General features: G+C 40.1%; 2 protein-coding genes across 5 annotated transcripts; both read right to left on the bottom strand.

Moving 5' to 3' along the window:
- Positions 1–24,631: 24,631 nt before the first annotated feature.
- On the bottom strand, positions 24,632–79,843 carry LOC140726759 (four and a half LIM domains protein 2-like). Of its 4 annotated transcripts, none has more exons than XM_073043541.1 (6): positions 79,689–79,843; positions 50,200–50,381; positions 40,877–41,051; positions 35,409–35,578; positions 31,850–32,036; positions 24,632–25,411 (listed from the first exon to the last, which is right to left on the bottom strand). In XM_073043541.1, the coding sequence occupies exons 2-6, from the start codon at positions 50,353–50,355 to the stop codon at positions 25,260–25,262; spliced, it is 840 nt and encodes a 279-aa protein (XP_072899642.1). In that variant the 5' UTR covers positions 50,356–50,381; positions 79,689–79,843; the 3' UTR covers positions 24,632–25,259. The 4 variants fall into 4 exon arrangements, with proteins under 4 accessions (XP_072899642.1, XP_072899643.1, XP_072899645.1 ...); XM_073043542.1 differs by lacking the exon at positions 79,689–79,843 and adding an exon at positions 70,650–70,777; XM_073043544.1 differs by lacking the exon at positions 79,689–79,843 and adding an exon at positions 52,096–52,115.
- A 47,910-nt stretch (positions 79,844–127,753) lies between these two features.
- Positions 127,754–132,507, bottom strand: dph3 (diphthamide biosynthesis 3). Its single transcript, XM_073043545.1, has 3 exons — positions 132,213–132,507; positions 130,098–130,172; positions 127,754–128,634 (listed from the first exon to the last, which is right to left on the bottom strand). Exons 1-3 carry the CDS (start codon positions 132,318–132,320, stop codon positions 128,566–128,568), a joined length of 252 nt encoding a protein of 83 aa, XP_072899646.1. The 5' UTR covers positions 132,321–132,507; the 3' UTR covers positions 127,754–128,565.
- Between the last annotated feature and the right edge of the window lie 8,876 nt (positions 132,508–141,383).

Raw genomic sequence — 141,383 nt, forward strand, 5'->3', positions numbered from 1 at the left:
TTGTACTCATGTGTTCCTTTATCTTCCTGATGGATCCTCTTTTGCTCTTTGAACTGAGGGACGGTTACATCATTGACAATTTTCTAATTTTCTTAGGATCCTCATTAACACAAGAAAGGGAAGCTGAGCAGTAAAGATGTTGAACACCACATCCTGTTATCCCATTCCCAAGATGTGTTAGGGTTATAAAATTCTATTTAAACTTTTGCATTCATGGGCAGGACTAGCAATAGTAATTCCATTTTAGAAGATGATGTACAGCTTGAGAGCTTGTAAAATTTGAACTTGATGTATCTATGTATGTTTATAAAATGTCATTTCTATCATTCTATATATATGGCTTAATCTTTTACTTTAGTTCCACTTTCTTCACCAACTCGTATGCCTTGATTCACCATCAGTCTTTGTTTTAGGTAACTGAAGCTCCATTGGCATCTGCCATTTCAGACATTCTAAAGATGCATTATCCTTTGGGTGAAGAAGTTACTTCTCACCTCTGTCCTGAATGGCTTAACATGGCTTGAGGCAGTGACCCTTAGTTTTAGATGACCCAGCCAGGTGAAACAACATTTTTATACACTTCAGTGAGACATACCCCATACTTCAAAACGTAAGAGATTTGTGTTAGAGCTTGACTGAGGAAATAAGCAAAATTTCAACATGCAGCCAACTCTGCAAGTACCTTAAGGGAACCACTGGACTGGATTGTGATCATATGTACAAAACAGATGACTCAAACTCAATATTGTCAACATTGAAGCAGATTGTGGCAAGGTGTTCCTCCACACGTTGGATTTTACAGTCTTTATTTAAATTTCATTTGTGTAAAAACATTTACTAAATGCAAAAAAAAAAGTTTATTGCCCTTGGTAGCTGATCTCTAACATTGCAGATTGTTCCATGGAGGAAATCAGTGATTTTTAAATATCTTCCATGGCTCAGTACTCGAGCTTCTAAGCTTCAGAATACAAGATAAACTATTGTAACCTCCCCTTGTAATTTTAACTCTTTAAAACTATGAAGAGAATCTCAAAGGGTCTGCACTGTACCTCATCCTAAACTTGTCTCATATTTCTGAGGTGTAAAGCATAAAATTGACACTGTCTTCCAGACAGGGGTCTTGAACATCCCAAGTATGTACTTTTTTAATGCCCTCTTAATTATCATTCCATTGCTGTTTTGTTTCTTCTCTATCTATATTCAAACATGTAAATGGGCACAAAGATTCATTTGTCAAGTTAGTTTTATTGTAACTCCAGGCAAAGAGAATATTCCTGTTTTAATTTAATTCGGAATTACGTAATTGTTTAGCTCATGTTTCCCCATATTCAACTCCATTTGCCCACTTAATTTAGGTTTGTTTGCAACCAATTACTTGTTCTCAACTAGCTTAGTGTCATGTTTCAACTTGGGGATAATTTTCTTCCTTCATGGTAACTCCAATCATCTCATCAACTGTTTTACTCATTCCACTAAAGATTAGAGTATTTTGTGCAAAGTGCAGCTTCCTTCTTCTACCCACCCCTTACTACTTTTCTTAAACAAAAGCTTGAATGTGGAGCTCTTATCTGTTCTAAATGTTCCTGTAAAATGGAAAGAAATCTATTGTGTTAAAAGTGCTAATGTAAAAGCTGATTATCAAATATTGTACAGTATAAAGCTGAGGTCTAGTACAGACTCCTGGGGAACCTTGCCCATCATAGAATCTTAATGTATGGGAAAAGGCCTTCATACACATGCCATTCTGGTTCTTTGCAGCAGTTAATTAGTCAGCTGCCTGACATTCTCCTTCAGCACTTTGTGTATGACTCCAGGTTCCAGCATGCACAATCTCCTATGTCCTCTCTGTCGGGTTAGTCCTTCTGTGATCACATAGCCTTAGTTATTTTTTTCCTTTTCATCTATATCTGCAGTTCACTAACAATTAGATTCTGAATCTTTTCCATTGTCTTTTAAACAGCTCATGACTTAGTGCATGAATGAATGTTTCTTCATTAGTTATTTGGCTACCAGTCCTACTAATGGCATGGGGTTCTTCTTCTACCTATTAAATCCTTAACATACTTTAAAGACAATTCTAACTTCTCTAGTCCTTCTGCTTAACTTAGTTTCCTCATTCATGGCATCATTCTATTGCATACTCTTAAAGACTTCAACATTATATTACAGGTGTGGCCCCCCCCCCCCCTTTACAAAGGTAGAGCGTTCCTATGAAACATTTCTTGAGCCAAAATGGTATAAAGCGAAGGACCATTAATTTATATGAGAAAAATTTTCGAAAAAGCGAAAATCCTCTTTGTAATGCGAAAAAACGGTTCCTAATGTAGCTCTTTTGTAAAGGCGAAGTGGCATAAAGCGGGGGACACCTGTACTTCTGATGTCTACCTAATGTTTTATATTTTTAAAATTGCATCTTCCTTACTAATGCAATCTGATCTCTGGAGTTGATTTTCATTGGCTAGGAAACAGTATGCTCCCTTGGTGAGAGCCAGCAATTAACATAAATGATCACAATTTTAAACATCAATTAGATTCATTACTAATCACATTTATTCGGCACTATTCACTAATTTACAAACTATATTGTGTTGGAAGAGAGCCCAAGGCCATATTCCCTGCTGAATTTATTGGTGGATTCTGCTAATGGTGTGTGTTTGCAGACCTTTGAAAAATTAGCTGGCTATTTTGAGTGCATAAATATTTAAAAAAGCATTTTAAAAGCTATCAAGTATAAATTCATATACTTAATAAGAAAATGGCAATCTCTGATAACTGGCAAATGATTCTGTATTTTCTGTGAGTCATTTTCACTCATTTAAAATTGTATTACCTAAGAAAACCAAAAGTTGAAGTTATAAACTCATTTCATCCACTGTGCACTTCTCAATGTATTTCTACTTGTGTAAGCTTTTTATCTTTATTCTCTTCAATACCCTAATGACATAATACTGCAAGCTTCAAAGGAACATGACCTTAAAAGGAAAGTGGAGGTCCTTTGGTCTGAAATATCTATTGCCCTCAAAGAGTTTAGGTATGAATTTCTTCCTCCACAGGATTCTTAAAGCACTCCTCTATTATGTTACTTCCATTCTTGCTACTGCCCAAATTCAGATAAAGTAGTTTCAGCTTTATGGTGGAATTCTTAAAAACTCCAAAAAACTTCAAGTCAGTAGCCTTAATTACATTATATAGAAGCAATGAGTGTTTTATTCTAACTTCAAAACTTTGTTCCACTGAATAACAATTGTAACTGAATTTTGGAGGAAAAGTGTAACATTATCGCTATTATATAAAGTGTTTAATACATCCAGTGGTTTGAATTTCTGGGCAGTCAACTTATTGTAATGAAAGGATATGGTTAGTCTGCTTCTGTGCTTCCCTAGTCTTAAAGTAGCTATTACATTGGTGTTCACATGCATACCAATCCATCCTTTACACTTTCTCCAAGACTGGCTTTTCGGGATTCTGTTACTGAATAAAGTTTCAGTGGTCCAGAAATGTAAAACTTTACAGTACTTCAACATTGTAATGTAAATGAGAATATTAATAAGACCTTTCAGCTTACATTAGTTACATAATGGCGATAATGGGATGTTATTTCTAACTGGACATTGTGGATCTAATAAAGATGAACAGTGATCATCTGAAACCTGCAGCAGCGTTCCAAATTTCTACCATTTCTGGCACAACACACAAGATGCCGGAGGAATTCCTTGGTTCACACAGCTCAGATCTGATCACTCCATATGAAGGAACCATTGTTTTTCTCCGTAGATGCTGCCTGACCTCCAGCATCGTGTGTGTTACTCTAGATTTCAACATCTGCACTCTTGTCTTCCCAGCAATTCTGCATGGAGAAGGAATCAGTTGTTCCAAAAAAAAATTGCCTGAGTCTGTGATTACCGGTACTTTTATTGCTCTTCCTAGCACAGTTTCCAAAATAATTTGCATATAGGGAAGTGAGGGGAACTTCCGGTTCTAGCTGGAAACCAAAAGTTAGAAACTATTACAAACTTGTTATGCTAGCAATCTCCTTCCAAGCTGTAATCACTGTGTTTTGTCATGGGAACTCGCCCTTTTTTAACTTAAGTTTTGGCAAGGAGAGTGCAGGTGGTGGACAGCACAAGGGTGAGGCACATGAGATGTATGGCCTAAGAGGATTTCCCTCTTATTTGTACCTCAACCAAATCTCAGCAAGTCAGCCAGCACTTGTGGAAGGAAGTAAAGAGTGGCACTTCCAGGCTGAGATCCTGTATCAAGAAGGGGCAGGAGCAAGAATAAGTTGAGGGGAGGTGAAGGAGTACGAGGTAATAGGTGAGACCAGGTGAGGGGGAAGGTCAGTGGGTAAAGGACGGGTGATGGAGTAAGAAGCTGGGAAGTGATAGGAGGAAGAGGTAAAGGGCTGAAAAAGGAGGAGTCCAGTAGGAGAAGACAGTGGACCGTGAAGGAACGGGGAGTGGGGGGGGGGGGGCAACTAGAGAGTGCTGATAGGCAATTGAGGATTGAGGAAAAGGGAGGGCAACCACAATAGGGAACAGAAAAAAAGAAGAGAAGTGGGAGTAATTACCAGAAAAGAGAAATCAACATTCATGCCATCAGACGGCTGAATTTGGCCTCATCATGGCAGCATCAGGCCATATCACCTGCCAGATTGTACTTCTCCTCCCCCCACTTTCTTATTCTGGCCTCTGCTTACAGTTCTGATGAAAGCTCGCAGCCCAAAACATCAACTGTTGATTCCCCTCCATAGATGCTGCCTGACGCTGAGTCCCTCCAGCATTCTGTGTGTGTTGCTCAGTACTTCCTGTATCTGCAGAACCTAGTGTTTAAAATGGGCAGTCAATATTTGTATTCTAATCATTTAACTGCAGACGTATGTTCTCACAGGCACAAAACAGAAAAATGTCCTTTGGCCCATTGAATCTGTGCTGATCATCAGGCACTCATTCACATTATCCCATTTTATTCTCCCCTCATTTCACTTGTGGATGTATCCTCAGACCATGTAAGTGGCCAAGTATCCTGCACATCTATGATGTGGGAGGATATTGGAGCTCCCAGGGGAAATGCATGGGCTTATGTGGAGAACTGGAGAAGTTCACACTTAGACTGGTACGTAGCTATGTACTAATGAAATATTCTTAGCAAGAGCAGTACAGTGTTATAAAGTTCAATTCTGACTTCCAGTCCAATCTGTACAGAGTTTACACATTCTCATTATGAGTTTCCTCAGGTACTCTACTTTCCTCCCACTTGCTAAAGGAATGTTGGTTGATTGGTAATCGGATACTAAAAATATGCAATTATAGGCACAAGAATAAATAGCATGTAGGGAGAGTTAATGGGCATGTGATCAAGATAATATCATAGGGAATTAAATGGGAAAGTGAATGGATTGATAGGACTAATCTGACATGGGCTCAATGGACCAAATGATGACCTCCTCTGTTGTAAACAAATATGAAAAAAAAAATTGAAAACACATAGATAAGTTTAAATGTGCAATATGATTGGATATTTTAGTTTCTGGTTAAAGATAATTTAACTACATTATCACTGTTATGCACTGAATGCATAAGTACTGCAAATAATGTTTTGTTTTTGCCCACAGGGGGAATTAAGATCCACAGAGCCAAAGAGCAAGATTCAACATATTACTTGGCCTTAAAATCCGTCAGTCCTAATATTCCAGGGAAGGTGTTTTATTTAAATTTATGATCTAGGCACGGCCAACAAGCACCTTGGAAATGGTGGTCTTGTAAATGAATGGGAAATGATGCACTCATACTATTTTTAAAAAGATCATAGGAGCAACTTTGGTTCAGTAAAGTAGCCCAACTAATAGATTTCATCCTCCTCTAAGCAATTTTGTGCTGAAGTCCAATTTGTATAATTCTGTATATTAATGGAATTTGTGATTGAGCTTTCTTGTTGGTGAAAGGTTCCAATAATTTTTGAATAGAATGCAGATATATCATGTTGCAAATCAGTTGTGGTACATCACCTTATGCACAAATACTGCCTACATTATTAGGTATATATTTAACTGCATAAGCAGTAGGTGTAAATCATTAAATAATTTTAAGGTATTGAATTCAGGGTTTTGTTAATTTTATAGTTTTCCATATGAACACAGATTAGTTTACAGAATAAACTCCATAAACATGTTACATTACAAACCAAAGCCTAAGTAAAACATAAAAGTTATTGGTTCTGTTGAGCAGAAATGGAAATAACCAGCATACATAAGAATAAATCCATTGAGAACAGGCAGTTTTTCATGAACTTCCCTATTCTGCTGGAAACGAACTTGTTGCTATCTATTGATTTATGAAAAGGCACTATTGTCAACATAAATTGTAAATAAAACTTAAGGCTAATTCATTTCTGAAGCTGTACATTGTATTCACATGCACATGAATATTAGAAAATTCTTAATATATTGAAGCCTTTTTTTGGTCAAATTATTATGTGTTTTTCTGTCTGCATTTTCTGGGTTCTTATCAAGCATTTAAACTAACAGCCCTGGATACTAACAGCCTTAACTCTGAATAAATATTTTTTCTTGTTCAAGTTTGCCACTGAAAAAATGGAGATAAAGAATTTTTAGTCATGTGGTATATGATTATATTGTATCCTAATGTAGAACCAAACATGTTAAGATACTTTGCCATCATGTTAGTGAGGCACTAATGAACAAGACATATTGATTATACAGTAATGGCTATCCAATAAGAAACTTTAAAGTGCAAATGAAATACTCCATTATGATTAGATGCCTTTTTAGGTAAGTAGTACTGTACTTGTGGTATTTTTTGTTATATTTTATTGAATTGTTGTGTTCTTCAGCATGCTTGATAGTAATAGTTCAGAATGTGAAACAGCTCATCTTGCCAGTGTCCCAGAATTGGCATCAAGCACTGCCACATCAAATATACTACAGCAACTGCCTCAGCAACGTGCCTTATGCCTCTGAAACAAATACCGATGACAACTATGTGCCACTTCCATGTCTGGGAATGATTGTTCTAATGCTCTGAGAAAATTTGTAAATATGTCAAATCAGATATGATGCAATAACACAATAAGACGAATTAAGCTGATATTGCTAGAAGTTGATTTTTTTTGTACCAAATCAAAGAAAAAGGAGATGTTTATCCATACAAGCTGGACCAGAATCAGACAGGGTTCATCAAGGCAGAAAAACAACATTTAAGATCCTTGCAGTCTGCTTCTCCTACTACTTTATTCAGCTAGTTCTATCAGAAAATATGATTAACCTTGAAGTAATCCTCCTCGGTATTCCACTGTTATAATATACATGGTTAGACATGCAATTTAATCAGCAGTGGAATGGACCTCTCCATTACTATCTCAAAATGGGATTAGATATATACTATATATATCTAACACTTATGAGCATACATTATCACTCCATTGTGCTAAGAACATATACATAGGATATAAAAACCACCATATTTGAAGTTTTTCACACAACCTTTTATTTGATGCAGTGCTGAGGCCATCTGCATGATTTAAGAAACCACCCGAGTGGAACCAATCCCAAAATCAGGTTCTGCATAGCACTGGACTCCAACTATCTGTCACACTAGTAGTCAATTATCCAAAAACCTTTGACTGTATTCTCTGAAGAAAGATCCTGGATTCATATTCTTTCTTCCATGAACTCAGCATACCACCAAGCACTTTACAGACTGCAAAGTGCATTTGAGGTAAACTTGGTGTAAATTATTACTATACCCATTTGCATTTATAGCATCATGAAATTCTCACCATGCATTTTATTCAGGGAAGGATTAAATTTGTGAACAAATTAATTTTTAAGCATCAAGTTAATAAATATGCAACTTCTATAATTGACTTTCTGCATTAAGTGCATCATAATTGTGCATAGAGGAATGTTCTGCAGATCTGCAGGCCAAGTTATTGGGCAAAGTTGAGGACATTGTTCTGAAGATTCATGAAGATATATGGGGAGAAGGCGGGAGATTGGGGCTGAGGGGGTTGGAGATGGATCAGCCATGATGAAATAGAGAAACAGGCTCGATGGGCCAAATACTCTAATTCTGCTCCTCTACCTTGTAGTCTTCTAGTCTTATCTTAAACTGAAGTTAGAGTCATTGTGACATTACTAACCAGTTAGATAATTCCCTCTCAATCAAGCTTGGTGCTATGATTAACTAAGATTGATATTTCACGCATACTTTCTATGTGATTAAGTTCCCCAATCTACATTGTTGAATTTGCCCTGCTTTTATTGGCAGATGTTGTTGCAGTTTCTGTTTCCATTTTTTTTTTAAAAAAATCAGTGTTTCCTGAAAAAAAAATTGACTTTATTTACTGCTGAATATCTTATATGCTGGGAGTCATCCTCTGCATCCCACCTCTAGTTCTTTGACTCACACACTGCTGTCAATATACATTCAAAATAAACCTAAAATCTTTGTCAAAATGAGGCCGGATTTCCAAACCTGGAACTCTATTACATCTGTAAATTCAATTATTTTGTTAAGCAGTAATACAGTGAAGTTAACCGTATGTTGGGTTTTAGATGTTTTTTTTGGCTGTTGTAAAATAAATTATCTTAATCTTTAAGATTTGCTCAGTTTGTTTCCTTACACAGATAAGTATAATTGACAGCATCCACCAGTTCATACATGATTGGTTTAGACATCACTGCTGCCGCAAAGAAACATTTCAAGACATTCAAGTCTGACAATAAACCTGATTCTGCAGCTGTATTTTGATTTTGCTCTGAGTGCTAAAAGACTTTTACAAGCATTCAATATGATCAACGGCTGGAATTAGGATGCTGCCAAATGATAGAGCAATCCTATCCCTTATGTTCAGAATGGACCTCTGGGCCACCCAGTGAAACACTGTGCTCTAAGAAGGTACATGTTCCAATGACACATAGCCAGGGGACTTGGCTTATTCACTAGTCAGGTACAGGTCAGTTGCATTACATGCTAAGAATACACTTCTGTTTTCAAAATCAAAATCATGCAAGAACCAGTCTTCCTTTTGTGCGTGGAAATAATACTTAAAGGACTACAATATGCTTGACTAACTTGCAATACAATATATTCATCCAACCTTTGATTAATCATTGTATTACACAATGGAATATTCACCCAAAAGATTTGTACCTAAATTAGCAAGGTTTTCCACGTTTTTGTATATTCTCACATGAGGAAATTAATGGAAGTAATTTTCAGCTACACATACAAATCTTGTAGCAGCTGATCATTTCACGGGTTCAGGCAAGCCAAGAAATAAAATGCCTTTCAAAATTTCAATTCAAATATTTTACAGGACCTGCATTAATTAATATACTAATTTAGCCAATAAACTAGGTGAACTGCTCTTGAAGCTCACAGACACATTTTTAATTTCTAAAGACAAGTTTTAATTTTGGAATATGCAGAAGTGTGAGAATTGCATTGGAAAATTAGAGTTTGCACTGCTCAGAGTGCTGACAATGTGCTGTGATCACCTTTGGGACTTGAAGGGTTTAAACACTCCAATAATCCGTCCTCTAACAGTATTTCTGTGACCCTGCCCAAGAGGAATGTCAATATCCATGTGTAACATGTATCTGCTCTGTTACAGGTTGACAGCAATTGATTCTACTGAAGACATGCTGTCAGTGTTTGTCAATTAGCCAATATAAATTGCTAGAGCTCATATGAAATGGTGCACTTCAAACAGTAGCCTTATAGGACCCATCTTCAAAATCCTACATTGAAGTCAAGTCTTCCAGCAGCCGTTGCAATCACTGAGGTAGCAATGTTGAAGTACAAAAACTGGAAATGTGACATTACACCAAGGGAACACTTACAGATGATTAGTTGAATACCATCTGGAAGAATAGACATTGGATAACTGGGCATAAAGAGGCTGTTTGAATCGCTTACTCAGTTCTTAATCTTCCCCTTTTTCCCTCAACCTACTCTGTAACTACATACTGTATAGCTGGTGGCAAGGACTGGTGATGGCATGCTGTGTTACGCTGAAAATCTCCATAAACGTTCAGATCAGATCAAGTAGTACAGGCATCTTCAACAGTCCAGCTAGAGCAGTCCAGCTATTTTTCTCAGCATGCCCATGGTTTGCTCTGTCACAGTTGCGGCAGTATGCATCCATTGTAACGCTCAATTCAGGCAAAGGAGCCACATGATCAGCTTATTTTTTCTTCTAGTTGATACCTTTTGATTGATAATGGTGATTCAAATCCAGATGGCTGAATAGGCTGTTACAGCATGATGGCATCATTATAGCTGGCAGGTCGCTGTGCACATTCATGAACCAGTTAGAAATAAAATCTCTTGACTGTCGCACATCTCACAAACATGCAGTGTGTATAAGTGATGTGCATCCCCATCAGGACACTTGAAATCCTCATGATTCTGCATGCTCCTTCTACTTGTTGCTCTCTGCTAAAGGAAAATTAAATGCAGTCATCTCACTTTAAATAAGTTGCATGAGTGACTTTGCTAATGTATCAGTGAACGGCAAACTATTAAAGGATGCTTACACATAAATGTTCACTTGCAAAGCAGACTTTGTCCTATTTTAAAGGCTGGGGCTAATGGAATTTGTTTTTTTTTTAAAGAAAGACATCCCTGCAGAGAATCCCGACAACCTGGGCTGCACAGTGACGGTGTTCAATCCATATTTGGGGTACTGTTTGGGTGCAGTTTGCATGGTCCCCCTGTGCACTCCTAATTTTCCTCTTGATTTCTTTCCACATCCTAGAGATGGGTACTTCTGAAGGCTTATTGGCCTCCATAAATTGCCTCTATTCTGAAAACGAATGGTAGAGTTTGGGAGGGGAAAGGGTGATGAAAATGTGGGGAGAATAAAAAAAAATTAGTATAGAATTAGAATAATTGGTGTTGATAGTTGACATGAATATAATGGGCTGAAGAATGGATGACTATCACTATATAACAAAAAAAAATCCCATGTGGAAATGGTTTATGTTGTTTTGCACAGGAAGAGAGCCTCCTGACCACTCTGCCTTGATATGGCCTCCTCCTCTTCAACATTCTTGTGTCATCTCATCATTCTTCAAAGGAGAATATCTACTAACAGTGACATCTACAAGTAACTTGTCAATACAAAAACCGAAAGTCAGAGTAAAGTTCTTCAGTGCCTGACACATACCTACCATACATTTCAGCAGCATTCAAGCAGAGTTTTGTGATTTAGGACATGGTCTGTGGACAACTGATAATTTTCATTTGTAACATTATAATGAAACACGTAATAAAAAAGTTAATGAGTGTACTGGGCTAGACAGTCATTAATCCAGAAAAGTGCTGTAATGTTCAAGTTTCACCACTAGATGCCATATGCATTGCATAGAATAGTGGTTCTCAACCTTTTCCTGCTGGTGGCCCACTTGTGATTTTAATGCACCTCTGGGTGGCCCAACCCTTCACAAGTTGCTAAAGTTTTGTTTTTGTCAACTACACTAAATATTCTAATATACAGTCAATATTTATGTTTTGACAGTTATAGGCATACATGTTACAGGTTTAAAAAAACTAGCTTAAAGCTCTGAAAAGGGCAACTTCATTTTATATTTCATAAATATAATAGTCTTCCTACCAGCAATGAGAAAGCAATTAATATTGTTACTTTGTACATCTGGTGAGATCCTTGCGACTGATGTTAACTTGCGAATTTTTGAATATTGTTAAAGATAATCGAAGATCACCTACACAACATCAAGGCAGTTATGAGCTTTTGATAGCAGGTGAAGAGCTTGACTTAAACCACATTTGACTAGATAAGAGGTGGGACATCCAATAAAAACAATTTTGCTTTCTCCCAGAGCTGTGGAAACTTATTTTGAATATCACTATTTATCCAGAAATTTTGCTTGTTGTATTTGAATATGGCTTGAGCTGTTATACCACTCTGCAGTAATGTCTTACTGAGCTGCATTGTGGAGTTAACACCACCCACTCTAGAATGTGCATCTCCATCAGGGCTCTGAACCAGAATTCAGAATCAGTATGCAGTCTTTTCAAATGATCTAACATGTACAATCAGATCATCATCTTACAATTCTGTTTTTAAATGGCCTGTGAAACAAAGTGCATAAACCCGTGACATCCAATATGGCTGATGAAAAGTTTGAATTTTCCAAGGAAAGCGGTAATAGCCTCTTCGCATGATAAGAGAATGCAGTTTTTTCCCCTGCTCTGTTTGTTCAATAAATTCAGGTTTTCAGATCTATCTGACAGGTAAAACAGGTCAGCTTAGCAGCAACAATTTGTTCACCAAGCTGCTTATCACTTAGAAATGCTACAATACCATCCCAAAGTGCAACAAATTGACATAGACAATTACCTTTTTATTTATCGGTAGCCATTCAAAATCTTCTTTGTTTTCCTCACAAAGTTGTTGAAAAAGACTATCTTGGAGTGCATTTGAGTCGATTAAGTTGACAGCCATTATTACAGCAGCAGGGTTGGGGGGGGGGGGTGGGGGTGGTCATGCTAGCGTCCTCCTAATATTTTTTTGCAACCAAATGCTGACGATGGCTGACGCACAATATGCAAAATAAAAGTTAGGCACAGCATTTTTTAAATAAGCAATTAATTCTCTATCTTTCTACCATCGAAGCAGCACGATCAGTTACATGAGCCATTACATTTTCAAGCAGAGTATCGTTTTCCAAGAAATACAGTAGCTATTGACTTCTTCGAAAATATTCACCTTTGGTATGGCTTAAGCTTTCTGGCAAAAAGCATTTCCTCATTGGCCTGATCATCATTCAACAACCTAACACATGCCATCAGAAGGGGTTCATTATCACGTAATGTGCTTTCATTGATTTGCAGGGCAAACTTCTTAACTTGCAGTTGTGCAACTAGTTGTTTTTCCACATCATCTGGCATTTCATCAATACACCTAGATACTGATGAGTTGCTCAAGGGGATGGATGGCTTGAATAGTTTCATGACAGTAGAAATTACAACAGAAAGTGCAGGCAGAATCACCGGTTCACTTATATTATGAGGCTTACCTGCTTTTGCAATGAAGTTTGAAATCCCGTGGGATGCACGTAAACCTTTGTATCTCTTAAAATTATCACTTCTTTTGAAGTAATCCAGTGTCTTCAAGTTCTTCCTCAGTTTACATAGCTGTATGTTTTCATTTGAAGGTGTAGTCATACAAATTAGATGCATTTGGCTTCCTTTTGTCCAGTGGGGATGGAATAAAACCATGGGCAAGATACTCAATGGAATATTGCTGACATTTTTTTTCTTTGCCACAGTAGCCATCTACTATGAAAAAAGAAAAATAATTAAATATGTGAGCATGTCCCTACACACATAAATATATATACACAAACATAGTAACAGAAGTACAATTGTGTAATAAGCCCTATAGAAAAATAGTAAACATTGAGGAATTACGTAAAAAAGGAACAGTACTGAATATACCGCAAAATAAAACTAGCTTTTTAAGCAGTATTCTTAAAAACTATTTATTTTTTAGGCAAATATTTCTTAAGTTGTTATTATCTATAGTATGCAAATTCTATGTGGCAATAAAGTGTGTGTACTCACCAAGAAAAATAGATTGAACTTCCTTTCCAAATATGCTAAGTACTGAATCGGGGAAGTTGTAGTGGTAGATGGTGATGAAGTAGTAGACTTCATGCGTTCTCGCCCCTCTGCTGTTTAGATGGTTCTGGTAGATAACCCCACTGCGGTTACCGCAGCCTTCATGTCACTTTTTATAAGTACTTCACCACGCATGGGTCAGTGGAAGGCAAACAGAACCAGTTTCCTGCTACAGACATCCCCGCCCAACCTTCGGTTTGTTAGTGATACTCCTAACCATTTTAATGAGATGACTACAACACGGGCCATGCCAGGCCCTCCATATCAATCCCTTTCTGACAAGGTTTTGATATGGAAATCCTGGTAACTTCTGACAGTCTTTCAGTTGAAATTAGATGTGGATGGTTCCCATTAACATGTAATTATTTATAATCATAATCACCAGCTGGTGGAGCACGTTGCAAGGTATCCTGCTGGGTCACGCCCACTTGCTATGATTTGGGGGTGGGTGTGGGGCTCAGCGGGCCACTCTGCAGGGTGTGAAAGGTGGTTTGTGGTGGTCAAGCAGGAGCAGAGATAACTCCCCTACCCACGGGCTAAGTTGTTTTGCTACCTCATTTGCATCATCTGGCATATTTTCCCATTCATTTCATTCTGGGTATCAATTGAATTACTTATATTCATTTCTTTTTTTTATTTATACAGTATATTTTAGTAATATTTCATTCAAACAATAAAGTTATCACGGCCCCTTCCGAAACTCCAGTGTTCCCCCTCTAGCCACCCCTCTCTCCCCCCCTTGTTTCTTGTTCTATAAATCTGGCCCTTGTGAAATCCAGCATGGACCCCTGGGGAGCCATATGGGCTATGTTCAGCACCACTGGCATAGAAAGTCAGATTCTTTTCTGCTTTCCAATAACAAGTGATATAATATTGTCAAAGCTGTGTGATAGTCTGGACATGTGACAATTTGAGAATTAAGTTAACTGGAACATCTAATGGGGAATTAAAGACTAATTGTCCTTCATGAATAAACAGTTTTACATAGTAGAAAGTGTAATTTGCTGACCTGGATTATATTGTCACCTAGCTGACTTCATTGTGGATGACGGATTCTCTTCAAATCTGCAGCAGATGTTCAGAGATTTGAGACACTGATGTACCATGGTCGTTACCTCCAGCAAACAGTCATTGCCACATCTAGATTATGCAGCCATAAGAAAGTGTAACACAGAACCAGGCCCTTTTGCCCACAACGTCTGCACCAACCAATGACAGCTCATTTACACTAACCCGACATTAATCTTTAACTTTCAACATGACAGTTCCTGTCTAAAGCTTGCTGTTTTTTTTCAATGGCTTTCTTTAAGTTCTAGGCAGATGTCCCAAGCAAGAGAAAGGATTCAATGCAGGATGACTTCTGTTTTTCCTTCTTCGAAGTGTCAGGTTTTTTTGGACAGGTACACCATGTCCCTCTGTAGTTCATCTTTCTTGAAAGGCTGATCACTGCTACCCTGACACGTCCACAAGAGTGGCAACTTCAGTTTGCAGTCCTCATCCTTTGCAGCCGCTGTTATATTATTTCCACCCTTCAAAGCTCAAAGTGCATACACTACCCTGAGATTCTTTTTCTTCTAAATTCTAAATTCTAAATAACAAAAGACACAATAGGATCAATGGAAAAATGCACACAAAGTCAGACGACCAACCAATGAAAAAAAATACAGCATATTATATAAATACATAAAGGAAAAAACAAATAAATTAACAGGAGGATTGAGGAAATTAGTTGTAGAGTCCTTGAAAATGAGTCTATAGGCTGTGGGATTAGTTCAGTGATGGAGTGAGCAAGGTCATCACCCTGGTTTAGGAGCCTGATCGTTGAGGGGTAACAAGTGTTCCTGAACCCTGTGGTGTGGGTCCTGAGACTCCTGTGCCTTTTTCCTTATGGCAGCAGTAAGAAAAGAGCATGGCCTGGAAGTCGGGGCTCCTTCAGGGTGGATGCTGCTTTCCTGTGTCAGTTCTCCATGTAGATGTGCTCATTAGTGGGGAGGGTTCAACCTGTGATGAACTGGGCTGTATCCACTACTATTCGATTCAAAGGCATTTGTGCTTCCATACCGGGCCATGATTCTACCTGTCAGTATACTCTCCGCCACTTAGTTCTGGGAAAGTAGGGGTGTTGTTATGCCTTCTTTGTAATGACACCTACGTGGCAATGTAACCAAAACATTTCCAGAAAAAGTGGAGACATGAATTAATCAGAACCTTCTGCTGAAATCTGTCCAGAGCTACAACAGAATCCAGCAGAATCCTAAGGAAATTTGGAGCTGATCATTGTGTATGTTTACTGTATATTTCACAAGGCACACAATGTATGTTCTATATTTCAGTCTGCAATGGAATTAGTGAAACACCTCCTTATTCTTCCCTACTCAGCCTTCAACCTTGTACTAAATTGGATTTTGGATTTTGTTCTAATTGTGGGTTTTTTTTTGTAAAAATGATGTTCAATGATGACTAATTTGTGTTTTTATTGTGAATGCTGCTTATGTGATGCTACGTGTTTGTGATGTTGCTGCAAATAAGTTTTCATTGCACCTGTGCATATAATAAACTTGACTTTGACTTCTCCCTCCAGCGTTCTCCTTCCCGTGCTGTAGAATTTTCATTCACATTTAGTTGGAGTGCCAGAATTAGCTTTATTGTCACTGAGTTGAGATTTGAAATTTTTTCAAATAGTGACATGAAATTTGTTGCTTTGCAAAAATGTAAAATTATTATAATTTACAAAAATAAGTAAGTAGTGCAAAGAAAAGAATGATGAGGTAGTGTTCATGCATTCATAGATTGTTCAGAAATCTGATGGTGGAGAGGAAGAAGCTATTTCTTCAGTCGCCGGTACCTCCTCCCCAATGGTAGTAATGAAAAGAGGACATGCCCCAGATAGTGAGGGTCCACAATGATGGGTGCTCTGTCTCTTAAAGATGTCCTTAATGGGGGAAGGGTTGTGCTTGCAAATGAGTTAGCTGAATCTATAAGTTTCTGCAGCCTCCTGTGCATTGGAACTTCATTACTAAGCTGTGAGGCACCATACATCTATAGAAATTTGTGAGTCTTTGGTGGCATACCAAATCTCCTCAAACTCCTAATGAAGTCAAGCACCTGGCATATCATCATGTTCATATCAATGTTCTGGGCCCAGGATAGGTCTTCTGAGAGTTTAATGCCCAGGAGCTTGAAGTTGCTCACCTTTCTCACCAAGTACTCCTCAATAAAGAGTAGTGTCTGATATTTCACCATCCTTTCCTGAAGTCCACAAACAATTCCTTGATCTTGCTGACATTGAGTGCAGGGTTGTTGTTGTCACACAACTCAACCACCAATCTATCTCACTCCTGTACTCCTCCTCATTGCCAACTGAGATTTTACCAAAAGCAGTGGTGTAATTTGCACATTTATAGATGGCGTTTGAGCTGTTGTTAGCCACACAGTCTTGACTGTAGAGGGAGCAGAGCAGTGAACTAAGTACTTTGTGGCATGTCGAAGCACCTTGACAAGGTGTAAGGCAAGGTCTAACATAAAAACATAGAAAACCTACTGCACAATACAGGCCCTTCAGCCCACAAAGCTGTGCCGAACATATCCCTACCTTAGAACTACCTAAGCTTTACCCATAGCCCTCTATTTTTCTAAGCTCCATGTACCTATCCAGGAGTCTCTAAAAAGACCCTATCGTATCTGCCTCCACCACCGCCGCCAGCAGCCCATTCCACACACTCACCACACTCTGTGTAAAAAATTTACCCCTGACATCTCCTCCGTACCTACTTCCAAGCACATTAAAACTATGCCCTCTCGCGGTAGCCATTTCATCCCTGGGGAAAAGTCTCTGACTATCCACACGATCAATGCCTCTCATAATCTTGTACACCTCTATCAAGTCACCTCCCATCCTCCATCACTCATAGCAGAAAAGGCCAAGTTCACTCAACCTATTCTCATAAGGCATGCTCCCCAATCCTTGTAAATCTCCTCTGCACCCTTTCTATGGTTTCTGCGTCCTTCCTGTGGTGAGGTGGTTAGAATTGAGCACAGTACTCCAAGTGGGGTATATAGCTCCAGTGTCCTATATAGATGCAACATTACCTCTTGGCTCTTAAACTCAATCCTACGATTGATGAAGGCCAATGCACCATATGCCTTCTTAACCACAGAGTCAACCTGCACAGCAGCTTTGAGTGTCCTATGGACTCAGATCCCAAGATCCCTCTGATCCTCCACACTGCCAAGAGTCTTACCATTAATGCTATATTCTGCCATATTTGACCAACCAAAATGAACCACCTTGCACTTATCTGGGTTAAACTCCATCTGCCACTCCTCAGCTCAGTTTTGCATCCTATCAATATCCCATTGTAACCTCTGACAGCCCTCCACACTATCCACAACACCCCCAACCTTTGTGTATCAGCAAATTTACTAACCCATCCCTCCACTTCCTCATCCAGGTCATTTATAAAAATCACACAGAGTAGGGATCCAAGTACAGATCCCTGAGGCACACCACTGGTCACCGACCTCTGTGCAGAATATGACCCATCTACAACCACTCTTTGCCTTCTGTCGGCAAGCCAGTTCTGGATCCACAAAGTAATATCCCCTTGGGTCCCATGCCTCCTCACTTTCTCAATAAGCCTTGCTAAAATCCATATACACTACATCTACGACTCTACCTTCATCAATGTTTTTAGTCACATCCTCAAAAAATTCAATCAGGCTCGTAAGGCACGACCTGCCTTTGACAAAGCCATGTTGACTAATACTAATCAGAATCAGAATCAGGTTTATTATCACCGGCATGTGACGTTAAATTTGTTAATTTAGCAGTTCAAAACCATACATAATCTAGCAGAGAGAGAGAGAGAGAAAAAAAGGTGGTAAATAAACAAGCTAATCAATTACATATATTGAATAGATTACTTTTAAGAAGTGCAGAAACAGAAATACTGCTTATTAAAAAAAGTGAGGTAGTGTCCAAAACTTCAAAGTCCATTTAGGAATCGGATGGCAGAGACCCAAAAGCTGTTCCTGTATCACTGAGTGTGTGCCTTCCGGCTTCTGTATCTCCTACCTGATAGTAACAGTGAGAAAAGGGCATGTCCTGGGTGCTGGAGGTCCTTGATAATGGATGCTGCCTTTCTGAGACACCACTCCCTAAAGATGTCCTGGGTACTTTGTAGGCTAGTACCCAAGATGGAGCTGACTAGATTTACAATCTTCTGCAGCTTCTTTTGGTCCTGTGCAGTAGCCCCTCCATACCAGACAGTGATGCAATCTGTCAGAATGCTCTCCACGGTACAACTATAGAAATTTTTGACTGTATTTGTTGACATGCCAAATCGCTTCCATCTCCTAATAAAGTATAACCACTGTCTTGCCTTCTTTATGACTACATCAATATGCTGGGACCAGGTTAGATCCTCGGAGATCCTGACACCCAGAACTTGAAGCTGCTCACTCTCTCTACTTCTGATCCCTCTATGAAGATTGGTATGTGTTCCTTTGTCTTACCCTTCCTGAAGTCCACAATCAGCTCTTTCATCTTACTGACATTGAGTGCCAGGTTGTTGCTGTGGCACCACTCCACTAGTTGGCATATCTCACTCCTAATCTTATTATGCCTCTCCAAGTGTTCATAAATCCTGCCTATCAGGATCTTCTCCATCAACTTACCAACCACTGAAGTAAGACTCACTGGCCTATAATTTCCTGGGCTATCCCTACTTCCTTTCTTGAATAAGAGAACAACATCTGCAACCCTCCAATCCTCCGGAACCTCTCCCGTCCACATTGATAATGTAAAGATCTTTGCCAGAGGCTCAGCAATCTCCTCCCTCACCTCCCACATTAGTCTGGGGTACATCTCATCCGATCTCGGTGACTTACCCAACTTGATGCTTTCCAGGTCTGAACTAACTTGCTTCATACTTTCAGGCAATTTGAAGTACGTGTGTCGGTTATCAGTGATAATAAATCTGATTCTAAATGCTAATGCTGTGGACTAAATATTTCTCTGTTTGGTGCTCACATAACATGCAGAACAAAGAAGAGTTTGGATTACATAAAGAACAAAATTCCCTCACAGTGATGTGCCTGGATGACACTTTTGAATTCCCATGCTTCCAGCAGACATGTCAATGGTGTGTGCCAAGTGATAATCATTTAGTAGCAGAATTGACTCTACTCCTCAATCACTCATACAGTGATGTACTCTAAATCTGCATGATCATTTTCTAAAATAATTGCAATATAAAAACAATAGTGTATCGTACAAAAGAAGCAAACAAAAATCCAGTTCTATTGAAAGGCAAATTCTGCGGTGTTAATTTTCAAAAAATCTGGCATTTACCAGATAATTTTTTTTCAATATGCTAGATAAAGATTGCATATTTGAAACATGTAAATTAAAGCTTCTAAAAAATTTTAAGTCAATAAGAAAAAAAATAGCAAAGAGATGAAAGGTCTCTGCCTGAAACAGTGACTGCTTATTCTCCTCCATAGATGCTGGCTGACCTAACGAGTTCCTCCAGCATTTTGTGTGTGTTGCTCTGGATATCCAGCATCTGCAGAGTCTCTTCAGTTTAAAAAATAACTTTCAATTTATGTTATGCTGTGTTCTTTATTTGTACAGTTAGATTAACATCATGGGAGACTTGGTCTGGTGTGATTTCCCCTTTAAGCTCTTCTGTACCAGCTCCCCAGTGTGGTGAATGGTCAGATTAGTGTGGATGGTGCAGACTACCAAACCTCCATAAAAATCCCAGAAGGTGCACTTTGTATAAATTGACAGATTGGTTTATTATTGTCACAGGTACCGACTGCAATGAAAAACGTGCTTACTGTTCATACAGATCAACCATTACAAGAACGCATTGAGATAACAAAGGTAAAACAATAAATGAGTGTAGAATAAAGTATAACAGCTACAGAGGAAGTGCAGCGCAGGTAGACAATGTCATAACAAGGTATTGTAGAATCCATCTTAATGTACCAGGGAACCATACGAACAGGATAGAAGATGGCCTTGAGACTTGTGGGACTTACTTTCAGGCTTTTCTATATCCTACCTGTTGGAAGAGGGGAGAACAGAGAACCTCCGGAGTGGATGGCATCTTTGAAATTGCCGTCAACTTTAACACTTCTAACATCAAATTCTCCACCTTCCAGTAATTTCCCCGCTGCAACTTCCCTCTTCTTCCATGCTGCACTCTGGCTGCACTCTTACCGCTCCTCTTCTCCTCACCTCCACCGCTGCCCCTCCCCCTTCCCTTTCTCCTGCTGTCCACTCTCCTTTCCTATCAGTTTCCTTCTTTTCCAGCATTTTATCTGTTCTACCTATTAACTCCCTGCTCCTTACTTCATCCCACCTCCCCAACCCATCTGGCTTCACCTATCACTTTCTTGCTTGTACTCCTTTCTCTTCCCCACCTTCTAATTCTGGCTTCTTCCCCTTCCTTCCCAGTCCTGATGAAGGGTCTTCGCCCAAAATGTCAACGGTTCACTCATTTTCATAGATGCTGTCTGACCTGCTGAGTTCCTCTAGTATTTCGTATGTGTTGCTTTGAATTTCCAGCATCGGCAGAATCTCTTGTGTTTCCATGGAGAGGAGGCTGGTTTCTGTGATATGCTGAGCAGTGTCCATAATTCTCTGCTGTCTCTCGGAGTCATAGGCAGAAAAGTTGCCGTACAAGCCATGATGCATCTAGATAGGATGCCTTCTATAGGGCATCGATAAAAATCAATGAGGACATGCCAAGTTTCTTTAGCCTTCTGAGGAAACAGAGATGCCGTGAACTTTCTGGACCATGACAGCAACACAGTTGGACCAGGCGATATTCACTCTTGAAACTCTCGACCTCAGCACCGTTAATGTAAACAGGAGCATGTGCACCGCAAACCACCCCCACCCCAACTTTATGAAATTAATTACCACCTCTTGTGTTTTGCTGACATTGAGGGGAAAATTGTTGTCATGTCACCAGGCTCTTTATCTCCTTCATGTACTCCGACTCATTGTTGGTACCATTCCATGCTGGTACTTTATGAAAACTTGTAGATAAAATTAAAGCCACACAGTCGTGCGTTATAGGAAACAGAGTTGAGGGCTGGGGATGCAACATTGTGGGACACCAGTGTCGGTGGAGGAGCAGGTAGTGTTGAGGAAACAGGGAGGCTGCAGAAGGACTTAGACAGATTAGAAGAATGCGCAAGCTAGTGGCAAGTGAAATACAATGTTGGAGAATGCATGGTCATGCGCTTTAGTAGTAGAAATAAATGTGCAGACTATTTTATAAATGGGGAGAAAATCCAAAAATCTAAGATGCAAAGGGACTTGGGAGCCCTTGTGCAGAACGCCCTAAAGGTTAGCTTGCAGGTTGAGTTAGTGGTGAGGAAGGCAAATACAATTTTAGCATTCATTTCAAGAAGTCTAGAATCCAAGAGCAGAGATGTGATGCTGAGGCTTTATAAGGCACTGGTGAGGCCTCACTTTGAGTATTGGGAACAGTTTTGAGCTCCTCAAGAAAAGATGTACTGGCATTGGAGAGGGTTCAGAGGAGGTTCACAAGGATGATTCTGGGAAAGAAAGTGTTATACGAGGAACATCTGATGGCTCTGGGTCTGTACTCACTGGAATTTAGAAGGATGGGGGGGGGGATCTCATCAAAACCTTTTGAATGTTGAAAGGACTAGACAGAGTTAATGAGGAAAGGATGTTTCCCATGGTGGGGGAGGTCTAGCTCAAGAAGGCACAGCTTCAGAATAGAGGGGTGTCCATTTAAAACCGAGATGCAGAAAAATTTCTTTAGCCAGAGGGTGGTAAATTTGTGAAATTTGTTACCACAGGCAGCAGTAGAGCCCAGGTCATTGGGTGTAAGGCAGAGTTGCTTGGTTCTTGATTGCAAATGGCATGAAGGGTTACAGGGAGAAGGTCAAGGAGTGGGGCTGAGGAGGTGAAAAAAGGATCAACCATGATGAAATGGCAGAGCAGACTTGAAGGGCCAAATGGCCTAATTCTGCTCTGATGTCTTACGATCTTATAGAAACTCCATTCCAGAGTTACGCAGCCCGATGGCTTAGCTACCTTTTCTGGCGGCTGCATAAAGGGGTTCCATTAAGAACATCTAGATCACATATTTTCCTAAATACAGCCAGTGTGGAACCTGCTATATTCAAGGCAAGCCAATCTTGTAAACAAACATTTAGTACCTATATATTCAAATGGGAAGGCCCAATGTCAGTATTTTTCATCCTTTGCCAATATGCTGGGAAAAACACCTCCAATATTGTTTGCACCTGTCCACTCACTACTTACTATATTGGAAGATATTCCATTTGTTTTACCCATCCACCATTTTCTAGGCCTTGACAGCTTTTTGTTTAATATGCACATGTGCTGTTGGGGAATTCTGTTTCCCTCTGTCCGCACTATCGGTCACTTGTCATCAAAGGCTTTCATCATAATCTTAACCAGAAAAGAAAAGCTTCTCCAGGAATCTGATTGGAAGTCTGATCAGAAGAAAGGTAAATATGGATAAAGGTAATAAATCATCTAAAATAGCTATAACACTGAGACTAATAAGTTCTAACTGGATCTTTCTAAGAATATGCACTGTCTGTTATACAGCACTACTCCACAAGAGGATATCATTCTACAAGGAGCAAATTCAACAGTCCATAGGAGGTTTCTTGAAAATAATGAAAGACATTATTTTCAAGTATGCCATTGATGAAACTAAAGAAATTTCCAAGCAAAGGCATACTCTTGTACCCAATTACCAGAAAACCATCAGGAAGGGCAGGGGTTCACGTCGAATTCCCAGCAGAGAATGGAGAGGGCAGGAGATCATGTCGAATTCCCAGCAGAGAATGGAGAGGGCAGTGGTTTATGTTGAATTCCCAGCAGAGAATGGAGAGGGCAGGGGTTCACGTCGAATTCCCAGCAGAGAATGGAAAGGGCAGGAGTTCACGTCGAATTCCCAACAGAGAATGGAGAGGGCAGGAGATCATGTTGAATTCCCAGCAGAGAATGGAGAGGGCAGGGGTTTATGTTGAATTCCCAGCAGAGAATGGAGAGGGCAGGGGTTTATGTCAAATTCCCAGCAGAAAATGGAGAGGGCAGGGGTTTATGTTGAATTCCCAGCAGAGGGCAGGAGATCAAGTCAAATTCCCAGCAGAGAATGGAGAGGGCAGGGGTTCACGTCGAATTCCCAGCAGAGAATGGAGAGGGCAGGAAATCATGTCGAATTCCCAGCAGAGAATGGAGAGGGCAGGAGATCATGTCGAATTCCCAGCAGAGAATGGAGAGGGCAGGGGTTTATGTTGAATTCCCAGCAGAGAATGGAGAGGGCAGGGGTTCACGTCGAATTCCCAGCAGAGAATGGAGAGGGCAGGAAATCATGTCGAATTCCCAGCAGAGAATGGAGAGGGCAGGGGTTCATGTCAAATTCCCAGCAGAGAATGGAGAGGGCAGGAGTTCACGTCAAATTCCCAGCAGAGAATGGAGAGGGCAGGGGTTTATGTTGAATTCCCAGCAGAAAATGGAGAGGGCAGGTGTTCACGTCGAATTCCCAGCAGAGAATGGAGAGGGCAGGAAATCATGTTGAATTCCCAGCAGAGAATGGAGAGGGCAGGGGTTCATGTCAAATTCCCAGCAGAGAATGGAGAGGGCAGGGGTTTATGTTGAATTCCCAGCAGAGAATGGAGAGGGCAGGAGATCATGCCTAGTTCCTAGCACAGCAGCATAGTCAGTAGTACATCTGTCTATATTCTGTATATTACTATATTGATCAGTTTTAGAGCTGATTCCTTTAGCTCTCTCGTCTCTGCTTGCTGTGTGAAGTACTAACCTTCTATCTATTGTGTACAAGAGTGATGTTATTCACTAGTTGGAGAACAGCTGGATCCGTTGCATGGAAAATCTGGGTGTGTGGTTCAAATTTTACAGCTATTCACAAATGGAATACAGGAACATTTTTTTCAATTTATTAATGCACTTAATACTACAAATATTTAATGCCTGAAAAAGATAATGAAATACAGATGAACCTACGATCATTATTTACTATGTAATCATGCAGTAAAATATAAGTTTTACTTTCAAACATGTTTTGCCATAATTGATGCAGACAGCAGGGCAAATTATCTAGTTTTAAGATCCTGCAATGACTACTTTCCAGCTCTGTTCAGTTCACAACCTGTTGCATGTTTAAACCTGTGCCACTTCTATGATAAAAAGAAAAATCTTTCAGTGTTCTTTCACCAGAATTTTTGTCCTTTGCTGAGGCAACATGCACCATTACATTTTGGTCATTAAAGTACGGAGATATTTCATATTGTTTATTTCATCAGTGCCTTCCAATAGAATTAAAATAATAATTTTTCACTTGTCCTGGTGTACTCATACAAACTTTCTTTGAATTCACAAACATTTCATAAACTGATTTTAACAATTTGTCTCAATTATCAAGCTCAATCGCATTTCATACCATTGTGGGCAATTAGCACCATAGCAAGTGAGAGCCTGGTTATTTTGTTTTAATGCAGCTGCAGTCAAGGTTGCTATGAGATTGTTTCCTGACCTATTTCCTCTTACAGATCTTTCCCACATTCAGGGCAAAGGATGTCATCTCGTTCTGTGAGGAAGCCACGGCCCACCAGGGATATGGAGCATTTCTTACAGTTGAAACAATCATTATGCCACTGACGTTCCTCAAATGAGATGTACTTGCTTCCCCCAAGACCTAAAAGAAAATTGTAAAGAGAAGGTAAACAGGTGTTAATGAACACATCATAAACATCAGAAAGTTTGCAGATGCTGAAAATCCAAAGCAACACACACACAATGCTGGAGGAACTCAGCTGGTCAGGCAGCATCTATGGAAATGAATAGATAGTCAAAGTTTTAGGCCAAAACCCTTCTTCAGGATTGACTCAGTTCAGAAGAACGGTCTCAGTTTGAAACATCAACTATTCCATAGATGCTGAGTTTTTCCGGCATTTAGTATGTGTGTTGCTTTTGACATACATATAGAGTGTCTTAGCAAGCAATGGGGAGAATTATTGCTGGGAAACTCCAATAAATAGCTTAAACACATGAGAATTAGGGCTATTCTGCCTAGTTATTTATCAGAAACCTAATACCTTTAGTCCTGTTTCCGAAATGGTCCTTTCTTACTTGTTCAGGTTAAACTAAACATTGCAACCTCCAAATGCTGGTCTACTCTGAACTTCAAACCAAAACTCAGTTTGTTACAAATATCATCTATTTTCCTTCCGCTGTATTTCCTGACACATCTCCATCATTACTGAAATTCCTGTTCACATATTTCTCAACGCTGGGCTCAATGGCTCCATCATCTCTCAGGTCAATGAATTAGGTTGTGGACATCCCACTCTATTCTAAACCCTACCTGTGCATTCCCCTGATATAATTTTCATTTGTCACTGTCCGTGACAAGTTGATCACCATATGGAGACTATAATTTGCCTCTTGTCCAATTTGATCTCTTTACTTCCGTTATTTTGTTTCACTTTTTTATTTATAGGTCAGATAATGAGATGCAATGTCTGCAATTAGTGTGACTTTTCAATAAAGATCAATGACTTTATAACAGATTTATTGCAAAACTTGAGCTCAATTATTTTGTCTTAGTGTTACGAATGTGCCACAACTCTGAGGGGCCGAAGGGTACAAAGTAGCCCCCTCCTTCTTGAGAATCGCAAGATCGCTATTAATTTGGGTCTGGGACCCAGGAAATGAGAGAGAATCCTCAAGGTTTTGGAATGTGTCCTGGCCTCAGCAAGACAAAGCCACGGATAATGGCCATTGTCTCTTGGAGACGGAATTGTGTATTGAGTACTGTACTATTCATTGAAGCCCTCAGGGGATGACCAGAGTGGGCTGGTTGAGGGGTGGCATCATCCCAACCTGATTGACATCTGAGACCCCGTGAGTAAGGATAAAAGAGGGTCTGGGGAACAACCCCTTTAGACGCACCAGGAGAAACGCTGGAAATCCCATGACAGCGTTTAATAGCGACAGCCAGTGGGGGGCTCACGTGAGTCCTTTTCCCTTTTGCCTGGGATTGGCGGCCTCACCACAGAAGAACGGCTTAGCTAAAGAAGAGGCCACCAGTGAATGGCCACACCAACGAAATTCTGACGGATCGAAATCATAAAAAGGAAAGCCGGCAAGTTTCTAAAAATCTCTCTCTCTCTCCAACAAAAGGCTGCAGCCTGCATGAACTGAGTGACTTTTATATTTCCATCGGACAATACGTTATCCCCTAGACAACAATAGAGCTTATTTCTTATTGATTATTATTATACCCGCACTTTTAGATTTAGTATTGATGATGTATATTATCTGTATGTTTGCATTGATATTATTTTTGTGTATTTTTATTAATAAATGCTGTTAAAAATAGTACCATCAAACTTCAACGGACCTCTCTATCTTTTCTGGTAAGTGACCCAGTTACGGGGTTCGTAACAACTTGGGGATCTCGTCTCAAGATTTGATATCAAATTGGAGGGCCAGTGAATCGGGCTTGTAAGTCCAAACTTGGATCTGGTACACAGGTAGCCAGACGGGAAACCAGCAAAGATGGACGTGGATGAATTTATAGAAAACCCGACTCTGGAGGCGCTAGAGGCGGCCACAAAGTCGGACTTGATAAATATTGTGAAAGGACTAAACCTCGCAGAGGTGAGGTTGTCAATGAAAAAGCGGGAGGTGCGGAGGGCCATAACTCAGTATTATATTGTGAAGAATGTGTTTTCAGCTGAGGTATTGGAAAATATCCCTGAAAAGGTACCAGCTAGTGGGACGGCTCAGTTAGAGTTGGAGAAATTAAGGTTGGAACATGAAATTAAGTTAAAGCAGCTGGAAGCAGCTGAAAAAGAAAAGGGCCGAGAAAGAGAAAGAAAGAGCTGAAAAGGAAAAAGAGCAGGAAAGAGCTGAGAAACAAAGGGAGCATGAAATTCAGTTAAAACAGCTGGAAGCAGCTGAAAAACAGAAACAGAGGCAACATGACTTGGATATGGAGAAGTTAAGGCAAGAGTGAAGAGCTCAAGGGTCAGACCGAGAGGAATGGTTTAATGTTAGTCGGGAGTTTAGGTTAGTACCTCCGTTCGAGGAGACGGATGTTGATAGTTATTTCTTGCATTTTGAAAAGGTGGCAGTGAATCAGAAGTGGCCCAAAGAGCAGTGGGTGGCGTTGTTACAAAGTGTGTTAAAAGGGAAGGCACAATGGGCATATGTGGCGTTGTCCATGGAGGGGGAGGAGTCTGAGAATTATGAGAAAGTAAAGGAAGCCATTCTTCGGACCTACGAATTGGTACCTGAAGCCTATAGATAAAAGTTCAGAAATTTAAAGAAAGGGTGGAATCAGACGTATGCAGAGTTTGCCTATGAGAAGGGTGTGCTCTTGGATCGCTGGTGTGCAGCAGAAATAGTGGAAGAAGATTTTTGGCGTCTCAGGGAGTTAATTCTGATTGAGGAATTTAAAGGTTGTGTTTCGGATGATATCCAGATGTATTTGAATGAGAAGCCGAATAAGTCCATCTCCGAATTTGCTAGGTTCGCAGATGAATATGCCCTAACCCACAAGACAAAGTTTTCCTCGAATAAAAGTTACCAGAGAGACCATGGGAATGGTAGAGAAAGCCCGCCGGCTGAGGCAGAGATCCCGCCGGGAGCTAGTGGTAAAATTGAGGAGGAGAGGCAAGACGGCAGGAGAGGTCCTGGCTTGACCTGTTTTAATTGTGGAAAGGTGGGTCATATTGCATCTAAGTGCCTTGCTCCGAGGAAGGAGACAGGAAAATGGAAAGCAGCAGTCCCTATAGGATGTGCTGTGGTGATCAGTAAATCGACGAGAGAGCTCAAGGTAGACAGAGTACGAGAAGGGTCTGAGAAATGTATTTCAGAGGGAACCGTATCTGTGAGAGAGAGACACACACCAGTTCCAGTGCGGATCTGGAGAGACACAGGAGCTGAACTGTCATTGATTAGCAGTAAGGTACTGGATTTTGGTCGCAAGACTGGAGAGGTAGCTTTGAGAGGCATAGGAAAAGGGACAGAAGCAGTGCCCTTGCATAGGATCATTATAAATTGTGAGCTGGTATCTGGACCAGTTGAAATAGGGGTGCGATCAGAATTCCCGAGAACTGATGTGGACGTCCTCCTTGGTAACGATTTAGCCGGTGGTAAGGTTTGGTCAGCAATGAAGCTGACGAGCCAGCCTGTGAGTGTTGAGGTCCCGCCCCTAGGTTCCAAGATCTATCCCGCATGCGTGATCACTCACAGCATGTCGAGAAGGGCAGCTGAGAACGAGACCAGTTTAAATCCGGCCAGTATCGATTTGGCCGAGACGTTTTTACCGACCCTGTACCAAGAGGAGTTAGAGGGTGGATAAATGGAGAATAGGAAGGTGAAAGAGAGTAAGGGAGAGGAGGTAGTCCTGCCCTTAGCCAGGAGGAAATTTATAGAGGCACGGAGTAAAGATGAGAAACGGATAAGGCTGTTAAAAGGTCCAGGGTTGGACATGGATGATCTGTCTGGTTTGGCAGAACTGTTTGAAGAAGTTGAAAATTCTAAAGGTGTTCCCGATAATGAAATGAGGGCAGTCCTAGATGAAAAGGATGCCATTACCTTGAAGAAGTCTGCTGGGTTGGCAGATGAGGTTGTTTCAGCCCGCGGGGTTGAGTTTACTCCGGAAGGGAGTTGCCCAGAGAGTAGCTGGGAGGATCAGGGGAACTTAGAATTTGAAAAGGGTACGGGTATTGAAAGCCTGGAATAGGCAAATGTCTCGTTAGAGTGTGTTCAAGATGTGGATGCACGTGGTACTGAACCTAGTAATGGAGCTCAGAAAAAGTCTGAGGTATTTGATTCAGTTGAAAAGGAATGCAGTCCTTGTGGGTCAGATGGACTTGGTTCAGTGAAGAAAGGGTTAACCTTGGTAATAGTGGGAAGTGGGAAGTGAGAATTCCCAGTTGTTGGTGTTTGAAGGTGTGTTAAAAGTTAGTGAGGAGATAAAAGGTGGTGATGTGAATCTTATTATTGAAGGAAAAGGGAAAAGTGTAGTTCCCAAATTGAATGAAGAAAATTTAAAGTCTGGATTGATGTCAAAAGCAGCAACCAGGCTACAGAGACAATGGCTTGGTAACACGTTGCCTGCGAATCAATTACAGGTTGAGTTGGAATGTAAAGGTGCCCCACACGCTATTGTTATTCACGAGTGTGCTGTGAAAAGGCAGAATTTGAAATGCTGTTTGAACAAAGAGTTTAAACTGAAAACTAATAGCCTGAAGGGTCCTGAAGAGAAAACTAGCAACTTGCTTAAAATTAAAGCAAGTGGAAATTCGGAAAGTGGTCTAAGTTTGGAATACATTGTTGATAAAATAACTCCTATGAAAGGAGCAGGTGAAAGCCTATTCCACACTGGTGCACAAGCTCACCACGTGGGAGTTAACTGGAAAAGGGGCGAGGGTTGACGGGACGCCATTTTAAATAACAGAATCCGGTTTTAAGGGATTTCGACAAAGCATGTGAATAATAAAGTCAACCCCCATGGAAGATTGACTGTTAAGTTTGAAAGTAACATAAAGATTAGTATTTGCATGAACTTTTGTAATATACACATAAGATAAGATCACAACTCTTTAGTTTTTGTTTGCTGAAGAAAAGGAATAAAAATAGGTGGTTATTAAATTGAAGTCTGATGCTACAAGAATTTATTAAGGTACAAGATGTTACGATATTAAAGGAAGTGACAATGTAATAGTTAACTGTTTAGATGCTGAATTGAATGTATAACTGTATTACTCTGTAGTGAAAAAAAACCTCTTTTGTATTGTGTTAGATTCTAAAATCCTGTAAGACTCTGTATTAATTCATTTTTACCGATGGTAAAAAGGCTTTGAAGGAAGGGGGTGTTACAAATGTGCCACAACTCTGAGGGGCCGAAGGGTACAAAGTAGCCCCCTCCTTCTTGAGAATCGCAAGATCGCTATTAATTCGGGTCTGGGACCCAGGAAATGAGAGAGAATCCTCAAGGTTTTGGAATGTGTCCTGGCCTCAGCGAAAACAAAACCCCTGATAACGGCTATTGTCTCTTGGAGACGGAATTGCGTATTGAGTACTGTACTATTCATTGAAGCCCTCAGGGGATGACCAGAGTGGGCTGGTTGAGGGATTGCATCATCCCAACCTAATTGACATCTGAGACCCCGTGAGTAAGGATAAAAGAGGGTCTGGTGAACAACCCCTTTAGACGCACCAGGAGAAACGCTAGAAATCCCGTGACAGTGTTTAATAGCGACAGCCGGTGGGGGGCTCGCGTGCGTCCTTTCCCTTTGCCTGGGAATTGGCAGCCTTACCACGGAAGAATGGCTTAGCTAAAGAAGAGGCCACCAGTGAACGGCCACACTAATGAAATTCTGACGGATCGAAATCATAAAAAGGAAAGCCGGCAAGTTTCTAAAAATCTCTCTCTCTCTCCAACAAAAGGCTGCAGCCTGCATGAACTGAGTGACTTTTATATTTCCATCGGACAATACATTATCCCCTAGACAACGATAGAGCTTATTTCTTATTGATTATTATTATACCCGCACTTTTAGATTTAGTATTGACGACGTATATTATCTGTATGTTTGCACTGATATTATTTTTGTGTATTTTTACTAATAAATACTGTTAAAAATAGTACCATCAGACTTCAACGGACCTCTCTATCTTTGCTGGTAAGTGACCCAGTTACGGGGTTCGTAACATTAGGAACTGCAGAAATAATTCAGAAATAAAGAGTGACATCAAACTGAGAGAAAGGTAATATGAAGCTTATGGAAGTGGCAGATACAATTCAAATTGTAGACTGGGGACATTAACACTTTTAACAACTGGGCGCTAATCTTGAATGCAGATAACCAACAAACCCTTTCCAATGAAACTCGAATGACTTCATCAATAGATGGAACAATACATTCTGTCAAATTACTACCCAAACAAGAAGGTAAAGTTTTCAACCCAAATTCTGCAATATTCTAATCTGGTCTAAGCATTTCCCAGCACCTGTTGTCAAGCGAACATGTCTTGCCGGGTTGCCAATACAAAGGATCCATTGACCAACTGGCGATAATTTGCTCGTTTTGCAACCTGCTCTTATTGAAGAACTTACCCACAATTGGATTGGTACAGCCAGCACACTTTTTGGCATAGAGATGACTGAAGCAATCCAGGCAGTAGGCACATTCATCTCGCGAGGTAAATTGCTGTCCACTCAATGGTTTCTTACACTCTGTACACAGAAAACACTCTTTGTGCCAAGGCTGATCACGGTAAGTGACCCCTCCTGTGGTAATCGCCTGGTTACCAAGATAAAATATAGAATACTAGTTATTTCATTTTGATTGCTTATACAATAACAGATCTTTAATTATAATGTTGAATCTATGGTAAAGAGAGGTAAAATCAACCAATTTCCTACTTTCATGAGTAAGAATTTATTTATGTACTGGAAGATATAGTCAGTTTAATAAACAGTTATTTCATTAATATAAATAGAGCTTTGGCATACTTTAATGATGTCATAGCTTTGCTGATAAAATATGTAAGATGCTATTTAAGTGACATTTATTTGTGAAAATTACTTTGAAAATGAGTAAATATTCTCACAACATTAACAACTTCATGGTCGTGTTTCCATAGAAGCAAAGGAATCAGCCAATCATTTGATGAACTACATGGCTTGTTTACCAAGCAGAGAAGTAGCTTTAAATCCTTACAGCCAGTAAACCCCTGACAGTCCTCCATGTCTGATCTTCCTCTGGCTTTGCAGGCAGTTCAGCTCAAGTCACACATAAGTCTATGATAAAGTCAACTGTGTGTACTGACTTAGTGAGGTCAACTTTGTTTTCCAAAAATATAATTCATTTATAAAAGTTGTAAACATAAAATATAGTACATTTGTTTATTACTATTCACAGAACTAGATAATAAAGGTAGATAACATCTTAATGTTAATATAAAGAAATACTTGGGTTCCTTAAGGTTGTTCTAGCCTGGTGTGGTAATGGGGTCAAGTTCCCATTACCTACTAAATGCTCTCAATGGTGTGTGCCTCAAATAGCCTCTGACAACCTAGTCCAGCTCCTGGCCTTCATATGTGGCTTAGCTACTAAGCCCAGCAGAACTGTTTCTACTGAAGGGAGAAGGGGCAAAGGCAGGTTACCGACACATTAAAACCAGATGTTTTGGCCAGATGGGGCTCATCAGCCGCGGTTGGCAGCTCACCTAGGTGAAGGAAAACTCTGATCTCAAACCTCCACTGCCTTGCAGCTATACCCACTCATGAGGAAGGCTTCTGGAGTAAACCCCGGGGGGAACATCCAGAGCTGGAGTCTGTAAGTTCAATGCTGGCTGCCAGCTCCTGCGACACTTGTGGTACCAAACTGTACCTGTCTCTGCTGTTCCTTTGGGCTCATCAGATTCTTTGCTACATGGGCAACAGCTTGTTCTTCACATCGTACTGCCCAGGCCTGCATACCCGGTCAGCTAGGATGCGATATCCATGGTCAACTCTGACCAACAGAGAACTCACCCAGTCACACTTAAATTAACAGAATAGTAACAATGTCATCTATGCGGTCAAAGGATGTCACTTTGTTCAGGACTGGGACATCAAACCACAAGAAAGTGATGCTCAGGTGGCTATGTGTTCTGCTGATTTGATACCAGTAGTTCTACATTTCAATAAATTCTCCACACCAACTTATTTTTATCAAAGAGAACAGAGATGCAAGAGACTGCAGATTCTGGAATCTGAAGCAGCAACAAGATGCTGGAGGAGGAATTCAACAGATCAGGTGGTATCTCTGGACCGAAATAAACTGCCAACGTTCCAGGTTGAGACCATCCATTTGGACTGAGCCAAAATGTCAACTCTCCATTTCCATCCATAGATGCTGCCTTATCCACTGAGTTCTTATAGCATCTCGTTTCTTGGTCTCTTTGATCATACTTAGAGCCAACTATTATTGCCTCATGACTTTTTGATCAATGTTCTCCTAAGTATAGTTCTGTTAGCTTCATTTTACTGGCATTCCATCACCTTACCCCCACCTCACTCCTTCAGCTTCCTTCCCTCTGCCGAATTGAAAGCAGAGAGAGTTCCTGTTCATGATTATTGTGTAGGACCTCACTGGAAAGTTCAAATATGTCTAATGAAAGGGATCAGTCTTAGAATATTCATACTGTGGAATACATGCAGTGATGTTGCCTGGATTACAACATATCAGTTATGAAAGAAATCAGGTATGGCAGGTTTGTTTTCCTTACAGTAGGGGAGACAGAGGGGTTACCTGATTGTACTAAGTTATGAGGGCGTTAGATAGTGAAGATAGTAAGAGTATCATAGCACCTTAAGTAAAATGAGGGCAGAGATGTAAGGTGAGAGCTTTAGTTGAGATCTGAGGGGGATTTTTTCCACTCAGAATGGTTCAAATCTGGAACACACTGCTGAGGGGGTTGTACTCACACAACATCTATGAAACATCTAGACAGACGCTTGAATCACCAGCCATAAGAGATATGGACCACATGTTGATTAAAAAAATGGTCAGGATGGACATGGTGGGCTGAAGGGCTAGTTGCTGTGCTGTACTCTATAAAAGGACAATATTCTGACTCCACACACCTATACAAAATCAACAGAATGCAAACTCTGGATGTCTGAACTGGAAGCAGGCTAGTTAGCAGTTGTGCAGAGAGCAACAGAATTAATCATTCAGATTGATGATGTTTTGTCAGAAAAATAATATGGTTGAAGACAGAGAAATAAAATATATCAGGATTGATTAATTACCAGACATTTGAAAGAAAGGAATAGGAATTTGAGCAATTAATCTCCAGATTGGTAGCAAATACATTCAATAGATATGAAGGTGGTGAGTACTGAAGAAGAAGACCTATAAAGATGGTTAGAACCGAGCATGTTCGTTGTTTCATCATATTTTACCTTGTCAGATATGTGGTTAATCTACAAAACCCAAGATACTACCTTGGGTTTTCCAGCATGCACACTCCACTTTGCTTTTTCAAAAAGATGCAGAAAGATTCCAAGCAAGGTTTTCTAGCTATCGGTAACCAAAACAAAACACACACACACACACACACACACAAAAAAAAAAAGTGGTTGCTGTAAATCTGAAATAAATGGTGGAGATACTTGTTAGGTCAGGCAACATCAGCAGAGAGAGAAATGCAATTAGAGATTCAGGTTGAAAGCAATAAATAATTCAGGTCATCAAACTGAACCATTAACTATTCCTCCCCGTGGATGCAGCTGACTTACTTGATATCGCCAGCATTTTGAGAATGCTGAAGATACTCAGGGTTTCCACCTCCCTATATATTGAACGGCTTCAGGGTCGGACAGTGGTACAATATGTTTTTAATACTGTGATTGGGTGCTCTCTGCACGGAGTTTTTCATTCTCCCGATGACTGTGTAGTTTGTTCAGGGTGATCCATTTCCCTCATGCATCCCAAAGAAGTGTAGGTTGGTGGGTTAATTGAAACTGTTAATTACCTCTGAGTGGGCATGAGTTATAGAGTCTTTGAGGAGTTAAAGAGATGTTTGGAGTGTAAAATAGGATTTGGGTGAGTGGGTGGTCAGTGGTAGGGGTCTGTTCTGTGCTGTATGACTCTACGACTCTTTGACTCTATGACCTTGCTCACCTTCTTGCACTGCACACAGTGCATGGCAAACTGTTTTTCATAACACGACACACAATAGTTCTTATCATCCTTGTGAATGAAGCTTTTTGTGCCCATTGGCTGTTGACAATGATGACAGATGAAACAAGTCTCATGCCAGCTGTTTCCTTTATGTTCCATCTTGCGAGTGCCTAGATTTTTTTGAGAGATGATGCAAAACGAATATTCAGTTGGCACACCTTGCTCTCCCACCAGCTAATTCTAAAACAGTAAATAATTTGCTGCTGTTCCTCATATACTAGCCCAACGGAGCATGCTATAGAAGCAATTAGTATTAGCTATGAACTGAAGCTAAGGCAAGCTAATGACCTGTAATATCAAGCAATTAAAGCATGCCTACTAACTTGAATCTTCTCAGAATACATTGGCTTATGACATTAAACTATGAAATCACAATTATTCTTCACAAACTGTTTGGTGATACCAAGATTTACCCAACGAAGATTAACTTTAATACTATGTTAAGTGAAGGAGATAATTCAACTAATGCATAACTTTTTTTTATCTAACTTTAGCTTAAACTTAGAATTTTATCACATTTTATGCTTTAAAAACAAAACTTTTTCTTTCCTAATGACTTTGGTGCAGGCAATAGTGAAAACTGCCTTCTCCTGACCATCAAGCAGCCAAACATGTGTGCGCTGTTTTTAGCTCAACTATTTAGAGAAATAACAGTCATCAGCCTTCTTAATCTGTTTTCTGGCCTTAGAGGTTTTTAATCAATAAATGGAGAGTCACGAAGAAACCACTGTAGGCCAAGTTGTCAGTCTGACATCAATTTTAAGGCAATCAGGAGATAAGAGGCATGCAGAGAAACTTCACTGAGATGAAGGATCAGCACGATCTATTTGGATAGAGAAGTATCAGACCAAGGAAGCAGCAGAGGCTACTTCATTAAATATATTCAAGATACTGTTAGACAGATAATTAATAGTTAAAATAATTAATCATCATAGTTAATAATAATTAATAATTAATTATAATAATTTATATAATTATAATTAATTATCATAGTTGGAGAATTAAGAGTTATTGGGAAAAAGCAGATACAGTGCCTTGTAAAAGTATTCAGCCCCCAACACTTTGTTCACATAAATGAGTATCACAACCAGGGATTTTGATTAACTTAACTGAGAATTTTTATTTGTGAATTACATGCTCTTTTTTTCAGAGTAGAGCATAAAAAACAGGGAAAATTGTAAAGCATGAGAAACTAAAAATTTAAAAAACTGCAATGTTAGCATTCAAAAGTATTCATCCTCCTTTCCTCAGTACTTAGTTGAACCACCTCTCACAGTCAAAATAGCCAATAGTCTTTTTTGATAAGTCCCTTGACTTTGTACAATGTCATAGAACAGGATTTGCCCATTCTTCCTTGCCAAATTGCTCAAGGGTGCTGGGTTAGTTGGGGAGCAGCAGTGGACAGCAAACAAAGTCCTGCCAGAGATGTTTGATCGGATAAGGTTTGGAATCTGACTGCACCACTCAAGGTCATCAGTTTTCATCATTTGAAGCCTGCTGTTGCAGACACCCTGTACAAACTGTGCAAAACTACCATCACTTCTTATCCAGACAGTATGAATGTGCACCCATTACTCTATAATATTACAGTAATTCTTGCACTACCATCTTATCACTGTGAACTTGGAAATCATGCAATCGTTGATTTGTTAATCTTGTACATGTTATCTTTAAGGTAACTTTTTAAAATTCTTTCTTACTTCTCTTCTAATATTTGTATATCTGTGCACTTGTCATGCAACTGTAACAATGTACAGTAATTTCCTTTGGGATCAATAAAGTATCTATCTACAGTGCCTATAAAAAATATTCACCCCCCCCCCCCCGGAAGTTTTCATGTTTTATTGTTCTACAGCACTGAATCACAATGGATTTAATTTGGCTTTTTAGACGCTGATCAACAGAAAAAGACTCTCACATGTCAAGGTGAAAAGAGATCACTTCAAAGTGATCTAAATTAATTACAAATATAAAACACAAAATAATTGGTTGCATAAGTCTTCACCCCCAAGTCAGTATTTAGTAAATGCACTTTTGGCAACAACTACAGCCTTGAGTCTGTGTGATAGGTCTCTGTTTGCTTTGTACATGTGGACACTGCAATTTTCCTCATTTTTCTTTATAAAACTGCACAAACTCTGTCAGATTGCATGAGGATCATGAGTGAATGGCCCTTTTCAAGTCCAGCCACAAATTCTCAATTGGATTGAGGTCTGGACTCTGACTTGGCCAGTCCAGGGTATTAACTTTGTTGCTTTTAAGCCGTTCCTGTGTAGCTTTGGCTTTATGCTTGGGGTCATTGTCTTGCTGGAAAACATATCTTCTCCCCAAGTTGCAGTTCTCTGCAGACTGCATCAGGTTTTCCTCCAGGATTTCCCTGTGTTTTGCTGCATTCATTTTAAACTCTACCTTTACAGGCCTTCCAGGGCCTGCTGCAGTGAAGCATCCCCACAGCATGATGCAGCCACCACCATGCTTCATCATAGGGATGGTGTGTTTTTGATGATGTATGGTGCTTGGCTTATGCCAAACATAGCATTTAGTTTGATGGTCAAAAAGCTCAATTTTGGTTTTATCAGCCCATAGAATTGTCTTCCAGCAGTATTCAGAATCTTCCACATGTGTTCTGGCAAACTCTAGCCAAGATTTCATGTGAGTTTTTTTCAACAGTGGCTTTCTCTTTGCCACTCTCCCATAAAGCTGTGACCGGTGAAGCACCTAGGCAACAGTTGTTGTATGTGCAAACACGAGGAAATCTGCAGATGCTGGAAATTCAAACAACAACACACACAAAATGCTGGTGGAACACAGCAGGCCAGGCAGCATCTATAGGGAGAAGCGCTGTCGATGTTTCAGGCCGAGACCCTTCATCAGGACTAACGAAGTCCTGTCCTGTTAGTCCTGACGAAGGGTCTCAGCCCGAAACATCGACAGTGCTTCACCTTATGGTTGTTGTATGTGCAGTCTCTCCCATCTTAGCCACTCAAGCTTCTAACTCCTCCAGAGTTATCATAGGTCTTTTGGTGGCCTCCCTCACTGGTTCCCTTCTTGTACGGTCACTCAGTTTTTGAGAACGACCTGCTCCAGACAAATTTACAGCTGTGCCATATTCTTTCCATTTCTTGATGATTGACTTAACTGTACTGCAAGGAATACTTAGTGACTTGGAAATTTTCTTATATCGATCTCCTGACTTATGCTTTTTGATAACCATTTCGCAGAGTTGCTTGGTGTGTTCTTTTGTGCTCATGGTGTAGTTTTTGCCAGGATACTAACTCACCAGCAATTAGACCTTCCGGATACAGGTGCATTTTTACTACAATCAATTGAAACGCCTTGACTGCACACAGGTGATCTCCAAAAACAGATTTCCATTTAACTAATTATGTGAATTCCAAAACCAATTGGCTGTACCAGTGATGGTTTGGTGTGTCATATTAAAGGGGGTGAATATTTATGATCTCAATTATTTTGCGGTTTATACTTGTAATTAATTTAGATCACTTTGTGGAGATCAATTTTCCATTTGAAGTGAAAGAATCATTTTCTGTTGATCAGAGTCAAAAAGCCAAATTAAATCCACTGAGATTCAATATTGTAAAACAATAAAGCATGAAAACTTCCAAGGGAGGGTGAATTTTTCTAGGCACTGTATCTATCTACAGTATCTATCTCCATGGTTGCTCTGGCAGTGTGCTTTGGGTCATTGTCCTGCTGAAAGACAAACTTGCTCCCCAGTAAAAGCTTATTGGCAGAGGCTAGCAGGATCTCTGTGTATTTATCTGCATTCATCTTCCCATCAATCTTGACCAGATTTTCCGTCCCTCCTGCTGAAAAGGATCACCATAGCACGATGCCACCTCCACCATACTTTACGTATGGATGGTGTTACTTGGCGGGTGATGGCACATTATTAGATTAATGCCCCATGTACACTGAGTACTGAGAACGAAAAGTTTCACTTCAGTCTTATCCGACCACAAGACCATCTTCCACATCTTTACAGTATCTTCTAAGTGACACTTTGCAAAGTCTTAATGGGCAAGGGTATGTTTTTTTTAAGCCAGGGTTTTTTCCTTGCCAGTCTTCCATAAGCACCCTTTTTGTGCGAGGTGTTAGAGATTGTGGAGCTCTAAACTTCATTTCAATTTGCAGCCTTCATCTGACTCAGAGTAATTGTTGGTGTCACAGTAGCCTCCCTTACAAGAGCCATTATTCTCTGGTGACGAAGTTCAGAGGGGTGGCCTCACCTAGGTAGTGTGACTGTGGTTTCATATATTTCCACTTTTTCATGATGGGGACTGCACTGAGCTCCAAGGTATGTGCAATGCCTTTGTACACTTCCCCAGATCTGTGCTTCTTTATTATCATTTCCCTCACTTGCCTTGAAAGCTCTTTTGCCTTCATTTTGATTTGGTCTGTTGAAAATCTACCATACTGTTGGACCTTACAGAGAGAGTGGGGGTATTTATTCGTGGTCCTCCAATTTTCTGCATCACCGAATTGGGTGAGTTGGTAAGATAATATGCAGCATTCTACTTGAGGAAAGTTAGCATAGTCATTACAAAGGGGATGAATATTTTTTCACCCTCATCATTTTGTTTTCTAATTTTTAGTACATTGCTGATAGGTTTGGGAATTTTTCTTTTTATTTGACATGCGCTCAATGTTTTGTAGGTTAGCTAAAAAAATCCTATCTCAATATATTTTAAATTTAGAAAATAGGACAGTAAAATGTGGAAATAGTCATGCGGACTGAATACTTTTTCAAGGCACTGTAAGTGGAGTTGAGTCTACTACCGGATCAGCCATGATCTTATTGAATGGCGGGGCAGGCTCGATGGGCCAGATGGCCGACTCCTGCTCCTATTGCTTATGTTCTTATGATCTCCAGAAACAGGGATGATGAGCCAAATACAGCAGCTGACCTGCTTCAATTTCTTTATTTCTTACCTTATTACCTTACCAATGTGCATTATCTATAAAATGCACTAGAAATTCACTGGTCTTGGCAACTACTCTTAAACTTGCAGCCTCTACTACCTAAAAGTGTGTGACCTGAAACTGAACACTACAGAGGCACATACTGTATAGAGCAAGGGCTCCCAAACTTTTTTTTTTAATGCCATGGACCAATACCATCAAGCATGGAGACTGTGGAGCCCAGGTTAGGGACACCTGATACAGAGATACAGCATGGCACAAGGTTCATTTTCAAGTTACATGCTGTCTTAACTTGGAAGTTTATCTCCATCATCCTGATCTCAACAGCACTATGGGAGTACCTCCACCACAGGAACTGCAGCAGTTCGAGAAAGTATCCTCCCAAAGGCAAATGATAATGGATAAATATTCTTGGCATATATCCTACAAATAAGCAAAAAAAAAGTTCAAAATTTTGCTCTGACCTGGAATTATTGCTTTCTTGCATTCCTGACACTTGGAGGAATACTCATTTGTGTAACACTCTGTACAGAACAACTGCTCATCCTTGGCAGCAAATGGCTTATCCACTAGTGACTGCTTGCACTGGAAGCAATTGAAACAGGCTTCATGCCAGTGACGGTCTTTGTAGGACAAGTCCTGCGGGAATCAAAATATATAATAAAAACAAATAGCTAAAGCATCTCAAATTGCATACGAAGTACCTTTCAGGTTTTTTTAAAATTAAAGTTAATGTTCTTTACTCTGTCCATGGAAGGCCTAAGGAAGTCTTGATGTGTTTGGTAGATAACACAGATGTTTCTAGTTTACATTTTTGTTTGACAATTAAAAGCATGAGCGGGTCAAAAATGATCTTGAACATATGCACAGGAAGTGCTGCACTAATAACTTAAGAAGTATGAGCACAATAACTCCCACGGAGATTTATTACTGTGGAAAAGGGGAGTAGAAACTGTCAACTTCTTTAGAAAGTATAATCAACCTTCTGAGGTTTGCCTGCAATGTAATTCATCTTTCAGCTTTTCCTTTTTGTTGCATTTTTTAAATATAATTTACGTAGGTGAATGTTCATAATGCAGAAATGAAGTGATAATTAATGACCAAGAAGGATAGTGAAGGAAAGCAGTGGACATTACCTACATGGACTTTAGCAAGGCCTTTGACAAAGTCCTTTATGGGAGGCTTATCCAGAAGGTTAAGTCACTTAGCATTCAGGAAGAAGTAGCTAATTGGAGGCAACATTAGTTTAGTGGGAGAAGCCAGGGAGTGGTGGATGATTGTTGTCTCTTTGACTGGAGGCCTGTGACCAGTGGTGTGCTGCAGGGATTGGTGCTGGCTCCATTGTTGTTTATTATCTATATTAATGATTTATATAATAATGTGATAAACTGGATCAGCAATTGAGTAGATGACACCAAGATTAGGATTATAGTAGACAATAGGAAAGGCTATCAAAACTTGCAGCATGATCTTGACCATCTGGGAAAATGGGTTAAAATAATGGCAGATAGAATACAATGCCGACAAATGTGAAGTGTTGAATTTTGCGAGGACTAACTAGGGTAAAACTTACAGATCGAATGGCCAGGCTCTGAGGCATGAAATAGGAAAAAGGGACCTGGAGATGCAGATCTATAATACCTTGAAAGTGGTCTCATAAGTAGATAGGGTTACAAAGAGAGCTTTCAATATATTGGCCTTCATAAATCAGAGCATGCAATACCGGAATTGGGATGTTATGTTGAACATTGGAGAGGCCGAATTTAGAGTATCTTGTGCGGTCTTGGTCATTTGCCTCACAGGAGAGATATTAGTAAGTTTAAAAGAGTGCAGAGAAGATTTACAAGTATGTTGCTAGGGTTTGAGGGCCTGAGTTATAGGGAAAGATTGAAAAGGATAGGACTTTATTTCCCTCTGCACAGGAAAATGAGGGGTCATTTAGAGTTATACAGAATTATGAGCTTAGATAAGATGAGTGCATGCAGTCTTTTCCCCCTCAGATTGAGTAAGTCTAGAACAAGAGGTCATGCTCTTAGGGTGAAAGGTGAAATGTTTAAGGAGAATCTGAAGGGAAACTTCCTCACTCAGAGGGTGGTGTGAGTGTGGAACAAATGACCAGCAGAATAATAGATGTGGGTTCAACTGTAATATTTAAAAGAAGTTTGGACGCGGTTTGGAGGGATATGGTCCAGGTGCAGGTAGATAGGATTAGGTAGAAGATCAGGTTGGCAAGGACTAGATGGGCTGAAAGGCCTGTTGTCCCAAGACTACATGTTGCTACTTCAGTGTAATATACGGCCAAGCTACAGCAGTAGTGACACAAAACAAAAGTAACACAAAATGACCAATTGGTCCATCAAGCTTATACTATCATTATTGTGCTATCTGTACAAATTTTTAAATGCTTTACACTCAAGCACTCTCCCTTTCCCCAGCATCTTCTACAATTCCTACTACAGCCAAATAATCTTCTGAGAGAGATCAATAAGCAAGGAAGAATATCTTTGGTAAAAAGTCACTAAAATTCTGTCTAATTGCCTTATGTTATCATTCTTGTTCAGTAATACCCTGGTTATGAATACTGCTCTTACCCACCTCTTAAAACCACATCAACAGCATAGTGGTGCTACTGGTTGAGCTGTTGTTTCAAAGTTCCAACAGCCCTGATTTGACAGTGACTTCCAGTGGTGTCTGCATGCTCCCTCCATGACTGGGTGAGTTTACCTCCAGTGCTCCAATTGCTTCCCACAATCAAAAGACACTGATTGGTGGGTTGACTGACTATTGTAAATTGCCTTTAGTATACATATTGTAGGAGAATCAATGGGTGTATTTCAGAGTGGTTTTGAGGAAAGGAACAAGGAATGGGGATGACAAAATTGTTCTGTAAGGCATCTTCACCTCAATGAGCTGAATAGTCTCCTTCTCTACTGCATGGAAATATTGAACATTGCACTCACATGAACTTGTAAAGCTCCAATTTGAATTATTGCAGCATTTCAGACTCACTGCTAGCACTAGTAACTTAATCCAGTGACCTGCAGCACAAAGAGCTTCCTGCCTTCTCAGCTATGATTTACAAATATATTGCACAAATGGGGCCCAGCTGATGGTTTTGTGCTGAATTATTGACATAAATATAACATTTTCAATATTACCCCAATGGCCTAAATTAGTGCTGTGGAAAACAAAAATTAAACACAATCAAAAGAAATCAACACATTCTGCTTTTCCCACATGTACACCATTCTTTTTTTGACAGAAAAAGTACTTTTCATGCTTTGGTGTGTTTCCAATAAATAAATAAACCAATCTTTCTGAAAAAAACTTTAAAAGATGTCTTACTATTTTTCACTTCCATTGTATTTAAAATAAGTTCCAAACACATTTTTCGGAGAATTGAATGGTACCTTATTGCAGTTTTAACTGGAAATAGGCATGACAATTATTCAGCAATAATTCTCAAATTCTAATGGAGCCAGTTGTATTATATTCAGGGAAACAAAGAAACTGCTATAAATGTCATTCTTGCAGGAAGTTGGATAAAGATTTAAACAATCTTTAAATTCCGTCATATGTCATCTGTGGCAGCCAAGCAATGTTGTTTATATGTCAGAAGTATATTTGCTGAAAATGTTATAAAGGATGGGTTGATGCCAAAATAATGTTAACCACACAAGTTGAAATGACCTTAGATTTCATAATCTCAACCCTTAGACCATATTTTGCATTCAGTCTAAAAGTGTGGAATTAGTATACCTCAGTTTTTAACTCTTGAAGTAGCACCAATCATTGATTTAGAGCAGAATGAGTCATAAATAGGAATAATCTGCAACTTTATTTACCTCTTTTACTTTCTCATGTATAGTATTCAGCACTTACAATAGAAAAAAATAAATACTAGACAATAAAATTAATAGATTATGAAAAGTTTTCAGATGTTCAGCCATCATCAAACTAAAGTGCTGCCATTGTTGAGCCACGAATATGTACAGTATTTTTTAAGTTCCAAAACAATCAGAAAGTATTTTAAAACCTATCTTTCATTGGAAGAAACAAAAACTTGAGATGAAAATGTATTTTATGAGAATTCTTCTGTTTTTATCTTAAACCACCGGGTTCAAGAACAATTACTACCCCTCAACCATCAGGCTCTTGAATAAAAAGGGATAACCACACTCACTTGCCCCATCGTTGAAATGTTCCCACAACCAGTGATCTCACTTTAAGGACTCATATCACACGTTCTCATTATTTTTTGCTATTTATTTATATTTGCTGTTGCACAGTTTGTTGTCTTCTGCACTTTGGTTGATCTTTCACTGATCCTGTTATAGTTACTATTCTATAGATTTGCTGAGTACGTCGCAGGAAAATGAATCCCAGGATAGTATATGGTGACATATATGTACTTTGATTACAAAATTTAGTTTGAACTTTCAGTTTTTTGAACTCCTAAGTACTTGAATCAATTTGCATAGTTGTGGTAAAAACAAAATGATCCCCATGCTAATTGGCAATCCACATATCCAAGCTTTGGATGTTTTGGAAAGCAATTATTATAACAGCAATTAAAATATATTATTTCAACTATGGAGAAAAGAATACCCTCCTTTCCACAAAGCAGCTTGCCTGACATTTGCAGCCAAATTCCCTGAAGCATGTGAATCTTGGAAAGTCAGGTCCCAAGATGCCATGTGTTCTATCATCCTGCCTGTTGCACACATGCACGAGTATACAATGTCTACACATGATCTCAGAACTTGCATATGTTCTCGGGCAGCATACATATGTCATCAATTATTATTAAGTCTCTTCTCAACCCCTACGGATGTATTCATTACGTTCTTTAGTAATTCCAATCATACCAAGGACTAAATCTTCTCCAGCATTTCCTGCTGGAGAACTCTTATCATTTACACCTTTGCACAAGTCATCTTCCTTCTCACGCAGCAAGCACAGATCCTTAAGCAGTATGTACAGGTCATCGTGCTAACAAAAACATGGAGCAAATGATTCTGCTACCTGAAGATGAAAAGTGGGTAAAAGGTTGATTATTTTCATCCATTTAATAATCTAAGAAAATCCAAGTATTTATCAGTTGGAATTATAAGGTATCTGCAGGTTATTCTACAATGGAAGGCTCCAAAGTAAACTAAATTTCGTATCAGGGATGTTCCTGCCTGGATCACAAAACAGTCTGATCCACTGCTGGCCTGCAAAAAGCTTCCTCCCATGTGAGCTCTGGCCCCATCTTCCCTCTGATTCCCCTCACTTCTTCTCAATGCATCTAGTTCTTGCTGAGAATTCCAAAGCTTTTGAAAGTGTTATACTAAGTGAGGAAATTAAAATATCCGTATTGTCATGAAGAAATAAATAAGGCAAGGTGGGGCTAGACAGTGGAAGTGGCATAAAGCAAAAGATTTTGATAATGATAAAAGCTGGATTTCAAAATCAGCAGCTTTTTATATGAACTGGATGTGCAAACCAGAAGGAACAGCAACAACCTCAAATCATATAGCTCCTACAATCGAGCAAAAATGTACCCTGGCATTATAACACTTTAAAAAAAAGATGCAGTCACATTACCAGACACTAAAAGGATGGCAAAAAGCATGGTTAAGGAGGTAGGTTTAAATCTGTTTCTTGAAAGAGAAAAGGAAGATTTTGAGCTGGGCTGAGGTAAGGGTAGAGTTAGATAATACTGTACAATGGAAATGAGCAGTCTCTGTAATGGCCCAGACAGGGTCAGGTATGAAAATAAGGTTGCAAGCAACTTGGTTCACTTACAGACAGTGACAGGAATGAAGTTGTTGGTTAGTAAATAGGCAGAACCAGTACCTTTGGTCTTCCCAATGGTCTTTTTGAAACAAAGTTCTTCTCATGTAGTAATGGAACTTAGACAAGCACTGATGATTTAGTGGCAATAGTCGGAGAGACTTAGCACAGGAGAGCATTTAGGTGATTGCATTCTGATTCAGCTCAAGCTTACACAGGTCGGGAGCTGGGAGACTGGTAAAGTTAGCATTACAGACACTTAACGGGAAAGAACAACAGAGGCAAAATAAACATTAGAGGTTTTATCCATTAACAAATCAGGTGCAGATTAATGACTAGTCAGGTTAAACATATGGGTTTCCACTTAAATTGAGCTTCCCAGCCTTATCAGGACAATTATGGTAAGATGTCAAACATGGTAAGATGGTTCTTCAAAGGAAGGAAATATCAGTGAATAATACCATCAGTGCTATGTTTGTGGATTGTCCTGAGGGTCATTTACAACTTTGCCGGAGCAGTAACAGGATGCAACATACTTCTGGCCTTTGCAGAACTTGTTTTAACTTTGCTAAAGCAAAACCAGGAGCACCATGATGGTCCGTACAACTAGGCTACCATTACGGCAGTGATGTTAAATGCAGACCTTGTCACCGTCAACACCACCCCAACCCAGCCCCTATACACTATATTTGGTTTGTAAAACATGTTGCTCTGGGTCAGGGATTGACTAGTGTTACATCCCATCAGTCTGCTATCAGCCCATGTAACGTAGCAACGTTAATGAGTTGTGAATGTAATGCGTTGGAAAGACCCAGTTGAGGAAAGAAGAACAAAATAACCAGAACAGATCTAATGCAGTCAGGTATTGAGAGGCTGCGGAAAACAGACTAATCCTGATGAAGGGTCTCAGCCCAAAACGTCGACTGTTTTCTCTTTTCCATAGATGCTGCCTGGCCTGCTGAGTCCCTCCAGAATTTTAGTAAGCATTGCAGATTTTCTCGTGTTTCAGGTGAGTAATTAGTTAACTCATCTCAGCTGGGAACATTGTTGAGGGATCAGAATTACCCAGGGCTGCTTGGCTGAGAATGAGAAACCCTGCAGTGTGAATACTACTGATCGATGTTCAGGGCTGGAATTGCATATGAGCGCTCAGTGGCGATAAATGTGACATTAGCAAGTACGTAATTGAACAGGAGTGACAGCACTCGTGGATAAACAAAAGAAATTCTTGCAGATGCTGGAAATCCAGAGTAAACACACGCAATGCTGGAGGAACTCAGCAGGTCAGGTAGCACCTATGGATAGGAATAAATAGTCAATATTTTGGGCTGAGTACCAAACAATACAAGTTCTCAAATTACAGCATATAATTGGAATTGTGCCAAACAGAACTGAATGGACTGTAAAATGATCTCCGTAGCTTTGAACATAAGAACATTAACATGTTAAAAGCTAGGTGGATTGACAGTTCCATCCCCACTTCAAACGAGCTGCGCTCATGTGGGGAGCGTTGGTGACAACACTGTCAGAAGGAAGTGAAATGCTGAAGGCTAATGAATGTGATCCATATACTCCTGCTTGCTTCTGAGGCAAGATAACCCATAATAAACACATTCCGCTGCTGGAAAAATATCACCAATGGTGTCTCTGAAAAATCTGCCAAATTCACTGGAAGAATATGGGAACCACTCTCAGTGTCCTCACCCAGGCAAATATCCCCAGTATTGAGGTCCTATTTACCTCAGTTAGGCCATGTCATCGTGCCCAATACTTGATGCACCATCAATAACTCTCAGAGATGGGAGGCGAACGATAGGCTTTTATTAGCTGCAAGAGACCACCACACAACATCCTGGAGACTGAGGGAGGAGCAGTGCCTCCAATCGCCTTTATACAGGGGTCTGTGGGAGGAGCCACAGGAGCAATCAGCAGAGGGGCATGTCCAGACAGGTATATGTAGTTCACCACAATACCAGACTCCTGAAATAAAATCTGTTACAGGATAAAATCGTCTGGCTGACTGAAAACAGTATTTTAGGATGTTCTCAAAGACTCCTTGATAAAATGCAATATCCTTACAGCCTCTTGGGGATCCTTGATCCCCCACCATTCAAAATGCAAAAGGACTATTTGGAATGACATTGAGTATCTTGAGTCTGTGCATCAGGAGCATACCGACACCCCAAGGAAACAGGTAAGGAAGTGCATATCTCACAAACTACCCAAACTACTCTGTCTGTTGGGTTCTGTAGGAATTCAGAGAATGATCCTAAGAATGAAGGGGTTAACATGAGAGGAGTGTCCAATGGCTCTGGTCCTGTACTCTCTAGAATTTAGAAGAATGAAGGGGGATTCTCATTGAAAACTACCGAATATTGATAGAGTGGACGTGATGTTTCCGATAGATGGAGAGACTAGAGCCAGAGGGCACAGATTCAAAATTAGAACAGACATGGGGAGGAATTTCTTTAGCAGAGGGAGGTGAATCTGTGGAATTCATTGCCACAGACAACTGTAGAGTTCAAGTCATTGGGTATATTTAAAGTGGAGTTTGATATGTTCTTGATTGGTAAGAATGCTAATGGTTATGAGGAGAAGGTAGTGAATCAAGTTGAAAGCAAAAATAAATCAGCCATGTTCAAATGGCAGAGCTGTCTCAATGGGCAGATAGCCTAATTCTGCTCCTTATTTGATGGTTGTATGGTCAGGTATCCTCAGTGGAAAAGTCTGTACTTCCCCATCAGAAACCACAACGCCAGAGTCATTCTTGACCCTGAGGAACTGTGAAGAAGGATAAGAAGACTATGCCTCTGGCAGCAAAGATTGCATGGTCTTTAATGATATTCAGGTAATCTAGTAGGAAAATTCATGAAAAATTAAAATACACCCTAGTTGTCCCAGTTGTAAGACTGCTGGCAGTCCTTGGCAATCCTGGGACTGACATAATTACTTTAAAGCAGGTGATCCCAATCTTCTTTGTGCCATGGAGTGACCATGGACCCCAGGTTGGGAACCCTTGCTATAAATGGATAGGTGGTAACGTCATCAGGTTTACGGGGTGGAAGAAGGGAATGTGATTTATCCACTGTGAAGAAGTAAGATTTTCATTCAGAGGTAGACAACCAGTGCATCTCCCAGAACATTGACATTTCCATACAATCAAAGGCCAAAGTCCATCTGATTTGCCTTCTGCTATAATTCTGCTGGTTGCTTAATTAAACAAGTCTCAGAGTTGTTAGCCAATCAATCTCTGTCAACTAACTCGCAGCAGAGCCAGACATTTCATGAGAACCACTCTAGTGGAGAATTTGGAAGCTTGAAATCCAAAGTCTGCTGTTTTTCCCAAATATGTTACATTTACCACATGCCTTGTCTCAAATTACACAGAAACTGACAGCTACAATTAAGTATTCAGTAGCAGTGGTGCTTGCAGCAGCGTTACAAAAGCCAAGTTGATCTAAAGACAGGTAATTTATGAAGTAAGATAACATAACCAAAGAAAATTTAAAAAAAACAGAATGCTCAACCAGCAAGCCCAGTCCTGATATTGGAAGTAGTTGTTTGTGTTAAAATTAGAATAATCCAATAATCTTAATTAAAGAATTAAAACTGACAAAGCATATTGAGAGCTTATAATGCAAAGCATTTGAATGAAGCAATGTTAAATTTAACATCCACACCAGCACTTCATAGATTGGGAATATGACTTCCAGAGATGAGAAATTTTTATCTTGCCTGAAATATGTCCAGTCAATTTTGACCCTCTAATAGAGAAAACTTAAAGAAAATTGATAGTGATTTCCAAGTACTTTAATTATATTTAGAGAGGCTGCCCTGAACCACATCCAGCTCCCACTGGATTAATAATGTTAGTATTTTCTTTATAACATTATCTTTGTACACAACCCTATGCTTCGAAATGCAGAAAATATTCCTCAAGTGCAGATCCCAGTTTTTGCATTGCACCACCATTGCAACCCAATGAACAAAGATGAAAAATGGTATAGACCTTATTGTCGCAACCAATTGGTTTCTTGCATTCCTCGCAGGTATTGCAATAAAGACTTTCATAGCACCTAACACAAAAGGGATTCTCCTCTTGAAGGATGTACTGCTTCCCAAAGAGGGATTCCTTGCAGTAGTGGCAGTCGAAGTGCTCTGTCATTTTGCTGTTTGGAAGGCTTTAAGCACCTATAATTCAAAACAAGAGCAGAAATTTGAAACCGTTCTGATTATTTCAATGCTTTTCAGCACAGCTATATCTGATTCAGTTCATTCATGAAAGAAATAGAATTATTTAAAGATTAACGTATGTAAAAATCTCAGTGTGACATCAGACATGCAAATTGTGACAAACAGCCACAGTCACTCACTGTTCCGATGGTCAGACATGAGCTAAAATATTAAACCATCGACGCCCTAGGATTCATATAGTTTGAACTGCTGTACGTCTTGTAACTGGTGTGTGTTATGTAACTGGTGAAGCAATGAGTGGCTGGCTGCCTAATAAAATCCTTGTGTCACTTTACCATATAAGGCATTAAAAGCTCAGAAATCATGCTGTCTCAGAGCCTAATTACAGCTGGCAATGGAACATCCTTTTCCATTGCTTTCTCTCTAATATTTCCTAATGATCAAACCTGCAAATTTCTTTCAACCAGCACAAAAACATACAAGTGGCTTGCAAACCCTGGACGATTTATTAATACAGACAGCATTAAAATGGTATTATAATTTGTTAAACCATTATGAATTAAAGAAATTTCATTTCAATTGTATAAAAATGATTTTCAGCATCTAGAAGCACAAATTTATAGAAAGGTATAATATTGTTGAACTGGAATTAAATTAAAATGTAGGATTTTGAGTGATACTTTTTTTAGATTTTTTGTATTAATAGATTATATAGTTGATAAATTATATAATTGATAAATATACATTAAACTAAAATTATTATTACCTTTCTCAAGAGTTAAATATAATGCCTGCTTAATATAGCACTCAAAACATTCTCAATATTTTCTGAAATGCAAGACAAATATATTGCTTGGCTGTTATAATGGGATCAATCTTTATTTAGAAGGGTGAATACAAGAGTTAGTGTGTCCAACTGAAAAAGGCTTTCATACAATGTGCACATGCACGTTTATTTAGTTCACCACAATATCCTACCTCAAACTGGTTTTAATTATCATGACTGAAGGATTTGATTTCTACGACTGTGTCCCAGATGCAGTAAAAATTCCTCCTCCTGCATTTTTTCTTTTATATGAATTAACCTATTCTGTAGCAATTTTAACTTTGTATGATTGACCTTATTTATAGAGGGGCCACCTAATGATTTGAACAGCAATCTGAGATTTCCCTTGCAACTAGAGAAAACAATCATATTAGCATTTTATGAACCCTGAGTATCTGCCCATTATTGTTTCTTCAGCTGCTCTACTAAACTTGCTTAACAAGAATAATGATTCATAATACAAGGTCTTCAGCATTTAAGTACCCTCACTATCAAAGTTGGTTAATATTCCTTTCAAATTAACTATTGGATAGAGCTATCCTGCCAGTTCAAGTACTGGTGTCCTCAAACTATTTGAATGAGCAAAAATTCATAATGTAATTTCTCTCACTGAGGGCTTGTCTCCATTTGCTATGCCAATGACCAGGACATATCAACGATGATTATTAATATTTGCTCCCAGCATTGAAGTCCACCTAGTATTGGTAAAATCAGCTTCAGACTTTAGATTGCAGACATCATCTCCTGAATTGGCATGACCAAGTTATTAATAATGATGGACCCAGCTGTTTTCTCTGCATAATAACCTAAGGAACAGAACCAGCAAGCTAAAACTGATGCATTTGAAAGCAGTCACATCTTACATTATGCACTGCCAGTACTCACCAGGTTTTGTTTTTTAATGATGATCTGCTGAACCTTTGAGTTCCTTTATTCTGGCTCTATCTTGTAATACATTGGCTTTTATTGCAGAGACTGTTTTTTTTAATTTAGCTTTAGACAGGTCTGGTTTCCTCTGATAATTGTGCCCTTCCTCAACTACGATCCAAGATATTGCACATAGCCTCTGTCACACAAGTTTTTCTGTTGCATAACATTAACAAGTGGTGAATAGCAAATGATGAAAGTGGATTTCAAAATTACAAGTGGTTTTCCTTATATTAGTCTTCAATCTTTAGGCCATAACACTCTGGACACACCACTGGACTTGCAATCATAGTGAGGCTGCAGACTGCGAGAAACTGGCAACTGACTGATTTCCAGGACCAGTATTTGAAGAGGCGTCAAAAGAGTAACTTCACATGTGTAAGTGAGAAATAGTATTCCAATCAACACACACAAAATGCTGGAGGAACTCAGCAGGTAGAATAGTATTCCAATGACGAACGAATTCCATGGCACAGTTAGTAGTGCTGTTGCTTCACAGGATATGAGATTCAAGATCGTTCCTGACTTTAGGTGTTTTCAATTCTCCCTCTGGCTCTATGGATGACTTCCTGATGCTCTGATTTCTTCCTACATCCCAAAAACATGCACCTTCATTGGGTAATCTAAATTACTTTGTGTATAGGTAAGTAGTCATTGATGAGAATGTGGGTAGAAAAAACAAGAATGTAGGAGTAGGGTAAATGGTACTGGATTAGACTAAATAACTGTTATTTTCCTTATATTTTAACTTGTATAAAGGATATTTGCTTCCTTGGCCAGTTGGCCCCGTGGTTTTAAGTTGTAAGTAAACTTCCAAGTACCGGTTTTTTAACTTGCGGTTGTAACACATCTACTTTATCTTCTTGATAGGCTTCACTGAGACCCCCTCTCATTCATCTAATGACCAGTGGGTACAGGCCCAAAGCCATCAAACACGCCTCATGAATTAACCCTTTCATTGCCAGAATCATTCTCGTGTACCTCCTCTGGACCCACACCAATGCCAGCACAAGTTTTCTTAGGGACTCAAAACTGCTCACAGAACTCCAATGACTTCCAAAGCCTAGGCATTATGTCCTTGCTCTTATATTCTAGCCCTCTCAAAATTAATTTTGACATTGCATTTGCCTTCCTTAACTACTGACTCAACCTGCAAGTTGAACTTTAGGGAATCCCACACAAGGACTCCCAAGACCCTTTTCACCTCTGACTTTTGAATTTTCTTCCCGTTTAGAAAATAGTCTATGCCTTTATTCCTTCTACCAAAGTGCATGACATTGTATTGCATTTTCTACTTCTTTGCTATTCTTCCAATCCGATCAGTCCTTCTGCAGACTCCCTGCTTCCTTAACACTACATGCAGCCAACCAGATAAGGCCCTCTTTATTCCCACTCTTTGCCTCCTGCCAGTCAGCCATTCTTCTATCCATGCTAGTACCTTTCCTGTAATACAATCGGCTCTTATCTTGTTGAGCAGTCTCATCTGTGGCACCTTGTCAAGGCTCCAGGTAAACAATATCCACTGACTCTCCTTTATCTCTTCTGCCTGTTATTTTCTAAAGAATTCCAACAGATTGTCAGGCAAGATTTCCCCTTAAGGAAGATTCCCATGCTGACTTTGGCCTATTTTATCATTTGTCTCTGAATACCCCAAAACCCCATCCTTAATAATAGACTCCAACATCTTCCCAACCATTGAAGTCAGTCTACTAATGCCTCCACAATCTCTTCAGATACCACTGGTCCAGATGACTTATTTACCTTCAGTCCATTCAGCTTCCAAAGCACATTCTCCTTATTAATAGCAGCAACACCTACGTCTGCCTCCTAACACACTCAAATATCTGGCATACTGCTAGAGTCTTCCACAGTGAAGACTGATGCAACATACTTATTCAGTTAATTCTCACTTCTTTGTCCTCCGTTACTATCTCTGGAATGTCATTTTCCAGCAGCCCGATATCTATTCTCACCTCTCCTTTACTCTTTATATACCTGAGAAAATTTTTGGTATCCTCTTTTATATTATTGGTGAGCTTACCTTCATATTTCATCTTTTCTCTCCTTTTTAGTTGCTTTCTGTTGGTTTTTAAAACATTCCCAATCATCTAATTCCCCACTATTTTTTGCTATATTATATGCTATCTCCTTTGCTTTTATGCTGTCTTTGATTTCCCTCATCAGCCACATTTGTCTCATTCTCCCTTTAGAATACTTCTTCATCTTTGGAATGTATTTATCTTCTGCCCCCCAAATAGCCCCCAGAAACACCAGCCATCGCTGTTCTGCCATCATCCTGTTCAATTCCCCTTCAAATCAACTTTAGCTAGCTCCTCTCTCATGCCCCTGTAATTCCCTTTATTCCACTGTAATACTGATACATCTGACTTTATCTATTCCTTCTCAAAATGCAGAGTGAATTCTATTATATTATGATCACTGCCTCCTAGGGGTTTGCTTATCTTAAGCTCCCTAATCAAAATTGGTTCATTACACAACACTGAAAGCAGAATTGCCCTTTGCGGGCTCAACCACAATCTGCTCTAAAAAGCCATCATAGGCATTCTACAAGTTCCCTCTCTTTCAAATGCAATCCTGAAATGATATCCAGGTTGCATTCCAAAAGGCGATATTTCAATTATAATGCCGATTATTCCAATAGCAACCCTATCTACAGTGGATTCCAGATAGATGGGCTATCGACTAAATGAGGCAGCCGCTTATTTGGGACAACTCGTAAAGAACAAAACCTAATCGAGTTTCCTTTGTTTATTTGTTTATTATCCATGCCACTGAATTGGGACAGGAGATTGCTGCTGGAGAGTTTCTTAGAGCACAGTTTTTAAATCCCCTCAAAACCACCTCTTTGGTCAAGAAAGCATAGCAGCATCTCCACTTCCTGAGCAGATTAAAGTGAGTGAGGCTCCCATTGCGATCCCCACCCCCCCATTTTAACCAATTTTTACATGAGCACCATCGAGAGGGTCCTGACCAGTTGCATCACCACCTGGTATGGGAAATGCAAGGCATCTGTGATGCACCATCAATGACTCTGAGACGTGAGTTAAGGTAGGCTTTTATTGGCTGGAAAAAAGCACAAGCAGCAAGTGACCACCACACAACATCCTGGAGACTGAGGAAGGGTCTGTGGCTCCAATTGCCTTTATACTGGGGTCTGTGGGAGAAGCCACAGGAGCAGTCAGCAGGGGGGGCGTGTCCAGACAGGTATATGTAGTTCACCACAATCTGACCACAATTCCCTACAGTGAAGACTACTGAGAGGATCATTGGGGTCTCTCTTCCAACCACTGGAGATATTTATCAGGGGTACTTCTTATGCAGGGCCCTTAACGTTGTCAGTGATCCCTCCCATCTGTCCAACAATCAGGCAGGAGGTACCATAGCATTAGGAGAACTGTTAGGATGGGGGGACAGCTTCTTCCCCCAAACCGTAAGACTACTGAACTCTCTGCCACCACCCAGGTCTCATCACATACGAAGCACCAGTGGTGTTATACTGTTTGCTTTTTAACATATCATATATGCACCTTATTACTTGTTAATTTATTTGTGGTAATATTAACTGCATCTGTTCTGTGTGTGTGTGGAGTTACATACGATGTGTTGTGCACCTTGGTCTGGATGAACTTGGTCTCATTTGCTGCTATACATCTGTACAGCTGAATGACAATAAACTTGAACTTGAACTTTTTGTCACTGATAGTTGGTGAGAAATAAGCAGTAAGAAAATTCAGAACAGTTTACTCACTGCGGTTTCAAGCATTCAGGCTTGGAGATGCGAGAAACGGCCAGGAGTGAAAAAGAAACGATTTCACTATTTCAACAAGTTAGGAACAATGAAGAATTTGAAAGTAATGACAATTATCTTGAACGTTACAATGAAAATGAAGATTTTGAGGATGCAAAAGTTTCTAACTAGCATCAGTTGCTGTGCTAAGTTAGTTCATTTACAGTCCATTAAAAGCACTTGTCCGTGTACAATGGATGAATTCCTTCATTGCTACCTATTAGGAACTAAATCACAGTTTTATAGTACTATAGTAATATTGGTCATGTTCGAATGCTCTGATGTTTCTGCATTTTATTTTAATGCATAATTTGTTACTCAGTTAGATGGTAGTCGGTCTTTTATAAACTATTTCCATGAAACTTCTGCTAATTGGGGCCATTGCTTAATTGGGCCAAAATGTACTGGTTCAATTAACTGGAATCCATTGCATTTTGATTACTATCCAATAATATTTCGAAGCAATCCAATGGCATTTTGATTGCAACCCAAGTAATAAAGAGCATGTACAAAGTAAGTGTTACCCAAGATTGAATTGAGACAAGGGTCAAAGTCATGAAACCTACCACAGAAAAAGGGGAGCTAAATCTCCGGTTACATATGGACGGATGACTGAGGGTTTGAGTTGTTACCTGAATAAAATATTTCAATTTGATAAGATTAATGAAAAAAAATCCAGATGAAATATGCCATTAATGTTGAGACTATTAAGGAGATACGTGATAAGACCCAGAGAATGCCTGAGGGAAAGGACAAACTTAGATGGATTTTATCTGTTTTATTGCACTTAAAGATATGAACATGTGGTCAGTTTGTACAAGTAAAAGAAGTTCACTGATCAGTTGGGAAAGGAAAGAGAAACATCTGATGAACGGCAATAAACAGTATGATAGAGACAGTAAAAAGTCTAAAGAGTACATTTTTGCATTAACTGTACAAGTGAAAAGAACATGATAAGCGCCTTGTATAGTATCAGAAAGCCCACCAGAGATTCAAGTGGGTGGTCCTGCCAGTGATGCTTCTCCTTGGGAAACACCCCCTACATTGGACAGTCATCTGAAACAGTGCCACCCTCCAAACCTGAGGAATTACTGTTCTGGTCGCCAACCCATCAATCGTGATTGACTGGTCGATCTTTGAGACTTTCCCAGTAGATCCCAAAAAAAAAGAAAAATAAATACACAAATACTGTTGAGAGATTGTTTCCGGGTTGCAGGGTTTTAGTTCCGTTCTTTCTGCCCAGTGTGCATGCGTGTAGCTCCCCCCCGCCCCCCCGCATGACACAGTGTACTTCAGTGGTCCCCAATCAGCAGGCCATGAGGAAACGATATGAGTCAGCTGCACCTTTCCTCATTCCCTGCCACGCCCACTGTTGAACTTGAACCCACGTAAGGTCATCAGTCGCCTAAACGCAGTGATACCCTCGCGCCAGCGATCACTGGTTGGCCTCAGGCGGCCAGCGGGAAGCGGCGTTGCTACTGGCCTGGAACGCGGACAGATGGGCACCGCCCCTGAACCTGTTTAGCACACTGAATGTTCGTGGGGAACCCTGTGCTAAAATATTCGCAGATGACCTAATTCGGGCTCAGGGTTTCATAAGTAACAGAGCAGCTACCTCGCTGCGATCTACTGAAAAAAACTTCTGTCGGCCGATAGATCCTATAAGGGGGGCAGGCGCACCCTGTCGCACTCCTCACTCTGTTGGTCACTCTCTCCGGACTGGACCGTTGTGGCCCCAGTATGGGGACCTCCGGCCCTGACCTTGTCCTCTCATGCCACCCGCGACCAGCCGCACCTGGCCAAGGCGTCTGGCGGCGGGCGGGCGGGAGGCTGCAGTTTGGGCCCAGAGGCTGTCTAATGAGGCAATGAAGCCCTCAAAACTGCTTCGGTATCCTGAATACAAGCACCCCACACTTAAAAACAAACCCACTGAGCTTTTTCAGCAGAAAAATGTGAGCAGCGCGGGACAGAAGCTAAGTCCAGAGAGCCACGAAAACTAAATTGCAAAATAGACTGGACATAAGGAACCTGCTTCGAGTATCACTGTATTCCTGTCGTGTTTAACACCACCCCCCCCCCCCCCCATCTGGTCCGCAAGAATATTGTCAATATTAAACCGGTCCGCGGTGTAAAAAAGGGTGGGTACCCCTGGTGTTTATACATTATTTCTATTTCTGGGTTGCAGAGTTTTACTTCCGGTATTTTCTGCCCCGGTGTGCATGCGTGTAACTAATCGATTTAGGGTCGATCTCGCCTTTCACTAAGGCTGAGGTAGGGGATCTTGGGCTTAAGAAGGTTGGTGACCACTAAGTTACAGGATGGGCATGACATGGACTCTACAGCAACCTCTAACAACTCAAATGAGGATGACATTGATGAAACAATAAGATGGACAACTTTGCCACAACTTGCTACAATAAAGACCAAGGAAGTGAAGACACGGCAGATCGAAATGGAACCTATGAAAGGTGACAGTTTTTGCATCAACTATCTGAATCAGAAAAGATTGATGCATTGTCCAAAGAAATTCCACATCGGAAAATGGAAGTTTAAAAGTCTGGGCTGAGCTTCAATGTATTAAGAACATACACAAACTGCACCCATATGATGGCATCCAAATTTTCACTGCTATATTGTCTCCTCACCTATTCAGACAATTGATTCAAGGAGCTGAAACAACATGCGGGAGATAATAAACAAATATACAAGATAGTTGGAATGCTATTAAGAAGTTGGAAGAACTGGCCCCAAGACAAACTGATTGGAGGAAAGTGGTTGATTGCAAGCAAAATATTTCTGATAATGTTTCTGAGTACAAGGGACACTGCAGGACGGAGTGGTTAAGTTATTCAGAAGTATGAAGTCTCCACCAAAGAACTCCACATGTTCAGAACTAAACGACTACCTCCACTCATATATTGAAGTGCGTTGAATGGCTGGTAATAATACACATCAAAAACTCCATTCCTGCCACATTGGCCACTCGTCAATTTGCTTACTGACAGAACTGCTCTACGATAGATGTCATAGCATCAGTCATGCACTTGACCCTGACGCCCCTGGAAAATCAGGACATTTATGTCAGAATGCAGTTTCTGGATTTCAGTTTGGCATTCAACACTACTGTTCCACAGACCGTGGTGAACAAACTCCTATTCTTCGGTCTAAATACACTACTGTACAACTGGGTGTTAAACTTCCTAAACAACAGAGCTCAGATAGTCAGGATGCACAACTGCCCCTCCCTCCCCATCACCCTCCACACGGTGTCCCCCGGGCTGTGTGCTGAGAGCACTGCTGTACACTCTGCTCACACGTGACAGAACGGCCAAACACACCAGTAATCACATTGTCCAGTTCGCTGATGACCTGACAGTGGCGGTGCTTATCACCAAAATCAATGAGATGGCCCACAGAGAGGAAATGGAAGAGCTCAAGGCCTGGTGCCAGGAAAATAATCTCTTCCTCTTTGTCAACAAGACAAACATGATGGTTCTCGACTTCAGGAGAAAGGTGCCGAGAAAGGGCCAGCAATACCATAAAAGATCCCACCCGCTCTGCTCATGGACTGCTTGTCCCACTCCCATTAGGGAGGAGGAAATGTAACCAGACTCAAAAACAGTTACTTTCCCCAAGCAGTACGACTGATCAACACCTCCACCCACTCACTCACCCCACCACCACTACTTTACCATTTCCTGTCAGAGTCACCTTATGTACAGACACACCAGTGCCTAGCGTCACCTTATTGACATACAATCAATCTATGTATATGAGCTATCTTATCGATATTTTTATTATTATTGTGTTCTTTATCTTATTATGCTTTTTTTGTACTGCATTGAAGCCAAAGTAACAATTATTTCATTTTCCTTTACACTTGTGTACTGGAAATGACATTAAACAGTCCAATCTTGAATCTTGACTTCCAGGAATAAATGAAGATAACATAGAGGACTCTACATATGATCCCTTGAAATCAACTTTTATTGGTGGCTTAAAAGCAAATATTGCAAACATGGTGAAGCTTACAAAACTGAATTGGAGTGAAGTTGGTGTTCCAAATGCTGAGCTAGTGCAAGCCACTAGATAAGTGGAATGGGATATCAAAATCCAAGTAGGATTAGTTCAGGTGACTCAGTTACCTGTTGATCAACAGCCAGTCTTGCTAGTCAACAGCCAATACCCATTAACCAACAGAAAAAGCAGGACTGGGATTCATCGTGTGTACTGCAGCAATCTCAGTCTGAGCCACACCTCCAAGGCCAATCCCAAAAAACAAAATGGCACCTGTGTAGTAAGAGAGGACATTGGGCCAGAAGTTGTCAGCGTAGGAAACAACAGGAACATGCTCAACAGCAAGTTCAATCCCCTGCCTTGCAAAAGTCTGGAGATCCCGATCTGATAATATGGTTTCAACAAGCAATGTTGGATATAATGGGTGTATTGTCACATTCAAAAAACTGACTAAGCCCTTGCCTGCAGCCCCTGCTTGCCCTGATAAGCAAAAACTGGATGTCTTACATGTTAACTACCAATTAGAAATGAATATGCTGAATTCTTATTAGACTTCAAAGACCAATGACCATGACTCTGCAAAATTGATAATATGCCATGAAAAAGCAAATAATTATAAGGAAACACTTTATTGAACCCAAATCTGATTCTGCACACCAGTGGCTCCTCAATGGGCCGGCTGGGCCGGGCTTTCTGAAACTGAAGTGAAGCATCAGGAAGCATGGCTCCTGGTACCTCTGTGCAGAACTGAACGCTCTGATTGAAGCCAATCAGAAGGAAGATCAGCAAATACTTACACTGATTCTTGATAAGCTTTTGGAGTTGTTCATGCCTTTGGAAACATATGGAGGCAAAGGGGATTTCTTATGTTTCTAAGAACCACAATCAAGAATGGCCAACTAGTACGAGAACTCACGAATGCCGTACAGTTGCCGCCAGAAATTACTGTGTAAAAGCCACACCAAAAGGACTACAACGGAAGGCCATGAAAATGCATTCTCAGATGAAATTGCAAAATATTGCAGGAAGGGATAAAAGAAATAAAACAAGTAAAAAAGATCAAAGAATTAAAAGAGGTACCGGGAACATAAACAGTGAATCCAAAGACCAAAATTATGTAAATGTAGTTGAACTCTGTATCACAGATGAACATACAAAATATTCAAGAGATACAAGCGTTATGTTCTAACTAGGTAAAGCGCTTCTGGATGGAGAATGGCAGGAGGTTAAGCAGTGATGGAGCATGGAGATATGGCACTCGTCATAGACTAATAATTCCAACTACATTGCTTCCTTATCTGGCACAGCAGATACACTCTCTAGGACATACTGGAGTGCAAAAGATGAGCTGCAGATTCTCCCAGTAGTAGTGGAATCCAAAATTCAAGGCACAAGCTCAAAAATCAATTTGAAAGATGCATGACATTTCAGAAAACAAATCCTGGAGCAATGGAAGAGCTTCCACAATTAAGTGCTCCTGCCCCACCTTGTCCATTTTTACACTTACAAATGGACTACATTTCTTTGTCAAGGATATGCAGGTAATACTTACTGGTAATAGTGGACAGGTTTTCGAGACAGGTGGAAGCTGTTCCAGCAAGGAAAGCAAGTGCAGTCAGAAGACTTTGAACTGGACTTTACGGAACTTATTCTAATATTATTTGCTGTTGCTATATTTCTGTCAATTTTCCCTACTCACAATGTGCCAATTGCGATGAATTATAATGTACAGTATACTTGCAGGTGTCACATGAATTTGCTGATGCTGTTAATGCTTCTAGCTGTTGGGTATGTCACACACTTCAAAATAGTCACCATGCATAAGATGGTTCTTCAAAGTCTAATGGCATTAGATCTTCTCTTAGCAATTACGGAGAAGAACTACGGCAGTTATAGGCAAATAGTGTTGTCTAAATACAAGTCTGAAGACATAACTGATTTGGCTGATCATATTCATGAAGAAACAACTAAAGTCCATCAGTCTGATTAATGGGATTTCTTTGACTGAATTCATTAAGTCTATGGAGCTGAGGTTACTCAATATTATCTGTTATAATAATATATTGTGTCAAAATAATATGTCCTGATGTGCCCTATCATTGATTTATGTGTTTTACTCTTTTAAGGGCAATCAATAATAGAGCAGTTCAAACTCACGTGGGTGTGCCCACTTACAAAAACAAACTACCTAACAATCACATAATCATGAATATTTCCATAATGTCGATGAATTTTTTGATTATTATAATCTTAACTTAGGTACCATACGATTTTGCCAGTGGATTTTCAGGTGTAATGTTTCCAAATGTGTAATTTAGAATCAAAGGACTGAATGTTGGGTTAGACTACATCATTGTTAATTTCCTTATAATTTTACTTTCTTATGCAGTTTTGTAATTTTATATGTTTATCTATGTATATGCAATGGTTCCATGTGTTTACAAGTGGTTCCAGTTGCTTTTTAACACCTTGGCTGCAGCTGCAGGCATCATGTTATTTGAATGGGGACTATCTTATTGGTTGCTTCAAGCAACAGAATTTGAATGGGATTTATTGCTGTTAACAAATTGCTATAAGAAAACCAGACAACGTTGCATCGGTCTCTGTTCACCTTTTGCTTTCCCTCGCTACTAGGCTCAGCTTCTGCTACATTCCTTTTCTAATCCCTTTGTTCTTTCAGTGCTTAATAAATAATTGTAAGCAACAGGTTTTTATGCCTCATTCTCAGCTTCTGAAGAACCTCAGATCAAATATATCTGTATCCAATAACTTTTACATTTTTTGTTGGTCAGTGCAGACATAGTGACAAACCTAGTAGCTTATCAAAGTGGCAGACAGCATGAAATATCAGTCCCATCCCAAATGCAGGAATCCTTCAATTCATACATTGAAAGAATGGAGCTGTAAGAAGTGGAGGCAAATGTGGAAATATTTAGATAAAGCCATACAGAGTGCAAGGAAGTATTCCTCTTGGTAGAAATTTGGCAATATATTTACATATCATATCAGGGCATTTGTCAATTCATGGTCCATTTAATGAAGAAGAACAAAATTACAAAACTATTTCTGTTTGAGTCTTGTCAGAGTTTAAAGTTCAAAATCCATAACTGGCAATCAAGAAAAACCACTAGCTATAAAAATGACAAGGAAATGATTGCAACAGAAATCCACACAAACAGGAAGTTGCACAACACTGAAGCAGATAAGTAAAGGAAGAGTTTTTTTTTATCCAGCATCTACATGACTAGGAGTGAGAGTAAGAAGAGGCAGAAACTTCAAAATTAAAGCTTAGTAGGCTAACATGAATATTGAATCTGACATTATAACCGCTGAACTCAGTGTGTGATCCAACAGTGTGCTCAATTTCTACCCAATCCTTCTTCAGTGTTGTCTCTACTTTTTCCAAATTAAAGAAAATCAAGACATGGTGATGGGGAAAAATTCTGTTAAGAAGATGCTCCACCCTGAGTCCATCTCAAGGCATTATAAGACCAACACTGCACTCAAACTTGTTCGTGAAAATTTCTAACAACAAATTAGGGACATTGATTATCTACGTCATGGTCAGTAGCCATGGGAACCCCCTTTGCTTTTAGATCATGCACAGAGACCAAAAGTGAAAAAGATGACAGATAGAGAAGAGAATGCTAGTGATTATTTCAGTGTTTAAAGAATTTTGATGAAACAAAATCAAAATCTTTATTTAACCATGAACATGGACTAATTGATGCCAGACAAATAATAAGCAAGGAAATAGCAAAGACTGAGACCAAAGAAAACACAACGCTCCAAATAAGGCTTTATCATGGCACAGTAGAACAGAAACAAAATCCCTCCATTTTTTTTCCATTCACCCCTTATGATAAAGTTCAATGTTGTATTATCTTTTTGGATTTTTTTTAATACTATGCATTAGCCTTTCTAGTGATTTAAATATCTGGAAATCCAATTTTCTTTACATGATCACTAATTATTTACCAATAAAAAAGTGTTCCATTTATTCTTTCTCTGATTCAGAGTACGTGACAGCAAACTCCCCCATATTAAAATACATCTACTCACTCACAAAATTTGCATATATACTTTATAACTTCCTGCTCCAATGTATCATATTAATTTTCCAGCTGAACAGCACCAGTACAGTAAAATTCTTTTACCCAAGTTGGTGATATACAGTGCCTATAATGGCTTTCTCTTTGCCACTCTCCCATAAAGCTGATGAAGCCCCTGGGCAACAGTTGTTGTATGTGCAGTCTCTCCCATCTCAGCCAAAGAAGTTTGTAACTCCTCTAGAATTGTCATAGGTCTCTTGGTGGCCTCCCTCACTAATCCCCTTCTTGCACAACCACTCAGTTTTTGAGGATAGGCTGTCTGGGCAGATTTACAGCTGTGCCATATTCTTTTGATTTCTTGATGATTGCCTTAACTGTACTCCAAGGAATATTCAGTGACTTGGAAATTTTCTTGCATCCATCTCCTGACTCGTGCTTTTCAATAACCTTTTCCACAGAGATGCTTGGAATGTTCTGTTGTCTTCATGGTGTAGTTTTTGCCAGGACACTGACTCACCAGCAGTTAGACTTTCTGGATACAGGTGTATTTTTACTACAATCAATTGAAACACCCTGACTGTACACAGATCTCCATTTAACTAATTGTGTGAATTCCAAAACCAATTGTCTGCACTGGTGATGATTTGGTGTGTCATAATAAAGGAGGGTGAATACTTATGCAATCAATTACTTTGTGTTTTATATTTGTAATTAATTTAGATCACTTTGTAGAGATCTGTTCTCACTTAGACATGAAAGAGTCTTTTCACTGTTGATCAGTGTCAAAGAAAAACAAATTAAATCCACTGTGATTCAATGTTGTAAAACAATAAAACATGAAAACTTCTAAGGGAGTGTGAGTACCTTTTTGTAGGCACTGTATGCCTAATTTCCAAAGCCCAATATAGATCCATCAAAAACTACATGCCGCATCTCACCATCAAAATATACTCCCTTTATTTTCCTCCCTGACACTAGCTCCCTCCTAACTACAGGGCAGAAAGGTATCTTTAATTTTATGCACTTCCATGTTTGGTTCTACATTTGTGTAGAAACCTGTTAAATTTCTTCTCAAAGTCTCTAAGGGAAGCACTACTCTATCCCTCATAAATCTATGCTAATTATTTTATATAGTTATTACACAGATCCACACTCATCATTGATTCAGGTCGTGATGAAGGGTCTTGGCTCAAAACTACGACTGTTTATTCTTTTCCACAGATGCTGCCTGGCTAGTTGAGTTGTGCCAGCATTTTGTGTGTGTTGCTTGGATTTCCAGCGTCTGCAGATTTTCTTGTCATCGTAGATTTTACTTGCTTCAATTATTGCCTTACCACATTGGTCAAAGACTACTGCCCTGACTAACCTGGCCTCATCCTATTGCACTAACATAGCTCAGAGTTCTTTATCTTCAAGCATCACGCCTGTGAATACTATGGAGTCAGAGGTCCCCACAACAAGCCTGAATTCACATCATAAGTAACTTGCATATAGCTGAAGTTGCTGGTACTGTATTAATAAATCCGAGCCATTCCTAAATCAAGATGCAGGGAAATAGTGAGCCAAAGTCGAAAAGATACATGTTAATTTTGGCCTATGCCGAACATTAGTTGGAGTTGATTTAACTCAAGTGGGTAAATTGGATGGATAACTGGAGAAATGCTTTAGGAGAAATAGAACTGAAAATTAATCATCTCCATCATAATAATATATAGATAGTGGTGAGGTACTGACTCTATGTTGATAATAGAGCATCACAGCCAACAGTTGGGAAAAACCATCATTCTTTCCCAGCAAAGTGACGGGTAGAAGTTCACCACATGCAATCTCTTTTCTCAGTCATACATTATCCCATCCTGGAAATATATCTCAACGAAGCATCAGCGGTTACCTTTATTTTATAAACTGTTCCAAAAGTGGTTAAAGACAATACAGTAATGGACTAGAAAGGTAGGCCCACATTCCGTGTGTGAATAAAGATATTTTGTGGTGGATCTCTGCACGTTAATATCATGTTGCCTCATTATCTAGGTGTGTATTGATATTGTGATCCTGATTTAATCATGTGACATGCCAACATCTCCAGAATATAACAACATCACAGACATTCAATCCAGCAGCCTAAAGTCTCAAATTGTAAATAGCTTGTGGTTTCTGTCTTGCAAAATATCTCTTGTTTTCATTGGAGGACATGACATTTTACCTCTGGCCCCTGAACTATTGACTAAGTACCTAACTCTGTGGTGGGAAAATTGATGGTCTCTTTACTTTAAGCACTACATCAAAAAATAGAATTAGTGCGGCACCAACATCATCAAAAATGTCTCTTTATAGATGAGTTTCCTTAAGTTAATTTGCAACAATAACAAAAGAGAAGCTGCTGTGCTTGTGAGGGTAGCACACCAGGGATGGGGCAAATTAATTTGTGGATGAGGAGCTGGTACAGGAAGGAAAGTTCAGGTTCTGGGACCATTGTGAGCTCTTCTTTCTGGGGCAGAGGCAACAAGAACAAAAGGGGTAACTGCACCTGAGCTGGAGGGAGAGCTATATTATTGTGGGGAGATTTGCACAGGAGAATTTAGATTAGTCTGGCAGGGGGAGAAACCCAAAGTCATGGTATAGCAGATGGGCAATTTAAAAGAAATATAAATGCAAGAGAGAACAAGTTTAGTCAACAGAATAGACAGATGCAAGAAGCAATAAGGGCAGGGCTAGATATATGGGACTGAGATATTACAGCCATTACAGAAAGCAAAACTGACAGTTCAATGCTCTGCAGTATAGATGTCATAGGTACGACTGATGTGAGTGTAGGACAGGAGGAGGACTTTTGATTAAGGAGAACATGACCACAGCACCCAGAGAGGGTATTCTTGGGAAATCATCCAGTGAGGCTATATGGGTGGGCGGAGCACTTTGATGGGATTGTATTACAGGCTTTCCAATATCAACAGGAAATAGAGGAGGTTGCAGACAGCAATAGGAAAAATGGGATTTTAAAAGTGAGTGATTTTAACTTCTCTAATATTGAATGGGAATGACATGGGGCAAATGGCTTGAATGCTGCAGAATTTGTTAAAGTCTCCAGCAAAGTTTTCTCAAATTGTATGCAGATTGCCCAACCAGAGAGAGGGCATTTCTCAAACTCCTGTTAGGACATGTGGCTGGGCAACTGACTGAAGTATCAGTGGAGGGAGCACTTTGGGAAAAGTGACCAAAACTCTACTGGTTTTTAAATAGTTGCAAAACTTAAAATAATGAGAAAAAAGATAGTCCTCTTCCATAATTTAAAATCCTAAATTTGGGCAAGGAAAATTTTGATGGCATTGGGCAGGAATTTGCAAAGGTTGATTAGGATAGGCTACTTGCAGGTAATGGGAGATTTGGCAATTGGGAAGTTTTAAAAAAGAGATAGAGTTCAAGGTCAACATATTCCTATTAGAGTGAAGGTGATGGCTGGTAGTTTTACAGAACCCTAGATGATGACTGACATTGAGGTAATAGTCAGGTATAGACAGCTGGAATCGAGGTAATTAGTGAAGTCAGAGGGAAAATCATGAGGGAAATGACACAAGATAACTTTTGTGGATCAGGTAAAGGTGAATCCTGAAGGATTCTGCAAGTCTATTATGAGAACAAGGGTAACTAGAGAATGAAGAGGTCCCTTTAAGGATTAATGGTCATCATGGTAGCATGGCGGTCAGCTTGACACTATTACAGCTCGGGGCATTGGATTTTGGAGTTCAATCCCAGCATCCTCTGTAAGGAGTGTCTGTACATCATCCCATGGAATGCATGGGTTTACTCTGGGTCCTCTGCTTTCCTCCCACAGTCCAAGGACATACCGTAGGTTAATTGGTCATTGTAAATTGTCCCCTGGTTAGGTAGGGTTAAATCAGGGTTGGCAAGAAGGGCCAGAAGGGCCAATCCCACTGTGTATCTCCAAATAAAAATAAATGTAGTCGTATATGTGTGGAGCCACAGGAGGTGAGCAAGATGTTTGTTGAATATTTCTCATCTGTGTTTACCATGGAGAAGGTCATGAAAACTAAGTCATTAAGGAAATGAACATATCCACATTACATAGAGGGTGTGTGGGCAGTCTTAAGGTATACTAACATAGATAAACTTCAGAGCCTGATCAAGTGTATCCTGGAATATTGTGGGAGGCTAGGGAAAAAGCTGCAGGGGCCTGGCAGAGATATTTGCTTTATCTTGCGCCATGACTGAAGCGCTTGAAGACTAGAGGGTGGCTAATGTCATTTAAATGGGGCTAAGAGGAATAGCAAGGGAACTACAAGCTGGTAGGCCTAACGCCAATGGTGAAAGTTACTGAAGGAGATTCTGAGGGACAAGACCTACTAGCATTTGAAGGGGCAAGGATTGGTAAAATCTATATGGACTTTAGAAAGGTTTTGACAAAGTCCCGAAAGTAGGCAGGTCTGGAAAGCTAGATCACATAGAAGTCAAGGTGATCTAGCCAATTGGAGACAAAGCTGGCTTAGTGAATGGAGAGAGAGAGAGCGAGAGAGAGAGAGAGGTCAATAGTGTAGGGTCGTTATTCAGATTGGAGACCTGTGACCAGTGGTGTGCCATAAGGATCAGTGATGGGTTCATTGTTATTTGCCATCTATATTAACATTATGAATGACAATATCATTAACATGGTTAGTAAGTTGGTGTTGTTGATAGTGAAGTAGATTATCCAAGATAACAATGGAATCTAGATGAACTGGGGAATTGGGCCAAGGAATGGCAGATGGAATTTAACACATCCAAGTGTGAGGTTTTGCATTATGGAATATTAAACCAGGGTAGGACTTATACAGTGAATGATGGCACTCTGGAGAGAGTTGAAGGTTATAGGTGTCTAGTTCCATGGATTGACTCCATTTCTTGCCGATCTCGCCAATTAAAGCATTGACGAGGAAAATTAAAATCAATGAGGATGAAAGCAGAAGGTGAGCAGGTGTCTGACCGGCTCTCTCTCACTCTCGCTCACTGCTCCTGGAGTAAGGTTTCACTCTCTCTCTCTCTCGCTCTCTCTCTCTCTCTCGCTCGATACTGCTGGAGTCTTGGGTCATGGGCAAGGTTGAATTGACGTGGTTTGTGGATTGGACTCTGTAGATCACATTATCGTGTGTCTCTGGCTTCTAGTTGCTCCTTTTTTGTTACTATTTTGTGCGATTATGATCGGGATGAACTGGCTCTGCGGCCAGCAGTCAGCAAACAACATGGTGCTAAGCTGAACTGAACTAAACTAAACTGAATATTCTGTTCCAATTACTTTGTGGCTTGATGTTTTAAATTCCATGTTTTTCGCTCATTTTTTACTGCTTGCGCGATTTGTTCATTTTCGTGTGTTGGGGGTTTGATCTTTCTCTTTGAAGAGGTTCCATGGTTTTTCTTTGTTTCGTGGCTGTCTGTGAGAAGCCGAATCTCAGGGTTGCAGACTGCACACGTATTCCTTGATAATAAATGTACCTTGAAGTTTGAACTTTGAAAATGGCAGCATAGATAGACAGGGTAGAATTTGGCATGCTTGCTTCATCAGTCAAGGAATTTAGTGCAGGAGCTGGGACATTGTGGTACAACAGTACGTCAGCGGTGAGACTACACAGAGTATTGAGTACGGTTCTGGTCATTCAGCTCTATGATGGATGTCATAAAGCTGGAAAGGATGTAGAAACGATCCACAAAGATGTTACCAGAACTGGAGAGCTTGTCTTACAAGGAGAGGCCGGATAGACTGGGATTATTTTCCCTGGAGTATAAGGGGCTGGGGGCTGAGGGTTGAGGGATGACCTTACATACACAATCACAAGGAGCATAGACAAGGTGGATGCTTGGTTTTCTTCCCAGGGTAGGAGAGTCCAAAACTAGAGGATACGGTAAGAGCAGGAAGATTTAAAAGGGATCTGAGGGGAAACTTTTTCACACAGAGGGTGGTGAGTGTATGGAATGAGTTGCCAGAGTAGGTGGTAGAGGTGGTGGATACAATTGCAATATTTAAGAGACATTTAGATAGGTACATGGGTAGAAACGATTTCCTGGGATATGGGTCAAATACCAGCAAATGAGGCTAAGTTGGACATATGTTGTGGTCACCATGGACAAGCTGGGTTAAAGGGCCTGTTTCTGTGCTGTATGACTTTAAAGCAGCAGCTTAACACATTGTTAAGTTGAAACAACCTACGAAATTCATTACTATCAAGCAGTCCAAGACAGATAGTTAGGTATTGTGCAGGGAAACATTACATCATTAACCACTGAGGTTAAAACCAACACTGACAGAACTTACAGACCCTCAGAAATGGGTGATACCCAACAACATGAAACATAGGTAAAAATGTCCTCGCTCTATCCCTGACTATAGCATTCCCACTGCTGGGTGCAATACCTCTGCACATGATTCTCTAACTCTGGCTCAAAATTGCATTAGCAATTTATAATTTGAAACAGAGTAGCTTTTAGGTTGAGCCAGAGTTCACCTTTTTCTTTCATACGCTGAATGATATCTTTTAACTAATTTCTGTTTGCTATGCAGAGAAAAACTCTGCAGCAGCTGAAAGTCATTTTATAATGATGTCATTAAATCAATCATCACAACAAATAAAAAGCAAATTGCAACTCACGCATCCCTAGGAGATCCAACATTTCAGGCTGATATTAGCCAACAAAGTAGATGCTGTGAAGTGTGCTGGTATGTACTGAGAGTGCAGAATCTAATTCTGGTTTGAACTTTCCATTTCCCCATAGGACTTCTTGTTCCATATTTACAAGGACAGCTTGCCAATAATTGCACAACAGGTGATGATACACTGTATTAAGTGTAGCCACTACCTCCTAGTGGTCTGGAGAGGTATGTAACATTATCATCACTGGTAAAATCATGGAAGTAATCCAAGTGGGCCAAGTATGGTTAATCTCATTAATTTACACCTTCTTGAAAACATCTCTAACTATCCTTAGATATCTTTATTTCAGCCATTTCCTTCTTGTGCTTCCTCATTTTATCTCCTATTTCCTTCTGAGAAGCAGTGAAGGTTGCTTGTTCCAGGAATGGTGGATGAGATGTCCTTGAGTGCACTGTGATCACTGAACTACTTAACACCCATAGGCACATTTGTGAATTCATGATTCTTTGGACTCCAGAAACTGTGGGTCCACAAAGGTTGGCACAGCTAGAACAACACCAGCAACCTGAGCCCATTCCTGACCTTTGTGCTGTCAAATGGAATGTGCACGTTCTTCATGTGACTGCATGGGTGATCCAGTTCCCTCCCACATCCCAAAGCTGCCCTAGTGTGTAGACGAGTTGAAGAATGGGGAGGGGGGGGGGGATGCGCTGTGGAATAGATGGGAATGTGGGGAGGGTAAAATGTAATGAAATGTAGGATTAGAGTAAATGGTATTAGTTGAGTGGCATGGACTCAGCGGAGTGACTTTTGCTAAAGTATCCAGACTGGCACTTTAGTACAAAGGAAGTTTCTGCACTGTTAGAGGTGTCAATAAGTGCAATAGAAATATATGAATTAGAAACAACACGCCCCCTCAAGCCTGCTCCATCATTCAACAAGAGTATGTTGATCTGAATGAAACCTTTACTCTCCATTTCCTCTCCCACTGTGTTTAACCTCCTCACTTATCGAGAAGCAATCTAACTCTGCCTTAAAAAAAATATTCACGGATTCTGTTTTCACCGATCTTTGACAAAAACAGTTCCAAAGTCTTATTACCAATTGAAAGAGAAAAAAAATCAATTCATTCTTGTCTTAAATGGACAAGCCTTATTTTTCACCAGTGATCTTCGAGATTCTCCCAGAGGAAGATACATCCACCAGATGTCCACCCTATCAGGATTAGGAAAATGCAAGGGAAAGCTGAGGGAGAACAAAGGGGTTATCCCTGATGTCCTGACCAGTGCTTCTCCTTCTTTCAACATTCCTAGAAAATGTTTAACTAATAATTAATGACTGTACCTAATAAATTGGCCAATGTGAGTATGTTTGTGGTCAAAGTTCAAAGCACGGTTATTAAAGTATGTATACAGTATACAGCCTTAAGCTTTGTCTTCTTGCAAGAGCACAATAGAACCCATTCTACTGCTGCTGTAGCTTATCCACTTCAAGTTTCGATGAGTTGTGCATTCAGGGTGCTCTTCTGCACGTCACTGTTATAGCACATGGCTGTTTGAGTTACTGTTGCCTTTCTGTCAGCTCGATGATCTTTGACTCATACCGGAGAATAAGGAGGTGATAATCAGGAGCCACAGGGAGGTAGTCACCCCTAGGTTTCAGGGGGTAGGTAACTGGGTGACTGTCAGGAGAAGGAAGGGAAATGCACACCTGTGGCCGTTCCCCTCAATGGTAAGTATGGCACTTTAGATACTGTTAATGGGGATGACCTACCGGGGGATGTTGCAGTGACCAGGTCTCTGGCACTGAGTCTGGTGCTGTGGCTCAGAAGAGAAGAGAGGTGAAGGGGGCTGCATTGGTGATAAGAGATTCCATAGTTAGAGCAACAGAGATGAGATTCTGTGGGCTCGATAGAGACACCCAGTTGGTATGTTGCCTGCCAGGTGCCAGGGTCAGGAATGTCTCAGATCAGGTCCACACATTATAAAAGGGGAGGGTGAGCAGCCAGAAAGAGTTGGTACATATTGGCACCAATGATACAGGTAGAAAAGGTGAGGAGGTCCTGAAAAGAGATTTTAGGGACCTAGGTAGAAACATGAAAAGTAGAACCTCCAGGGTAGCAATCTCTGGATTGCTGCCCTTGCCAAACACCGCTGAGAGTCAGAATAGAATGATTTTGCAGGTAAATGTGTGTGCTGAGGAGCTGGTCTGGGGGCAGTGGTTCAGAGTTAATTTGACAGGGGGATGGGAACCAGAGTGATAGTGCTGAAGGTGAGGTAGTTGATCTATGGGTAGTGAGACTGCTAGCAAGGGCAGGCTGATGATGGGGCAAATTGCAGTCAACAGGATGAGTTGCAATGTAAGAGACAGGCAAAATCGAAAGGGATGAACACAGAACTGAAGGTGTTATACTTGAATGTGTGCAGTTATACAGAATAAGGTAGATGAACTTGCAGCATAGTTAGAAATAGACAAGAATGATTTTGTGGGCTTCATTGAATCATGGCTGAAAGAAGATTATAGATGTGAGCCTAACATCCAAGGATAGACACTTAGACAGAGGGGGTAGCATGGCTTTGTTGGTAAAAAATAAAATCATTAGAAAGAGGTGACAAATGGTTGGAAGGTGTTGAATCATTGTGAGTAGAGCTAAGGAATTGCAAGGGTAAAAAGACACTGGTGGGAGTTATATACAGATCCCTAAACACTAGTAAAGATGTGGTCGACAAATTACATTGGGAAATAGAAATTGCATGCCAAAAGGACAATGTTACAATCATCACGGGGGATTTCAATGTGCATGTAGATTGGGAAAATCAGGTTGGTACTGGATCCCAAGAGGGGGAGTTTCTAGAATGCCTACGAGATGGCTTTCTAGAACAGCTCAGTAGGGATCAGCTATCCTGGATAGCTGATTGTGTGTGTTGTGCAATGAACCAGAATTGGTTAGAGCTCAAGATAAAAGAGCCTTTAGAGGAAAGTGATCATAATATGATAAAATTCACCCTGCAATTTGAGAAGGAGAAGCTAAAGTCAGATGTATCAGTGGAGTAAAGGGAATTACAGAGGCATGAGAGAGGAGCTAGTCAAAATTGATTGGAAAAGAACACCAGCAGGGATGACAGCAGAGAAGCAATAGCTAGAATTTCTGGAACCAATTCAGAAGATGCAGTATTTGTACATCCCAAAGAGTAAGTGTTCTTAAGACAAGATGACACCACTGTGGCTAACAAGAGAAGTCAAAACCAACATAAAAGCCAAAGAGAGGGCATATAATAGGGCAAAAATTAGTGGGAAGTTCAAGGATTGGGAAGCTTTTGAAAACCAACAGAAGGCAACTAAAAAAGTCATTAAGGAGGAAAAGATGGAATATGAAGGTAAGCTAGCCAATAATATAAAAGAGGATACCAAAAGTTTCTTCAGATACATCAAGTGTAAAAGAGAGGCGAGAATGGATATCGGACCACTGGAAAACAACGCTGGAGAGGTAGTAAAGGGGGACATAGAAATGGCATATGAGCTGAATAAGTATTTTGCATCAGTCTACACTGTCAAAGACACCAGCAGTATGCCAGAAGTTCGAGACTGTCAGGGGGTAGAAGTGTATGAAGTTGCCATTACTAGGGAGAAGCCCTAGGGAAACTGAAAGTTCTGAAAGTAAGTCATCTGGACCAGATGGTGTACACCCTGGGGTTCTGAAAGAGGTGGCTGAAAAGATTGTGGAGGCATTAGTCACAATCGTTCAAGAATCAATTGATTCTGGCATGGTTCCGGAGGACTGGAAAATTGCAAATGTCACTCCACTCTTCAAGAAGGGAGAGAGGCAGAGAAGGGAAATTATAGGCCAGTTGGTCTGACCTCAGTGACTGGGATGATGAAGTTGATTGTTAAGACTATGGTTTTAGAGTACTTGATGACACATGATAAAATAGGTTGAATTCAGCATGGTTTCCTCAAGGGGAAATCTTGCCTGACAAATCTGTTGGAATTCGTTGAGGAAATAACAAGCCAGATAGACAAAGGAGAAACTGTGGATGTTGTGTACCTGAATTTTGAGAAAGCCTTTGACAAGATTCCACTCACAAGGTTGCTTAAAAGTTCAGAGCCCATGTTATTACAGGAAAGATACTAGCATGGATAAAGCAGTGGCTGATTAGCAGGAGGCAAAGAGTGGGAATAAAGGGTTGGCTGACAGTGACTAGTGGTGTTCCACAGGGATTTGTGTTGGGACTGATTCTTTTTACATTTCTGTCAATGACTCAGATGACAGATTGATGGCTTTGTGGCAGAGTTTGTGGACGATACAAATATGAGTGGAGTGCAGGCAGTTTTGAGGAAATAGAGAAAGACAGACAGATTAGGAGAATGGGTAAAGAAGTGGCACATGGAATACAGTGTCAGGAAGTATATGGTCATGCACTTTAGTGGAAGAAATAAAAGTGTAGACTACTTTCTAATTGGAGAGAAATTTCAAAACTCTAAGGTGCAAAGGGACTTGGGAGTCACTGTACAGGATCCCCTGAAGGTTAATTTGCAGGTTCAGATGGTAGTGAGGAAGACAAATGCGAAGCTAGCATTCATTTCAAGAGGATGAGATATAAAAAACAAGGACGTAATGTTGAGGCTTTATAAAGCACTGTGAGGCCTCACTTGGAGTATTGTGAGCAGTTTTGGGCCCCTTATCCAAGAAAGCTGACATTGGAGAGGGTTCAAAGGAGGTTCACATAAATGATTCCAGGATTGCAAGGCTTGTCGTATGAAGAGCATTAGATGGCTCTGTGCCCTTACTCACTGGAATTCAGAAGAATAAGCGGTGACCTCATTGAACCCTATCAAATGTTGAATGGCCTCTATAAAGTAGATATGGAGAGGTTGTTTCCTATGGTGGGGGATTCTGTGACCAGAGGACATAGCCTCAGAATAGAGAAGCGTCCTTTCAGAATGGAGATGAGGAGGAATTTCTTTAGCCAGAGAGTGGCGAATCTGTGAAATTCGTTGCCCCAGGCAGCTGTGGAGGCCACATCACTGGGTATATTTAAGGCAGAAGCTAATAGATTCTTGATTAGTCAGAGCTCAAAGGGATACGGGGAGAATGCAGGAGATTGGGGCTGAGAGGGAAAATGGATCAGCCATGATGAAATGATGGAACAGACTCAATGGGCCAAATGGCCCTAATTCTGCTTCTATATCTTATGGTCTTATGAACCAGTCTTGCCGTTCTCCTCTGACCTCTTTGATTAACAAGCCATTTTTACCATAGAACTGCGCTCACTGTGTGTTTCATTTTCTCACCATTCTCTGTAATCTTGAGAGACTGTGTGTGTGAAAATTCCAGGAGATCAGCAGATTCTGAGATACTCAACCACACTGGCTGGCACAAACAATCATTCCACAGTCAAAGTCACTTTGATCACATTTCTTCCCCTTTCTGACGTTTGGCCTGAACAATAAATGAACCTCTACAGAGTTACTGTCACATGATTGGATGATTAGATACTTGCAGTAATGAGCAGGTGTGCACAGTAAAGTGGCCACAGAGTGCAAAAAAGATGTGAGAATTATGTCAGACTGTTTAAAATTAAAATCTTTAAACAATTTTCCTTTCAATTAAAACATTTTGATTTACATTTTGGCTGGAGCATGCAAAGCTGATTTTAAAACTGTTGGTCTCACCATAAAAACTCCGTGTTTGAGGTGGCTCTCCAATGGTAGTCACATTAAGAGATGGGATCTTGTTTTGGGTTGGAGATAAATGATCAATGAATATGATAGGATATTGAGGGCTAGTGTCTGTAGTTAAAGTAATAATTAGATTTGGGTATGTGGGTTAGTAGTGAGGGCATATGACTGTACAGATTGGGGCTAAGTAGTTAGTAGGATTTGATTGGGTGTCAGTTCATTCAGTGGAAGTTCATAAGACCATAAAACCTAGGATCTGAACCAGGCCACATGGCCCATCAAGTCTATTCCATCATTCAAACATAGCTGATTTATTACTCCATTTTCTTACCTTCTCCCCATAACTATTGAAACCCTTACTAATCAAGAACCTATCAAACTCCACTTAAAATTTCCCCAATGACTTGACCTCCATCACTGTCTGTGGAAATAAATTCCACAGATTCACCAACCTCTGGCTAAAGAAATTCCTCCTCATCTCTGTTCTAAAGGAATGTCCTTCTGTTCTGAGGCTGTACCCTCTGGTCTTAGAATCCCCCACTATAGGAAACATCCTCTCCACATCTACTCTATCCAGGACTTTCAATGTTTGATAGATTTCAATGAGATCCCCCCCCCCCCCCTATTCTTCCAGACTCCAGTGAGTATGAGTACAAGTGCAAAGCAATCAAATGCTTTTCGTACATTAACCCTTTCATTCCTGGGATCATTCTTGTGACCTTCGGACTCTCTTCAATACCAGCACTTTCCTTCTTAACTAGGGGACCCAAAATTACTCACAATACTCCAAATGCAGTCTGACCAATGCCTTATAAAGCCTCAGCATTACATCCTTGTTTTTCTATTCTAGTCCTCTTGAACTTAATGCTAACATTGCATTTGCCTTACTTACCACCAACTCCCAAGTCTATTTGCATGTCTTATTCCTGAATTTTCTCTCTGGAATATAGTCTATACCTTTATTCCTTTGACCATAGTGCATGATCATGCATTTCACTACACTACATTTCATCTGCCACTTCTTTGTCATTCTCCTAATTCCTTCTGCAAATTCCCTGCTTTGTCAAACACTACCTTCCCCTCCACCTAACTTTGAGCCATCTGCAAACTTGGCCACAAAGCTATCAATTCCGTCATCCAAATCATTGAACGTGAAAAGAAGTGGTCCCAACACCGACCCCTACTAGTCACCGCAGCCAATCAGAAAAGGCTTTATTTCCACTCTGCCTACTGCCGGTTACCCAACCCTGTATTCATACTAGCATCTCTCCATGGGCTCTTACCTTTGTTGAGTCAATAAGCACGAGCTGGGAATTAATGAGCAGCAGGCTGCAGGCAGGTACTGAAAAGTGCGGATAAGTATTTGGACAACATGACTGTAAGAGGGATTGTGTTTTCAAAGTTCAAAGTAAATTTATTATCAAAGCACATATATGTCACCATATACAACCCTGAGATTCATTTTCTTGAGGGCATATGCAACAAGTCCAATAACCATAATAGAATCAATGAAAGACCAAACCAACTGGGTGTACGACCAGTGTGTAACAGACAATAAACTGTGCAAAAACGAAAAGAAAGACAGAAAGAAAGAAGCAATAAATATCAAGAACAAGAGATGAAGAGTCCTTGAAAGTGAGTCCAGAATTTGTGGGAACATTTCAGTGATGGGGCATGTAAAATTGAGCGAAGTGAAGTTGACTGAAGTCAGACAAAAGTGGTGCTATGGTGGTTCTGGATGTTGAGGGAATTCTGATGGAAGCATAGACAAGGAAGTAATTAAACAGACCTATCTGACCCACTTTTTCCAGCATTATGGCAACTGTCACAGGTTACCCCCTAATTTTTTGGAAGTCAGTTCTCAAATGCAGTTTACATGCCTCGCATGTTGTTGCTCATCTCCATGCATGTCTATGTACCTCTGTGCATCTTATTTCTCACGACCCTTAGTAACAAGTATGGCAGAAGGCTGTGTTGGAATCTTAAGTCTGACATTGCATGGGATTCATTGAGAAGCCTTCATATACTAGAAAACCAAGAGTTCCAGTCACACAAGGTGTGTAAATAAGTACTCACTCCAGTGCTCTACAGCGAGTACACCACTTTTTTTCTTCTTCCTCAGAAAAACAGGGGAGGCCCAACTACTTTGGGTAATGGGTTTATATTTGGTTTTGGATGGAACTGTTCACTTCTGATTTAACAGAGAAAGAAACAGCTTATGGACTGTTCTCAAGAACCTTTATATAACCAGGTTACTGACTACATTTTGCAATATTGACTGAGATGGTTTTGGTATTACTCTGTGCTCAGCTGAAACAATTATTAATATCGCACAAACGTCAGAGAAATCAATTCTTCAGATGATTTGTTACAAAGCGTAATAACAAACAAAGGTAGTAATTCATTACAAAGTTGATATAGTACTGTGCCAGGCATAAAATCCTAGCTCAAAATCAAAAAGAAGCACTGCGAATACAGAAAATCTGAAATAAAAGCAGAAGATACCGGGGTTCATCAGCAGGTTGGGCAGTGTTAGCAGTGAGACAGTTAACATTTCAGGTTAATAACCATTGATCAGCTCCTGCTGCCGCACGTTCTGAGTACCTACCGCATCTTGTGCTTTTATTGGAAACTTTCAGTCACAATCTAACATCAGTGTTGTGTCAATCGTTCAGGAAAGCAGGGATGATAGCTAAGTTCCTCTTACTGCCTGGGTTTAGTTGAGCAGTTTGCTGATACAGCTAGCGCAAGCATGGGAGAGCTGCTGGCACTGTAGAACTGAGCCCCAACAAGACAGAGATCTCCCCGAGTGACGGGGAGAAAATTGAAAAAAAAAACAGAATAGAGTCTAAAATAACTAAAGAGGGGATGTTTAAAAATAACAATGGAATCATGATTTTGTGATGAATTGATATTAGTACATAAACACCGCAAAATATTTCAATAATTTCCCCAAATTTATTTGTATTTCATTATCCAATATAGCTTAATGTGAGAAACATAATAATCACCAAGTATTATAACTGTCTGATGGCTACATACTGTATTCTAGCAGTCAGTTAATCTGTTTGAAAAGTCTTATACAGATGGAACACTGAATTCACTTCGGGGATAAAAATAGGAGATGACAAAAGAAATAATTAAGAGGACAGTAAACTGCTGATCTATTTTCAGTACCTGGTCTTGACACTGTGCTATAATGAATCTATTGATTAACATGTTAATCTATCTATTCATTAACATTTCAATTGAATGATTCCAGAGAGAGAAAGCTCTCAATTTCAGAAATGGTGGGAATGAACGTGTAAGATAATTATGGCAGAAAACGTATAGATGGAGAGAAACGCCAATCCTTACCTCAAAATTGACGGCAACTGTCTTCAATTCCAAGGCAAATGAATGACCGAGCAAGACAAGGGGAGAAACCTACTGCTTTATTTGACTGTCAAAGCTTCGTATTTAGTAGATGACACCAGCAATTAAGCAGATTGACATTCTTTTGCCAAAGAGTCTATAAATACAATATCTCTAAAGCAACTGCTGCTCACTAGAGATAAGAACCACTATTGCTGTTGCTGTGCACAACTTCCTACCTTTTAAGGTATCAGACATTTAACAACACATGTCCTGCAATGGAAAGTCTGCACTAGTAAAAATGTAACCACATATCCTGTTACCTCAAGGACGTACAAAGCTGGGATTAGTCTATGGTCAATTGTAACTTATCCCATTTCTAAAATTTTCTCACATGCACAAAATAAGTTACTGAACAAGTAGCATAAAAATAAATATATTACCTTGGAATTAGATTCAAAAATGCAGAGTAGTTTCAGATAATGTACTTCACTTAACAACCTCTGCTGGTTACCTTTAGGCTGAGTGCCCTAATGTATATTCAGTCATGGCTTAAGGCAGGTTAAGCAATTATTCTTACAGCAAAGCCACAGTAACAAAACATAGATAACCTTCAGCAAAGGAGTGATCAAAAAACAATCACAGACAGTGCAATGGAAGAAAATATAGCCTAGTAATACAGGTCTGAAAGTTCACAGAGTTAAACTTATTCAAACCATTTACAGGTAGATGTTATCTACACACGCTACCTTAAAACTTCCATTGATTAAAAAGTCATTATATGTGGTGTGATAAAGAACAAAGGAGGAAATAGGGTGCCCTTGAACAGCGACTTTCTTCAGAGCAAGAAGATACCCATCTTGGAATATACTATTTATCCGTGTTGATTCTGTGAAGTAAAAATCTAATAGACATTTATCATTTTTGAGCGTGCACACAATGCACAGTTGGACACCTGAACAAATAGAAGAGCATAGAAACTCATCTCCGCAACACTGGAAAAACATGCATTTCTCAGAGAAAAATTGCGTTGCCATAAACTAATTCTGTGCATAGTTCTGGGTGAGTTAATGCCAGGGATTAGTTTCACATGGACTTTTTGAACCAAGATTTTATTGGTTACAGCTGTTTTCTTGTAACAACTCACACATATGATATCAACACAAAAAGGGATCTCCAGCGAGATTGTCTCTTCAATATCAGAAGTTTTTTTTTACACAACAAGTGGTGGATGCATGGAACACCCTGAAAGGGATGGTGGTAGAGACAGATACATTAGGGACATCTACGAAACGCTTAGGCACACAAATGATAGATAAATTGAGGGCTCTGTAGGATGAATTTGATCTTAGAGTAGGTTATAAGATTGGCACACACTGTGGGCCAAAGGGCCTGTATGGTGCTAGAGTGCCCTATGTCTTTAAGAACTAGCTTTTACTCATGCTGAAACCCGGACACAACTCTCCTGCATTCACTGATGGAACACAGACAGCAAATCTCAAATAAGCTGACACCACAAACCCCATTAAAAGCTGCAGCACAAGATACTTGAAGAAAGGCTACAAAGAACAGAAATTCCATGTTCATCAACATAGAAATTAATAAGAAACAAAAGAAAAGCATCTGGCAAGAGAAGTGCTGACAACTTCTCCACCAGGGTTCACACCACCCTATCAACACATGTGGCAGGACCAATATCAGAATCCGAGCCTGGAGACCCTCCCAGGTTGTCTGTACTGGTGTATGACCCTTGGCTGCTCTCTATCACATTGCAAGACGTTGCCAAAATTGTAGTTCAACAATTAGGGGCTAGTTGCAGGTGGGACATTCTGTGTACAGGATTTGTGAGTGGGTAGTTATAAGTCCCAACCTGTAATAGTCACAGTGGAAAACATGTAACTGTGAGCATTAAATGATTAAATGATACTGTCAATATCAAATAAGTAATGAAGGGAAAAGAAATGTAATACGTGAACTGCCAGTAAATATGGTCATCAAACTCTGATGACTCTCCAGCCAATTAGAAAAAAAGAAATAAGGGTAATTATTTTTCTCAAAAAAGATGTTTCATATTTCATTTTCAGAAAGCAAATAACTCCTAACTGACTAAGTCAGGACAGAACTCATTTTCATCCAATCTTCCCTAAAAATCACTGTCGTGCGGATCATCAGCATTTTCTGGGAATCCCTCAGATTCACAAACGTGCCTGCCCATGGGTGCAAGCCTGGAGCAGGAATGCCTATAACAGCTTTTTGAAAGTTGATGCTGGAAAAAACAACTGCCTTGTAGATGACTAGATTGCCCAGTCCCAAGATGATCCCTGAGCCAGTTTGAGTGGGTCCAAGATGGCCAGGATGAACACTGGGTGGGCCCCTGGGGTTGGCATCAGATAGGCCCTGAGGAACTTGTAGACAATGAAGTGCTCCTCCAAACATCCATGTAAATGCTACTGGTTCCTTTTTATAAGGAGTTTTGGCTGTCTGAAGGAATCCTGCCTTTTCCCATCTCAGGCTGTAACTGCCCTGTCAGTCACTGGAAATTGCAAACGACACAGGACTGTCACAGCTCTGCACAGAACGGTCCTGGTGGGGAACTTTCCATTTTTATTCAGTCAAACTTTAACATTTGAAACACTGTCTAAAGACGTGTCCGAGGTGCACGCTTTTAGACAGGGCACTCACATCCTTATGGGCACTTCCTGGGCAAATTTCTGCCACAACGTGACCACAGAAGGCTGTTCTCTGTGGGCACTGTGAAGAAGCCAGTGCATGTTCCGCTGTCCTTTGGAAAAATTACCACTCCCCCGCTCACTAGTGAAGTATGCACTCATTCTGTCAGGCAATGGTAAAGGGCCCCAGTTAGACCATAAATGGAGTTTTTCAGACAGTTTTGGTCTCCTTTCCTCAGAGAGGATGAACCTATCATTGAGCCGGTGCAGCTGTGATTCATATGTGGCTGGTTTGCTGTTAGGGAGAGATTAAGTGGAGCGTAACTGTGTGTTTAGTGTTTAGAAAACCTCCTAAGGGCTTTAAAGGATATTTCTCCTGCCTGAGGAGTCTATAACCAGGGCACAAGGTTTAAGAATAAGGGGTCGAGAGGGGAGAAGAGTCTGAGAGTGTGGTGAACTTTCAGAGCTCTCTACCCTAGGAAGCTGAAGAAGCTCAGTTTTAATTTCAAACCAGAAATCAGGAGTTCTGTGGGCATGAAGGGGATGTAAATTTTGGGGGAAAAGCTAGAAAATGATGGCAAGGATGACAATCTTGGTGACTGGTGGAGCAGGCTATCAGATTCGGGGCTATATTATCTAAACATACTCATATTGTTCATATAACCAGACTGGGATTGAAAATGTGACCGTTTGAAGCCTGCGTCTTGATGTCAGTGTCCTTAGGATACATGTCAGTTGCATGAGGTGTTTGACCAGAGCTGTCTGCTGCTCCTGATGGTAGCTTGATAGCATTGGTTTCAAACAGGCACTATTGAATTTCTCTGCCTTTTTAAAAGCTCTGTAAAACAAGATTGCTAACGTGATATTAACGCTGGACCCTTAATATCACCTCCCTGAACAAGAAGGCACAGCAGTGCCTCCACTTCCTCAGATGACTGAGGCAGGCGAGGCTCCATCACCACCCCCCACCATCATAACTGAATTTTATAGGAGCACCATTGACAGCATCCTGGCAAGTTGCAACTTCATCTGCGATGGAGCAGCCAAGCATCAGACTGGAAGTCCCTACAAAGAACTGTGAGAAGGGCTGAGAGATTCATTGGAGTCACCCTACCATCCTTCGGGAACACTGAAGAAGCACTGTGTACACAAGGCCTTTAGTTCTATTAAGGATCCCACCCATCCATCCAGCAACCCCTTTGACTTCCTACCATCAAGCAGGAGATTACGATGCATAAAAGCAAGAATGGTCAGGGTGAGAAAGTTCCTTCCCTCAGACCATTAGGCTTCTGAACTGCCTGCCATATCGCATTTGAAATGTCACTGGTTAATCTATTCTGTACCTTGCAATACTTAATTTATGCACTTTATGTTGTTTATTTACAGTATGTGTAATTCATTTGTAGATTTTATCCTAACTTTCACAAGTCATTGAGTGTTATATGTGTGTTACATGGACTACTGTGCTTTACACCCTGGTTTGGAGAAATATTGTCTCATTGGATGGTATACGTGTATAGTTAAATGACAATAAACTTGACTTAACTTGGCTTGAAAACCAGTGAAGGTGAATTTCTGGAGCAACACATTTTAAAATGCAGCACAATCTCTGGTTTTCTATGAAATATTCAAGTGCAATTGTACATCATTTATTTACCTTCACATAAGTTTATCTTCCATTTTAGATTATCATCTTTTCTCTATGTATTTGACAGAGACAACCAGTTTTGCAATGTCAATATTGCACTCAAGCACCACATAGCTACATTTGAAGTTAACACTTTATCTTTTCTTTTTATATCTTTTTATTAATTTTAAACAAACATAAGAGAAACATAGATACAGAGAGTTTGAGAATACATAATTAATAGGTTAAGGTATAAATACAAATAGATGATAATCCATATATAATAACCTCCCAAACTCATAGTGATTACAAAAAAAGGAGTAAATAAGAAAAAAAAACCTAACCAACATGGGCCATTGCATTATGTCAAATATACACAGCAGCATCAATAACTCCATATCTCCATCGAAATAATTAAGGATAATAAAAGTAAGGTTTAGGAAACACTTTATATTCTGACTTCTGCTTTCAGCTTTCACCTTCTACAGCTGGGACATGTACTGTATATACATAAATCAACATAGGACAGGACAGTATAGTTAACGGCCCTACAATCTGTGATGTCGTGCTGATTATATATACCTACTACATTATCAATTTAACCCCTGCCTCCTACATAATACAAAGCCTTCAATTCTTCTTTCATCCATATACTAATCTAGAAGTACCTTAAATGTCCCTAATGTATCAGCATCAGCTACAAGCCCTAGCAGTGTATTCCAGGCTCTCAGTCTCTGACACCTCCCCTGAACTCTCCTCTACTCACCTTAAAAAGATGTCCTTAGTATTAGCTATTGCTACCCTGGGGGAAAAAGATACTGGCTGTCTTCTCTATGCCTCTTATCATCTTATACACCTCTATCAAGTCACTTTTCATCTTCCTTTGCTCCAAAAAAAAAACCAAGCTCATTCAATGTTTCTCTAATCCAAGCAGCATCCTGTTAAATCTCCTCTGCACCCTCTCTAAACCTACCACATCTAGTGAGGCAACCAGAACTGAACACAATACAAGTGTGAACTAACCAGAGATTTATAGAGCAGCAACATTATCCCGCTCTTGTACTCAATCCTGTAATTAATGAAGGCCAACACATCATACATCTTTTTAACCATCTTAATCCCAGAACATCAACTGACTGCATTTATGCGTTATCTGTCAGTCTTTCCTTGTAGTCTCTCTACACATTGCACCTACCTTCACATCAACCACCCCCCCCCCATCCGACCTAATATGCTGGTTACTATCCCCCTGCCAACTTGGTTTAAGCCCTCCCCAATAACCCTAGCGAACTTCCCCACAAGGTCCTTCTCAATTCAGGTATAACCTACCACTTTTGTATAGGTCATAATTGCCCCAGAAAACATCCCAATGATCCACAAATCTGAAACACAATCCCTTGCAGCTATGCATTCATTTGCCATATCATCCTATTTTTACCCTCATTGGCACCTGGCATTGGCAGCAATCCAGAGATTTCTACCCTTGAGGTCCAACATTTTAACTTCCTTCCTAACTCCCTGATTCATTCTTCAGGATCTCATTCCTTTCCTTAGCTATGACGTTGGTACTCATCTGTAACTTTGACTTCTGGCTGCTCACCATCCCTTCAAGAATGCTGTTGACTAGATCTGAGGTGTCCCTGACCCTGGCACCTGGCAGGCAACATACCATATGAGGATCTCATTCACGTCCACGGAATTTCTGGTCTGTTCTTCTAGCCAATTAATTTCCTATCACTCTCCTCTGTTCCTCTCTTCTCTTCTGAGCCACGGAGGCAGACTCTCTGGCATTGACCTAGCTGCTGCAGCGTTCCCTCCGTAGGTCATTTCCCTTCTTCACCCAACAGCATCTAAAGTCACATACTTGTTATTGAGGTGAATGGTCACAGGGGTACTCTGCACCCTCCTGACCATCACCCAGCTACCTGCCTCCCTATAACTCCAGTCTATCAGCTCCTCAGCCCCCGAATGGTCTGAAAGTCATCCAGTTCCAGCTTCAATTCCCTAATGATGCTTTATTTCTCTCATGGTTGAAACAAAGGCTGCGTCCCTGTAGCTGAATTATGTGATTACTCTGTGGAAACTTAGCTCTCAATGCTGCACTCAGCGGTGAACTGTGATTCAAGACAGATATTTGCGAGTTAGCAATTCAATCATGGAGAATATTATGGATGAATCCAGTCCTCTATCTCACTGGACATCCACGGAATATTTTTGTATTGGTTAGTGAATAGTGATCAGGAATTTAATCTCAATTTATTTTCTTTCATTTTTAGTGCTAAGGAAAATTGTGGTATTTCTGTTGCCTCTTTCAAACTCAGTTAACAGCAGTCCTCATTGTTACTTTAATTACTTTTATAGTAGCAGCTGACTCACATTCTTTGGAAGACAGGACTCCAGGGAAGGACATCTGAGGATATCAGCACCAACAAGGGTTCAAACGATGTCAGACATTACATGTTGTCAATTAATTTTAAAATCTATATTAATAGAGAATGCATGATATATGTTTGTAAAAAGACGATTACATCATATTGTCTTCTATTCTAATTTTAAAGACAAGAAAATCTGCAGATGATGGAAATCCAAGCAACAATTTTAAATCCCAGTATCCTAACTTCAGTCTGAAGATGCCTTCGCTAAAAACGTGACACAAAAGAAGTGATATAAAAAAGTAGATGATGAGAATTAAACATAAAAATACAGAATCTTGTTTTAATCGTGGTCAGATTTGATTTTAGTTTGTGATTTGTTCTAAACTTTGGAAGTTCATTTTGGCCAATTGGATTATTGTAGGTCAGTAATCGATCACTGAACAAGTGAATGTTAAATCCAATGATGAACCTTCAGATAAAACAGCAAGGATTTAAATCAAAAGGGAAAGCCTTAATGCACACACGTAGACAGCATCTTAATATGTTTCTCTGCAGGTTAAGCTTGGAAGCTTTATTTCACATCATCTGAATGTTCATTTCATCTTCCTGAGTTGTGGAAAAACTCAACACTATATTTCATTCTAATATTACATTTTAAATATTTAAGAGATGTAGATCAACTGCTGTAGGACCCAACATCACATTGAGTTGCAAATATTTCTTAAATGTTTTTGGGTGAAAGTCATTAACCCATAATAATCCAAAGGAAAAGGTGTCAAAGTTAACTGTTAACCAGAAAAAAAAGTCTTATTTGTCACAAATTTAACAGTTCAGACCACTTTCAAAACTGAGAGTTCTATGTTTTAGTTTCTGCCATTAATGCACTCTTTTTGTGAGTATCACATCTTCCATATAATGCCCAGATCCCACAACACACTTCGGAATACATTTAGCATTGCTGCAAAACAAATTTAGAAGGACATATTCTAGAATGCAAGGTGGGAAATATTTACAGTGCTAGCCCCTAATAAACATCATCTTTCTGTGAAGTCACTGTTGATATCATTTATCAGATGAACAGTAACCCAATCTGCAGTAGTTTACAATTTCATCTGATAGCTGGATGCTGCAATGTAAATGCTAGTCATCTGAATGGTGCCTAAGGTTTCAGACCCCAAAGTATCCCAGCAACGATGATAAATAATGAAAATAAAATCACGAGTAATTTCTCATCTTGTATCAGGCATAAAAGGATGAGTGCATTTATATTTATCTTATGTTTGCAGAGATAACAATATTTTATGACATTTTCCTTCAAATATAAATTTGTTTGACTCATTTCTGCTCCTTAAAGCACAAAAAACTTCTGATTTTAACTTATCAGAAGGATAACATATAGTGACAGTAATGAGACACCCAGAGTATTATTTCAGTTTAGCACACTGGATTGATGAATTTTTTAAAAACTGAAGTGACAGTGTGGGGAAAGGGGTGAGTTAAAGTTAAATCAACTGTAATAAGAATCAGAATCATATTTAATATCACTGGTCTATGTTGTGGAATTTATTAACTTTAAGGCAGCAGTACAATGAAATCACATAAACAAATATACAGAACTGAATTACAGTAAGTATAACAGTATATGTCCATTAACTGGTTAAGTTAAATTAAGTAGTGCAAAAAAAACAGAAATAGAAGAGTAGTGAGGTAGTTTTAGGGGTTCAATGTCCATTTAGAAATCAGATAACAGAGGGGAAGAAGCCCTTCCTGAATCGCTGAATGTGTGCCTTCAGGCTTCTGTACCTCCTACCCGATGGTAACAATGAAAAGAGGGCACGTCCTGGGTGATGGGAGCCCTTGATGATGTACGCCACCTTCCTAAGGTACTGCACTTTGAAGATACCTCGGATACTGCGGAGTCTGGTACCCATGATGGAGCTGACTAGTTTTACAGGTTTCTGCAGCTTACTTCGATCTTGTGCAGTTGCATGCGCCCCCCCTCCCCCTACACCAGACAGTGATGCAGCCTGTCAGAGTGCTCTCCACAGCACATTTCTAGAAGTTTTTGAGTGTTTTAGTTGACAAACTAAATGATAAATATAGAAAATATTGAATGAAAATAATGGGAAAAATTAATTAGATTGTCTGGAAATGAGAAGAGTGAACTATTAGTGAAATACATTTTCATGACATACAAATCGCTTAGTATTTTGATCATTACGTGCACTAGAATTTGTTCAAGAAAGGCAAACATAAAGTAACGCATACATCTTTTCTCTATTTAAATCTGAAGTTTTTGTAAGGAAATGATACCTTCCCCAAACAGAAGAACACTTGTAGGATTTTCATTATAAAATCCCCCTTTAACCTTGTAACACCTGGAACGAGTTTGTTCATTCACCATAATTGGACATCAAAACTTCAAAGAGTCCCCTCATTTGGAGAGCCTCTTCTGCATGCAATGTGATTTTAAACATTAAAGGTTCGTTTGGACAACATTTTGATCTAAATGCTTAAGCCCTGTGCAGGTTTGACTTCAGGCAGGACAGTGGAAAAATTGTTCAAGCTCAGTGTTCAAGCAATGCAAATAGACTAGTATAGCTTTTCCCGTTGCCAAAAGCATCGTATTCAACTACTTTATCAAATAATGCCGCAGTATGAAAAAAAAGAGCACAAGCATGTTCCCTTTCTATGAAAACATTTCTTGAACGTTATTCCTATTTCCCAAGCATATTGAGCCAGACAGGACTTTACAAATCATATGACTCCCTCTGACTGATATGTAGAAATAAATTAAGTGAAAGATTTTACTTGACCTGACCTGTGGAGGGTTTCCAGTATTCTTTTGCTTGTCAAATTTCCAGCTACAGCTATGCTCTGCATCTTACAACATCGATTGTTTTTCATTCTTTTTGTTTTTATCCTCATTCATGTCTCTCTATAAACAGCAGACTAGCCATGATAAATAGCTATTCACCACCTCTTCTTAGATTGCACCACACCAGTCAGATATCATCCCTATTCTCTTATAATCTCTCCCTCAGAGACATTCCCTTCTCATTTTTTCCTGTTCTGATTAAAGGTGAGCAGCCTGAAATATCAATTCCATTTCTTCATCCACAGATGCTGATTGACCTGCTGAATATCTCCATTGTTTTCTGTTTTTTTTTTATTTTGTGAACTAGAGTCAAACAGCATAAAAACAAGACCCAACAAGACCATGCTGACCACACACACTAATCCTTTATTAAATCTATTTCATTCTCCGAATTTGCCCACCTACCCCATCTAGATTCCATTACTCACCCACATATTAGGGGCAATATACACCAGCCAATTAATGTACTGGCCCACACATCTTGGGGATGTGGAAGGAAACCAGGGCACACAATCACAGGGAGAACATGCAAACAGGGACAACACCTGCGGTCAGTATTGAACCTAGATCACAGGAGCTGACTGGCTGCTTCTCCACTACCTCTTCCACTCTGCCATCATATTAGTCCGTCCAACCAGCCACAAACAAATCTATATTGTTATTTTACCAAATTATCTTTTTAAATCGTGAAATACCAGGAGACAAACAACTGGGACTCTGGAAGAATGCTGGTTTGAAATTAGCCTTCAGCCGCCATTAATGTGGTTTTGAATGTTATGCCCAAAACTGCTTGAGTCAGCACATTGGGTTTTGCAACAAGCTTAACACAGATGCGGGCATTATTGTCTGTAATACCCAGATAGGTATTCCTGAATGTTTCTGTATACTTCCCCAGTGATAGATATTAACATAATTTTAAAGCTTGAATAACTGCATCTTTTCAGTCTTGCATCAATTTTATGAGGCAATTATTACTTCAATGTTGATCAACTTATATAATGAGTTAAATCCATCAACGCTTCTAATTGTTGTTTATTGCGCCTAACTAAAATTTCATCTGGTCTAAAGTCTTTATTACATCATTTCTAAGATCACTGTACTATTTATTACTGAAACTTGGCTGAACTGACTTAATTATGATTCCTTGCCCATTATTGAGCAAGCTTTTCCTTTAGCAAAGTTCATGAAAGTATGTTAACCATTTACTCACACTTTTGAAGATGTTAAGACTTCTGTTATTGTTCTTGGGTCTTCAGTTGCCTTGCGTTCAGTTCTCTGTGGGTCTCGCTGGCTTCAAACTGTTTACATATCCTTGCTGTAATTTCTTACCCATAAAAAAATTCCTTCTATGAAGATATCGTACTACTGGATTTCCTTTCATTCACTATTTTGACTAACTTACGGGTTTTACATGTATTTCCTTTTTATTAATATTTTAAAAATTTACAATAATTTAAATTCCATCTACAATAGACTCACCCATGTGCTTCAGTTTTGGCTTTGAACCTCGAGCCTTTGTTATCACTTTGTCACTTTACACTGCCCGTCATGTATGTACCTTGTACTGGATAACTTCTTTATTCCTCTTTAACGCCACCTCTCATCAGGCTTAGGTGTCATTATACTCCACGATACTGTCAGTGTCTCAGACCGCCACTCTGATCACCAACACTGTCCAGCTCACAAACAATTTCTTGTTTGACAGAAATTTAATTTTTCATGCTTCACATGAGCTCTATTCGTGTCATTGTTGCCAATTTTTAATGTCTGTGCAAATACATATATTACTAATTCTAAGGGTGGGTAGTACAGCAGAAATCATGAAGGGACACAAGCAGCTGCTAGAAAATAGTGGCCTTTCATGTTTGACTTTCTAACTAAATTCTCCATAAGCACATACATCATATGCACACCATCCATCACAATATCTGCAAAAGAATATCTAGAGGATTACGTCCCAGGTTTGAGAGTTATATTAATGCAAAATGTTAACCACAACTTCAGTCATAGGCTGGGAATTTCCTTCTCATGAACACCTTAAATTCGCTGGAAATACAGCGGGGTGGGTTATAGAAATAGTGCTTCTTCTCTGTTCTAGTGAGGTTAAGGCAGCAGCACAGGATAAGATTCCTGGTCTAATAATTAATGTTTTGACACTGTCTGGACTGAACTGAATTATTTTGTTATCAGTGAACAGTACACTTAAAGTTAACAAACTACAAAAGCAACTTGCAAGTGTTATCCCTCACAGTAATGGAACAGGAATTGAAAAATCAACAAAGATATTATCAGAAAGGAAGACCAAAGCCTCGCTTTAACCTCGGCTGTAAATTAAAAGGGTGGTCTTAAATGAGGAAGAAGAGTTGGAGGGCTTTAGGGAGGAAATTTCAGTGCTGAGGCCCTTGACAGATAAAAGCAAAAAAGATCAGTTTGTATTTCTGTTTCCATTGAGAACCACTGGAGACCACAGTTGCTGGTCTTAATAACATTCGGTCTGAGGACAGTACAAACAATGTGCTGATATTTATTTAGAAAAACTGACTGTGATAAATATTGGTCCAAACATTTGGGAAGTCTCTTTTGCTCATTCTCCTACACCCAACAATGAGATCAAAGAAGGCCCTGCTTTAACATCTAACCTAAAGAATGGCACCAGTGACAATGCAGCATGGGCTCAGTACTGCAAAGAAGTTTGTGCCCAGGTCTTTTATACAGAAATCTTCTGGTTTAATGGTGAGAATGTAACCAATCAAGCAACAACTGTCTCAGCAGATCGACTACCAATGCAAAAGGAATATCAGGAAGTTGTTGGAGACCAGAGCTGGAGGTCAAATCAATATTTTCATAAGTTGTGCAGAAATTAAATAAGAGACATTGTTTATTCATCAGTAAGTGAGTTAGGGTACAGGAAGCAAAGTTTCATATGAGTTCAGATTAGTAAGTAGTGGATTGAAGGGCAGCTAGGAGAATATTAGCAAATGCAAATTTAGGCAGCAAATTCTATATATATATATATAAAAGAAATTAGCTGATAACTGGAGACAGTAGTGTCAATATTGACATTAAAAACCCTTAAGATATCATAGTGTTAATTCCAGAGATGAGGAGGAGGTGGGAAGGGGGCGGGGTGCAGTTTGTCTGACAAGGAAAGATTGAAAAGAGTAAATATCTGGCCATTTAAGACTGTGAGGGAGAATTTCTGCTTTGGAACACTCTTCCACAATATAATCAAAGCTGAAAGAGATAGAGATTATGGGAAAATTATGTGTGATATGGATCAGGCTGGAAAGTATTATGGTCAAAGCTCAGATATAATCAAAGCTGAGATAGACAGAGATTATGTGAAAATCAAGAGTGATATGGATCAGGCTGGAAAGTATTATGGTCAAAGCTCAGATTCTACCAACAGCTGGAGTTGTGCTCATGAAAGATCTAATATATTCTTCAGCTATACTCTCCCTGAAAATTGGCATTAGCTCCTTGTTGGAAAGAGGTCTCAAAAGATATTGAAAATAAAAATTAATTTGGGTTCATAAGCTTGAAGGATGTGAATGACATTATCATATTTTTAAATTGATTTCAGGGTTTCAAATACTGTTTTGGTACATTCCTAGAGATTTTATTACATAGCCTTCCAGATTCAGCTGGTCTGCCAGTCGTTTGTTTTTCCATCACTCATTATGCTTTCCAATAAGAGAGATATTGAAAGAAAGTGACAAAGTTTTAATAAAGTATTAACTTTCCTGTTAATACAGGGAAGTACTTAAGATTATTTTTGCACTCCTGGAGACTAGGATAACCTCAGAGAGTCAAAAACTTCACACGTTTAGACAATTGATCTAGTTATGGGGATGTACTGTACTTAAAAATGCTGAACCTATGCTATTGCCCTTGGCTTCAGGATAGACGAGACAGGAATAAATAAAAAGTAGGTAAAATACCAGAGGAATGACCTAGTTCAAACCCATAATTAACTATATTCGTTAATCAAGTCGCATCAGGATAAAGTTCAGAACAGCTGCGCTCATGGTTTCTCAAGTTCAAGCTAAAAGTGAATTTAAGGTTTTGGAATGAGTGAGCTGCCACCACTTCATATTACAACCTACATTCAATCCAAAACTCATTAGGTTAAAAGAGAATGCCACTGCTGTATTTAGATCTGGTGTTATAATGAGATTTTGTCTGCAATGTTAAACCAGACACATTTATGGCTTGGTGCTGAAGTGTAGCTTCAGAGCTTCACCTTACATGGGCCTCTCTCTGTCTGACCTTCTGGTATATGATGAGAACTTCCCTCCCACACCCCCCCCCCCACCCCCACAACCCCATGTAGGAAGCCAGAAACTACAGGGAGACTTAGCAATGCAATATTTACTTTGAAACTCGAGAGCCTCAATACAATTTAGGACAGTAGCAAGTTTACTCTGAAGAGTGGTATTTTCATCCTAAGACTTATGCTACCTCATCTTATACAACTTTGGCTAAATGTAGTTCTCAATTGTCATTGCTGGTGCACAGTTTGCATATCAATAAAACATTCACCAGCATTTGTTTTAGAAATAAACTAAGATTCATTGTCCTTTAAGGAACAGAGGATTTTCCAGTCATGGGCATAGTGAATGTGATTATTTGGTAATGAAAAAGTAGGATGTTTGAGTATTTTCAACATGTATTAATACATTAGCTTTATAATTTTAAAATAAGTGACTTTAAAAATTTGCATTCAAGGTTTACTGGTATAAATATACTGTATTCTGTCTTAACAACACTGAAGATTACATTCTTGTTGAAATTATCCAAATTTTTAATGATTAAATAAGCTCTTTCATTCTTTCAGCCCTAACAACAGTGTTACTGCCAAGTTAACTGTGGTCTGTGTACTTGATTTGCTCACAAGTGGATCCACATCATTGAACTCTCAGACCAAAACAAGAGATAATAATTGCTGCTACAGCAACTGAATCCATTCTCCAGTGCATGACCACCATTTTAAAAAATCTGTCAAAATCAAGGAAAATAGTAAAGGAATTTCTAGTGAACGGGTTAAACACGTGCTCAGTGGGTCCACTGCTATTAAGGCTCCTCTGTTTGAAAATCTGGTGTTTTGGGGCTAGTTGCTTGTACCATAATTGGAATATACCTGCAAGTACTAAATAAACATCTACAGCTAGAAATCATTTCCATCAGTAGTTCCAAGTATATATATATATATAAACATAAGAAAGCCTGCAGATGCTGGAAATCCAAAGCAACACACACAAAATGCTGGAAGAACTCAGCAGATCTGGCTGCATCTATGGAAATGAATAAATAGTCAATATATCGGGCTGAGACCCCTCTTCAGGACTGAAAATGTAGAGTCCTTGAAAGTGAGTCTGTAGATTGAGGAATGTGAGTTGTGACAAGTGAACTTAACCATGACAGTTCAGGAACCTCATGGTTGAGGGAAATAACTGTTCTTGACCCCGGTGGTGTGGGACCTAAGAGTTCTGTATATCCTACCTGAAGATAGTAGCAAGAAGAGAGCATGGCCTGGATGGTGAGATTCTTTGTTGATGGATGCTGCTTTCTTGTGGCAGCGCTTCCTGTAAATGTGCCCAATGCTGTTTATGGACTGGGGAGTGTCCACCACTTTCTGTAGACTATTCTGTTCCTAGGCATTAGTGTTTCTATGCTAGGCCATGCTGCAGCCAGATAGGGTACTCTCCAGTCTGCATCTACCGAAGTTTGTCCAAGTTTCAGGTGACATGATGAAGCTACACAAACTTTGAAGTACTGTTATGCTTTCTTTATGATAGCACTGATGTGCTGGTCCATAGACAGATCCTCTGCCAATGGTAAGGAATTTAAAGTTACTGACCCTCTCTGCCTCAGGTCTGCTAATGAGGACTGGCTCATGGACCTTCAGCTTCTTGTTCCAATAATCAACCCTTTGGTTTTATTGATGTTGAGTGAGAGGTAATTGTTGTGGCACCATTCAACTAGATTTTCAATTTCCCTCCAATTTGCTGATTAGTTCCCCAACTTTGACTCAGCCAACAACATGGTATCCTCAGCAAATGGCATTGGCACTGTACTTGGCCACAGAATCTTAGGTATAAAATGAGTAGAGCAGGAGCTAAACACACATACTTGTGGTTCACCTGTGCTGGTGGTGATTGTCAAGGAGATGTTTTTGCAAATCCATACTCAATTGGGTCTCCATGTGAGGAGATTGAAGATCCAGTTGCACTGGGAGGTATCGAAGTCTAGGTCTTGCCACTTAGTGGTTAGTTTCGAGGGTATGATAGTGTTGAACGCTAAGCTGTACTCAATGAAGGGTTCCGGATATAATCACCTTCAATGTCCAGGTGTTCCATAGCTGAGTGAAAGGCCAATAAAATGGCATCTGCTGTTGATCTGTTGTGACAGTGGGCAAAGTGGAGCAGATGCAGATCACTCTTCAAGAGGGAGTTGATATGCTTCATCACCAACCCCTGAAAACACCTCATCACATTGGATGATAGTCATTGAGACAGGTTACCACATTCTTCCTGGGTGTTGGTATAATTGAAACCTACTTGGAGCAGGTGGGTACCTTATATTGCTGACCTGACAGGTTGTAGAAGTCCATAAACAGTCGAACCAGTTGGTTAGCACAGGTTTTCAGCACTCGTCCAGGTATACCGTCTGGGGCAGTATTTCCACGGGTTCATCCTCTTGAAAGATGCTTTGATGTTGAGCTCAGAGACTGAACTCACAGGGTCGTGAGGGCTGGGGGTTCATGAAAGTGCCTAAAGTGAGCATTGAGTTCATCTGAGAGCTAAACCTTGTTGTCGTTAATGTTCCAAATGTCTCCAATAAAACCACATTTTTTATTAGCTCCGTCCCTCCTCTCCACAGATGCTCCAAGACCTACTGAGTACTTATAGCAAAACAATGAAGTGATTCTGCCATAACACACAGTGTGGGTGCTGCCAGCCCGGGTGCACTTCTAGCCACCACGTTTACTAGTTCAGTAATGATAAGAAGCACACTTTGTGGAACAGAAATATGAACTCCATAAATCCTCTTCCACTGAAGGTATGCTTCAGCAATGTCCATAACCAAAGAAAAAAAGGTTCACATTTTTTCAGAGGCAACACTCTAGGTTCTGCTGATCATGATTATTTGGGAAGCTATGATATGAAGATCCTATCCGAACCCCTTTGACTTTATGGTTTTCTCTTCTACTGCAGTAGGCACTACTCTCCCTCCCCTGTATAGTCCTACATTCCTTCTCCAATGTCTCATAGCAGAGTTCCATTAGCTAAATATGTCCTTTATATTACCTGTCTAATAAGGTGTGGTCGATAACGCACTTTAATTTTAGATGTTCCTCTTAGAAAATTTATTGGAAAAATGTCTGTTGGTAATTTTGACAAAGTGTCTCAGAAAGTGTCTTTATGTCTATTACATTTCCTTTAGTCCTGGGCCATCAAACAGTTAAGGCTCAGCATGACTTTAAGCAATGTTTATGGTCCTCAGCAACAAGTTAATTTCTTCTTTATATGGGGTGCTGATAGCAGAGTTGAAACACTGGCCAACAAAGCGTGAAGCAGTCTCTATAACAAGTGTTAGCAGGCAACTTAATTATCAGATTTTAACTCCTTTACCAACTTGTGTCTGGGGGAAATCAACAATTTAGTACAAGGTCTGAACTTGGCCAACTTTGATATTTTTTAAAGCCAAAAATATCTGGGAAATTACCTTCTTCATCTTAAAACTTGACTTCACAAATTAAATATGGATTTCCATCTCCAACTTGGATTTATCTTTTGTTGACGCAGAGATACATTTAATATTTAAGGTGTTACTGGGCATTTGGACCAGGGGGCCAGAACATCTTATTGCCATGTTGGAGAAGTAACTCCATCAGTCTAGTGAATTCCAAGTTTAATTTAAACTGTAAGACATAGGAGTAGAATTAGGCCATTTGGCCCATCGTGTCTGGTCCGTCATTTCATCATGACTGATTTATTATCCCTCTCAACCCCATTCTCCTGCAGTCTCCTCTTAACCTTGCTAATCATGAACCTATCGACCTCTGCCTTAAACACGGATACCCAATGATTTGGCCTCCACAGCAGCCTGTGGCAGTGAATTCCACAGATTTGCCATCCTCTGGATAAAGAACTTCCTCCTCATCTCTGTTTTAGAAGGACATCCTTCCATCTGAGGCTGTGCTCTCTGGTCCTAGACTTCACCACTATATGAAATATCTTCACATCTAATATATCTAGGCCTATTCACATTCAATAGGTTTCAGTGAGATCCCCTCATTCCACTAAACTCCAGAGAGTACAGATGCTCTTCATACATTATCCCTTTCATTTCTGGGATCATTCTTGTGAACTTTATCTGCACCCTCTCCAATGCCAGCTAAGCCTTTCATAGATAAGGGGTCCAAAACCACCCAGAACCTCAATTCAAAACACATAAGAAAAAGCACTTTCCCATAGAGAAAGGACAAATCAGAGGACATGTATAAAAATCATGGCTACAGATTGCTTTTATTAAGTTTCCTAGTTTTGCTATGAAGTTACTTCTCAAATTTGTAAATGCTACACAGTCACTCCAGATGAATATGGATACTATCATTTTGCATCTTTCACTTTAAACCACCATATATTTATCTTGCTTTTTAACATCTTAGATTCAAAGTAGAAGTTCTCCACATGCAACACGAACCTTACATCATCCCTGGAAAATCACATTTCTTCATTTTTTTTTATCACAGCCTAGGAAAAAGTTTATCAGGCGTGTTTCTTGTTCTTTACTCACCAGCTATAATGACAACTTCATTAAAGCTACAAAAAACTTTTACCCTTATAATTTTAACTCCTTTATTTACTTTTATATTGTTGCTTTGGATATATTGTTGCTTTGCTCCATTGTTACTTACATTGTTCACATCCACATCAGGGAACCATTACTACATAAATTCCTTCCGGGAATTAAATGACCTCAACTGCTTCTTTAGACTTTCCACTCATTTTTTTTCTGCTTCTACTTTTTCACAGGTGCCGTTTTATCTTCGTTTTCTAGCAATGTGCATTTGGAATATTTAAGATCCATAAATTTACATAAATCCAATTCCCATTTGATTACAAAAGTTTAGATGTATATTGCTCTGTTCCATTTAACTAAGAATCTTGCTATTCTCATTATAACCATTATAGCAACCAGATTGCACTTATTATTTCAGTTTTCCAACAAAGAAGTGGAAGAGGAATTGGAAAATACTTGAAAGCTTTTAACCTAGCACAGAGCAGACATAATATTTGTGCTCTTGCTTCAGCATCTGTAATAACAAATCGTACTGTTTACTGACAAAGCATAGGTTCACCCAAGCCAATATCCTGAGTAGCTAGCACAAGCTATAACTATTTTGTTCCGACTGAAGCACCTCAAATTGAGAGTAGAGAGTAATAAGCATCTCGAAAGCGTGGGTCAGTGAGGTACCTCCATTTTCTGAAGTGACTTTGGATACTTAGGTCAAAAAGCTGGAAATCAGAGAAAAATCCAGGAAATCCTCCAAGCTGATAATCAAAGAGGATAAGGGGAGTGCACTAATTAGGTGAAGCGTTATAATTTGGACACAGTGTCTTAAAAATGTTATTGGCCTCACAACCATATCAAGGAAGACATCATGACATCATCAATTCTGCAAACAGCTTTGCTTATGCTAAAGAAAACACATACACAGCTACCAACAATCTGCCTTCAGTTAGGATTCCTATCTACCATTCATACAGCCCACCAATCCCTCACATACTTATACTTCATGCCTCACACACAGTTTCCACACTCATTCCAAAATGCCCAAACATCTCCCAGACACACGGTATGACACTCCCTTTATGTTGCAGAAAAAACATTAAGGATCCTCCAAAAAGGTGCAAACAGGCAATACATGCAGGATCAAGGGCTTAGCCCACACAACATTGCAAGTGAGAGCACGTTGGGAGTTATTGGAATACCAGCCACTGAGTCCAAGGCCAGTAGTGATGATGGATGATGGCCTTCCCTCACCCTACTTTCCCTGCTTACCACATTCTCTTCTGCTTTGAAAGGCGCAGGTAGCACCTGTCCATATCACTCCCTCCGACATCTAAGTTCCCTTTACTTTCATGAAGACAGGAACGAGTACCTGGTCAAGTACAATTCGGGGCAAGTGAGTGAAGAATGCGAATAGAAAACAGCCACCAGTTTGGACACTGGCTCCTTCTTCAGAGTGATTGAAAAGCAGGATCACCATGAATGGCTGGTGATCAAGTAGTCTCAGTGTGAGAATTCACCAGATGGCTCAGACAAGAACTTTTACAAGGCACCTTGCAGATGAAGAGTGCTGGGCAAGTACAATGAGAAGCTGTAAACACAAGTGATTCTGCAGGTTCTGGAAATCCAGAGCAACACAAAGAATGCTGCAGGAACACAACAGGCCAGGCAGCATCTGATAAACAGTCGGCACTTCGGGACATCAGGACAATAAAAAGTTGGATGCATTGTCAGATCCTTCATAAAGCATCTGTGCAATGTAAGGAACATGGACAGATCCCAATCCAGGCTTTTCCAGAACTTGGACCCCACTACTTCCTGCATGGAAAAGGCAACCAATTCTATTTCAGCCCTTGCAGATTCAACAATTGCACAACATCAGATGGGCAATGTCTCATCCTCCACTGCAGCACAGTCAGAAGTCAACCGAAACCTGACTGCTAGTGAGAGAGTTCAGACATCTGACATTAAGGATCGGGTTACCAATGTTTAAAGGGATATTAAGGCTACCATGACACACCAAGCAGAAAGCTCCCTAACAGACTACTCGCAATGTTGAGTTGCTGTTCTTAGAGAATGAGGCTGCTTAGAATAGAAATGTATTTATTTTTATTCCGGCCCTTCGATCTGCACCACCAGCAATCCCCCGATTTAATCCTAGCCTAATCACAGGACAATTTACAGTGCCCAATTAACCTACCAACCAGTATGTCTTTGGACTGTGGGAGGAAACCGGAGCACCCAGATGAAACCCATGTGGTCACAGGGAGAACCTACAAACTTCTCACGGGTAGTGGCAGGAATTGAACCCAGGTCGCTGGTACTGTAAAGCGTTGTGCTAACCACTACACTACCATGCTGTCCTTTCTCAGGATGATATTTTTTATATATCAAAATTAATTTTATTCATGAGAAAGGAAGTATTTACCGAGCAATGCCTTTTCATTCTTACGTTCATAGTCAAGTGGTGTGTTAAGTTGTGTTCCTTTACACTCCTTAAAACTAATAGAAGAACTGCTACTCATGTGACCCCCTTGGGTCTCAGCGTGACAGTATGTGTAATCTCACCACTGCCACTCCGCTTGTATGTTTGATGCTGCCTGGGATTTAAGATGAAATGGAATATTCCAAAACCTGACTTGCTGGGACTACAGATAACCTACGGCCTCCGCCAATGTTGGTGGCTACAGCTTTCAACACCAAAGACAAATCGAGCAGAACTATGCACAGAAAAAGCATTATGGGTATGTTGGCCATTACAACGGTGATTATAGAGTCATAGAGTTATAGAAAAGTACGGCCAGAAACAGGTCCTTTGGCCCATTTAGTCTGTGACAAACCATTTAAGCTGCCTTCAGCCATCGACCTGCACCCAGACCATAGCCTTCTATGCCCCTACCATCCACATATCTGTCCAAACTTCTCTTAAACATTTAAATCAAGCTTTCATGCACCACTTGAGCTGATCCTCTCAATGAAGAAGTTTCCCCTTAAGTTGCTCTTAAACTTTTCACCTTTCACCCTTAACCCATGGCCTCTGGTTGTAATCCCACCAACCTCAGTGGGAAAAGCCTGCTTGCATTTTACCTATTTATACCCCTCATTATTTTGTATATCTCTATCAAATCTCCCCTCAATCTTCTATGTTCCAAGAATAAAGTCCTAACCTATTCAATCTTTCCATATAACTCAGGTCCTCCAGTCCCAGCAACATCCTTGTAAGTTTTCTCTGCACTCTTTCAAACTTAATTACTTGACCAAAACTGTACACAGTACTCCAAATTAGGCCTCACCAATCTCTTATACAGTATGACCACATCATAACATTCCATCTCCTGTACTCAATACATTGATTTATGAAGGCCAATGAGCCAAAAACTTTCTTTACAACCCCACCTATCAGTGCCGCCACTTTCAATGAATTAAGGGCCTGTATTCCCAGATCCCTTTGTTCTACTATACTCCTCAGTGCCCTACCATTCACTGTGTAAGACCCAGGTTAGTCCAGCTGAATTGTAACACAACCCAATTTACTGTATTGAATTCCATCTGCATCTTTCAGCCCATTTTTCTAGCTGGTCCAGATCATGTAGCAAGCTCTGATGGTCTTCCACACTGTCCAATACACCCCCAATCTTGGTGTAGTCTGCCAATTTGCTATTCCAGTAAACCACATTATCATCCAGATCAGTGATATAACAACAAACAACAATGGACCCAGCACCAATCCCTGCAGGACTCCATTAGTACAGGCTTCCAGTCAGAAAGACAACCATCTACTACTGCTCATTGCCTTCTCTCACAAAGTCAATGTCTAATCCAATTTACTACCTCATCTTGAATGCTGAGCGACTTGAGTGCTAAGGTCCCATGCCTTGCTAAATTCCATGTGGACAACATCCACTGCCTTGCCTTCATCAACTTTCCTAGTAACTTCCTCGAAAAACTCTACAAGATTGGTTAGACATGGCCTACCGCGCGCATTGCTATGCTGACTATCCTTAATAAGTTCATGTCTATCCAAGTACTCATATATCCAATCCCTTCCAAATACCTTTCAATAACCTTCCCACAACTGACGTCAGGTCTATAATTCCTTGGTTTATTTTTAGAGCCCTTCTTAAACAGCAGAACAACATTAGCTATCCTCTAATCTGTTCTCACCTGTTGCTAAGGATGATTTAAATCTCTCTGATTTAAATAGTCTCCTACAATTTCTGCACTTGCCTGCCACAGGATCTGAGGGAACACTGTGTCAGACCCTGGGGATTTATCCACCCCAACTTGCCTCAAGACAGCAAACATCTCCTCCTCTGTAATCTGTATCGGGTCTATGAAGTTGATGCTGCTTTGCCTCATGTCTACAGATTCTGTGTCTCTCTCCTGAGTAAATACAGATGCAAAAGTTCCATTTAAGATCTCTCCCATCTCTTTCAGCTCCATGCATAGATTACCATTCTGATCTTCCTGATTTTGTCCCTTGTAATCATTTTGTTCTGAACATATCAGTAGAAGCTCTTAGGACTCAAAATCTTCCATGGAGAGCATTCTGACTGGCTGCATCAGCGTCTGGTACGGGGAGGGGGCTACTGCACACATTGAGATAAGTTGCAGAAACCTATAAAATCAGTCAGCTCTGGGGTACCAGCCTCCACAGTATCCAAGCTATCTTCAAGGAGCAATGCCTTAGGAAGGTAGCATCCATCTTTAACGGCCCCGACCACCCAGGAAATGCCCTCTTCACACTGCTGCCATCGGGAAGGAGCGTCAGAAGCCTGAAAGCACACACTCAGCGATTCAGGAACAGCTTCTTCTCCTCTGCCACCTGATTTCTGAATGGACATTGAACCCGTGAACACTAACTCACTATTTTTTTATTTGTTATTTTGCACTACTTATTTTAATTTAACTATTTAATAAACATATATATACTTAATGTAATTCAGTTTTTTTCTCAATATTTATTTATCATGCATTTCCTTGTACTGCTGCCATAAGGTTAACAAATTTCACGAGATAATTTGGTGATATTAAACCTGATTCTGCTAGAGCAACCTCATGCCTTCTTTCAGTCCTCCTGATTTACTTAAGAGCTCTCCTGCATTTCTTGTACTCCATAAGTACCTCATTTGCTCCTACCTGCCTTTTCCTGCTATGCACCTCCTTTTTTTCTTAACCAGGGCCTCAGTACCTCTTGAAAACCAAGGTTATCTTTACTTTTTATTCTGACAGGCACATACAAGCTTTGTAGTCTCAAATTTTCACTTTTGAATACCTCCCACTTACCAAGTTTACCTTTGCCAGAAAACAGCCTGTCCCAATCCACACTTGCCAGATCATTTCTGATACCATCAAAATTGGCCTTTCTCCAATGTAAAATCTCTCAACATGGTTTTTCAATGAGGTTTTCTTTAATCTGATCAGATATAATAATATTGATTCAGTCTGTACTTGTTTTCAACAATAGTGACTAACTTAACACTAACGGAATCAACAACAAAGGAAGGATAAGATGGTGGAATGGGTTTACATCCAAGTTTGATTCATTCCAGAAATTTAGACATGATTGACAAGGCCACCACAATTATACCTTGAGATGGTGATAGGAGATGTCTTTTTGAACTACTACAGTACTTCTGATGAAGGTACTTCCACATTGCTCTTAGGTAGGGAGCTTTATTAATATGGCCTTGTGATGGAGGGAGGAGTTCAGATGGATTTCAAGAGGCTGTGTGAACTGGAGATAAATGGTGTTGTACTGATGTATGTTCTGGGCATAAAAGGTTGCACAAGATTGAAATAAGTTGCAGAAACTTGTAAAATCAGTCAGCTCTGGGGTACCAGCCTCCACAGTACCCAAGCTATCTTCAAGGAGCAATGCCTTAGGAAGGCGGCATCCATCTTTAACGGCCCCCACCACCCAGGAAATGCCCTCTTCACACTGCTGCCATCGGGAAGGAGCGTCAGAAGCCTGAAAGCACACACTCGGTGATTCAGGAACAGCTTCTTCTCCTCTGCAATTGGGGAGCTGCAATTAAGTATTTTCCTAGATTTTTATAAAGTGTATCAAGGTTTCATTATGGTGAAAGTAGTCAGGAGGTCAGGTAGCAGATACTTCATGACCTGCTGGGTTTTTCCCAGGTTTTCTGCCTTTATTAAAGTTCAAGCAGTTACAGAAGCATTTTATTAGCCAATAGTTAAAAAGTCACTTCCATTTTTGGAAACACACCACATCCTCCTTGGAGTATCACAAACGAATGGGCATGATACTGAATTGAAGAGGCTGAACTACAGTTGCAGCTTGAGAAGTTTAACAAGTTCTGACCAGTATAAATGGCTATAAATATGTTGACTTACATTCTGAGAGCATGACTGTTTGGTATTCTGCATGCAACTATCACACGCAATACTTCATAAAGGCTGTACAATAGGACATAGCCATATTAGCTTCAGCAATGGAATTCTTGATTCAATTTGCTTATAATATGCTCTATTCATATTCTCATAGCCTTCCACTGTAATCTGTCAGCTAGTGTTTACTAGCTTTAAGTGACATTGTGTATTAGACAATAACTGTACTTCTCTCATCTTGATGCTCTGTTAAATAACAGTGGCAAAGCCAGTTGTGGTAGGACAAATATTGTACATAATTGCAGTTCCTAGTTATTCTGTCTGCAAAGTATGGCACCAGTGGTCTCATACAACATACAGTATATCTTGAATGGAACCAGTTTGTAAATGCCTAAACATTTTTGACAAAGTCCAGTCTGGCCAAATGGGCTATCAGTAAATTTCTACATTCTGATTTCCAGTGTCCTTTCCCAATTATATTTATCATTCCCAGTATAGCCACAGCAAACCCTAACTCTTTATTCCAGTAAGGTCACCTCACTCTCACTTACCCAAGGGATCCTGAGATGGCAACTGTGAACCAATCTTCAATCACATTTTGCCAGGTTGCTGCTGGTTACGTACTTCACCTTAATGGAAATGGATCTAAAAGCTTAACATTGGGGACAATGAAAGTATTTCGATTCCCACCTACACCAAAATAAGTATGTGAAATATTGCCAAAGCAGAATACCAAGGTACATTATTTTGATCATGCCAATCTTAGTACATTTTCCATTTTCTTAAGAGTGTGTTAGCCGTTAACTTGTTTGAAGTTTGTGGGTAATGAGCCTCGTATTACTGGTATTGTTGCAGGTAATTAACGTCATATATAATATGTCTGTTGAAAAGGACCTGAAAGTGGACATCAATGAAAATGTATGTTATTCTGAATTTCACTCGTGCTTAGGTATTTAAAAATATTCTAATTTTCAAGATCCAATTTATTTGAACAAGATGCTCCATTCAAGCACATATCAGCTCAGGATATCATTTTATATCTGTCTTTAATCAGGAACAAGACTTAGGGTACATGCTTTCTGTTGGTCATCCAGACTGTAGGACAACAATTCAGTAATAACCTATTATATGTATTTTTCAAACGTAGGGTTACATAATTATGTATTATAGAAAAAGGTCTTTTGGCTCACTGCTGCCATGCAATTGTTTTGCCTACTTACAATAATATAATTTGCCTGCATTAGGACCTTATCCTTCTATACCTTTTTCTAAATGCCTCTTTAACATGATGATTGTATTTAAATCCACTGTCTCCTTGGGGTTCCAAATATCAATTACTCTATTTTTAAAAATGACCTACACGTTAAAACTCCTTCCTCTCACTTTAAACTTATACCTTCTTGTTTTTCATTCCCCTACCATCGGAAAAAATTCTGAGTATCCACTCTATGTCTTCATAATCTTATACTCCTTTGTCAGGATATCATATACTCATCCTTCAGCCTCCTTTGCTACAGGAAAAACAAGCCCAATTTATCTAATCTCTCTCCCTAACTACAGTTGTCCATTCCAGGCACTCTCTACAGTGCAACACATTCTTCACAAGGGTGACCAGAAATGCGCACAACATTTCTAGTGGCCTAAGCAGTGTTTGTAAAATTGTGACATACTGTAAGTCCCAATTAAGGCAAGCGTGACAAAACAACTTCTTTACCACCCTTTTGACTTGTGTTTCCACTTACAAGGAACTATGGACTTGGACTCCTCTGTCTCCCTTTTCATTAACCATTCCTTAGTCCTTACTGTTCACTCTATTTTACTTCACAAAATATTTTACCTTGCACATTCAGATCCATCTGTTAATATACTGTACATCACAAACAGCAGAAGTCCCAGCACTGATCCCTGTTGTACACCACTAGTCATCGTCAATCAGAAAAACATCCATCCACTACTACACTCTTCCTCATACCACCAAACCATTTTTGGATTCAATTAGTCAGATCACCTTGGAGCCCATGTGCTCTTGCCTTCTGGAACAGCCTATTGTATGAGACTTTGTCAAATGCCTGACCGAAGGCACTTAGACAACATCGATCACCGTCACTTCATCAATTTATTTCGTTACCTCCTCAAAAACTGTATCAAATGAGTGCGACATGAAGCCTGCTGACTAGCCCTGCCTTTCTAAATGTGCCTAAATCCAGTCCCTTAAAATTTCCCACCCTGTAGTTACCTTATTTGTACCTGGGAGATCCAGTGGATGTAGTGTACCTCAATTTTCAGAAGGCATTTGATAAGGTCCCACATAGGAGATTGGTGGGTAAAATCAAAGCTCATGGCATTGGGGGGAAGACATTGACATGGATAGAAAACTGGTTGGCAGATAGAAAGCAAAGGGTAGCAGTGAATGGGTGTTTCTCGGAATGGCAGGTGGTAACTAGTGGGGTGCCACAGGGCTCGGTATTGGGACCACAGCTGTTTACGATTTACGTCAATGATTTAGATGAAGGCATTGAGATTAACATCAGCAACTTTGCTGATGATACTAAGCTGGGTGGCAGTGTGACATGTGATGAGGATGTTAGGAGAATTCAGGGTGACTTGGATAGGCTGGGTGAGTGGGCAGATACTTGGCAGATGACGTTTAATGTGAATAAGTGTGAAGTTATCCACTTTGGGAGTAAGAACAGGAAGGCAGATTATTATCTGAACGGTGTAAAGTTAGATAAGGGAGAAATACAAAGAGATCTAGAAGTCCTTGTTCATCAGTCACTGAAGGTGAATGAGCAAGTGCAGCAGGCAGTGAAGAAGGCTAATGGAATGTTGGCCTTTATTACAAAGGGAATTGAGTACAAGAGCAAGGAAATCCTCTTGCATTTGTACAGGGCCCTGGTGAGACCACACCTGGAGTATTGTGTACAGTTTTGGTCTCCAGGGTTAAGGAAGGACATCCTGGCTGCAGAGGAAGTGTAGCATAGATTCACAAGGTTAATTCCTGGGATGTCAGGACTGTCTTACGCAGAGAGGTTAGAGAGACTGGGCTTGTACACGCTGGAATTAAGGAGATTGAGAGGGGATCTGATTGCAACATATAAGATTATTAAGGGATTGGACAAGATAGAGGCAGGAAATATGTTCCAGATGCTGGGAGAGTCCAGTACCAGAGGGCATGGTTTGAGAATAAGGGGTAGGTCATTTAGGACAGAGTTAAGGAAAAACTTCTTCTCCCAGAGAGTTGTGGGGGCCTGGAATGCACTGCCTCGGAAGGCAATGGAGGCCTATTCTCTGGATGCTTTCAAGAAGGAGCTAGATAGGTATCTTATGGATAGGGGAATCAAGGGATATGGGGACAAGGCAGGAACCGGGTATTGATAGTAGATGATCAGCCATGATCTCAGAATGGCAGTGCAGGCTCGAAGGGCCGAATGGTCTACTTCTGCACCTATTGTCTATTGTCTATAATAAAATCAAAATTAGTGATGGAAAACAAAAATGCACAGAATTTAAGTTAGCTAAGACAAAATTTACAACCTACTCTGCACAACTGAGTGTTGTATTAAATAACCAGGATAAAAGCTGCACTTGATGCCCTCAGGGGAGGCTGGTATTGCAATGTGATTAGAATAGAGCAGGACAGCCAAGCTGTTACCATAGCGACAAGGTTAACAAGACCTGAGTGGAAAGCATCTGCACAGCAGTGATCTAGCAAAATTTTAATGTTGTGATCTTCATCTGGAACCTTCTGCATAAACAAAACATTTGAAGAATTTTATAAGAAAACATTGTTGCAAGAATTTAAATTGCTACCTTGTGAGTGGTTTACAATTCTGCTTTCAATTAATTAATAAAATAGAAATTTCTGACTGCAAGCCAAGATTTTGACACTATCATTTTATAAATACTTAAGACTCAAAGTCTCTATTAGTAATTGATCACAGCACACTTAAAGCTGTCAAGTTCCTCTCTCTCCCCCCCCCCACTTTAATTGAAGAGTTATCCTCCTAAACAGCCCCATAGTCACTGCCAGCTGGAAATACTCACCGGGTCAGGTACCATCTGTGGAGGGAGCAGCTCAGTTAATGTTTCAGCATTTTCATCAGAGAAAAAAATAAGAACTAAGCATGCTTTAAGACGAAGAAAATGGGGAGAAATTAGAAAAGATAAAAAGGCAAGAAAGATTAATTGGCAGAATCAAGGTGGTGGCGCAAGCTGAGAGAAAGTGATAATGAACAAGAAATAAGAGTCAATCTGGAGGAAGTACAAATGAGAGAAAACAATCAGTATCTGAAATTACTAGACTGTCAATCAACAGCATATTACAGAAAGATAATCTTGAAGTTTCTGAACAAATAAAATATTACATGACAATCATTTCACATTCAGTCTCACTAATTGCCTTTGACATCATTTCTCCGTCCTGGGTCAGGCACAAGATCTAGCACATACCACTACATTCAAGGACAGTTTCACTCCCACTGTTGAAATCTATTGAATTCTCCCCAGTACGAAAAATGGACTCTTGACCTCATAATTTACCTCATCATGTCCTCTCTCCAGCCCTTTATCTCTTTCACCAATCAATTTCCCAGCTCTTTACTTCACGACTCCCCCTCTTCCGGTTTCACCTATTACCTACTACCTTGCTTTTCTTCCTCCCTCCCCACCTTCTTACTATGACTTCTCATCTTTTTTCTCCAGTCCTGATGGAGGGTCTCAGGCTGAAACATTGACTGTTTACTCTTTTCTATAGCTGCTGCCTGACCTGCTGAGTTCCTCCAGCATTTTGTGTGTGTTGTTTGGACTTCCAGCATCTGTAGATTTTCCCGTTGTCATTATGGCCTTGTACCTTATTGTCTGCCTGCACTGCACTTTCTTTGTACCACTTTATTTTCAATTCTGCTGTTTTCCCTTATACTACCTCAATACATTGATGTGATGAAATGATCTGCATGGATCACATGCAAAACAAAGTTTTTAACTGTATTTTGGTACATGTTACAATAATAAACCAACTTACTCCAACCAGCTACTGCCTCTGATGAGCAAAACACCCACCCAGTACAGCCTTCAGCATTAGAGTCCTGCCCACACCTAAGAATGACCGTCTGTTCAAAATTATGAATAACAAGAGCAGAATACAAGTTCTAGATCTAGAAAGCACTAATTATTTTTGCAAAATATCTATTTCTCAAACTCCGTACGGGTGTTTAACACGGGCAGTGTTTGTGTTTGTGGCGACTCTGCCCTAGCTTGCACTACTCGCCGGCCCAATCTTCGCATCTGTTACTTAAGGATATAAGGTTCCAAATAAACACCTAGTATGCTAGGGATATTCTGCATGATGTTGCTTGAGCTCCTGTCTCCAGTTTTTATTTTACACTTCCAGCAGCAGTAATTTCTTACTTTTTGATAAAATCACAAATCAAGACCCAGTAGTTTAGCCCGGGTCTTGGATCTGAATGCGTTACATTAGTGCTTGGATTTTGAGGAGAAATCTTGATGAAACTGCTAGTGTTAGATGATATTACTCATTGCAACTGAATGTGTGGAAATTATCTTTAATGCTACCGTACATAATAGTGGTAGGTACTCTATAATGATTCAGGGTGACATAATTATTCATCGACTTCCACACGCCACACTCCTGATGTTCTGGTTGAAAACAGGAATTTTATAGAAGAGGATATATCTGGATCCACAGGTTTAGCTCTAAATCATTCATCATTGTACCTTTGCATTTCTGTGACACCGGGATGTGTAACTGTGGTATTTTATCCTTATTCTGTTCTCTGTAAAATGTTTGAGAAGTTTAATAAAATTGTAATGCTTCCTGATTTGCTGTCTGTGAGAAGTTCACAGTCTGATTGGGCAGTAAGCTCATGGTTGCTGGCTGTCACTGATTTTTGAAGCCATGTACCTAACTGTAGATCATACCAGAAAAATGGAAATCCACACAGAGCCCATTTAATCTTCTAAGGCTTCTTTGAACTCAGCAGTGAGCAGTGTTACTTCATTGTCAACCAAAACTAATATCCAAAATAAATCTTTACTGTACCAAGCAGAAAACATTTTTAACATTAATTAAGAACTGACTGGTGGTTATGCACCTTCTGAATGCACACGGTACTGATGAATCAATAAACTGCCTAAAATTAACTTAGAAATTCTTTGCAAGCACACCAACGGCTTAGCAACTTTTTCCAGTTGGTAAATGAGCCACTGCGAAGAGACATTTTACATGTTGGACAAGTGGTATGTGTTGAGTTAGAAGACATGAATTAAGGAGCCTGTGGGATTGACCTGCGCCCTGTGCCAGGAAGGGCAGACTTAGTACGATTTTTTTAAAAACTTACAACACAGCTGTGAATAACACTTTTGTCAGCATCGAGAAGTATGCACTGTAGTTACTAAAGACTTGAACTGTGAACAAATGGGATGTCGGTATGGTTGCTGGTCAGGGTCGTCTGTCTACTTCAGTATGTCAAAAATAATTCTCATTTTGTCATTTACTATATTAATAAACTTAAGCTATAGAATTTGATTGCTTTACACAGAAAAACTGAAGTAGAATATCTGATTATATTCTTAAAGATGTTAAGCTGCATAAAATATATTCCAGAAGAAGGGTGTTCACATATAAAGAAGAAATGGGATATCTAAATTCAGGAAATTTCACAGGAATGTGGAATGTTTTAGAACAGTGATATTATGTTAAGAATAGACAGGCTAAAAATCAAAGTTTATTTCCTACTAATTCGTTGTCATGGAGCTCCATGTATATGGTAATTTAAAACTCCATGTGAGCCATTCTTGAGATAATTACCTAAGTGATAAAGGGCTCATATTGCTCTTGCTAAAGATATATTTTCCACTATCCTGATCTGCTGCCGAGAGAACAGACGCTTCATTCCATGGTGTACCTCTTCATCTGGACATTCTAATGAGGACTGATGGATTCTCGTGTCTACCAGTAAGGTGTTTGGGAACAGTCTATAATCATTGCTGTTGAACATTAAATTTGTAACAGATGATCAGCGCCCAGCAAGCAGCTTGCTGGATTTCACTATCAAAACAAAGTAGATGAGAATTCCAGTTAGCCTTTTCGGCCAACGAAAACTGCGCAGTAAAAGAAACAAGTGGCAGAACAACTTCAGTCAGGCATTTCCAAAATCCAAGTTATCAAAGGGCAGTACATTTCTATAGAGAATCGAGAAGGCGCATAACTTTGAAGAAAAGGTTCAATAAATTCATAATAAATTAAGAATATTCAATCGGATTAGAGTTAGAGTTGACAACCTTAAATGGAGAGGGAAACATAGTTAACATTTCAGGTTGATTGAGATCCCTCAGAACTGGGGAAGTTATAAATAAAACAAAAGAATAGAAAGAAAATAAGAATAGAAAATCTGAAAACACTCAGCAAGTCAAGTGGTTTCTTTGGAAAGGTAAAGTCAGTCAATGTGAAAAATGAATGTTGGCTCTCTTTCCACAGATGCTGCCTAACTTGTTAAATATTTCCAACACTTTCAGCTTTTATCTCAAATTTCCAGCAGTTGCAGTACTTTATTTTTGGGTTATTTTATCACTGCTAATATGATAAATTAAACCAGCAAATAATAACCTATTGTTGTGCTGAGGTGATCCCAGTATTTACAGAGCTGAGTGGTTAACGGATTAAGGAGTATGGTCAGTGAGAACATGCAGGTCAGAGCTGTTGCAGAAACAGAAAGGAGAATGCTAAAGTGGCAAGCAGATCAGGTAGTGTTTGTGGTAGAAGAAGCTAATTAATATTACAGATGTAAAACTTTACAGGCACACGAGACAATTTGATACAATCAATAAAAGTGAATTCACAGGAAGTGTGGAAGTGGCAAAGGATGGAGCATAAACAGAAAGATGATGAGGTGCTAGTCCTTAAGATTATGTTGGGTCTCAATGGCACAGCACAGAATGCTACAGACAGAAGGGCCACAGAAGAGAGGGTTGGAGAATTAAAGTGAAAGGCAAGCAGCAGGTAGGGGTCATCCTTGCAAACTGAATGGATGTTTTCAGCTAGGGGATCACCCGGTTTCTTTAGAGGAGAGCATATTGTGTGTACCAAATGCAGCACACTAGATTGGAAAAAGTTCAGTTGAATTGTTGCTTCCATAGCTCTTAATGCATTGCCTCACACTTCTCTGCATTAAACTATCTGCCAAACATCTGCCTAATTAACAAGCATGTTTATGTGCTGCAATCCGTTATTACTTTCATCACATTTCACAAAACTACCAAGCTTTGTGTTAATCACAAATGCAGAAATTGTGGTCCGAGCACCAAGTTCCAATCATGAAAACAGATGAACTTTGCTGATAAGTATGTCACGTGCCACCTTATGAAAAACCTTCTGTGTGTCCATGCACACTTATCCTCATCGACGCTATACATCATTAAAAGGTTTCATCTAATTGGATTTACTCTTAATAAATATATATTGGTTTTCCCTAATTCATTCATTTTTATCCAGGTGATTATTAATCCTGTCCTGGAGGATTATTTCCAAAAATGTTTCCTCTACTGAGGCTAAATTAATTGACCTGTAATTGAATAGGCAGGTCCTTATTCATTTGATGAACAAAGGTCTAACACTTTCTGCTCTACAGTCCTTTGGCACCGTGCCCATCTCCAGATTACAGTCAGTGCCCCCACTGTTTTCTCCTGTACTACCCACAATATCAAAGGATATATCCTATCTAGTCCTGATGATTTTCTCACTATAATTCAACCAACTTTTCTAATATCTCCATGTTATTAGTTGTTAAAATATCTACAGTCTCAGTTTTCTCCTCCTTGCACTATTACTTTGCAAGTGCTCCCTCTTCCGGTGAAGACAAGAGAAAAATATTCATTTAGTGGTTTAACAGTGTCCTTAGCATCCATGTGCAAGATCTTATTTTTGTCATTAATAGACCTCACAATTCCATGTATTACTATACTATTACTGTTACTATTTATATACCAATAGAATCCTTAGAAAGATGGTTGCTAATCTTTTCTCATGTGCTCTCTCTGGAACTCATTTTAATTTTCACTTTTTCACTTCCTTTCTGACTCTTTTGTTATCAGCCTGGTTCTCACTGTTACTAGAAATCTGACAATTGTCATACCGAGCCTATTCCCCTCATTTTTTCCCCCATAACTTTCATCATCCAGGGAGTTCTGGGATAGTGCCTCAACTACACCTGAACCATCTCTTCCTGACAACATTTTGCCTATCAACATTTGTTTCCAATTACATGGGATAATTTCACTATTGTCCCTTTGAAATTAGCCTTCCTGTAATTAATTATTATAGACTTCTCCTTCTTTTCCATACTTAACTTAAATCTTCTAATGCTATGATCATTGTCCCTGAAGTGTTTCTCTATCAGAACTTAATGTATTTGATTTCTCATTTTCTCAAACCTGATTTAGCAATTCCTCCACTTTTTTTGGACCATTTTGGTATGAAACATAACATTCATATCATTTTGGACTCATATTAGAAACTCTTTACCTTCTTTTCCCTTTAATCCTATTACTATGACTATTTACCAATAGGCATAGTCATGCCAATACTATACCAATATTGATGCATTGGGTGTTACATCGCATTGATTGTTTGATTTTTTTTTCTTCAACAGGTTCCATGGCTGCCTGCAGGAGAACGAATCTCAGAATTGTATTCTGTATACACATTTTAATAATAAATGTACTTTGAATTCTTGAAATAAGCACCCCTATTAGAACAACTCTCTAAAATTCTTCAGTCAAATTTATAGAGCACCTGACTCAAAGAAGAAAGTGTGACCATTCATTCAAGACTGACAAAAACACTAGAATAAAATTGACAAGAACACCAGAAAACATACAATTCAAAAAATTGTACTATCAAGAAACATGCAAGGACTTTAAAGGTACTAGGACTCGGTGACACAAATAACAATTTATTAAAATACCTCTTCTGCCACCTTGTGTTTTTTTAGTAAACTACATCAGAAAATAAATAAGAAGGTAAGTTGCTGGGTAATTCCATCAGTTTCAAGTAATAGGTGATATGTTTTCCTAATATGAAATTCATCGTAGAAGGTAATTAAAGACATAAAATTGGTTCTTTTCATTTTTCATCAAACTTATCTTTACCATTCCTTTAATCCAATATATGATTACAGGATCGCCTTCAATTAAAGTGTGTTAAAGAAACATAGGAATTAATTTGAACTCAAATTCTTAAAAACAGCAAATGGAAAATATTTAGTTAATCTGTTATGGGAATGTTGTCTGGGTGATAAATATTAGCCAGGACCTAGGGAACACCTATTGGGTAGGCTCTATAATATACACTGCTTTTTTAAAGTAGGCCAATTGAACCCTCAGATCCAGTCCTCAGTTCAAATGGATCATTGGTTTAACTGTGGATCAGTTGTATTTACCTACCTTTATTTCATGCTCCTTGATGTCACGTAACTCTATCCTAGGTTCAAAGGTTTTAATTTTCCTGACACTTCCAACCTTTAGAAAGAGTTCCAGAATTTCGCTACCTTTTGAGTGAAATAAATGCTTCCTGATTGTACTGCTGGTTGAAGGAAAGCTACACTAGCAACTTGAAACAGTGCTCATACTGCACTAGTGAGATGATGAAGAATAGAATCTGGTGCCTTTGGTTGTGCTGCGACTCTACGGTTTCTAACTTCCAGAAAAGTTATTCAGATTCTGAATCTCAATGTACATTGGCTAAATGTACAGATGATTCCTTTCAAAATTACAATTCTTTCCAGCAGTAAGTACATTTCAACTCTCCAAGTTGGCCCTTGTGATGTGCAGACAGTCATCACAAACAGATCAAAAGCTTTCTGCACCTCAGTATGATTGCAAGTCTGATAGAGTCTGTACACTTTGCCATGTGTTACGTATTCAGGCAACAATAAATATATGTGAGTTAGGCAAGGGTTTTTATAACAAATAACACGTTTATTAAACACTGAAAACAAACCCCCCAAAAGTAAACAACCACTAACGTAACCAGAAAATAGCTGCTGTGCGGCAGCTTAACAGTTCTTAAAGCGATGCAGCTCTAACAGTTCTTTAAAAGTGGTATGCCAAAAGTTCAAAATGCTCACAGTCCATTTAAAAGGAGAGACTTTCTAAGGTGATTTAAATTCTCTTCCACGTCGTTTTGCTTCGATCCCCGGCGTCGAACTTTTCCCACAAAGAATTTTATGAAACGTAACGGCTTAAAGGCACTGACCTTTCCTTTATCACACTGTCCTCAATCTTCTGCTATCCCACAGAGATTAACATGAGAACAGTCAACGAATTCCTTTCGAATAAGGATTAAATAAGGTCGAACCCGTTTCACCGTCGAAATTCGATTCTCCTCGATCTTTAACTCCCGAACTCCGATCTTCACTCTCCACTAACAGTATTGTAAAGAAACTGCTGGCAATGACCTTTTAAACTTTAGGCATTAGATAAAACTTCATCTTTCAACTAAACTGCGTCATAACATTAAATCACGCAGTGGCATGAAGTCAACATGGCAAATCCAGCCACGAACTGCCCCACCTCACAGGGTGGGGTCTTCCTTTTATACCCTGTAAAAAAAACCTGTCACATGATCTCTACTGGCGGGAAAATGACATCACTCCACCATCACAAGACCATTACCTCAAGTCCAGTATAGCTTCAACCCCAGTCACGTGACAAGGGTACCACTGTCACGTGTCACGAGTACGTAACACATGATATCTCTTGATCTGGTAACTTGGATGCAAAGATAGTTTAGGGCAGTCAAGGTGGTCCATTCTGACTCTGACCCAAATTGCTTAGACACTTCAAAGGACAATTGATCCCCATTTCAAATCACACTTTCTGCTTTTCTCCTTTGCTGGTCACATGTTTATCTCTGGGTCCTCAAGGAACTCCCTCACTGAGAAAGTTGCAATATTACAATGCAATGATGAACTGATACCCTACTGCTCTTTTCACCCTTCTGGCAACATATCTCCCTCGAAGCTTCAGGTCAGATTTGTTCAGTTCAATATCTCTTCTGATGATTTAGTGTCAATTTTGTTCAATAATGTTCTTTATATTTACAATGTAAAAGTATCTTTATAAATTAATCTTAATCAGATTTATTATCACTGTCTTATATGACATGCAATTTGTCATTTTGCATCAGCTGTACAGAGTAAAGAAATAATGTTGCTATAAACTACAAAATAGAGTGCAAAAAAAGGTATAATGCACAATATTGTCAATTGAGGTCTTGAAGAGAGAATATAGGGAGCTAGGTAGGAAGTTGAAAAGCAGGACTGCAAGGGTAGCAATCATTGGATCACTGCCTGTGCCACACATCAGTGATGGTAAGAAAAGGATATTATGGCAGATGAAAGTGTGGCTGAAGATTTGGTGCAGGAGACAGGGTTTCAGACGTGTGGATTATTGGAATCTCTTCTGAGCAAGGTACAGTCTGACCTGTATGAAACAAATTACACCTGAACTTCAAGTGGGGGGGGGGGATAATATTCTTGCTGGCAGTTTTGCTAGAACCATTGGGGAGGGTTTAAACTAGGTTGGAATGGGGATAGGAACCAAATTGATAGGGTAGAGGATGGAGCAGTTGGTGTAAAGGCAGATGTAACATGTAGAGACTATGAGAAAGGATAGGCAATGGATAAGGTATAATTTCAGTCAGTTGGATGGGCTGAAATGTGTCTATTTTAATGCAAGAAGTATCAGGAACAAGGGTGATGAACTTAGAGCATAGGTCAGTATATGGAATTATGATGTGGCCATTACGGGTGTCACTAGGGCAGGAATAGCTGCTGGATGTTCGAGAGATGAGATGTTTCAAAAGGAACAAAGAGGAAGAGAGAAAAGGTGGAGTAGTGGCATCACTAATCAGGGATAGCTGCAGAAATGAAGGATGTCGTGCAAGTATTGTCCATTGAGTCAGTGTGTGTGGAAGTCAGAAACAGGAAGGGAGCAATCCTCTATAAGGAGTATACTATAAACTCCACAGTTTACACCGAGTAACCGAGGAGCTGATCAGGAGAAATTTTGGAACGGTGCAAAAAAAAAAACAGGGTTCTTGTCAGGGAGACTTCGACTTCCCTAATATTGATTGGCACCTCCTTAGTACAAAAGGTTTAGATAGGATGGAATTTTGTTAGTCAAAAATAAAATTTATTATCTAAGTACATACCGTATGTGTTACCATATACCAGTTGTTATCAGATGCATCTCCATTGTGTAAGAGAGTAGTCCAGTACTGTCCTTAATCTTTCCAAGCATCAGCTCTGCAGTCCGTTGCCAGAACCTCCTTGTCTGATGAGCCCTCAATTTGTCTCAGCTGTTTGTCCATTATACTCCTTCTGAGACTGGGTTTGAAGAGATCGAAACGTGAGCGCAAGGAACAACCCAAAAACAGCACAGCTGCTGAGTTGTTGGTTGTGGAGAGTGCTGTGTTGTGATACGCAAGGAAAAAATTGGCAAGCTTCTGATTCACTGTCAACGTTGTATGTTCTGCTGACATTGCCCGTAGTGCTTTCTTTAGACTCTAGACAAACCTCTCCACCAAGCCATTTGTAGCTGGTATGGTGCAGATGTAATATGTCTTAATCCATTCACTTTCAGGAATGACTGAAACTGTTCTGCAACAAACTGTGAGGTCTGTTGTCACAAAGTGTTCTGCAATACTAGTCCTTGAGAAGAGGCTTCTCGACACATCAAGAGTGTATGAGGCTGTAATAGAGACTATTGGGAACACCTCTGGCTACTTTGTAGCTACATCCACTACTACCAAGAAATCTGTGACCATGAATGGTCCTGCAAAATCCACATGAATCCTTTGGCAAGGCAATACAGCCCATTCCCAAGGATGGAGAGGCACTGCCCTTGACAGCTTCTGGATGTCTTAGCTTCCCGAACAATGCATGGCAAGCTGCTCAATATGCTGATCTATCCCAGACCACCAAAGATTTGAGCCAATGCTTTTATTATGACCACACCTAGATGACCAGCATGTAGCTCTTCCAACACTTTAGCTCTCAGTTTGGATGGTACAACAATTCTCAATCCTCAGCTAATGTAAACCCCATCAAAGGCAAGTTCATTCTAGCGCTGGTGAAAATTGGGGAATGGGGATTTCAGCCATTTTGATTTGTCATGTAGACCTGACAGATTGTGGGGCTTTTTCTGATTTCCATTTGGATCATCTTTGCCATAAAAGGGAGACTTTCGATTTGCATTACGGAGAATGTGTCAAATGGAGTGACCGCTTTTGTAAATTTGTCAGGTATTTCCTTTTCCAAGCGTAATCGGAACATTGACATTTTCATGATTAGCTTGAATTAAATCTTCTAATTGTGTCCTCCAAGAAACAGAGCTCATCTCAATACTTGTGCTGTCGCTGTTAGTGGAAAACCCTCCTGTGGACTGAGAAAGGACACCAGTAGTTGATGATTGGCATTGAGTGGAAGCTCTCTCCTATACAAGTACTAGTTGAAATATTGTACACCCCAAACAAGGCTAAAGGCCTCTCTGTCATTCTGTGCATAATACTTCTCTGCAGTGGTCAGGGAATGGGATGCAAAGGCATTCACTTACATCACGCAGTACATGTAACTTGACTGCACCTATACCATACAGCAAGATGTCATAGGCAAGCTTCACTGGACTACGTGGATCATAGTGTCTAAAAACAATGACTGACATCACCATTTCCTTCAGGTTTTTGAAAGCCACCTTACACTGCTTTGTCCATTGCCATTTCTTCCCTATCTGTAGCAATGAGTTCAGGGGGTAGAGCACAGTAGCCAGGTTTGGCAAGAACCTGTTGTAGTAATTGACAAATTCAAAAACAGACTGCACTGTGACACATTGGGGCATACACCACTGTTTGAATTCTCTCAACACACTTGTGCAATTCTTGGGCACCAATGGTGTGACCACAGTAAGTGATGCTTGATTTAAAGAACTCACACTTGTTACATCACATTCTGAGCCCATAATCTTCTAATCTTTTTAACACCGTCTCAAGACTGTGGAAATGTTCTACATCATGCTTACCTTTAACAATGATGTCATCCAGGTAACACTTCCTGGGCAATCTTGCAGTACCTGGTCCAGAGCTTTCTGCCAGAATGCAGGTGCAGATGCTACTCCAAAAAAATGCCTATTATAGTGTTAAAGCCCTTTGTGAGTGTTTGGGGTGAGTACATTGGACTCTTCTTCCATCTACATCTGCAAGTTGGCCTCAGCTAAGTCCATTTTGCTTGAGTGTTTTCTTCCAAAAAGGTCTGCAAAGATATCCTCTATCCTGGGCAGAGGGATTTGATCTACTTTCAGCACTGGTTTAATGGTAACCTTAAAATCACCACAGATCCTGACAGACTCATTCTTCTAGGCTATTGGGACCACTGGCGTTGCCAATGGGTTCCATTCAAACTTAAAAATAATTCCTTCAGCCTCCTGTGATCTAGCTCACTGCTACTTTATCATGGATGGTAGAAGGAACTGGATGGGCTTTACAAAACTTGGGTGTGGCATTTTACCCTTGATATGTTTGAATATTCCAATGCCATCCTTGAACACTGCTGTGGCATTTTCCAATACCTTTCTTAATTCACTTTCAGTTGACTCTATTGTAGGGGATGTGGCATGCAAATGATGGATGGATCTCCAATCAAGTTGCAGTTGTCTCAACCACTCACATCCCCACAATGCAGGCCCTCCTGCTTTTACCACATACTAGCCCAATGTGGCTTGTTGGCTGTTGTATTTTACTCCTATGAAATGTCAATCCTATTGCAGTGATCTTTTCACCAGTATAAGTTCTTAGTTAGGTATTGCAGCCTTCAGATCAATATCTTTGAAGTACCATTTAAACTCATTTTGTGGAATGACTGAAACAGTGTCCAATTTCGTTTTAATTAATCTGCTATTCATTTCTGGTGTAAGCCATATTGCTTGTCCATTGCTAGTTTTCACATTATAAATCTCAAGGCTATGCAGTCCTATGTCACTCTCTTCATCGGATTTTTCAACAGCATGCAAATTAGTGCTCCTTTTGAAACTGCAACTTTACTATTTTTCTTTTCTCTTCCCTGTGCAGCCCATTTATTTGTGTCTTCCTGTCATGCTCTTTTTATGTGTCCTATTTAGTTGTGTTTTCTGCTTTCACCTTTAAACCTGGTGTACGTAAACCCCTGCCACAACATTAACACGATTTGCTTGGCCTGGCAGATTAGACATTGCAATTTTGTTAACCCTCACTTTCATTCCTGACTGCTGTTCAATTGCATCTCTGGCTGCAGTTTCCATTGATAGTGATTTCAATTGCTCTTTTAAATGGGAGTTGTGTTTCAGTTAGGAGCTGTATTTTGAATGCTTTCTTGTAAGCATCCACAGACTACAAAAACTCAGTGTATCATTAAGCCCATCATTGAACTGACAATGCTCAGACTACTTCAATTCAGTCATGTATGCTGTAATGGACTCCCCTTCATTTTGATTCTACTTAAGGTATTTGCAATTAACAATGGTTTCAATTCTAAATGCTCTTGCATTACTTTCACAATATCAGCAAAGCTCATTTCGTTTGGTTTGGCTTGAGCCAGTTAAACTTCTAAGCAAACTGTATGCTTTTCCATCTATTATACTCAGCAAAACTAGCAGTCACTTTGCACTTGCTTCAAAATACTGCTCAATTCAATAGGAACCGGGTATTGATAGGAATTGATCAGCCATGATCTCAAAATGGCGATGCAGGCTCAAAGGGCCGAATGGTCTACTTCTGCACCTATTGTCTATTGTATATATCAACCAGTTATCACTTGTGCATCGAACATATCTATCTTACTGATGTAGCCAACCATCTCTGATTCTTTGATTATTCACTGTTTATGAACTCATCATTTTCATCCATTTTCTGTTTGCTTCTTTAATGTCCCTTCCCGAAGAAGTGTGTACTACACTTTAACTCAAACTCTTTGTTGCAGTTTTTTGAAAACTCTTTTACGTCTTACTGCACTTCAACAAGTTGGTAGCTGTCTTGGGTTCATTTAAAACTTCTTCATCACCACTGTTATGTTTTGTAACTCCAAAACATAAAACTAATTGAAATAAGAACACAAAACACAGGGATAACTCATGTACCTTTCATTTTTATTTTAGTGACACATTCACTTATGATGTGGTGGCATAATGATGAAAGCCATACCCATACTTTTACATATAACCTGAAATGAATTATATAAACACAAAGGATGCTTAATCAAATAATATTTACAATATTATTAAATACATAAGTAGTACTCAGGGAACTGCACAATAGCAAATGATATCCTTTTGTTAAAAATATATAGTATACCAGTGAATCTTATGTCAGTGGTGGACAAACTATTGAAGAGGAGTCTTAAGAGACAGGATTTATGAGCTTTTGGAGCATAGTCTGATTGGGGATATTCAGCATTGCATTGTGAAGGGCAGGCTGTACCTTGTGAACCTGACTCTTTCAATGACGTTGTGGTTTGATGTTTCATATTCTTTGTTCTTCACTCTTTTTTTGCCGCTTGTACAATTTGTTCTTTTTTGCATGTTGCATGTTTGATGTTTTGAGGAGAAAATCTGCAGATGCTGGATATGCAAACAACACACAAAATGCTGGAGGAACTCAGCAGGCCAGGCAGCATCTATGGAAAAGAATAAACAGATGACCTTTTGGGCTGAGCCCCTTCATCAGCTCTGGAATAAAGGATGAGGTTAGAGAAATAAGGTGGGAGGAGGGGAAGAAGGTAGTAGGTGATAGGTGAAACTGGGAGAGGGGGAGGAGGTGAAGTAAAGAGCTGGGAAGTTGATATGTGAAAGAGATAAAGAGCTGGAGAAGGAGATAGGAGAGAGTAGAAGACAATGACAGAAGAGGGGAGGAGCACCAGAGGGAGGTATTGGGCATCTAAGGAGATAAGGTGAGAGGGGAAATGGAAACGATGAAAGGGTGGGGTGCAGGGACAATTACCATAAGTTTGAGAAATCAATGTATATGTAATCAGGTTGAAGGCTACCCAGACAGAATACAAGGTGTTGCTCCTCCAACCTGAGTGTGTTCTCATCGTGGCAGTGCAGGCCATGAACTGACATGTCAGAATGGGAACAGAAAATCAACTTGATATGTGCGGCCACTGGGAGATCCCACTTTTTCTGGCGGTGGGTGATCAATGGTTTCCCAATTTATGTCGGTTTCACCGATATACAAGAGACCACACCGGGAGCATCGGATAACATAGATGACCCCAACAGACTAACAGGTGAAGTGTCGCCTCACCTTGAAGGACTGCTTGGGGCCCTCAATAGGAGTGAGGGAGGTGTAGGGGTAGGTATGGCACTTGTTCTGCTTGCAGGTTTAAGTACTAGAGGGAGATCAGTGGAGAGGGATTAATGGATAAGGGACTCGCGTAGGGAGTGACTCCTGTAGAAAGTGGAAGTTGGGGGAGGGGAGAGAAAGATGCACTTGGTGGGTGGGATCCAGTTGGAAATGGCAGAAGTTATGGAGAATTATGTGCTAGACATGGAGCCTACTGGGGTTGTAGATGAGGACATAAGGACCCTCATCCCTGGTGGGGTGGCGGGTGTACGGGTGAGGGCAGATGTGTGCAAAATGGAAGAGATGCGTGTGAGGGCAGTGTTGATGGTGGAAGATGGAAAGCCCCTTTCTTTGAAAGAGGAGAACATCTGATTAGTTCTGGAATGAAAAACCTCATCCCGAGAGCCCATACAGTGGAAATGGGGGAACTGAAAGAAGGGGATGACATTTTTACAAGTGACAGGGTGTGAAGAGGTATAGTCCAGGTAGCTCTGAGAATCAGTGGGTTTATAAAAGATGTCAGTAGATAAGCTGTCTCCAGAGATAGACAGAAAGATCAAGGGGAGGGAGGTGTCAGAAATGGACCAGGTAAATATGAGGGCAGGGTGGAAGTTGAAGGCAAAGATGATGGAAGTTGATGAGCTCCTCATGGGTGCAGGAAGCAGTCATTGATGTAGCACAGGAAAAGCTAGGGAGTGATACCGGTGTAGGCTTAGAATATAGACTGTTCCACGTAGCTGACAAAAAGGCAGGCATAGTTGGGACCCATGCAAGTGCCCCTGGCTACACCTTTGGTTTGGAGGAAGTCGGAGGACCCAAAGGAGAAATTATTGAAGTGAGGACCAGTTCTGCCAGATGGATAGCATAGCTAGAGGGGAACAGGTTGAGTCTGTTATCTAGAGAGCAGCAAAGAGCTTTAATGCCTTCATGATGGGGGACGGAGCTGTATAGGAACTGAATGGCCATGTTGAAAATGAGATGATCAGGGCCAGGGAACTTGAAGTCATTGAAAAGATCCAGAGCATGTGAAGTGTCATGGATGTAGGTAGGTAGGAAGAGACTGAACCAGCAGGAATAAAACAGAGTTAAAGTATGCAGATATTTCAGTGGGGCAGGAACAATAGGTCTACCTGTATAGGCAGGTTCGTGGATCTTAGGTTTAAGATAGAAATGAGAGTTGCAGGGTAAGGGAACTGTGAGGTTGGTGGCAGTGGATGGGAGATCCTCAGAGGTAATAAGGTCAGTGATTGTGTGGGTAACAATGGCCTGGTAGTGCAGTCCCGTTCAAGAAATAAGTAAGAGGAGGTGTCTGAGATTTGTCACTTGGCCTCAGCAAGGTAGAGGTCAGTCTGCCAGACTACTACCCTCCCCATATCTGCAGGTTCAATAGTGAGGTTAGGATTAGTGGGGAGAGAGTGGAGAGCAGTACATTTGTAAGGAGTGAGGTTAGAATTGGAGAGAGAGTGGTGAAGTCGAAATGGTTGATGTCTCATTGGCAGTTAGCAATGAAAAGATCCAGAGCAGGCAGAATATAAGAGTGGGGTGTCCATGAAGAGGAGGGTTGAAGATGGGAGAAGAGGTAATGGGTGCGGGCTGGATAGTACTTGCCAAAGTAGGCACAGAGACAAGAGGCAGCATCATGTTGGCTTGGTACTCAGAGGTGTGGGTGCAGGGGGGAAACAAAGGTGAGGCCCTTACTGAGGACAGAACATTTTGCCTCAGAGTGGGGAATATCTGAGGAAATTGTAAAGACCAGGCACAGATCAGAGCTGGGAACAGAGTGGGGAAGAGGGCTAGTAGTGTCTGTGGAGAGGGAGGATTAGGGTGTTCACGGAAGGTGGGGTGAGAGAAGATGGAGTCTCTGAGGATCAAAGAGACATGGGATGACAGAGTGATGGTTGGGGAAGGGGCGACTGGGGTTCTCATGCAGCATGTAAAGACCTGGCCTGAAGGTACTGTCAGTCAAGGTCCAGGGTGGAGTCGGAGTTGGAGATTGTGCAATAGGCACTTTTAAGGTGTCTAGGGTCGTTAGAATCCACATTGATGGCAGTAGATGGGTTCTGAATCTGCTCATGGTTGTTACTACTGTTGAGGTCAGCAGCAGGGATCGCTGTCTGGGGACATCTGTGACTGCAGCCGGCAATTGAAAGTGTGAATCTGACAGAGGATAAAATATTAGACAGGTCCATTGCAGGTGGGAGAGAGGATCCTGGAGTTGTGGAAGCGACTGGAATATGGACACCAGGTTCTTCCTCATGATGGAAAACATGGCACGTAGAACGCACCGGGAGAATCAGTCAATACAATGCAAGTACCCGGGGTCCTCAGAGGGGCCAAATTGAGAAGCTTAACAACTGATCTGGGAGCCGTGTGGCACAAGATAGCGAAGACATATTCCCAAGGATACGTGGCGGTGGCAGGTTTGGGTGAGTACATGGTCGAAGAGTCAGAGGGCAGCAGAGATCACAGAGGGGGAGCTGAAGTCCCAGCGAAGTGAAGACTGGAACTTCTTCAAGGTGGGCATCCCTGGAAGGAACTTCGCGGTGTAGTAGTAAACACAAGCAACACATAAAATGCTGGAGGAACTCAGCAGGCCAGACAGCATCCATGGAAGAGTAAACACACAAAAATTTGGACTGAATCCCTTCATTGGGACTGGAATAAAGGATGAGAAGTCAGAGCAAGAAGGTGAGGGAGGGGAGGAAGAAGTACAAAGTGGTAGGTGATAGATGAAACCGGAAAAGGGGGAAGGGTGAAGTAAAGACCTGGGAAGTTGATAAGTGAAAAAGATAAAAGGCTGCACAAGGGGGAATCTGATACTAGTTGGTAGAAGACGACGGAAGAAAGGGGAAGGAACCACAGAAGGTGATGGCAGGTAAGGAGATACTTTATTTGAACTGGTTCTACAGTGTTTCTGTTTCGTGGCTGTTTGTGGATAGACAAATCTCAAGGTTGCATAATGTATACATACTTTGATAATAAATATACTCTGAGAAAGTGATAAATCGATGAAGGTAGAGCATAGGATGTGGTGTATATGAATTTTAGCAAGACATTCATCAAGGTTCCCCACGGTAGGCTAATTTAGAAAGTCTGGAGGCATGGGACCCAGAGAAACATGGCTGTGTGGATTCAGAATTGGCTTGCCACAAAAGACAGGGGACAGCAGTTGATGAAGCATATTGTTTGCAGGTCAGTGACCAGTGGTGTTTTGCAGGGTTCTGTTCTGGGACCCCTGCTTCTATTTTTATAAATGACTTGGCTAAGGAAGTGCAAGAGAGGGTTAGTAAGTTTGCAGATGTAATGAAGTCCAGTGGTCCTGGAGATAGCATAGAATGTTGTTGCAGGCTACAATGGGATATTGGTAGGATGCAGACCTGGCTGCGAGGTGGCAGACAGTGATCAATCTGGTAGTGTGAAGTGATACACTTTTGGAAGGTCATGCTTGAAGGCAGAGTACCGGATTAATGACAAGATTCTTAGCAACATGGAGGAACAGAGTTGTCTAGGATACATACCCACAGATTCCTCAGTTACCATGCAAGTTAATAGGATGATTGAGGAGGGATATGGTGCATTGGCCTTCATTAATCAGGCATTGCATTCAAGAGCCATGAAGTAATGTTGTAGCTCTATAAAACTGACGACCATATTTGGATTATTTTCAGTTCTGGTCACTTCATTAGAAGAAAGATGTGGAAGCTTTAGACAGTGTGCACAAAGATTTATAAGGATGCTGTCTGGATTAGAGAGCATGTCAGGTGAGGATAGGTTAAGTAAACTAGGGCTTATTCTTTGGAAAATAAGAGGAGACTTTATGGAAGTGTATAGTTTCAGATAGCGTGAACACCTTTCATCTTTTTCCAAGGGCAGAAATGGTTAATGCCCAAGGTAGTTTTTTTGTTAAACAGAGTGGTGGATGTGTGGAACATGCTGTCGGGATTGTGGTAGAGGCAGACACATTAAGGATAAGAGACTCTTAGATTAGCACATGGATGAGGAAAAATTGAGGACTATATGCGAGGGCCTAGATTGGATCTAGAGTAGGTTAAAAAGTTGGTACAATATAATGAGCCAAAGGGCCTTTACTGTACTATGCTTAACAGTATTGGGTCAAGTAAATAAATAAAAGATCAATTGAGGAGAAAAACAAAAAGAAAAATAAAATTATAGTGTAAGACATCATCTAGCCCCTTAAGAGTCTGCTCTACCATTTAATTTAGTCATGGCTGATCATCCAAATACAATACTCTATTCCTTCTTCCACCCTGCCCCCAATATCTCCTGATGCCTTTAGCAATACCATAACTGTACTTAACTTACTCTTCTGGAACATATTTAATGATTTGGCCTCAGTTACCTTCTGCAATTGATTCCCTCCCCCCACCACCCCACAGGCTGAACACTGGCTAGAAAAAAAATCTCTTCTTAGTACAAATCACACTTGCCCCATAACTTAAAGCTGTAACCTCCAAGTCTGGACTCTCACCATTGTGAATAGCCTTGCTATAGATTATTCCAGCAGCACCAGGATTTTCTTCCATTCTCTAATGAATACATGTCTAATCGATCCAATCTCCATTCATTTGTCAGTCCTGCTATTCCAAGAATTAGCTCGATAAATCATTGCTGCATCCCCTGCACTCACAGGAGGGGAACAATACGAGACTGACAAGTGAAATCAAGGACAAATTAAACTCTGAATTTTCCCATCAACACAATTCTATAGCAGAGTCAGTGTTTTTATATGACTGACTGGTACCACTTCCTAAAAGGAACCCAAACTAATAAATCAGCTTCTTTTACTAAAATACTGCGTAAAACAATTTTTAACAATTCATGTATTAAACACATTCCAAGTCTGCTTCCAAGCAGTATTTGCGCAATGCCATTTTAACTTTCAATCAGTAGAGCTTGCCACAATTACCTATTGTAATATACTGTACTCTAAGTATTGACTTAAAAAAATCAGGGTAAAGGTAAATTCATAAAACAATCAAAGCTTAAATACAAAAAATTAGAGACAGCAGCCAAAAGTATTACATTTATTCTTATGCATGATCACCATGAACATTTTCTTTGAAGTAGAGATCTATGAGCAGTAGGTCTTTTATACAGGTGTTTTATAATTTGAAGTCAGTTCAGGAACCAACAAGGCCAATGCAACAGCAACAAGTACTATACCACCAAATACTTATTTAAAGTTTCAATAAACAATTTAAAGATTTGTGCATATATCAAACGTTACTGAATAAATCATTACTTCATGTCTGCATTTTAACTTTCCACAAAAGCAAATTCTTTAAAATAAATATAATTGCACGTTTTATGAACACATTCAGGAGCAATAATTTACTGCTGAACTTGCTTCAGCCAAAGAAAGTCAAAGGGTTTAGTTTGTCTTCCTGTATAAAATAATAGTTGATCATCTCTAGAAGCACACCTTTAATTTTAAAAACTTAATTCAGCAACATCTTGACAAAACTAAAATGATATCCAGAAACAAGAACCAAACCATTGTTTCCAGTTTTCTGCTGGGAAAGCCCCAGTCATAAATTTATTGACCTAGTGTTTCACCCCAACTCAAAAGTGTAAACTTCTGAAGAATCATATTATAAAACTGTTATGCAATATACATTGTACGATGTGTCATTGCATGTAATTTGCATAGCAAATGTATACATGAATCCAGTCAATTCCTGCATTGACTAATGTAATTTATTTTCATGTACGTCTTGATTCATAATCCAGTGGCCAGTCCTTAAAAAAGCATAGTCAACTACAGCCTCTTCAAAATCAGCATTTCAATTTCTCCAATTTATCCGTGGTCACTGTTTCCACTAATTCTCCAGACATGAACTGATCCTAAAGAAAGTACATTAAAGAACAAGACAATTCAAATTTATATCATTACAACAAACTTTATTAATTTGGCAGAGGTTATCAGAATTTATTTTACATTTTATGCAATCTCCAGGATATTTATTAAATTTATTTTAATTCAGAAAAGCAGAACTGGAATTAAAATCAGTTGCTGGAAAACAAGAAATCTACAGCGTTTCTGGGACTCCACGTAATGAGAATTTCAGAAGGAACCATAGGAACAAAGCTCACTTGAGTTTCTCAAGTCACAGCAAGGAAAATCTCAACACATCTTATAGAGATGTCCAAGAACCAAACAGCCCAGAAACAGGTTCAGCACATCTTCAGTGTCCTTCAAGGACCCATCAACAGTAATCTTATTTTCCTTCTTGTATCTCTGCAACACACTCCCTAATCACCATATTTTCCTGCCACCCAGCCATACAATGGAAATTTATAATATAATCAACTAAACTTTTTTTGCTACTGCTATCAGGTTCTGGAAATGACCTGAAAAACCCTAATTCTACTTCAAACTATATTTCTTAACAATATTTAAAGCACAGAAAAATCAAGGGAAGGAAAAAAAGTGTACAAGATGTAAGGTCTTTGGTTGTCTAGATAGGAACATAATTAGATGTCAAATGAAATGGTGACACAGAATATAGGGGGATGGTAATGGGTCAAATGTATTTATTTATTGCGATACACCGCAGTGTAGGCCATTCCGGCCCTTTGAGTCACTTTTCAGTAACCCCTGATTTAACCCCAGCCTAATCACAGGACAATTTACAATGACCAATTAACCTACCAAACCGGTAGGCCTTTGGACTGTGGGAGGAAATTGGAGATCCCAGAGGAAACCCTCACGATCACAGGGCGAAACTCCTCACGTTCCTTACAGACAGCGGAAGGAAGTGAACCTGAATCACTCCTACTGTAATTCGCTGTGCTAACCACTACACTACCATGCGACCCAAATAATGATCAACTGAGGGGAAGTTTACCTAGCAAAATAATCTGAATTTTTGCTGGAAGTTGTTGGAAATGTTTTTCCCTAATACTGCTGAAAAAATTGAATTGTGAAATATAGGTTATTATTTTCAAAATGTATGCAACTACTTAATCTATTGATGGCAAAAGACTGTGACGCAATCTAAGTATGCACGTATCTGTGTACCCTTACTCAATAAGCAAGGGGATTTAAGTTATTCTCCAATGAAGCTTGGACAAAGAACATCATTACTGCATTTATCAAATCACACACAGCTTCTGATGCGTCACTGAACATATCAGACAAGTTTCTGATCATTTTATTTGTTGCATCATCTTCCTCTAATTATTGAAATGTTTTAAACAAATTGATGGAGTTACATGTGTTTATTATGTAAACAGAGTGAGCCAATTACCGGTACAATTTTTTTTATCAAAGGTAGAGCTCTGACAATTAATAAATGTCAACTTACTTTATCATAAATGACTCTGATAATCAAAGAACAACTTGGACATGTTGCAACTTCTTCTCCATTTTCCAGATCTTCCTGCAAAATACCACTTGTTAAGCAACAACGATCAACTAACCTTGATCAAGTTCTTGAAATGACCTGAAAATCCCAATTCTATTTCAGACTACATTTCTTAAGTGTTCAAGACACAGGAAAGTTGAAGGAAAGGAGTACACAAAATGTAAAGTATATCTCCTTACAAATTCTCATTGTTTTCAAATTCCTCCTATTGTTTCCTCACCTTAATTTTCCCTCAACATTTTAACCCATTAGGATATTGAACTTCTCAAGTTCTGGTTATTTGATCATGCTAGAACATAACCATTTGCACCATTAAGTAATATCTATCAAATGTGTAAGCTCAATTTTTCTAACAATTCTACATTTTTAATTCATCTACCATGTCTATGCCCATTGACTCCATCCTTCTATATCCGACAGAACCTCATATGCATCCTCTTCCCAACCCAAAATGCCACCTAGTTTGTGCCATCCACAAATCAAGCCATTTTACACATGACTGGTGAAGGAACTGATCATGGGACTGTAACCAAGTACACAATCAAGATATGTGGAGGGACAAGTAGTATTGTACAGAAGCGAGTCTCCAGAAGAACTGGAGCGCTTATGTGTGGTTATGCAATTTGGTTAAAGAAAAAAGCAGAGACTACTTTCTGAATGGGAATGAATTCAGAAATCAGAGATGCAGAGCAATACAGGGGTCCTGGCTCAGGATTGCCTTAACATTAACTTACAAGTTGGGTTGGCACTAATGGAGGCAAAGGCAACATCAGCATTCATTTCCAGAGGAATAGAACACAAAATGAAGAATATACTGCTGAGGCTTTACAAGAAATTGGTCAGATCACATTTGGAATATTATAAGCAATTTTGGGCCATGCATCTAAGAAAAGATGTTCTGGTGACAGAGAAGCGAGTTCTTTCCAGAGGTTTACAAGAATAAAGTTTGACTTATGAGTAGACTTTGCTATCTCTGGGCCTGTACTCAATAGAGTTCAGAGGTACAAGAGGGATTATCTCACTGAAACCTACAGTATACTGAAAGGCTTGGATAGACTGGATGCTTTAATAGGAATCTAAAGGGGCATCCCCTCAAAACTGAGGTGAGGATTTTTTTTTCAGCAGATGATAGTGAATCTGTAGAATGTATTGCCACAGAGGGCTGTGGATGTCTAGTCATTGAATATATTTCAAGCGGAGGATGATAGAACCATAAAACATTACAGCACAGAAACAGGCCTTTTGACCCTTCTTGGCTGTGCCGAACCATTTTTCTGGCTAGTCCCACTGACCTGCACCTGGCCCATATCCGTCCATACCCCTCTCATCCATGTACCTGTGTTTTTCTTAAATATTAAAAGTGAGCCTGCATTTACCACTTCATCTGGCAGCTCATTCCACACTCCCACCACTCTCTGTGTGAAGACCCCCTAATGCTCCCTTTAAACTTTTTCCCTTTCACCCTTAACCCACATCCAGTTTTTTTTTTCTCCCCTAGCCTCAGTGGAAAAAGTCTGCTTGCATTCACTCTATCTATACCCATCATAATTTTATACACCTCTATCAAATCTCCCCTCATTCTGATACGTTCCAGGGAATAAAGTCCTAACCTATTCAACCTTTCTCGGTAACTCAGTTTCTCAAGTCCCGGCAACATCCTTGTAAACCTTCTCTGCACTCTTTCAACCTTAACATCCTTCCTGTAATTCGGTGACCAAAACTGCTCACAATACTCCAAATTTGGCCTCACCAATACCTTATACAACCTCACCATAACATTCCAACTCTTATACTCAATACTTTGATTTATAAAGGCCAATGTACCCAAAGCTCTCTTTACGACCCTATCTATTTGTGACGCCACTTTTAGGGAATTTTGTATAGCTTCTTAATTGGTAAGAGGTTCAGGGCAGAGATACGGTAATGGGTTCAATCACAACCTGACATCAGAATGGCCTAACCCTATTCCCATCTCATGATTTGACGACCCTCTTACATGAATACTGAGAAGTATTGACATCAGTTGTAATCTTACAACAACCGGTCAGTCAGTACCTTACTAATGACGAACTTGTCCCCGCACGGACACGGGTAATAATAGCTCTCCGTCTCCTCATCGAACTCGAAATCCTCGATCTCCACCTCATCGTGAAACACCGACATGGCGGCCCAGTTCGACTCTAGCTCCTACAGCCTTCCAGTTAGCGTGTCCCCCACACCCAACCAGACTTTCCTCGACCTCGCCGTTCTCAGTTTAACTCTCCCTCGCGGCTTTCCGCTCTGCTAACACAGAGGGATCCTCGACACCATGTTTCCACCGGCCAGCCAGGCGCACAACGTCACGCATGCGCAATCGTCGTCCAATAGGGAAATCCGGGCACACGCATGCGCATTCGTCGTTCAATTGGTAGATTCGGGTAGACGATACAATTCCCGAATTGGGAACGTGTTCCAAATCCCAGAGGATTCAGCAGGTCTGATTGGATCTATGGAGGGGAATAAACAGTCCATGTTTCGGGCCGAGACCCTTCATCCTGAACGTTAACTGTTTATTCCCCTCCTTAAAAGCGACTTCTTCTGCTAAGATCCTCCAGCAATTTATGTATTGCAGAAGATTTCCAACATTTCCAGAATCTCTTGCCCCGAATGTGCGGCGCTTTGAATTAGAGGCGGTGCTATCACTGAGCAGCAAAACAGGCTACGAAAAAAATGCTTGATAGAATTAAGAGAAAGATTCGATTGCAAGTAGTAAAACAAATTATAGAATTTTGAGATAGTGGAGGAAGCGTAGTTTGGCATTTGAACCAAAGAGACGGGGTCGTGGGGGGTGACAGAGGACACTGCTCGGGTAGTAAGTGGTTTAATATTGCAATGATAACACTTGCGCATTAACACTGCATTTATTATTTAAAAATTCTGGGCAGATGGGCCAGTATCTGCATACCTTTGATTAAAACTACGCTGCCAAACATGCACACGGGTGGAAAAAAAGAGCACAGATTTCGGGGAAATAATCTTCCATCAAAATAAGGCAGTGGTAATGGAAGAATGGAAATTAATGCAACATATGGTTAAAGTAATAGTTTCAATGTGGGGATGCTAATATTTCATTCCAGCAAAAAGGTGTACATTGTTGGTTGCGGTTTTTTTTAGTATATTTAAAGCGCATTTTGTGCTTAATCACAAGAGCATTTCAGCAGACCAAAAATCTTTGAATTTGGCCTAGTGTTACTGAACCCCAGTGCTACTGGACTTGGGACAGGATCCTCTTGATGGATACAACGGTTTACAGACCTTACCTATAAAACGGGAATACAAAATAAAAATTGCAAATGCTGTAAATTTGAAATATAAACTGAAAAGGCCTGAAGCCCAGCTGCTCATAGCACTTCCACCAAAGACAAATACACCTGAATTGAATTGACTTTATTACTTGTATCCTTCACATACATGAGTAAAAATCTTTACCTTATGTCGCCATCTAAATGTGCAATTTATAGTAATTTGTAAATAAATAGTAAGTACAACAAGACAGTCAATATAGCATAGAAATACAATTTTATCAGCGTGAATTAGGCAGTCCGTTGGCCTGGTGGAAGAAGCTGTCCCGGAGCCTGTTGGTCCTGGCTTTTATTCTGTGGTACCGTTTCCCAAATGGTAGCAGCTGGAACAGTTTGTGGTTGGGGTGACTCAGGTCCCCAATGCTCCTTTGGTCCCTTTTTACACACTTATCTTTGTAAATGTCCTGAAAAGTGAGAAGTTCACATCTACAGATACACTGGGCTATCTGCACCACTCTCTGCAGAGTCCTGAGATTGAGGAAAGTACAGTTCCCATACCAGGCAGAGATGCAGCCAGTCAGGATGCTCTGAATTGTGCCCCTGTAGAAGGTTCTTAGGATTTTAAAATCAATTTTCATTTAATTTATGAGCAAAGCCTATTGTTGCAGCCGATTAATATGATTTTATCAATGTGTGCTCAGGACATTTGCATTTACAATGCTAAGGATCTCTCATCTGTGTTTCAGTCTCCATCAAAGCCCGGTAGCAGACAAGAGGTTGTTTCTCAAATGCAGTGTGTCTGGTGGCAGCTTTGGGTAACAGAAACCCAGAGACATTTTCCTTCCTCCTTACTGCTGCCTCGGGCTCCAGACAGTCACAACATCTTTAAAAGAAACTTACAGTTCAAAGAGGAGGCCCTCTCAATGAGGAGCTGGGTAAGGTCACAGCGACGGCCTCCTTTATGGCCTTAACAGCTGACTTGCTCGGGGCCCCAAACTAAATTTCTTCCTGGTCACAGCGTACAGGAGTTGGGGGAGCTTAGTCAAATGGGGTACATGGTGCCGCCAGTTATCCCTGAAGGCCAACAAAGATTGGGTTCTATTTTGGTCATAAGGGGCGCTACGTCTAGGATCTTATTTCTGACATCAGGAATTGTCTTTGGGTAAACCCAGAAAATGAACAGCCGTAGCTGGGCCCTGTATTTTGTCTGAGTTAATTTCCCATTCCCTCAATTGCATGTGATAAATCAAAGTATTAGGGGTGTCAGAAACCTCCTCTTTAGAGGATCCCCACGGTAGCACATCAACTATAGAATGAGCTACTCTAACGATAGAGCAAATCCTGTGCCACCACACTATGGCAAATTGTAGGTCTATGGACATATCCCTGTGGAAGTCCTGTAAAGGTGAACTGAAGGCCATTCCATGTAAAAGCAAACTGACCCCGAGACTGCTCAGCCACAGGGATGAAGAAGAAAGCATTCGCCAAATCAATAATAATGTCAGTCCTGCTAGAAAGACCCTCATTCAGGGTCACAACATCTGGACCAGCTGTGGCCAGCAGAGGGCCAAACCTATTTAACTGGCAATAATCAATGGTCATTGGCTATGAACCATCAGGTCTCCAAACTGGCCAAACAGTGCTATTATAAGGGGATGAGACAGGACAAAGAAGCCTCAGGTTTAAAAGGGACTCAACTGTCTCACTGATTTCCTTATGCCATTCCAGGATATGATACTGCTGGGTAACTACTACTTGGTAGTTACAGGTTCCTCTTCTGCCTTCCAGCCAGAATAGATACCTTCCTAATGCCAAAAGCAAATTTGCCAAATGGTGTTGTGATAGAAGTTCCTGTTACCAACCCAATTCCCAAAATGTTTTCAGGTACCTGGGAAATGAGTATGGGGACAGACTGAGGAGGTCCCTTGCCAATAGTGAGATGGACTTTTGTTCATACACCATCTGTAACCGATCCCCCATATCCTTGGATACATACTCACTCCCCTGTATGTAAATTCAGAATCCCATGTAATAAGGTAACCTCAGCTTCAGTGTCTACCAGGGCGATTCACTGCCTCTTATTGCCATGTGACCTCCAAAGGGTACTAGGTACCTATGGCCTCAGGTCTCCCTCTAGAATGCAGGATGTATGAACTGCCAAAGAAAGTCCTGGAGCCATGGCCATAACCTATGTGATAGGTTAACAAGGGTCCAATTCACCCAAGTCCAGATATAACCAGCAAACACCCTGCTTTTTGGGATTAACATTACATTTCATTGTAGAGACTGGAAGGGTGACCACTCCCTTTGTCTGGGCTATAGGATGCAACCCTCTTAAGGTATAACACATAAAGAACACCAGTAAGGTCACTGTTAATTTTTTCCTTATCCAACCCTGCCTTCAGCAGGGACAGAAACATTTCCTTTCTACTAGAATGGGAAGAGGGGCTCTTTGATACCAACTGTTGAGGCACAGTCATCGGGTGCTTTGGGGCATTCCTAGTTCCGTACCACATCCATCCAGTTTGCCCCTGCTGCTGCGGGATTTAAAAGCAGCCTTAACCTGCACCCATTCCCGATCTACATCTGACCCTTCTGGTTGGCCCAATAGTCTAAAAGTCTCTGCAACAGTCCAACCTTTAGCTGGCCCTAACAGAGCCAGCAGGACATCTCTCCACTGTGAGGGTCCCTGTAGCGGTTAATTAAAAACAGATCAAAACCTCTCAAAGAATAAGCACGGGGGTTGACACTATATGACGCGCTATCCAGAATAACAAAGTTCAAATTGTACACTTTCAATCCTTTACTAAGAAACCAGTAAAGACAAACAATCTTGTAGCAATAAAAATCTAACAAAACTAAAACTAGCGATATAATGAAATAGCCTAAGTAGTAGTGTTAGCGACCTTAAGCATAACAGAGAAATTAATGTTACGCATCAGCATTCAACAAAATAATATCATTCAACAAAATACCATTCCAGCTCCCTCTCTGTTTCTACCTAGACTAAACTGACCTGAAACAAAGCATGAACACATAACTATACTCATTACTCATTTGCTCCCACCACACCCAAATCCATGCGATAAATTACCCATAATAAACACACAACACCACGTACAATATAGACAGAAAATACATACAGGATTCCTACATCCCAGCTCCCAATTATTACACTATAATAATTACAACTACATTCTACTAAAATTAGGAGTCATGAAATCTTCAGGGATAAACATCAACATTTAATTCAAATATCCTCTTTCTTCTTTTTTTCTTCCAGACAAGTCATGCAACAGTCAGCTAGGCCAAGTTACCAGCAATTAACCCAGTAAAGAGTGATCTTTACTACCACTCTCTGTCAAGTCAGTACATCAATTCAAAGTCATGAAGCTTGTCGAGCTGTAGCTCCTCAAACCTCTGCCTCCTGTAGAAGACAGGTCTTGGTTATAGGCCAGCCCAGACAACTGGTCTTGGACTTGATGTATACCTGCTGTACAAACCCTCTTCTGTCTGCAATTTCTCTTCCCATGTTCCATGAGTTTCGAGGTGTTGTGTCATCATCTAAAAGCACAATGTTTCCTCGGAAGAAATTGCATTTTATACCTGACCATTTCTGACATGCCTTTCACTGTGGTTAATACTCCTTGACTTCCAAAACAAGTTTGACATGTATTGGGCTGCTTTCATCTGCGATGAGCATTAAATGTCTTCCTTTTGGGACTACCCTGGTGGTAAGGATGGTGAGGTCTTCAGAAGCAACAAGCACTGGGTATTAGTGCTTCCAAATCATTAGGATCAGAGGATGATACTTTACTAATTGGATGACTATTGATAATATCCTATACTTCACAATGGACTGTATTGAAACTCTCTTCATCAAGATTTTGTACCTTCATGAGGACCTTTCACATAGACCTGATCAATCTCTCCCCTGATTCTCCATGATGTAAACCAGCAGGGGATTAAAAGTCCACTTAATTCCTTTCTGAAGAAGGACATCATTGATCCATGAATGATTCCACTTCTCAATGGCTTCTCCCAACTGCAATCAGGGAAGACTGCCTTGAACTGCTACTGCCAAAGCTCATCCAAGTTCAAAGCTGAGATCCTGTTAACGGTCATCTCAGGCTGAGCACCATTTCTCCCAACACCATGGTCTCTTTCCAGTAGTCCTTTCACAGTCCAACCCAACATTGTTCTGATTGCATAGAGTCATTAACACCGTGAATCACTTGCAATGGCTCCAATTCTTTAAGCACATTTGTCCCTATTAGCAGCACTATTTCTGAATCAATCTTTAGCAAATGGGCATGTTTCAAATGAAACCATTCCTGGAGATCCCTCTGTCATGGAATGTTCCCTTTGTGGACATGCATACTTTCCTGCGTATAGATGTTAGGTAGTTCACAATAGTTTCCACTACCTAAGCCAGCCACTTCCAATTCTGAAGCAATGTAGTTACTCGTGATCTTCTCCATTTAAATCCATATAGAGGGGGTATTAGATATAGAAGATGCTCTGCCTGCAGCAGAACTTGAAGCACGAACACTTGATGCACCGCCACTTGGGTTTACGTCATCCAGTGTTTTCACCATTACATGTATAGTCAAAACATGCCTTGGAACTTGAGAAACATTTTCACTTGTTTCAACAACATGACTTTCAATATTGCATGTTTGGTTCAACTATTGTTTAACATCCCTTATGTTAAAGGGTTAACTGCACTAAGGCATTCAATGTTTACAAAACTTTCATATTGTATCTTGCTCGACCTCAGGAATTAGAGACAACATGTCTTATATTCCTTTTGAAGACTTTCAATTCTACCCCTAAAGCTTTAAAAGTAAGTTTAACTTCTCTTTTGACAGACCCGCTATGAGGGTTGCTGACATCAGTTTCAAACTTTGATTCACACATGTAACTTCTTCTAGCTGCGCCACTTGCAATTAACTCTGTTGACCTGCAGCACCGACAATTCTCCGATTCAATAAACATTGTCAGACTAAACCAGACCAAACAAACAGCGTTCAGTTCAAATGTCGGCAACCGGAAAACTTTGGCACTTCTGTAAAACAAAGAGGTGGACCCTCAGGCAAATAGATCAAGCAAAAGTCCCTAATGGATAGGCAGTGCTGACCATTCCAAACTGTGTTCAAACCACAAACACACAGCATGAATCAACAAAAGGTTGTCACTTGCCGCAAGCTACTCTGGCTTGCGCAGTGTTGCGATTCAATTTTGCCAACAGGCTAGTGTTCGTTTGGTAGTTTTTTCTTTGTTGACAAAAATGCAGCCGTTACTTGTAAACAAAACAGATCTGTTCAGAGACTAAGCACGGGGGTTGACATTGTATGACACGCTATCCAAGTTCCAAAGTTCAAAGAGTACATACGATCCTTCATTAAGAAACCGGTAAAGACGAACAATCTCATAACGAAAAAAAGAAACTAATGAAGCTAAAACTAGTGATATATTACGAAATAAGCTGTCTAAGCGGTAGCGTTAATGATCTTAGCGATCATAAGTGTAACAGAAATAAATGTTCTTAAGCATATTTAAGCGTTAGCATTCAACAAAAAAATACCATTTGAGCTTCCTCTCTGGTTCTACCTAGACTAAACTGACCTGAAACAAAACGTGGATACGTAAGTATTCTCATTTGTTTCTATCATGCTCCAACCCATGTGACAAATTACCCATACTAAACATGTAACACAAAATACAATACAGGCAGACAGAAAATAGATAGATGGCTCCCACAGTCCCCATTCCATCAATCGGGGGCACATACCATGGGAAACAGGAACAGCCTCGGGACTGTTAAAGGCATTATTATTATAAATGGTAGCTTGTGTTGCTGTATAACGGAGGTGTGAAATAGCCTCTGGGGTAGGGGGGTCAAGTTCCAGGGATGAGGAGACTCATCCCAATCTGAAGGGGCAGGATAGCAAACACAGAGAGCTTGTATGAACACTCACACAGGGAGCATTCAGCTCTGTCAGCCTGACTCCCCATAATTCAGCCAGGACCAAAGGATCCGTCGTTAATGACCCTAACTGAATCAGTTCATGCACAGTAAAAAGAAAACAGGTGGGAGGCTCCTAAATCCCACAGGCAGGTGAGCCAACTGGGCAAGGATTACCCTGGCCGCAGATGCAGCTTTTGGCTAAATCCTGTAAATCGGTGTGAGTGTAGTTATGGATAGTGTTCTCAGTGGTAGTAAGGACAGCCATTGCAGCTTGATTTTGTTCATCAGCATTTCAGCATTCCTCTTTAACTTTCACAAGTCTGAGGAAGCGATTACCTTGTTTTCACCCCCATCTGAATCATCATCATACCAGATATCCCCGTAAACCGTAGCAATCTGTTTAGGTTCGAGTGTTCAGCGCACTCTGTTTCACTTAAAATAGTGTTCTGAGAACTCAAAGGGACCAACTCATGTTGCAGTCACTTGTTTTTCTCAGAGAATTCAGCTGTTTGGATACTCAACTGTTGAAATGCAGTCATAACCATCTACCTTACTAGAGGCAGAGAATTCTTGTTAGAGGGGAAAGCTATATACTTAAGGTTTTATGATAGATAGATAGATACTTTATTCATCCCCATGGGGAAATTCAACTTTTTTCCAATGTCCCATACATGATGCTACACATGGAAGTATAATGTTAGACAATTCAGCAAATACCTTCTCAGAACTTCTGGGAAGATCCCATTTACTCAGAACATTAGCCAGCAATCCAAAACCCTCAGAGTTATCCATCCTTTTAGAGAGCTGATAAGTCTGGAGTATAGTATCATTCAACTTGCTTGTCCACCTCCACATTTTCCCAGTCCCTGCTTACAGTGTCAAAGTGTAATGGACTAGGTTCATCAGACTCAAACTTTTCAAGTGTCCAGGAGGTGTGGTAATAAGTGTAAACGCACAACAAAATAACTTTAGCCTGATTTGTTATCACAAATAGAAAGCACACACAGAATACACGTAACAAGTCACACACATTTCATGGATCACAATTCTTGATCCACTTGATTGTCGCAGTTGTCAGGGGAACTCCAAAGCCCAACTCACTCATGAAACCACCCCTGAGGGCTAGGCTCCGATTACAATTAGTTGAAGTGCAAAAAGACCAAGAAAGGCACCATGATAAATACAAGTTTTACAAGTGCAGTGCAAAGCAACCTTGAGACAGACAAACTCATTGATATCTTGTCTTAACACAGCCTGTCTTTTTTCAAACACATCCTGTGTCCATTAACACAATGTTCAGCATACCTTTGTATATCTATTAGATATTATAATGGTCACTCTTTATCCATTAATCCACCAATGTTTTAGACACAGCATTTCTTGGACTCACAAAAGAATGTTAATATATAAGTGATAAGTCTGGATCCAAAAAAGAATTCATCAAAAACACGAGCAAATCTGCAGATGCTGTAAATCCAAAGCAACAAATGCAAAATGTTGGAGGAACTCAGCAGGTCAGGCAGCATCTATGGAAATGAATAAATAGTCAACGGTCAGGCCGAAACCCTTCTGTCTTGAAGCATCTTGGCCCAAAATTGTCGAGTGTTTATTCACTTCCATAGATGCTGCCTGACCTGCTGAGTTCCTCCAACATTTTGTGCATGTTGCTAAGAATCCATCAATCCAATCTGACAGACCTTTTAATACCTGAGATTAAGAAAGAATCCATCTACAGATATTAACTGACTTTAACAGTGTTTAATCTGTACAGACACTTCATAAACATCACTCACTAGTAGACATACAGACCCCACATGCTAAGGGCCCAGAAAGAGTTAAATTATCATTGTGAACCATTCAGACATTCAATGTTTTGCAAAATGTATTACAAAACATCCTTGAGAGGTAAAAACTTTTGTTCAAATACATAAACAAAGAAAATGTACGTTAAGATAAATTCTTTCTCCATCCGGA

This window comes from Hemitrygon akajei, chromosome 4 (assembly GCF_048418815.1).
Source record: "Hemitrygon akajei chromosome 4, sHemAka1.3, whole genome shotgun sequence".
Lineage (NCBI taxonomy): Eukaryota > Metazoa > Chordata > Chondrichthyes > Myliobatiformes > Dasyatidae > Hemitrygon > Hemitrygon akajei.

Bases quoted from the DNA above. Each gene is read 5' to 3' on its own strand.
- LOC140726759 (XM_073043541.1), bottom strand. From the start codon at position 50,355: ATGACAGAGCACTTCGACTGCCACTACTGCAAGGAATCCCTCTTTGGG. The intron at 41,052-50,199 runs GTCTATACCATT...TGATTCCCGCAG, and splicing joins CAATTGGTTGCGACAATAAG to GACTTGTCCTACAAAGACCG. The intron at 25,412-31,849 runs GTAAGTTCTTCA...ATTTTCTTTTAG, and splicing joins CTGTACCAATCCAATTGTGG to GTCTTGGGGGAAGCAAGTAC.
- dph3 (XM_073043545.1), bottom strand. From the start codon at position 132,320: ATGTCGGTGTTTCACGATGAGGTGGAGATCGAGGATTTCGAGTTCGAT. The intron at 130,173-132,212 runs GTACTGACTGAC...GGTATTTTGCAG, and splicing joins ACAAGTTCGTCATTAGTAAG to GAAGATCTGGAAAATGGAGA. The intron at 128,635-130,097 runs GTAAGTTGACAT...TACTTTCTTTAG, and splicing joins TCAGAGTCATTTATGATAAA to GATCAGTTCATGTCTGGAGA.